The 144,179-nt window shown below is 44.1% G+C and overlaps 1 protein-coding gene across 1 annotated transcript; it reads left to right on the top strand.

Moving 5' to 3' along the window:
- The first annotated feature begins 59,322 nt into the window (after window positions 1-59,322).
- Window positions 59,323-119,625, top strand: SMIM15 (small integral membrane protein 15). Its single transcript, XM_078675131.1, has 2 exons — window positions 59,323-59,458; window positions 119,215-119,625. The coding sequence occupies exon 2, from the start codon at window positions 119,228-119,230 to the stop codon at window positions 119,450-119,452; it is 225 nt and encodes a 74-aa protein (XP_078531257.1). The 5' UTR covers window positions 59,323-59,458; window positions 119,215-119,227; the 3' UTR covers window positions 119,453-119,625.
- Window positions 119,626-144,179: the final 24,554 nt, after the last annotated feature.

The raw sequence follows: 144,179 nt of genomic DNA, 5'->3' as shown, positions 1-144,179 counted from the left end.
AGGCTCTCACCTGCATCTGAGTCTTCGAGGGTTCCCATGCCAGGATGGTCTTGATCTTGGGTTGCAAGGGCGCCACCTGGGCGCTCCCCACCTCGTGCTCCAAGTACACCACGGAACCCTGCCTGATCTGGCACTTGCTTGACTTAATCGTGAGGCCTGCCTTTCGCAGCACCATTAACACTTCCCAGAGGTGCCACAAGTGTTTCTCCCAGCTAGCGCTGAACACTACGATGTCGTCCAGGTAAGCGGCACTGAACTCTTCCAGTCCAACCAACACCCAGTTGACTAACCTCCGAAAGGTGGCAGGGGCATTCTTCATCCCAAAGGGCATAACCCGGAACTGGTAGTGCCCGACTGGTGTGGAGAACGCTGACCTCTCTCTTGCCCCATCGGTCAAGGCGATCTTCCAATACCCAGATGTTAGATCAAACGTGCTGAGGTATCGTGCAGCCCCTAGCCGATCTATGAGCTCGTCAGCTCTGGGGATGGGGTGCGCGTCAGTCCTTGTGACTGAATTGAGTCCTCTGTAGTCCACACAGAACCGTGATTTGGGTGTGGCACCTGATACGGCAGCCTTAGGGACCAAGACCACTGGGCTGGCCCACGGGCTGTGAGATGACTCAATCACCCCTAAGGCAAACATCTTGGAGACCTCCTCCTTGATGTGAGCTCTGACCCTGTCAGTCCCTCAGTAAGCCTTGTGCTTCAACGGAGGACTGTCGCCAGTATCCACGTGATGGACGCACCACTCAATGACACCGGGAACAAGGGAGAACAAATCAGAGAATTGCCCCAACAAGTGGCTGCAATCTTGCTGCTGCTCGGGGGTCAGGGTGGTCGAGAGGTTGACCTCATCCACTGACCCATCCTGCTCTGTCGCTGACAGGAGGTCCAGAAGAGGCTCGGTCTCCTCCTCCATCCCCTCATCCGTCGCTAAGAGCATGCCCACTTTGGACCTCTCTAAGTGGGGCTCCAGGCAGTTAACGTGTAGGACCCGCAAAGTGTTCCTAGGAGTCCGCAAGTTCACCAGGTAGGTGACGTCACTCTTGCGCTCCACTAACTCGAAGGGTCTGGTCCACCTGTCGTGGAGCGCACGGGGTTCGACAGGGGCAATGACCCAAACCTTCTGCCCAGGTTGAAGCTCAATCAGATTGGCATTCTGATTCTGCCACTGCTTCATCTCTTCCTCGCTGGCCTCCACATTCGCCTGAGCGAGTTGTCTGAAGCGCCGAGTTTGGTTTCTGAAGGCCAGCATGTAACTGTACACATCCTGGGGAGGTTTCCTGGGAGATTGCTCCCAGCCTTCTTTGACCAAACTCAAAAGTCCTCCTCCTGGGTGCCAGTTCAGTAGTTCAAAGGGGCTGAACCCTAGGGACTGCTGCGGCACCTCTTGGTACGCAAACAACAGACAGGGCAAGAGGACATCCCATATATGCCTAATGGGTTCCTCGAGATCCATAATAATGCCCTTGAGGGTCCGGTTGAACCTTTCAACCAGCCCGTTACCTTGGGGGTGGTAAGGAGTGGTGAACTTGTACGTTACCCCACACTCCTTCCACAGGGACTTCATATAGTACGATATGAAGTTGGTACCTCGGTCAGACACTACCTCTTGGGGAAACCCCATGTGGGCAAAAAATTCCCATCTGTGCACATCCCACCAAGGGGGCCGTCACTGTCCGGAGAGGTATGGCTTCCGGGTACCGGGTGGCATGGTCCACCAAGGCCAGGATGAACCTATTGCCCATGGCTGTCTTGGGGTCCAGTGGCCCCACAATGTCAATTCCCACCCGCTCAAAGGGGGTACTGACTACCGGGAAGGGCTGGAGAGGGGCCTTGCGCTTCCTCCCGCTCTTCCCACTTGCCTGGCAAGTTTGACAGGTTCTACAATGAGTGTCTGCACTTTTCCGCATCTGGGGCCAGTAAAAATGGGTGACGAGCCTTTCAAAGGCCTTGTCCTGCCCCAGATTTCCAGCTAAAGGAACGTCATGAGCCAACCCCAGTAGGAAGGCTTGGAAGCACTCGAGTACCACCAGCACACGGGCTGACCCAGAGACCGCAACTTTAGGCTCGCTATACAGGAGGTCGTTCTCCCAGTATATCCAATGTGAACTGGTCTGATCACCTGCTGCCTGCTTTGTGACCTGTTGCCGCAAACCCACGAGAGAGGGGCACTTATTTTGCTCCTCGCAAAGCTCTTCCCTGGAGGGCCCTCCTTCCTGCTGCCAATGGGTTAGCTCAGGTAGGTCCCCCAGTTCAGCCACTTGTTCCCCCACAGGAACGGTGGGGGCTGGTTTCCCATGCCGCCGCTATCCTCTTCTCAAGGCAGGTCTCAGGGTCATACTCTCAGGCTCCAAAGTCTCTTGTACACCCCTACTAGCTGCCATTGCTCGGGTGGTCACACAGGCCCACTTCGGCAAACCCAACATCGCTAAGTGTGCCCTTCAATCCACCTTCCCCCCAAGGGGAGCTCTCCAAATCGTTGCCCAACAGACAGTCTACAGACTTGGCGTCCCTCACAGCTGCTTGAAGAGTACTTGGGGCTGGGAACCTTTTTTTTGGTTCCCTTGGGAATTACTTTGGGGCCCTTTCCTGAACTCCCTCTGTTTACCCTTGTCCCCCCCCCCACTACTCTGCTGGGGACCCTGCCCACCTTTGGCGGAGTCTCCCACATGACCCTTGTGGACCCTGGTGCTGACCCAGTGGTCTGCCTCCTCAGCAAGTTTCCCCAGATTGGACAACTTACTATCGATCAAATGCTGGCGTAGCTCTGGAAAACAATTAGCGGACAAGTGCTCCCATGCAAACAAGTTATAGAGGTCCTTACTGAATGGTAACCAGTTACATGGTGTTGGGGCACAAGAATGAGCAATTACTGAAGGATTTGCTATATATGTAATGTTTAGTGAATATTGGTTCCTGAGGAGTATTTGCGGATAATTGATGAGTTGATGGTTGGAGCTCAATATATGTCAGGTGACTACATTATATGAGGTTGGCTGTTTGTTTTGTTGCTACTCGTAGGTTTAAAAATGACTATTGACTTGCACTCACTTTGGGTGAAGCTTTATTGGGTACTTGGTTCTGTTCTTCTTTTTTTGAGAGCACTGGGTGTTGGTTGTGTTGGAACCATTTCTGTAATGTACCTAATATTTGAGCAGACATTAATCAAATGTGGAATTAGATGTAATAGAAATGTGCTTATGTACTGTTGTTTTGGGTTGCAGCCCTGAAGAAGTCAAATGTGCTAGATTTATGCACGACGAAACACGTGTTGGCTGCTGCTTTCTTTGGATTGAAATTAGGATCAACAAACATTAATTTGGAAGAATATATGAGCTGGCTTATGTATGGATACAGAATACAGAATTACGGATTGAACTGTGCCAACTAAGAAATACTTTTTTGGAGAGAGTCTTCATATGGACATTAACTAATTATTTTATATTGAGTGCTCAGGGAAGACTTTTTGTGTTATAAAGTTATAGAGGTCTTCAAACATTTCCACTTTGCTACCCATTACCCAACCATCCATCGCTCTGCAGAAAAATGACTGATACTCCACCCAGGTGGTTTCCTCCAGCTTTCTACAGTTCCTAAATTTCTCTCTGTACCGCTCTGGGGTCACACCATACGTCGTCATCTGGGCACCTTTCATGTGGTATACGACATCCTATGCTCGCTGGGCAGGTCTAACAAAGTATCCCTCCCATCACTCACAAAGCGACCCCACAACCCCACTCCCCAATCCTTCTCAGGGACCCGGTGGGCCAACATTGCGATTTCGTAGGCTGCAAACCACTGCCCTATATCTTGCTGTCTGTGAAATTCCTTTATCACATCTTTTGAAATGGGGACTCTGCCTTCTGCAGGCACAGACAGTGCACTGCCACCAGAGGGGTTGAGCTCTAGACCCTTCGCCTGCATCTCTAACTCCCTCAACATTCTCTCATGCTCCAATCGCATTCTCTCCCTCTCCAAGGACACCCGGCTATTCTCTAGGTCCCTCTGACCTTCTATCAAGAACTTTGCCATCTCCAATCTGTGCTTCCGATCTTTCTCCCTGTCCTTCAACTCTGCGGGGGACAGGCCCTTGGAAGAGATGCTACTGCCAGGCGGGGACGGTATGCCCGCCCTGTCTAGAATCAACGGTCCATCCGGCTGTCCTTCTCCGTCCCTGGTTGGTTCTCCCACCACCTCGGGTGCATTTCGTGCTTTGACCCAGGCTCTCAGCGCCTTTTGGTACTCCTCCTTCCGGGAGATCCCAGGGGTCGCAACTTTCAATTTCCCGCAGAATTGCTTCAGCTGTTTGACGTTGTAACATTACAACTTCTCTTCTTCGAAGTCGAGATCCGTGGATGCAATGGACGCTGGTCGGCTCATGGTGGTGCAAAATAGGAAGATCCAACGGAAAGTAGTTAATTATTCAGTAAGTGGTTGCGTTTTGGTCTCCACTCACTAGTAGTGTTCACCAATCACTGTATATGCGTCACAAATGCAAGTCCAAATCCCAACTGCTGACCACCAATGTTAGAACCCGGAGCCTCTAATTGGCAACGGCATGCACCTTTGTCAAATAGGGACCCTTCGTCTACGTCAGGGCAAGGAAATTATACGCTGAAGATAACCCTTGCTCACCCCTTTAGTAGCTTGGCACGAGTAGACAGGCTTATCTCAGAGGTAGTGTGTTAAGCATTTGTGAACACATACTGTAATATAGATGAACCACTACAAACAGACACCACACCGGGATGCATCAAAAATAAGTAATCTTTATATAATTATCACAAGACCTTACGACAAAAATCCACAGTACGAATAGGCGTTATGGTTACTTAAAAATAGTCTTTAGCTTCAAGTGTCTCTGGCAATGGATAACCCCAACGGGAGTTATTACTTCAATGCACAACAGAGTTCTGGGGGTACAGGCCGCCGCCGAGGAGCGCAGCGTCGGGCCCGGAGTCACACCTGGACTCTCACGGGATTGTACCTCTAGAAAAACAAACAAAGGCTCTTCTCGGTGTCAGGGAGCTGCAATGTCGTGTGGCACGTGGTAGCTTCAGTTCCTTGCTTCAATGGAAAGCGATGCGGTGGGTCCCGGAATGCGGATGCAAACAGGGGGCGGATTCGGTGCTTACCGGAGAGGAGGTGATGTTACGGCAGTGCCGGCACTGCAGGTTGTTGCTGATGTCTTTGAGTCAATGAGTACTCGGTCACTCTTGGCAATGAACGGCTCTGTCCAGATGATGATCTTGGAGCCGGTTGCAGAGTTCCTCTGTAGCGGCGGAAACAGCCAGCTTTCCTCAAACGGAAGAGGTGAAGTCGTTGGTATCCCTGCGTTTGGAACAGGAGGCTAGCTTGCTCTAGCCCTTGGAGAATATTTGGCAAGATGATGAAGGTTTCTTCCTTGGTCCTTTCCACCTCTCCTTGGCACGAGAGACACCACCACAGGCCAACCCACTACAGCGCTCTGGCAGAGGGGCAGTAGAACTCCTGCGGTCTCCAGGTGCTCTCCCTCGGCAGAGGGTCATCTTGTTTGGTTCCCAAAGTGATCCTAAAGTTCTGGGGTCCAGGCCCCAGTATTTATACTCATAAATCATTGTCCTCTGACGGCAGAGGGTCCTTTGCATGGTCAGAACCGGTTTTAGGTGCACTCTGCCAGTGCGTGTCCTCTTCCTTTGTCGGGCGAGCCAGGGTCTTCAGACTCATCACGGGGAGTGGAGCTGACGTTGTGGGAGATGGCCCAGCTCTATTCAGACCCAGGTACCTACTCTTCCCCACCACTCTCAAGATGATCAGCTTAGTGCCATCGTGCCCTACCTCCTGGAGTCCCCCCAGCCCTGTCACTCACAAACTCAGACACACAATGCACAAGTTAGCAGAAGCAGACTGGATGGTCAGGCAACAAAATATTGTCTTTCTAAAAGGGGTATTTTCAAACACAGATTGTTAAAATCAACTTTCCTGAAAGATGCATCCTATTATTCTGAGTTCAGGCATACTAAACTTGACTCTCTACCTGGTTCCTTGGGTCAGTTAGGATTATAGGTTGCTGTAATCGAAACTGGCCAGTCTGGCCTACGGGGAACTGGTAGCCTTGCAATAGTGAAAAACGCGTGCAGGTGTAATTCGCTACCAGGTCACGCCACACACCTGCCTCCTACGTAGCCTGTCCGTAGGCCTTCTGTAGGGGTGACCAACATGTAGCAGAAGAAAGGTTCACAGACCGGGGAGTAGTTGCACTCGCAGAGTCACACAGCGGCACAGGCTGCGTACGGCGCTCTGCAGGGGCAGGCCCGAGTCATACTTTACGAGCTACTCAGACGGGTGGCACAACCGGTGCTGCAAGCCCATCAATAGCTTTCGAATTACAAGCCCCGGGCACCCTGGGTGCATGCTACGAGGATCTGATAGTAAATCAAATACACTAATCATGGAATCACGAATTAACATTGCTTTACTCAGGGAGCATTTGCACTGCACACTGAATCGCAGTGGCGCAGTGCCCAAAAGCGTCTAAACCGGGAAAACATAAAAAAACAGAGGAGACAATCCGTCAAAAAGAGAAATGGAGACCCACCCCAATGGTGCCAGGTCTAACAATAATCATGAGTTGTACGCGCCCGCATATAATCCATTATTGTGTTAACAATGGGTCATTAGATCATGTACTGTAATAACGTGGAAAGTGAAGTGTTAGGGGTATTTTAGTGTATACATGAAGAAATCAGCATTACAATTACATGTGACTAGATGTAAACCTTAATGCATAGAATTGTGTATGTAGCTAATGAAGATTTCCATAATTTGTGTGCCTATGTAATGCATTAATTTTATCGTACTCAGTAATAATATTCACTTATACGTGTGCTCTATGAATTTACTTACTATTTCTTAGGTTGGCCGAATTCTGTAGGCCTAACACACATTTCTCCCTGAAGCTCTCATGTTAGAATTGCTAGTAAAATTCATCTGTATGTAGAGTTTGTTCTTGCTCGCGTTTCTGTTACAGGTGGAGAAATTCATCTTTGGTAGATAGAATAATGTCTTTGTTTTAAGAGTTAAGTTTAGGGAGGAGAAGATATATTGAATGCCTGATAATGGGATGGTGTTCTTTCTCACCAGAGAGATCCTGGGAATGAAGGTCATTGAGCCAAGGCCTGGGAGCATCGCTGCCACATGGAAAGTTACCTACAAAGAGGTGGCTTGCGTGGATGGGGTGATTCTGCATAGTATTGTAAGGCATCTCTTACAATTACATGTATTAGAGTTAGGGACTGAGTCCAGAAATCTTCTGCCTTGTCATGAGAGAGAGAGAGAGCATCTTAGAACGAGCTCTGTAGCTTTATGCTACCTGACCGATTCAACATGAATGGACTTTTTAGGAATCCTTCACGTGCTGACACCTTTTCAGAACTTGCCTTGGGGAAACGCTAAGTAGGGATGTCAATATAGTGATAGAGTAGGGACAGACTTATGCTTTTTACTTATAAACCTCAAATGAAGGGGACGCTCAATATTGGAGCCGTCATCTTTTGTGTCCTGATTCTGGAATTGGTTATTCTGTGTATGCTGCATCGTCTTAATTTCACCTGCAGATTTGGCTTTGTATTAGTTCCAATGTAGTTCTATAGCCTGGTCTTGAGGTGCGTGTATGTCCAATTGTTCTTGGCTTTGTAAGAAATCAAACTAACTTTAAATTGAGAGTCTGTGATTCTTCGGAGTCATGATTCATTGGAACAGTGATGAGTAAATTAGCTAAGGATTCTTCCTCCCATCCACACTTTCATGCAGACAAAAAGAGACATCGGCGGAGGGTTTCAGATAGATAGATAGATAGATAGATACATTTACTTTTAGTTGATTTAGTTTAAATCATAAAAGGGTGGCACAACCACCAATATACACAATGTGCAAGGACGATTATATCAATGCGTTAATTAACATAAATCTCATCAAATTTACTAAAATGATTATATCAATGCATTAATTAACTTGAGTCTCATTACAATTTGCAGTAAAACATAATCATCAATCTCACCAAATATACTAAAAAGTGTTATATCAATGCATTAATTAACAAGAGTTTCATTAAAACTTACAATAAAACAATTTTAAAGGCTAGAAGCGGTTTGTTGATCTAAAAGAAGACTAGTACCGTAGATCGAATCGAGTGAAACCAGGATAAAGTGCTTGGTGCTGTAAACTAATAGTCTACAATAAAAACAAATGCTCAATTATACTTTGAACTACTACCGTTGTTGATTTCCTAATATTTCGTAGGGTGGAGTATATGGGGTTGTAATAAATGGACTTCAAACTCCTAGTGACACTTTATCTCCTTGTATCCCCAGTTAGTTCTAACTGGCAGTCCCTCTTTTCCAGGTCTTTTGCTGCGATAGTCAAAAACGTTATTGCCTTGCACGCCAGTTTCACTGTTGAGCCACCTAGGCATTTGATTACAGCAGTTATGCAGGTCCTTATTTGTTCTTTGTTCAATAGTGGCCGTAGAAATATTTTCCGTAAGTGTAATAACGCCAGACAGATACATAGTAAGTGAAGTATTGATTCTTCTCTTTGGCCACACCAGCGGCAATCCATTGTGGTACAAGCCCGTTTCCATTTTGCAGTGAGGTCCTTTGATGAATACACACCCAATCTCAATAAGATCAATTTCCGCTTTTTTTGATTTGCGAAATGCTCTGTCAGGTATGCTTGAGGTATTAACTTTTTGTATGTTGGCATTACCATCCAGGCATTGGATTTTAAAATCAGGGAGGCTTTGTCTATTATTTGAGATTGTAGTTTGATGGTTTTGTTGAATACTTGTTTAAATTCAGGGTAGGACAATATTGTGTTCCAAGCGTCCTCTAGTTGTAGAGCTGCGATGGATTGTTTTTGGGAGAAGCAGACTCCATTAGTCGATCTGGATTGCTTTTCAACCTCCAGCCACCAATTATGTGTAATCTTCCTCTACCGCCCTCATTCTCCAATAATATTTGATAAGTGCCCCTTGTCTTGTTGGAATCTGATTTTTTAACCCGAATTCCAGTCTGACCAATGTTTGTGGAATATGGCGAGGAATTAAAATCAGATTCTTAAAGAGTCTAGTTTGAGCAGTATTTAAAACTGTTGCATCCTTTGTATTTAGTAGTTCGGAACCATACGTAATTGATGGCAAAAAGGTTGCCGCCACAACTGTCAATAAGTGTGTTGTTGAAATATCACGTAGTTTTTTTTGCAACATTTTAAATGTAAATAATAACTGTTTTGCTTTGACTTTCCCTCGTTCTAGATGTTGCTTGAAACTAAGGTGTCGGTCTAAGAGTACCCCCAGATATTTATATGTTCCCACCTGATCCAGAGGGTCACTTTTTATCGTCCAAGTACATTTTGATTGTTTTTTATGTGAGTTTGAAAAACACATAACTTTCGTTTTCTGAAAATGAATGATTAGTTGAACTGAAGCTGTGTATAATGCTAATTGATGTATCAAGCGCTGTAGACCTCTGGGCATTTGTGTTAGCAGCACTATGTCGTCAGCATATTGTAAACTTGTTGTTTGAACATTACCCAGTTTTGGGGGGTTCCCTTGTGCTAGGCGAAGGTTATTGTCTAGGTCGGCTGTGTAGATGTTGAATAAGCAGGGATCCAAAACACACCCCTGTTTTAAGCCATTTACAGTAGAGATTTTATTAGTTAGACTTTGACCATCCCCCCATTTTGATTTGGACCAATGGTTTTTGAGTATAGGTTAATGATTGCGTCTAGCAATTTTGTGGGGGCTCCCCAAGATTTCATTTTAGCCCATAATAAATGTCTAGGGACCTTATCAAAGGCTGCTTTGAGATCTACAAAGCAGGTATATAAAACTTTGGAATTAACTATTGCCTGGTTGGCCAGGAGCGTGACAGCTGACAAATTTGTTAGGGTGCCCATCCCTGCTCGAAATCCTGTTTGGGTATTAGGGATCAGTTTTGTATGGTTGAGCCAATCCTCTAGATCTTTCAGCAGATTCATTGCGTAAATTTTGGCCTCAACATCGATAAGTGCAATTAATCTGTAGTTAGAAGGATCGGAACGAGCCCCAGATTTATATATTGGTTGCAGGATGCTCCCTCGCCATGAATCTGGAATGGTGCCAGTCTCTAATGTATATGCAAACACCGAGGTTAAGCGCACTGACCAGAATGCTGGATCTTTATTGAATAAAGCATTGGGTAGACCATTTGGTCCCGGGGCTCCATCAGATCTTTGCTTCTTAATTGCGTACAAAACCTGTTTTTGTGTAAGCTGTAGATGGTAGTCCTAGGGGTCGGGCCTTAATGTTTCATGCAAGCACAGATGCAAATTACCTTCTCGCTGGTTGATTTGAGGATGGAGGAGGGATTTTGGTCTTGATGTATAGATCATAGTCTCTTGTGGTTGATTACTTCTTGATGTTAGCGCCTGGGTGGTCGATCCCTGAGTGATGGTTCTCCTGATCCCTTTGTTTAAAGTGGTCTTATAGATCATTATCTCCTTTGATGTTTTGGATTTGACACTAGTCCCTGAGAGAGTGTTGAATGTGGCCTCTATATGCACTCTCCACGTTTGTTCCGTTATTTCTGAATTGAAGTGTCTATTCTTCCCATTTATTAGAAGATTAATGAGTGCCCAGAACTGTTTTGTATTTTATTGCTTGCTTACATAAAGCATTTTCGTCCAGAATTGCTCCTGGTAAGATCGTTTTGCCACTATGATATCCTTTTTTAGGTCTCTTTTCATCTGTTCGATTGTTGTCAAAGTCTCTCGGGCATGTTGGGGCCCTGAGTTCTCAAAAGTCTGTTCCGCGCTACCGTTGGAGCGTTTTTCGTGGGGGTAGGTTTTCGAACCCTGGCTGCTCACACTACAGGTACCTTACCTTATTGAGCAGCCCCACGGGAACAGACTGCGGGGCCCATTAGGGACACTCCTAGGGTCTCCCCGTTAGAGCAGGACCACTAGGCCTGCCTTCTTACTGACCCAGTGAGGTTGTATGTTTCTCCTTTTTGTTGTCTTTCACTGTGTAGTACTGAGCACTCGAGGTCCTGAAGAATTGCCAGTTAGGCAAGAAACATGTCGACCTATTTAGAGGGTTGAGTTAGTCAGCTGTACCCCTTACAGTCCCTATTTAGTTGTCTTTTTTTTGTCCGTAAGGTGAGTGTGTACCAAGCTGCCCCGGTTGGAGTGAACAATTTTTTGCTTTTAGGTTTGTTTGAAAATGTTGTGTTTAATGTTTTGACAAAAGTCTCCCAGGCTTCTGTCCCTAAGGATTTTGTCTCACAGGGAGTCAATAGCTCAAAACATGACTCCATAATTGCTTCTATGTTGTTTTTATTCCATATTAGCAGTTTTAAATTATATAGTTGGGTTGCTAGTGTGAGGGCTTTTGTTGGCTGTGTTCTTTCTTGCGTGATGTTTAATCTGAAAGATTGAAGATAATGAACACTATCTGCTTTTTCCTTTATTTGGAAATTTGAAATTAGAGGAAATAGGTCGAGATCCACTAGTGTGAAGTCAATTGTTACTTTTGATTTAGCTTTTACTCTTGTGAAGGCTGCTGGGCTCTCCTGTGGGCTTCTTCCATTTAAAGTGAACAGTGAAAGTTTGCCCATTAATGCGGCGCATTTCTTGCCCGATGTATCGCATCTAGAAGAATTGCCCTGTCTGGCATGCATGTATGATGGTAGGTTATCTTCTTGGGCCTGCATTAGATTCATATTGAAGTCCCTGGATAATATGATGTTAGCATGTGAGTAGGTGCTTTTTAAAACTCTGAGTGCTGCAGCCAATTGTTGGATATTTCTCCCCTTCTGCTTATAAGCTGGATGGATATAGATGTTAAAAATTAACAAAGTGCAAAGTGACGGGGCCTCTAGTTTTGTGCATTGCATCCAGGGGGAATCCAAATCAATGTCCTCAACTTTCCATAAAATATCCATTGAGATGTAAGTCGATAGACCACCTTTTGGTCTACCATAATCTGCCTCCTTTATTGCTGGGTTAAGGTGTTCTTTATAACCTACTATATGAGTATTTATGGTTTGCCATGTTTCTTGGAATAACAGTACATCATACTCTAAGATGAAATTTACGAAGTCTATTTCATCTAGTTTGGAGGATAAACCGTTCACATTCCACGAACAAAACTTGCAACCTTGATCTATTTTGGAATTATTATATAAATATGTTCATGGTGCATCGTATTTTATGTTTGTAGAGCTCGATTGAAGATGGTCCTCAAAGGTAGATGTTTCAAGGGGTAAGAGTGTAATTGTGATATGTCTGATTGATTGGCCTGCCCCTTTTGCTTGATCTGAATAGTCTGGACCTCTGACAATTGCAGTTGTTGTAATGAGCTTGGATAACGCAGTGATTCCACCTTTTTTAATTCTATGCCCCACGCCGCGAAGGCCTCCTTATGCCTCAGGATCTGGTCTGGGATGAGTTCATCTATCCAAGTTGCTATTGTTATTTCACACCCCATTTGATTCGGATAGGGTTTGAATTCAATTCTTTCCAGATCCCTTGATTTAATGTGATTTAGGACTGGAAGGTCTCTAATACCCTTATTATTGCACTCCTATTTAATATATCATGGGATCCTCTTGAGGTGTAGTGTGGGACCAGCTCTATCTGGTTGTTGCCTTTGGAATGAAGAACATTCGGTTCTGTCTTCTTTCCGTTGATTATGGGCCTTTTTGGTACTTCAGGTATGTGTTGACTATGTAGCGCCCATTGGTGATTTACTCCAACGTGATTTTGTTGGATTTGTTCAATGGACTCGCTGTCCTCCCAGCTAGGAAAGCTTTTGTTCACTTGTTTGATTTCTTCTTTGATGACCCTACAACCCTCTGGAACTTCAGATTGCCTGGCTGAGTCATCCTGAGTGGGAATTTCTTTTAATTTTGTCCTGATTTCCTGAGACGATTGACTTGTACTGGTTTTTTGAGTATTACTGTTTAGCGTATTGTTCGGTTCCCTCTTAACCGAAGATTTGAATATATCATATATTTTGGTTGCATGTAAAAGTTTGGTGCTTTCTGTTTTAGGATTTCTTAAGACGGCGGCTTCTTTCCCTGTGGAACTGTTATGCTTTGGTGAGTTGTCCCTTACCATGTTGATTTCTGCTCCTTTTTCGTGATCATTCTCTGTGAGTACCGCTGATATTTGTAGGCAAGTCTTATTTAATTTACTTTTCCTTGCTTTCCTCAAGCGTTTTCGTTCTCTCTTTGTAAGTGAGGTTCTCGGACTTGGATGTTCCTTGGTTCCCATTGCATCCTTCTGTAGGTGAACTTGAGTGGGAATTGAAGATAGTCCTTCGCGTTGATCTATCTCGTTCTTGGAGTTGAATGCGTTTATACTTTCGTAGTCCTGGAGCTTGTTTAACTCTGTCGCACTTGGGCCATTGCCACTTGGGCTTTCTCCGCCAACTCTTTCAATTTCCCTAGGTATTTTTTCCTCAAATGGTGATGTGGGGTTATTTGTTTTTCCCTGACTGCCCCCAGCATCTCAGACATTATTGTTGGAACCCTAGCAAGTTTATCAATTATTTGGGGGCAGTAACAGGTATGATATGTAATATCCTTATCATGTTGAACCTTTGTTATCATGTTGTTTAAATCTTGCAACTTCTGTTCGATCCCTTGAACGTATGTGGCTAAGACATTTAATAGCTCAACTTGGGTGTCTAACTTATCGGCGTGGTATGTCATAGCAGATCCGATAGTTTCCATTGTGTTTAGTAATAATGGCCAAACAGTGCTGGATAGTGGGTGTGTTTGTGCTTCCATCATTGACTTGTCTCCTTGTTCTTCGGCGATTATTTGATGCTCATTTCCACGTAAACCATGTGGTTCTAAGGGAGAGGCCAACGTATCCTCAAGGTGCCCTCGTTCCATCTGGTGGGTGGAGTGGGATGCTTTGGGGGATGTATTCAGACAGGTCGCAAACATGCCGAAAAGCAGTTTTTGTCCGAGATTTGTTTGAACCCCAGGTTGGTCTAATGGTAATGTTTGTAGAACTGCTGGGACAGTAGGGCTTGAGAGATTTGAAGGACTGAAGTTCCAGCACACAAGATCTTCATTGTGACGCTGTATTATTTTTTGTTGTTGTTGATGTTGACTTAGTTGACCTAATTGTACTGGGCTCATCAACTGATTGCATGTAATCTCCCAGTTTGTGTCTGACTCTGTATGAATTAATGCCTCGGCAACCTGAAGATGAGGATGGTTTGCTGTTGGAATCAAACAATTATGATTGAGGCAATTATAATTTTTATCGCCTCCTAAGAATGGCGTATGATCCCCTTCTCCCATTCTTTGATCTTTTGCTATGTTATTATTGTGATCTCGGAATGTGTGATCAAGATCGTCGATTTCATTAGTGTCGATGTCATGGGTGACATTGCTTGTGGTTATGTTGATTTTCCTGGCTCCTTTAGCTTCCTTAGCTTCTTTATTTGTCTCCTGTTTCTCCACGGGTTGTCTCTGGCATACTTTTAAAAAGTCTGTTATAAGTGCCCGCTTACTGGTTTCAGCATTGGTTCTAGGGATTGAACTGGCGGTGAGAGTGGGGCTCATTGTGCTTTCCTTGACGATATCCACGTCAATGACAGTGTCAATGTTTGTGTCAGTCTCAGTGTTCATATCCTTATGTGGATTAGTTTCGACTCCCTGTTCCTGGATTCCACTAGGACTGGTGCTGTCTGCCACTTGTCGGTCTCCTTTCTCTTTTTCGGGTTTCCCTTGTGCTTTTCCTGCCATGCATCTGATCTTACCAGATCTCATTGTGCAAGGATTATTTTACTTTGAGGTGGCGAGCCAAAAAGTTATTCAATCCACGTCAAACAAAAAAAAAATAAGAAGAGGGTAAGTAGAGGGTAGGTACGAAGGAGTAGTGATAGAGAAGAGCGCTCCAACACTACGCTCTATGTGAGCACTGTATACTGGCCTCCTTTAAATCCTTCAGTCCCTTCACTCTTTTGGACTGCAAGACTCTCAGCACAGTCCTTGTTTTGCGGAAACAGCCTGAAAACAGCCTGTTAAGGGCTAAGGGGGAGGGCTGGACCAGGGAGCATCGCAGAACTTGGTTAAAAACCCTGATTGCCCCCTCACTCCTCCGCTTCCCTCACCACCACAGTCACAGCACCCGAGTCTGCTTGTCTGCTATGTCCTGTTCTGCTCCAGCAGGCCAGATCTGCTCTGCTCCAGCCGCCTGTCCGTCTCGCCTCCCTCGCCTCAGGCAGCTCAAGAACCGGGCCTCAGACCGTGACCATGTCCGGTCCAGCATAGCCCAGCGGAGCCTAGCAGACCCCTGAATCCGGCGGCAACACCCAGCAGAAACCGGCAACGAGCGGGGAGTCGCGGTAATTACAACTCGCGGCAATTCGCGGTAACCGCATTCGCAACTCGTGAACCCTACAGTGGCTCACAATGTGGTGGGTCCTTGCAGTGGTTCCTGCGGCACACAGCACGGTTCCCCGAAGCTCCCCGCGGCTCCGCCTCCTCAGGTGTGAGAGGTGAGAGGTAGCACGCTGACACGTCCTTGCAGGCAGCGTCCAATCTCCAGTGCTCCGGCCAAAGAACCACTTTCGGGTTCCAGAGTAAATCTAGAATGTGGAACCCGGCTCCTCCAACATCAATGGCTGTAGGACAAAGCGTACCTCAAAGGTAGTCCTTACTCCCACCCTATTCAATCTTTACATGGAAGCGCTGGGAAATCTCCTAAAAGAAACTGGGATCCATTATCATGTCTATGCTGATGGCACTTACATCTACCATAAGGTGACTTCTGAACACATCTCAATCCTCAACACCACTCTCAACTCCATTCAAGATTGGATGTCAACTCAACTAATTCTGAATCCTTGAATTTCTTCTTCTCTCTACCTCACTCTCTCCTCCTCCTGTCCAATCATGGATGGACAATCTGAACATACTTAATAAGGTCAGGTACTGCTTTTACCACCTTGTTGTAGCGCGTTGCTACGAGCGCTTTGTTTTTAAATCCTCCAGTCTTTATATCGGCTGTATTTTAGTTCTACTTTTCCCTGCTTTCAGTAGGACCTGGGTAGAGATTCCCCACCTCCCTCTTACCGCATATAAAATCCAACAACGCACCGCCGTTTGGCGGGTCCGGGTCCCGAGGGTGGTCCAGTTTCACAGCTTTAGGCGCCATTTTGGATTGGGGCTTTGGCGTTTTTGGCGGGCGCCATCTTGGAGCGTATCAACGCTCGCCCGGCTCCAAGGAACGCCTATTTAAGGCGGACTCAGTCATTTGGACATTGGTCAGGTACTGCTTTTACCACCTTGTTGTAGCGCGTTGCTACGAGCGCTTTGTTTTTAAATCCTCCAGTCTTTATATCGGCTGTATTTTAGTTCTACTATTCCATGCTTTCAGTAGGACCTGGGTAGAGATTCCCCACCTCCCTCTTACCGCATATAAAATCCAACAACGCACTGCCGTTTGGCGGGTCCGGGTCCCGAGGGTGGTCCAGTTTCGCAGCTTTAGGCGCCATTTTGGATTGGGGCTTTGGCGTTTTTGGCGGGCGCCATCTTGGAGCATATCGACGCTCGCTCGGCTCCAAGGAACGCCTATTTAAGGCGGACTCGGTCATTTGGACATTGGTCAGGTACTGCTTTTACCACCTTGTTGTAGCGCGTTGCTACGAGCGCTTTGTTTTTAAATCCTCCAGTCTTTATATCGGCTGTATTTTAGTTCTACTTTTCCCTGCTTTCAGTAGGACCTGGGTAGAGATTCCCCACCTCCCTCTTACCGCATATAAAATCCAACAACGCACCGCTGTTTGGCGGGTCCGGGTCCCGAGGGTGGTCCAGTTTCGCAGCTTTAGGCGCCATTTTGGATTGGGGCTTTGGCGTTTTTGGCGGGCGCCATCTTGGAGCGTATCGACGCTCGCTCGGCTCCAAGGAACGCCTATTTAAAGTCGTCCTTTCCGCGCAGCTTCGCTTAGCCGGAGTCGTGCCTGATTCCTGCCCGTCTGCGCCCGTCCGCGCTAGGGACGCGCAGGGCTCAGGTCAGACCCTGCTGGTTCTGAGAGGGGGTCGCGGCACTCCCTGTCATGCTGGTGTACTCCAGCGATACTCTGCGGGACATAGGACGCCTGACTGTAAGTTGTAGTCTTCCTCCTATACATCCTTTAGCTGGCCCCTACCATTGCGCTTGTTGCCGGTGGACTTTGGATCTTCCTACCTCGATTCTACAAGCAAACCCAGCAGTTGCTCTTTGTAGCAATCGCCCCGAGCGTGCCCTTCGCATCTTCAGTCTTAATGCCAGGTCTCTGGTGCTGCATCATCAGGCCGTGTTTGACCTGATACAGGAAGAGGCCCCAGACATCGTGGCCATCACAGAGACGTGGCTGAAGGATGACGATGCGGCTATTATCAATCTGGCATTCCCCTCTGACTTTTCTGTCTTTACCCTTAATCGATCTACTAGGGGGCATTGCTCTTGCCATGCGATCCAGTTTTACTTGTAGCTGGTCGGGTTTGACCATTGCGGGGTGTGAAAGTGCGGTGTTTAAGATTCTGGTTACCCCACATTTTTCACTCTCGGGGATGGTGGTCTATCGCCCCCCTGGTAGCGATGTGGCGTTTAGAGCTGCCTTTCCGACGTGGTCAGCTCCTTGGTGGTAGGTTGCTCCAACTTTTCCATCATGGGAGATCTTAACTTACATTTCGATAAAGTTAACATCTCTACGGTAAGCGGTATTCTTGCTGACTTGGAGGCCCTTCAGCTCGTGCAATTGGTTCGGCAGCCTACTCACACTGGTGGCCACACTTTAGATCCTTTTTTCACCAACTTGGCAGACGCTTCTGTCACCGCCGTTTCACCCCTTGGCTGGACGGACCACTCTTTGGTTGCCATCTGTACCCCCTTGCCGGGAAGGATTACTATTCCCCCTGCAAAGTTGGTCGCGAGGCGGCATTGGAGTAAATTACGACTGGAGGAGTTACATCGTGTCCTCGCCGCGGAGCCATTAGAGCCTTTTGTAACTGTTGACACAGGTTACGATAGGTTCTGCTCCTGGATCTCCAAGGCGCTTGACGCCCTTATTCCAATCACCGCTTGTAAGATCAGCTCTAGGGACTCAAGTCCGTGGTACGATGGAGCCTTACGTACACTCAAGGGTAGTTGTAGGCGAGCAGAGAGGGCTTGGCGGAAGGCGTACGATAACGGGAAAAAAGCTATTTATCTCGCTTCCGTCAAAATTTACCATCGAGCTGTTTGCCGAGCTCGGGCAGCCTATTACGCTGCTGAATTTGGCAACTGCTCCAACCCCTCTAAAACCATCTTCAAAGTGATGAAGGATCTTTTAGCAAAGCGAGCCTGTGCCCCGACGACTGGTTCCACCACTCACTGTAAGGCCCTTGCTCGGTTTTTTCTGGAAAAGGTCCAAAACATCTATAAGACGTTCCCCTTTACAGGGCCTCCAGTTGAGTCTCCAATTAACATCTATGGAGATACCATTTTGCACGTGCTGCCCCCGTTGACATCTGAGGGGTTTGACCTCCTGGCTCAGCAGGTTAAATCGGGGTCCCCCGCTGATCCGCTCAGATCGACTCTTTTTAGAGATCAGTCGTTCGTGGGACGGCCCGTGGTACACTCCTTGATTAACATCTCGTTGGAGTCCGGCACGGTACCCGCTAGCTGGAAGCGGGCAGTGGTTTCTCCCATTTTAAAGAAACCTTCTCTGGACCCAGATAAACCTGAAAACTATCGGCCTATCTCCTTGCTTCCGTGGCCGACCAAAGTGTTGGAGGCCCATGTCAACAAAGTTCTTTCAGCCCACCTTATCCATGCTAATATCTTGGACCCCACCCAGAACGGGTTCTGTGCTGGTCACAGCACGGAGACCGCCCTTCTCTCCATGGCTGAACATCTTCGCACGGTGATGGATGCGGGGCAGACAGCGGCGCTCGTTTTATTAGATCTGAGCGCCGCATTTGATACTGTCTCGCATCCCATCCTGTTGCATCGCCTGGAGGAGATTGGGCTGGGCGGCCCTGCCCTCCAGTGGTTCCGGTCCTTCCTAGACGATCGTTTCTTTAGCGTTGCCGTGCCACCGTTCCAGTCCCAATTCCATCCTTTGAAACAGGGGGTGCCACAAGGTTCCTCGCTGAGTCCCACGTTGTTTAATCTCTACGTGAGACCGCTGGCTGAGGTCGTCAAGCAGTGGGACATGACCATGGTCTCATATGCCGACGACACTCAGCTAGCGGTTACGATCAGCGGGGATGTGGACCGGGATGCCCCCAGGTTTCAGAGTGGACTTAGGGCGGTGGCGAGCTGGATGAAGAACAACTGTCTCCAGCTCAACGCAAAGAAAACGGAGATCATGATCGTCGGTAGGAGGTCGGAACTATGGGGGGACAGGTGGTGGCCTGCTGAGCTGGGGCTGGCCCCCCTTCCGGCCGCTGAATTAAAGAACTTAGGAGTATGGATGGACCCCTCTCTCAGTTTTGTGGGCCATTCAAAGAAAACCGCGGCCTGTTGCTTTGGCATCCTACGGTCGCTGCGTCCCGTCCTGAAGTTCTTTGACCATCGCACCAGGCAGCTGATAGTCCAGGCTACAGTGTTATCTCGCCTGGACTATGCTAGCTCTCTCCTGGTAGGGTCCAATCTGGCTGAGGTTACCCGCCTCCAACGCGTTCAGAATGCCGCGGCGAGAGCCATTGTTGGCTTACCCCGAACTTGTTCCGTCTCCGGTGTCATGTATTCCTATAGGTTCTGAATCGATCCCCCTATTCCTGACCCTATTCTGGTTAAACTAACTATCAAGTTAACTAACAGTCAGCCCATGAGGCAAGAACAGCCCCCATGATGCAGATACCGTTATCTGACGCAGTCACACTACGGCACAGGAACGTGTTATCTGATTAGGTCATAACGCTTGAGATCTAATTAGACAAGCGACATTCCTCCAGCCCCTGATAAGGCATACGACGTTCTCATAACAAATCAAACCTATGACAACCTGGAAAATCCGTGCGGCCATTGTTTTGATTTCACAGAGAACTTTAGTAAAGAATGTGCTAACGAGCAAGTCGTATGACATCTTTATTGACGTATCTATGTCCATCCTTACGTCAATCTCGGCACCTTTAAGGTATAAATATTGCCGATCTTGCCCTATGCAAACACACGCGTGGTGACCTTCGGCCTTCAACTTTAAAAATAAAGTCACATGAACAATTCTTCCCACCAGTTCACGGACAACAATTTTTTAGCAGCCCCAAATTATTTTTCACAAATTTTTCGGGACACTTATCTTCTGCTTAAAGTAAGAAACTATTCCTAGAGAACTAAGATTTCTATTTTTTAGATACTTTATAAACTTTAGTTGCCCGCTGGGATGTTCACAAATATTTTATTATGTGATGAGATGGTCTCGAACTTCCTTTCTGTATAGCTATATTAAGAGCCATTTCATGTGTATTTTTCAAATACCAAATTAGCAATAATGCATACAAATGCGTGTTTACTTTTGCATTTAATTCATAGCTTAAGTGCATACAATATATATGACTGCAATTTTTCAGTATATTTGAAAATTTCAAAATGCATTTATGTATTTTGGGGTGGTAAGGTATACACTATACTCTATAGTATGTTGTACTATGTTATACTATGCATAGATTAGTAAATATGTCCATAGTTAGCGTGGAGTGGGTGTCATGTATTCCTATAGGTTCTGAATCGATCCCCCTATTCCTGACCCTATTCTGGTTAAACTAACTATCAAGTTAACTAACAGTCAGCCCATGAGGCAAGAACAGCCCCCATGATGCAGATACCGTTATCTGACGCAGTCACACTACGGCACAGGAACGTGTTATCTGATTAGGTCATAACGCTTGAGATCTAATTAGACAAGCGACATTCCTCCAGCCCCTGATAAGGCATACGACGTTCTCATAACAAATCAAACCTATGACAACCTGGAAAATCCGTGCGGCCATTGTTTTGATTTCACAGAGAACTTTAGTAAAGAATGTGCTAACGAGCAAGTCGTATGACATCTTTATTGACGTATCTATGTCCATCCTTACGTCAATCTCGGCACCTTTAAGGTATAAATATTGCCGATCTTGCCCTATGCAAACACACGCGTGGTGACAAGACGGAGCAGCCATACTTGCCGAAGCCGAGAGCAGAAGCAGACCCCGCTGGCAGCAGCCCCGCCTTCCTGACGCACTGAGAGATGCGCTGCTATCCCAAGCCGAGAGACCCAGCACCGGCGTTTCTGGGCAGCCCTCGCAGGCAGCCTGGAATATCGAGAGCAGAGAAAGAGATACCATTCCTCATTCATCCTAACTTCCAGGTACAGAACTGAATAACCCCTCACAGAGAATTCTTTAGTTATTCACTTGGCAAAAACAAACTTAACTTAAACTGTAACTTTCTATTCCCGCCCACGCATTAGACTTGGTCAGGTACACGGGGTAGGCATATTTAGAAACACCAGTTGAGTACGTTTAGTCAAATGTATATGTGTATGTAAATATATTTTAATCATTTTAAACATCATATGGCTCAGAAACCATATCAATGTTTTTACAGTATTATTTTATACTATTGCTTTTAATGTATGCACTTTACTTAACTATAAGTATTGCAATAATATCGATCCATTTCTCATGTATGAGAAAAGAGACTGATCAATAAATAACACCTTTTTATTGAACACGCCCCTCTCTTCCTTTTCTCTACAAATCTGATGAGACTAAGAATGCACGTACTGACTGAGTAAAATAATTGCCTTGTGCTCACACGACTCTCGAGATTGACTCTTGATTAGGGGAGAGCAAAGTTGTCATGTTCTATGGTTGTCAGAAACTAAATCCCTTCTTGTCTAATCAGGGAAGTTAATTCCTCCTTGAACATTCGAGAAAGTTTCTAGCGAACTCTGAGCTACGCTGGCAAACCCAAAAATTAAGTCTAGTATCGACAGTAGTAGACCTAGTTAACGTCTGGTCTAGGCCTTTACTGCTGTAGGTATTATTCCAATGCGCAGAGCCTATTGGGAAAATAGGAGCTACACTACATGGCGCCCAACGCGTTTGGAAAGGGCGATAAAACTAACGTAAGACATTTAGAGTAACTCAGTCGTGCTTTCTCACTCAGACCCCTTTTTCCATTATACTCCAAAGACGTCTGGAGTGGGTGAAAGGTAATATCCTCCAAAACCTCGCAGGAGGGAACTCCTATGTATGGTTCTTGGTATAGTCAACGTTGAAGGATAAAAACATTCCCAAAATATTGTGCATCTAATCTCTGTTTCCATAAAGAAACCTGATCTGCAAACAAACATAATACCATCCTGTCTGTAAACTGGCAGAGAGTGATGATGAAAGAGAGGCAGTTAGATTAGCAACTGAACTCGCAGATGCTGATGCTACCATGCAAGCAGCAGACCCGAATATAACACTCATTCCGGTCATTAAAAGGAGATCTATAACCTTAAAACTTATAGAAAATGGACTGACACCTAGAGGTGGCACAGTCATATTCGTAATCGAGGCACACGAATATCGGCAGACAGAGGTATACTATTCATGGATACATTTTCCAGCAGCAAATGTTGTAACAAAGTACTTCCACTATTACAAAGTAGAGGAACCTCCTGAAACGTACACTCCTTTCGAGGAGGTGGAAGTACCACTCAAATTCCAAGAGCATTTGCTCTTATTTGATGGCGCCCTAATACATAACAATCACATTACAAGGCTCGGTCCTTTAGGAAGACCAGGAGCAACGTGGCCGGTCTTAGCCGGATACACACCACATCCAGACATCGAAAGAATGCCTGCAGCAGAGCTGTTAATACAGCTAAAACAACTACTAAAAATTCATAGACAATTAGTTCAGTATGTAATGCGGACTTCAACAATTCAGCCAGCGATTAAACTTCCACAGCTGACCCCTCACCAGGGGAACACAAATAAAATTACACCACAGAACATCCAATCCTGCCTAGGTAAAGTTCCAGCTAAACGGGAACAGATACCATTCTGGTTGGCACAGAAAATTACCCAAATAGAGGCGGTGTTTCTTGACACAACCCCATTAGAAAAACACAGGATTCTGACTATATGTCTCCCAATGGGAATCGCACCACACATTGAGGACTGTGACACTTGGGGTACAGTCTTTGCTTCCATCTACACAAAAACGCACGGTGTTCCATCCATTTCGGTAATACCAGATGTGCTAAAACAAATTCAAGATGAATACGGTCCAGAACCTGCTTTAACCCTTGGTATGAAATTACTAAAAGACTTCAAGCAGGTCTCGGCTATATTATTAGCCAACATAAAAGGTGAGGCAGCAAACGTGGCGATCCGCCAGAGGTTAAAAGAGACAGATATAGCAGACCAACCAGCTGAAATTGCCAGAATCATAGAAAAATCCTATGAAGAACTAGGCAGAGATAGTCTAGGTGGAATACCAGTAAAACCGCAACTGACTACAAGTCCAGAAAACATATTTTTTAATAATAATTCACCAAAAAAGAACTGGGATGGAAACAAACAATCCAATCCTAAAGAAAAGAAATTCCAGTCCCGAGGGAGGTCTCCCAGGCGAAGAGAGAAATCTCCAAACCAAAGACAGAGGTCACCGCAGAGTGACCCCTCTGGGAATAGATATAACCTTAGAAATAGGGATAATATTAAAAAACCTGATAGATATCAAGACATTGATACACGTCCCTCTCAATCTTTTCAGACTTCCTCGCAGAAATCGGAAAGAAGAGGACGATCAGAAGAGCACGCCAAGTCCAAAGACAAGGAACCTGCTCAGCTAAAAAAGAAATTACAATTTCCAAAAAAGAAGGTAGCCAGTATCAAGGTAGTTAAAAATGCCGAGAATACTGAGGACACAACTGAAAAACGGAGAATGGGCTCAGACAATGCTAGACAGCGCAGCAGAGGTGAGCATAGCTCGCAAAGTCCTTATGAATCATCTGGAGACAGTGGACACGAATGAATACCTTCAAGTGGAAACTGCAGACACCAGAGTTAGCAAGCCCCACAAGATATACGAGATAACATTACGTATAGAGGGAGATAAGACTAGGAAAATAAGGGGACTATTTTGGGATAACCTCTCAAAGGGTTATGACATCCTTCTAGCTGAAAAAGACTGGCCACCAGAGTTTGTCAGGGAGTGCCCTCATGGCGAAGAAGTAATTATGCCTGCCTTCTCGAATCAAATCCCGATTCATAAAAAATACACACTTGCTAGAAAGTGGGCAGTGGCCTTAGCACCTGCTTTATATAAAAATCATGTAGGATGGGATGAGGATTCTCCTCCTCACAAAATCCAGTTAAAATCACAACCTACTGCACAAAGGCAGTACCCAATTAAGCAAGAAGCTAAAAAACAGGTAAATGAAATACTAGATCAGCTAGAATACCAGGGGGTGATTGAAACTTGCACCTCACAAATGAACAATCCTTTGTTTCCGGTCTCCAAACCAGACAATTCATATCGTCTAGTTTTGGATTACCGACACCTTAACACATGTTGCAAAACCTTTGCAGTGCAAAACTCACACAGTGCTGCACTAATGAATAACATAGTGCGCAAAAAATACAAAACAACCTTGGACATCTCCAATGGATTCTTTTGTCAAAACATAGCACCAGAGAGCAGATCTTTAACTGCATTCTCAGTAAATGGCACTCAAAAGCAATTCTGTCGGTTAGCCCAGGGGTACAAGAACAGCCCGGGGGTATTCTCAGCGGGAGTAACAGAATTACTACAACTATATGATGATGAAGCATTATCTTATGTCGATGACATTTACTTAACAGATGATGACTTGGAGACTCACTTGAAAAGGGTGAACACCATAATACTTGGGTTCGCTGCAGAGGGTTACAAATTCAACTTTAAAAAGTCCAGAATTGCCCATCTGACGGTCCTATTCTTAGGATATGAGTTATCAAGTGAAGGCAAAAGCTTGGCTGACAATTTCCTAGAGAAATGTGCTGTAATCCAAGCTCCTAAAACACTAAAAAACCTACAGTCAATTCTAGGTTTCCTAAATTTCGGAAGAACATACATTGCAAATTACGCAGAAAGGGTCAAACCCCTTTATGATCTAATTAAACCAGACTTTAAAAGATCCAATTGGACTCAAACACACACAGAAATTTTGAGATCCTTACAAACAGACATGCTAATTAAAACAAAATTAGAAACACGTGATAACACACGCAATCTTGTGATTCGAGTCATCCCAGGGAGATGCGGATTCACATACCTGACTTCTAATGAAGGAGAAAAGGTACCAATTGCATTCAAATCACACTTGTACACAGAAGCTGAACAGAAATTCAGTAATACAGAAAAAATCATTCGTGCAGTTCAAACCGCAATAGCTAGAGAAAAAGACATAGCTGACGGTAGACATATCACAGTCAGAACAGCAGAATCAGCCTTTGAGGCATTAACAACACCGTGTAATTTACCAACAACAACATTGAATCCGGAATGGATACAATGGGTGAATTCAATCACAACGGACAAAGTATACTACTACTTTGATCCAGAACTAGAAGAATTAAAAAATCTAAAATATGAAAAGACGTATCCTCTGCCAATCGACATTCTGCCTCTACGACATTACGCCTGTGTAATCTATACAGACGGACATGCTCAACCCTCCGTTTGGGGAGAACAAGCATACAACCCCACATGTGAGATTACAAAAGAAGTGTGGCGGGGAGGTAAACTAAGACCTCTATTAACAAAATCACACTCAGTAGAAACAAATTCAGAACTACAAACTGAAATAATAGCTTTGAAAATGGCGCTAGATAATGCGGATCGCGAATTCCCGACACTTATAGTGTCAGATTCATATTACTGCGTCAAAGCATATAACAAGGATTTGCAGACATGGATTCAGAACGGTTACAAAGATGACACAGATGCACCAATAAAGCAGAAACTGCTCTGGGAACAAGTAGCTCTTTTGAAAAAAGAACTACCAAAGACTCACGTGACACACTCACTGAGTCATCAGCGTGATGGCGTTCACGTTGTAGGGAATTCATTGGCTGAAGCAGCCGCAGCGGCAGCCACTAAACCGGCTCCCGTAGATCGAAAAAAGCGTACATTAAAATACATTGACGGTGAAACAATGCTGGCGGTGAAAACGTCATCAAAAGGCGACTGCTCAGCGTTACCGATCAACTATCAACTCAATTATACATACATAATCGATGCGAACTCCGTCCCTTTTGCTCGAATCCCTGGAGTGGGGGATAGAGTAATGCCAAACATGGACAGGAGAAACTTGTTAATCGCAGACGCACACATGGGCGAGGGTCTCAGACACCTTAAATTAAAAGATTCTCTGGAAGAATTACAATCACGGTACTGGTGGCCAGGCATGAGCCTGCATTACACCATGTTTGTAAAAAACTGCCCAAACTGCAACAGAGATCGCAGTGGGGAGAGAAACAGTTTAATACCTCGTCGTATCAAGGCAGATAATATTACCAGCAAAAAGAATGGCTTGCGATTAACATATACAGGCTAGTTTCCACTCATAATGTAGATCACCAGCACTCGGCTGACGTCCGGACTATTATACAAGATTTGCGAGTCTAAATGGCATATACGCTAAGAGCATGTTACGTTCGACCACTGTTTTCACTCTGGCACACCAGCCTGGGGGGAAACATGGCCAAATGAGCACAGCCCAGCAGGAATCTTCTCACTTCCTTCCTGAGGGTACTGGATGGTGTAAAGAAAAAACCAAGGCAGAAAGCAATCTATAATGGAAAGGATATTAGGTTCGGGAGCTGGGTGGGTCAAACATCTAATAAGTGTCCAACGTAGTCTAAATAACTTGCCAAGAAATTCTCTGAAGGGATTCAGTCCGTACGAATTATTATTTGGAACTAGGATGTTGATCTCTGACCTTGATAGTCATACTTCAGTGGTTAAAGAAAAAAGCTTTGATGTCAAAGACCGTTTGGCTATTTTGCAGGACTTAAACAAAACAAGAAAAGACCTGAGCAACATACAGTTGAAACAACAGCCAACGACCACTGAAGAATCACCACCTGTCCCAGCAAGACCTGTCTGGATTCTAAAAGTCGGGGATCTAGTCAGGGAAAAGATCGCGGTAAAGAAGGAATTTGGGCCTTCCTACAGAAAAGCAGTTCCTGTCTTGTCTGTCAACGGGACAAGATCAGTTGTACTACCGCCACTTGCTGGTAAAAAGGAGAACCGAGTTGTATCCATCGACCTGGTAAAACCACAACATGTGGCCGATAACAAACAGTAGGCCAAGTGGACTCCCAATAAGTAGCAGAACACCAAGGTTTGCTACCAGCACAGAGGTCCTAACAAAAAGGCTCATCACATTCGAAACGCCTAAAAAAGAACAAGAAGGACTATGCAACAATGCAATAGAACTCAGACCTCTGAAAACCCAAATAAAGACATTTAGCAGAGACACACCAATCTATACTGAAGTACCAAGTGAAAATGCAAAAAACAGAAATCCTGAACCAATTGGAACAATTGACAGAACTGCATCCGGTTACTTCATCAACTTCGATGATTCCTCTGACGGCTTCAGTGAATCAAAGACACAGCCATCATCAAAATCCTTTAAAGACAAAGCTAAGGAACCTTTGAAACATCTGAAAGAATCATATCTGGTTTCTCCATGGATTGAATTTTGGGTGGGTTTTGGTGCATTTATCCTCATACTTTGGCTCATCATGGTATTTACTTTGGGACGCTTCATTGAGGGAAAATATGCTAAAATGGACACAGCAAGTCAGAACATCAACTTGGTCCTCAAACCACACACATCTTCACACGTCGAGAAAAGAGAACTTTCTTCAGCCAACTTCACAGCCAATCCTATACCTGGTGGGGTAGCCTGGGACAACACTGACTATGAAATTTATGGTCCGGTCGAGATCCTGAAATATCCACACCAAATCAAGATCTCCTTGAGTGACTTTGCAAAACCAAACTCATTTGCTGATGATTGGGACTTCGAAAGTATTAACAACATGATGTCTGACTTAGTAATGTCTGCTAAATTTACAAAACATGATTATTTGCAAGGTTCTACAAATTATGATAGTATGTATTGCTATAACCATTATGGTAACCATTTTTTACATAAATCTGCACAACCTAGAAATGTTTTAAGTTATAATCAATGGGAACATTGTGCTACACCTCCAAAAGGAAGCTCTAGAACCGTATATGACAAATATTCATATTTTTCAGGTTTTAACATAAGTAATGCTGAAACATTTTATTTTAAATTGTCAAACAAGACAGGGATGAAAACCATGATAACCAACACAAAATTGATATATTCAGATTCATTCTTTGAAAAAATGAATACATTTGGATTTGATTATTGGGACAAAAATGTTGATTTGAAAAGTGTTTGGGGTACAAAAGAATGGCAAGTGCAGGGTATAGAAGCTTTGTTTAGAGCCTGCATGATCCCAGAACAAATGATATTTTTAAATGACACTGTTCAACAAACCACCTGTCTTGGCTTAGCCAAAATCAAAGATTTAATTAAACCGTCTATTCCAAAGCCAACAACGTTTAGCAATAGCTCTGATACAGATGAAGAGATAGACGTAAACCATATACTAAACCAAAGCAGAACATATCCTGATTGGAAACAATGGTTGATCTGGCCCACAGATACAAATAATTGTCAAGCTAGATTCCTGAATAAAACACAGGGTTTCAAAATGACCAGGCCAGACCCTAGATATCCCCAAAGACATCACCCAGGGATAATAACAACCTACAGTGTGGGCAAATTATGCCTTCAATGGCTACAAACTTCCACACTGCCTGAAATTAAGCAACACCTAACTTTACTTACTGATGGTGCTGACTTGCGTGATTTCATAATGGGACCACGCAAACAGCGTCAAAAGCGTTTCATAGCAGCCTCTGTATATGCAGCATACAATGAGGCCTGGAAGGTTACTCAAATTGAGACAGCAGAAAGAATACGGGAAATTGACCGTATTAATTTGGAAAAATCACTATCTGTAGTGGACAATGGGTTAATGACTCTGTCCTCCAGAATTTTTTCATTGGACAGCATTGTGTCGTCAGCAATCGATATATTATCGCAAGACTTACTGTTATTACAACATGGTCAGTCACAATTGCGTTCCATTGTACAGCTTGGCTGGACGTTACAAAATCTGCGTTCAGGCTATGTGCCTTGGCGTTTAATCAACACAACGTCACTATTCCAAATCTTTAACCTTACTGATAGACAAATCGGTATGGCGCAAAAGGGTGCTGATTATACAATCTTGAGCATTGAAAAACTAGAAAGATTACCAATGACAATGTCAGAACGACCTGTCAGTGAATGGATAATACACGGAATCATAAATATTCCAATCTCAACCTTCAGGTTTCAATACTGCCAAAAATATATACAGGCTGGCATGTACGAGAAATTGGGAAAGGGGTACCTTAAAACAACTTGGAACCTGCCCTATTCACATGCATGTGTCAGTAATAAAGGACAGAAAGTGTTTCTTAGTGGCAACAATTGTGCTATGTCACTAAGCGGCACGCTTCTGTGTAACGGTATTAGTTTGCACGGAGCCTGTGAAGGGAATTCATACAACCTTTCATGTCACCAGCAAGGCGCACCTGCAACTGAAATAGAACCATTCTTTCAAAGACTCTATAATGGGAGTTACATTCTTATTGTAGACCGCAGATGTTGTAGTCTTATGCCCGGGACTCCTTATCTAGTCACTACGACGGCGAAGGTCAAGTGCTGTGGACGTTCTTTATTCCCCAGCTCCTTTCCAGACAGGGAGGCAAGGGCATGGCCCAGTTTGAAAATTAATACTATTCGAATAGATACTTTAAGCAGAATGAAAACAGTGCTTCTTCAGACGCCTACAAGGCTCACGTCATCAAAAGAAACGTATGATCTACAAGTCGCAAGGACGACTGCAGAGATACATACATTATTATCAACTAATTCCCCCGTACATTTCGCGGAAATCCTGAGCGAAATCTTAAATATTTCTGATACCAATGGGATCTCAGGGGTATTTAAGACAGTATTTTCGATGGCATTAACACCATTCAAAGCCATACTGGGTATTTTTCCAGATTTCGTCCATTCGATTTTTGGCGGACTTCCCCTGATCCTGGGACTAATTGCAGGAATCCTATTCTTAGTCCTTATTTTTCGTTATGGCAACCCATGTCACAGATCAAACTCTCGCGACAATGGAAGATACGATCCTAGCCATTGGATACCGGGACCGGATATCAAAAATCCTGGGACTCTCCCGGCTTAGAGACCTAAACATGACTTGGTTTCTATCATTTCGACCAATGTGGCAAAGGTGTGTTTTACCTGTACTAAGGTGTCTGCTATGCGGAGAAGAATGCGTGTTAGACACCTGTCTGACGCTACAATCGGATGCGCCAGTGGATGCAGATACACTGTTGGTTCCTACCAAGGTTCACGCTTTGTGCTGCCCTCAAAGGCTGCCAATCCTGATGACGGCATTCCTGGAATCTTCACCACTGCGATTGAAGAGTAGTGAAGTTCAAGATGAAAGCAGCATCGAACAGGTACGACCTTCTGTCAGCAATGCGAATCAGAATGTCAATGCAGACAATCATGCGCACGAATGCATGGTTACCCCTATTTCCGACTTAGTGGAACTTTCCCATGAAGCTGTTGACAGTTTTTTCGAAAGCCTGAATGATATGATGTTCTCTCCAGAACAGAAATAGAGACTTTTGAGCAAGCTCGCACACGGCGTTCCCTGAATTCGGCCTTCAACTTTAAAAATAAAGTCACATGAACAATTCTTCCCACCAGTTCACGGACAACAATTTTTTAGCAGCCCCAAATTATTTTTCACAAATTTTTCGGGACACTTATCTTCTGCTTAAAGTAAGAAACTATTCCTAGAGAACTAAGATTTCTATTTTTTAGATACTTTATAAACTTTAGTTGCCCGCTGGGATGTTCACAAATATTTTATTATGTGATGAGATGGTCTCGAACTTCCTTTCTGTATAGCTATATTAAGAGCCATTTCATGTGTATTTTTCAAATACCAAATTAGCAATAATGCATACAAATGCATGTTTACTTTTGCATTTAATTCATAGCTTAAGTGCATACAATATATATGACTGCAATTTTTCAGTATATTTGAAAATTTCAAAATGCATTTATGTATTTTGGGGTGGTAAGGTATACACTATACTCTATAGTATGTTGTACTATGTTATACTATGCATAGATTAGTAAATATGTCCATAGTTAGCGTGGAGTGGGTGTCATGTATTCCTATAGGTTCTGAATCGATCCCCCTATTCCTGACCCTATTCTGGTTAAACTAACTATCAAGTTAACTAACAGTCAGCCCATGAGGCAAGAACAGCCCCCATGATGCAGATACCGTTATCTGACGCAGTCACACTACGGCACAGGAACGTGTTATCTGATTAGGTCATAACGCTTGAGATCTAATTAGACAAGCGACATTCCTCCAGCCCCTGATAAGGCATACGACGTTCTCATAACAAATCAAACCTATGACAACCTGGAAAATCCGTGCGGCCATTGTTTTGATTTCACAGAGAACTTTAGTAAAGAATGTGCTAACGAGCAAGTCGTATGACATCTTTATTGACGTATCTATGTCCATCCTTACGTCAATCTCGGCACCTTTAAGGTATAAATATTGCCGATCTTGCCCTATGCAAACACACGCGTGGTGACAAGACGGAGCAGCCATACTTGCCGAAGCCGAGAGCAGAAGCAGACCCCGCTGGCAGCAGCCCCGCCTTCCTGACGCGCTGAGAGACGCGCTGCTATCTCAAGCCGAGAGACCCAGCACCGGCGTTTCTGGGCAGCCCTCGCAGGCAGCCTGGAATATCGAGAGCAGAGAAAGAGATACCATGCCTCATTCATCCTAACTTCCAGGTACAGAACTGAATAACCCCTCACAGAGAATTCTTTAGTTATTCACTTGGCAAAAACAAACTTAACTTAAACTGTAACTTTCTATTCCCGCCCACGCATTAGACTTAGGTCAGGTACACGGGGTAGGCGTATTTAGAAACACCAGTTGAGTACGTTTAGTCAAATGTATATGTGTATGTAAATATATTTTAATCATTTTTAACATCATATGGCTCAGAAACCATATCAATGTTTTTACAGTATTATTTTATACTATTGCTTTCAATGTATGCACTTTACTTAACTATTAGTATTGCAATAATATCGATCCATTTCTCATGTATGAGAAAAGAGACTGATCAATAAATAACACCTTTTTATTGAACACTCCCGTCTCTTCCTTTTCTCTACAAATCTGATGAGACTAAGAATGCACGTACTGACTGAGTAAAATAATTGCCTTGTGCTCACACGACTCTCGAGATTGACTCTTGATTAGGGGAGAGCAAAGTTGTCATGTTCTATGGTTGTCAGAAACTAAATCCCTTCTTGTCTAATCAGTGAAGTTAATTCCTCCTTGAACATTCGAGAAAGTTTCTAGCGAACTCTGAGCTACGCTGGCAAACCCAAAAATTAAGTCTAGTATCGACAGTAGTAGACCTAGTTAACGTCTGGTCTAGGCCTTTACTGCTGTAGGTATTATTCCAATGCGCAGAGCCTATTGGGAAAATAGGAGCTACACTACACCGGCACACTGAGATCACTGCATTGGTTGCCCATCAGGGCAAGAATCCAGTTTAAAGTGCTGTGTTTGGCGTTCAGGATTTTGAGGGGTGGGGGTCCTCAAATTCTTGCGGACCTTCTGTCCTGGTATGTGCCTACCCGGTCCCTGAGATCTTTGGGCCAAGCACTTACTGTGATCCCCCGATACAGGTTGTGTCGGGTCGGTGGCCGATCCTTCCGGGTCAGAGCGGCCGAGCTTTGGAATTCTCTTCCAGTAGAGATGCGGCTGCTAGATGATCTTTTAGCTTTCCGTAAAGCTTTAAAAACTTTTCTGTTTTAATAAATTAGCTCTTTGTCTCTCCTTCTGTTGTGTTCTCTGTAGGTGTTGCATATTACCTGCCATGCGCCAGGACGCCCCTTAGCTGGGGCAGCTGTGCGCAATACAAAAGTATGTAACATAACATAACATAACATAACATAACAAACCTATCATTGTTGACAGCGCCAAATCCCTAGACATCACCCTAGACAAAAGGCTCAACCTACATTCCCATATCAATGCCATCGCCACGAATGAACGTTTTCTGGGGAGTTTGGCTTTTCTTTCCTGAGCAAGACCTAAAAACTTTGGTCCAATCATTGGTTCTCTCCTCACTGGACTACTGCAACTGTCTCCTTGCTGGCCTCCCCAAAGCCCACGTTTCCCCTCTAATATCCATCTTCCATTCAGCGTCACGTTTCGTATATGGGGCCAAAAGAAATGATCACATCGCGCCCCTACTGTTTTGTCTTCGCTGGCTTCCCATCGAAGCTAGGTGAATTTACTAGACTGCCAGTATCACCCACAGAGCCTTGCACACTGAATCCACCCCTCACTATCATAGCTGCCAAGGTTTCAGACTGCTATGTGTGACACTTTCATAATTTTAGTGTAATTATGAGTGACATTTCAATGAACATGAGTGACATTTTCTCACAAGCAAAATCAAGCTATGAAGATGAAGGAAACATACGACAATTAGAAATTACTATCCACTGAGCAACAAAAAGCTCTAATTATATCTTAAAATTGCTTAGAAGCACCAGCAATGGAAGGACACTAACGGGACACAGACTGCATGACAGCAGTACTAAGCAACAGGGGGAAAGCAGGCACTGCAGCTGCTCAGAAGATAATCTCTGGCGCACCATGCAGATTATGTGATATTGATATTGATATTGAGTACACAAGGTTGACTTGTGATGGCAGTTCGTTGGAGCAATTGCTGCTGGAGGAAGTAACAGGATGTTGTTTAACTGCATCAGAGAGAGCCCTGTGATTACTCTGCTGTGTCTCTCCCAGCATTGATCTCACTAGCCAGTTAACTCATTTTCTGTAGTTTTAGTAAATTGGGGGTGGGTGCTTTGGTGTCTGGATGGTATATATGCATAGAAGCCAGGTTTTCTGTTTTCCCATGTGTGACATTTATAGACTTTCAGGGTATTTATGAGCTCCATTTCACTGGCTTATGTTTGATATTTTGTGATGAATTAAAGACAGCTATCAATAGCTTTTTTCGGGCAATTTTAATTTTTTCATAACTTCTTATAAGAACCAGCCCTTCTTATAACCTATTGACTGCAGTGCAAATTAAGAACGCTTTTGACAATAGCTTTTACCAATATTTCTTCTCCTTTACAGACCTAAAATGTGTTTACATTCTTGATGGCTGCCGAAGTAGTTACCAATTTAACACAGTGACACTCATTAAGAACAAGTTAGAATGTAACTCAATTCGGATATTGAAGTCACTAGAGGCAAATATTTAGTCAAAGAACAAAAAATATACCTCTAAGAAATGCACAGCGCTGCTCTTTGGGACATGATTATTGTTTTAATGACCCCCTAATTATTACGGTCCCAGGATGGCAGCTGTTCCCGGAGCTGCAATGGGGCTCGGTTTTGCTTATAACGACGTGGTACAGAGGGGCCTCTGTTATGTTGTGTATATTTATTTTATGCACGCTATCTGTGTTCTGTTGCACGCTCTGTGCTTCGCGTTTCATAAAATACGGAACGCGAAGCTAGAGCGGTTGGCAGATCCTGAGTGAACATCTTGCTGTCCAGTTGGGCAGATAACAAACAGTAGGCCAAGTGGACTCCCAATAAGTAGCAGAACACCAAGGTTTGCTACCAGCACAGAGGTCCTAACAAAAAGGCTCATCACATTCGAAACGCCTAAAAAAGAACAAGAAGGACTATGCAACAATGCAATAGAACTCAGACCTCTGAAAACCCAAATAAAGACATTTAGCAGAGACACACCAATCTATACTGAAGTACCAAGTGAAAATGCAAAAAACAGAAATCCTGAACCAATTGGAACAATTGACAGAACTGCATCCGGTTACTTCATCAACTTCGATGATTCCTCTGACGGCTTCAGTGAATCAAAGACACAGCCATCATCAAAATCCTTTAAAGACAAAGCTAAGGAACCTTTGAAACATCTGAAAGAATCATATCTGGTTTCTCCATGGATTGAATTTTGGGTGGGTTTTGGTGCATTTATCCTCATACTTTGGCTCATCATGGTATTTACTTTGGGACGCTTCATTGAGGGAAAATATGCTAAAATGGACACAGCAAGTCAGAACATCAACTTGGTCCTCAAACCACACACATCTTCACACGTCGAGAAAAGAGAACTTTCTTCAGCCAACTTCACAGCCAATCCTATACCTGGTGGGGTAGCCTGGGACAACACTGACTATGAAATTTATGGTCCAGTCGAGATCCTGAAATATCCACACCAAATCAAGATCTCCTTGAGTGACTTTGCAAAACCAAACTCATTTGCTGATGATTGGGACTTCGAAAGTATTAACAACATGATGTCTGACTTAGTAATGTCTGCTAAATTTACAAAACATGATTATTTGCAAGGTTCTACAAATTATGATAGTATGTATTGCTATAACCATTATGGTAACCATTTTTTACATAAATCTGCACAACCTAGAAATGTTTTAAGTTATAATCAATGGGAACATTGTGCTACACCTCCAAAAGGAAGCTCTAGAACCGTATATGACAAATATTCATATTTTTCAGGTTTTAACATAAGTAATGCTGAAACATTTTATTTTAAATTGTCAAACAAGACAGGGATGAAAACCATGATAACCAACACAAAATTGATATATTCAGATTCATTCTTTGAAAAAATGAATACATTTGGATTTGATTATTGGGACAAAAATGTTGATTTGAAAAGTGTTTGGGGTACAAAAGAATGGCAAGTGCAGGGTATAGAAGCTTTGTTTAGAGCCTGCATGATCCCAGAACAAATGATATTTTTAAATGACACTGTTCAACAAACCACCTGTCTTGGCTTAGCCAAAATCAAAGATTTAATTAAACCGTCTATTCCAAAGCCAACAACGTTTAGCAATAGCTCTGATACAGATGAAGAGATAGACGTAAACCATATACTAAACCAAAACAGAACATATCCTGATTGGAAACAATGGTTGATCTGGCCCACAGATACAAATAACTGTCAAGATAGATTCCTGAATAAAACACAGGGTTTCAAAATGACCAGGCCAGACCCTAGATATCCCCAAAGACATCACCCAGGGATAATAACAACCTACAGTGTGGGCAAATTATGCCTTCAATGGCTACAAACTTCCACACTGCCTGAAATTAAGCAACACCTAACTTTACTTACTGATGGTGCTGACTTGCGTGATTTCATAATGGGACCACGCAAACAGCGTCAAAAGCGTTTCATAGCAGCCTCTGTATATGCAGCATACAATGAGGCCTGGAAGGTTACTCAAATTGAGACAGCAGAAAGAATACGGGAAATTGACCGTATTAATTTGGAAAAATCACTATCTGTAGTGGACAATGGGTTAATGACTCTGTCCTCCAGAATTTTTTCATTGGACAGCATTGTGTCGTCAGCAATCGATATATTATCGCAAGACTTACTGTTATTACAACATGGTCAGTCACAATTGCGTTCCATTGTACAGCTTGGCTGGACGTTACAAAATCTGCGTTCAGGCTATGTGCCTTGGCGTTTAATCAACACAACGTCACTATTCCAAATCTTTAACCTTACTGATAGACAAATCGGTATGGCGCAAAAGGGTGCTGATTATACAATCTTGAGCATTGAAAAACTAGAAAGATTACCAATGACAATGTCAGAACGACCTGTCAGTGAATGGATAATACACGGAATCATAAATATTCCAATCTCAACCTTCAGGTTTCAATACTGCCAAAAATATATACAGGCTGGCATGTACGAGAAATTGGGAAAGGGGTACCTTAAAACAACTTGGAACCTGCCCTATTCACATGCATGTGTCAGTAATAAAGGACAGAAAGTGTTTCTTAGTGGCAACAATTGTGCTATGTCACTAAGCGGCACGCTTCTGTGTAACGGTATTAGTTTGCACGGAGCCTGTGAAGGGAATTCATACAACCTTTCATGTCACCAGCAAGGCGCACCTACAACTGAAATAGAACCATTCTTTCAAAGACTCTATAATGGGAGTTACATTCTTATTGTAGACCGCAGATGTTGTAGTCTTATGCCCGGGACTCCTTATCTAGTCACTACGACGGCGAAGGTCAAGTGCTGTGGACGTTCTTTATTCCCCAGCTCCTTTCCAGACAGGGAGGCAAGGGCATGGCCCAGTTTGAAAATTACTTCTATTCGAATAGATACTTTAAGCAGAATGAAAACAGTGCTTCTTCAGACGCCTACAAGGCTCACGTCATCAAAAGAAACGTATGATCTACAAGTCGCAAGGACGACTGCAGAGATACATACATTATTATCAACTAATTCCCCCGTACATTTCGCGGAAATCCTGAGCGAAATCTTAAATATTTCTGATACCAATGGGATCTCAGGGGTATTTAAGACAGTATTTTCGATGGCATTAACACCATTCAAAGCCATACTGGGTATTTTTCCAGATTTCGTCCATTCGATTTTTGGCGGACTTCCCCTGATCCTGGGACTAATTGCAGGAATCCTATTCTTAGTCCTTATTTTTCGTTATGGCAACCCATGTCACAGATCAAACTCTCGCGACAATGGAAGATACGATCCTAGCCATTGGATACCGGGACCGGATATCAAAAATCCTGGGACTCTCCCGGCTTAGAGACCTAAACATGACTTGGTTTCTATCATTTCGACCAATGTGGCAAAGGTGTGTTTTACCTGTACTAAGGTGTCTGCTATGCGGAGAAGAATGCGTGTTAGACACCTGTCTGACGCTACAATCGGATGCGCCAGTGGATGCAGATACACTGTTGGTTCCTACCAAGGTTCACGCTTTGTGCTGCCCTCAAAGGCTGCCAATCCTGATGACGGCATTCCTGGAATCTTCACCACTGCGATTGAAGAGTAGTGAAGTTCAAGATGAAAGCAGCATCGAACAGGTACGACCTTCTGTCAGCAATGCGAATCAGAATGTCAATGCAGACAATCATGCGCACGAATGCATGGTTACCCCTATTTCCGACTTAGTGGAACTTTCCCATGAAGCTGTTGACAGTTTTTTCGAAAGCCTGAATGATATGATGTTCTCTCCAGAACAGAAATAGAGACTTTTGAGCAAGCTCGCACACGGCGTTCCCTGAATTCGGCCTTCAACTTTAAAAATAAAGTCACATGAACAATTCTTCCCACCAGTTCACGGACAACAATTTTTTAGCAGCCCCAAATTATTTTTCACAAATTTTTCGGGACACTTATCTTCTGCTTAAAGTAAGAAACTATTCCTAGAGAACTAAGATTTCTATTTTTTAGATACTTTATAAACTTTAGTTGCCCGCTGGGATGTTCACAAATATTTTATTATGTGATGAGATGGTCTCGAACTTCCTTTCTGTATAGCTATATTAAGAGCCATTTCATGTGTATTTTTCAAATACCAAATTAGCAATAATGCATACAAATGCGTGTTTACTTTTGCATTTAATTCATAGCTTAAGTGCATACAATATATATGACTGCAATTTTTCAGTATATTTGAAAATTTCAAAATGCATTTATGTATTTTGGGGTGGTAAGGTATACACTATACTCTATAGTATGTTGTACTATGTTATACTATGCATAGATTAGTAAATATGTCCATAGTTAGCGTGGAGTGGGTGTCATGTATTCCTATAGGTTCTGAATCGATCCCCCTATTCCTGACCCTATTCTGGTTAAACTAACTATCAAGTTAACTAACAGTCAGCCCATGAGGCAAGAACAGCCCGCATGATGCAGATACCGTTATCTGACGCAGTCACACTACGGCACAGGAACGTGTTATCTGATTAGGTCATAACGCTTGAGATCTAATTAGACAAGCGACATTCCTCCAGCCCCTGATAAGGCATACGACGTTCTCATAACAAATCAAACCTATGACAACCTGGAAAATCCGTGCGGCCATTGTTTTGATTTCACAGAGAACTTTAGTAAAGAATGTGCTAACGAGCAAGTCGTATGACATCTTTATTGACGTATCTAGGTCCATCCTTACGTCAATCTCGGCACCTTTAAGGTATAAATATTGCCGATCTTGCCCTATGCAAACACACGCGTGGTGACAAGACGGAGCAGCCATACTTGCCGAAGCCGAGAGCAGAAGCAGACCCCGCTAGCAGCAGCCCCGCCTTCCTGACGCGCTGAGAGACGCGCTGCTATCTCAAGCCGAGAGACCCAGCACCGGCGTTTCTGGGCAGCCCTCGCAGGCAGCCTGGAATATCGAGAGCAGAGAAAGAGATACCATTCCTCATTCATCCTAACTTCCAGGTACAGAACTGAATAACCCCTCACAGAGAATTCTTTAGTTATTCACTTGGCAAAAACAAACTTAACTTAAACTGTAACTTTCTATTCCCGCCCACGCATTAGACTTAGGTCAGGTACACGGGGTAGGCGTATTTAGAAACACCAGTTGAGTACGTTTAGTCAAATGTATATGTGTATGTAAATATATTTTAATCATTTTAAACATCATATGGCTCAGAAACCATATCAATGTTTTTACAGTATTATTTTATACTATTGCTTTTAATGTATGCACTTTACTTAACTATAAGTATTGCAATAATATCGATCCATTTCTCATGTATGAGAAAAGAGACTGATCAATAAATAACACCTTTTTATTGAACACGCCCGTCTCTTCCTTTTCTCTACAAATCTGATGAGACTAAGAATGCACGTACTGACTGAGTAAAATAATTGCCTTGTGCTCACACGACTCTCGAGATTGACTCTTGATTAGGGGAGAGCAAAGTTGTCATGTTCTATGGTTGTCAGAAACTAAATCCCTTCTTGTCTAATCAGGGAAGTTAATTCCTCCTTGAACATTCGAGAAAGTTTCTAGCGAACTCTGAGCTACGCTGGCAAACCCAAAAATTAAGTCTAGTATCGACAGTAGTAGACCTAGTTAACGTCTGGTCTAGGCCTTTACTGCTGTAGGTATTATTCCAATGCGCAGAGCCTATTGGGAAAATAGGAGCTACACTACACCGGCACACTGAGATCACTGCATTGGTTGCCCATCAGGGCAAGAATCCAGTTTAAAGTGCTGTGTTTGGCGTTCAGGATTTTGAGGGGTGGGGGTCCTCAAATTCTTGCGGACCTTCTGTCCTGGTATGTGCCTACCCGGTCCCTGAGATCTTTGGGCCAAGCACTTACTGTGATCCCCCGATACAGGTTGTGTCGGGTCGGTGGCCGATCCTTCCGGGTCAGAGCGGCCGAGCTTTGGAATTCTCTTCCAGTAGAGATGCGGCTGCTAGATGATCTTTTAGCTTTCCGTAAAGCTTTAAAAACTTTTCTGTTTTAATAAATTAGCTCTTTGTCTCTCCTTCTGTTGTGTTCTCTGTAGGTGTTGCATATTACCTGCCATGCGCCAGGACGCCCCTTAGCTGGGGCAGCTGTGCGCAATACAAAAGTATGTAACATAACATAACATAACATAACATAACAAACCTATCATTGTTGACAGCGCCAAATCCCTAGACATCACCCTAGACAAAAGGCTCAACCTACATTCCCATATCAATGCCATCGCCACGAATGAACGTTTTCTGGGGAGTTTGGCTTTTCTTTCCTGAGCAAGACCTAAAAACGTTGGTCCAATCATTGGTTCTCTCCTCACTGGACTACTGCAACTGTCTCCTTGCTGGCCTCCCCAAAGCCCACGTTTCCCCTCTAATATCCATCTTCCATTCAGCGTCACGTTTCGTATATGGGGCCAAAAGAAATGATCACATCGCGCCCCTACTGTTTTGTCTTCGCTGGCTTCCCATCGAAGCTAGGTGAATTTACTAGACTGCCAGTATCACCCACAGAGCCTTGCACACTGAATCCACCCCTCACTATCATAGCTGCCAAGGTTTCAGACTGCTATGTGTGACACTTTCATAATTTTAGTGTAATTATGAGTGACATTTCAATGAACATGAGTGACATTTTCTCACAAGCAAAATCAAGCTATGAAGATGAAGGAAACATACAACAATTAGAAATTACTATCCACTGAGCAACAAAAAGCTCTAATTATATCTTAAAATTGCTTAGAAGCACCAGCAATGGAAGGACACTAACGGGACACAGACTGCATGACAGCAGTACTAAGCAACAGGGGGAAAGCAGGCACTGCAGCTGCTCAGAAGATAATCTCTGGCGCACCATGCAGATTATGTGATATTGATATTGATATTGAGTACACAAGGTTGACTTGTGATGGCAGTTCGTTGGAGCAATTGCTGCTGGAGGAAGTAACAGGATGTTGTTTAACTGCATCAGAGAGAGCCCTGTGATTACTCTGCTGTGTCTCTCCCAGCATTGATCTCACTAGCCAGTTAACTCATTTTCTGTAGTTTTAGTAAATTGGGGGTGGGTGCTTTGGTGTCTGGATGGTATATATGCATAGAAGCCAGGTTTTCTGTTTTCCCATGTGTGACATTTATAGACTTTCAGGGTATTTATGAGCTCCATTTCACTGGCTTATGTTTGATATTTTGTGATGAATTAAAGACAGCTATCAATAGCTTTTTTCGGGCAATTTTAATTTTTTCATAACTTCTTATAAGAACCAGCCCTTCTTATAACCTATTGACTGCAGTGCAAATTAAGAACGCTTTTGACAATAGCTTTTACCAATATTTCTTCTCCTTTACAGACCTAAAATGTGTTTACATTCTTGATGGCTGCCGAAGTAGTTACCAATTTAACACAGTGACACTCATTAAGAACAAGTTAGAATGTAACTCAATTCGGATATTGAAGTCACTAGAGGCAAATATTTAGTCAAAGAACAAAAAATATACCTCTAAGAAATGCACAGCGCTGCTCTTTGGGACATGATTATTGTTTTAATGACCCCCTAATTATTACGGTCCCAGGATGGCAGCTGTTCCCGGAGCTGCAATGGGGCTCGGTTTTGCTTATAACGACGTGGTACAGAGGGGCCTCTGTTATGTTGTGTATATTTATTTTATGCACGCTATCTGTGTTCTGTTGCACGCTCTGTGCTTCGCGTTTCATAAAATACGGAATGCGAAGCTAGAGCGGTTGGCAGATCCTGAGTGAACATCTTGCTGTCCAGTTGGGCAGATTGTACCTGCTTGTTTTTATAATAATAAATAGATTATTTCTACCTTGAACATCTTCGAGATTCAATTCAACAATTGGCGACGATCGGATGTGAATCCCAAGTTAAAAGAAACAAGCAGAGACGACGCAACACGAAAAGAAGTTCTTATAATTGCGGATTTAAGGTGATTCAGAGGAGGAGTGTGCGTGCAGTTTGGTTGGTGAATTTATCCCGGGTGAACACCATCCTTGGAGTTTATGACGCTACTTAGGTGAGATTTTTATCTTACCTTTCAAACCACGCACTCAACGGCAGTCCTTAGTATCCCAGCTCCACCAGCATTCTTCCCTGGAACTTTCCGCATTGCAATTGGTCTGAGTGTTGCGTCAGACGTTCTTTGAGAACGTGACACGTCACATGACGTTTGGCGGCCATATTGGATTGGGAAGGCCTACATGATTTTCTCATTAGCGTTTTGAAACGCGCTGCTGCAGGAAAACGATCGAGTTATTAACTGATCCTAGTTCACAAGATCGGATTACTCAAGGATTATAACAGTACGTTCCTTATTTTTTTTCTTACTTATATTTTACATTTTTAACCTGCTTTCTCTCAAGTGGTGAAGAAGGGACAGTATTTATTTTTTTTACATCCGCATTATATACTGAACAATTCCACTTGTTTTGTACTTAATTTTTACAACAATGAGTCAACAAACCTTTACTTTGAGCCCCCCTCAAGAATTCTGGTCCAAAGGTTCGGAACCACTTTTGAAATGGTTAGAATGGAAGGAATATTTTTTGAATGATATCAAGACTGTAGACTCTGATGGCAAGATGTCAGCTGAACAAAAAACTGAAATCTTACTACATTCTCTTGGCCCACAAGGACAAAGATGTTATAACCAGATGAACAAAACTGCAGCTGGAAGTGGCGATAGTAATGATTTTACTCTTGCTTTGTTTCATCTTGACAAATATTTTGCCCCGAAAGTCTTTGTTGGTATCACTCGATACAAATTCTTCCAGAGAAAACAACAAAAAAACGAGTTAGTGGACGACTATGTTAGTGAGTTAAAAAAGTTAGGCTCTGATTGTGCTTTTGGTGGGTTACTAGAAGATCTTGTACGTGACCAGGTGGTAATGCATGCAAACAATCCTGCCATTCAGGAACGACTCTGGATAAATGGTGATGCTTGTCTGGATGACATACTTGCTGTAGTTAGGAAAGCGGAAACTTCTAGTAGATGTGCTAGCGCTTTAAAAACTGATAATGTCACCAAAGACATTGTTGCTAAAGTGGGTTCAAGTTCAAAAAAAGGTTATGGTGATAAACCGAGAAATGAGGTATGGAACAAATCTAAAACATACAGTGAACCTCCTAAATGTTTCAGGTGTGAGAGTCTTTCACATTTGGCTTTTGCTAAATCCTGTCCTGCCAGCAAGAGTAAGTGCGGTGCTTCTGGTCTGTTTGGCCATTACACCAAAGCTTGTAGGAGGAACGCTAAGGCAATCAAATATGTTCAGGATGACACGAATTCAAATGACAGTGAGAGTAGTGGTGATGAACAGGTTTCTGATTGCTCTTTAGCACCTAAGAAAAAACTTCTACTCAATATCAGAGATGGATGTTTGATGATTGACAATAAACCTGAGTGTTGGGTCCACATTGGTGGCGTGAGTGTGAAGGTTTACGCTGATTCTGGGTCACCGTAGACCATAGTCAATGAGGATGTTTGGAAAAAGAATTTCATTGGGAAAGTTGGTTCAAAACTTTTTCCTTCGAACATTGATCCTGAGGGCTATGGTGGTGAGAAAATCGACATTGTTGGTTTCCGTTGGTTTAGGTTTGAATTCAAGAATCGGAAATCCTTTGGCAAGCTATACATTTCCAAGAAAGGTCCATCTGTCTTAGGATGGAAAGATCAGGGTGACTTACATATCATTTTAGATCCCAATTCTGATGAGAAGGTGCTCGTGATGGACGAAGGCACCAAAGTGGGTGAACACATTTTGAAAAAGTTTCCTTCAGTTTTTAAAAAAATTGGCAAATTGAAGGATTTTGAACACAGGATTTTACTTAAGAAAGATGCAGTACCAAAACTTCATAACGTCAGGAACGTTCCAATTGCTTTAGGAAATGATGTCAATGCTGAACTTGACAAATTAGTTGCCTCTGACATAATTGAGCCCATTGAGGCGTCATCTTGGGTTTCTCCCTTAGTGGTAGTGAAACGCAGCAACGGAAAATTGAGGCTGTGTGTTGATTTGCGCCATTTAAATGATAACATAGTGGTTGATCAGTTCCCACTGCCAAAGATCAGTGAAATGTTGGCTTTATTAGATGGTGCCCAGTGGTTTAGCACAATTGACTTATCCGCTGCGTACCATCAGATACCCTTATCAAAAGACAGTAAGCAGTACACCGCTTTTATTACTCCGCAGGGTTGTTTTCAGTTCAAAAGGATGCCTTTTGGTCTGACATCCGCTGTGGCTGTTTTTCAACGCCTTATGCATAGGTTGTTTGCCAACATCAAGAACACTAAATTTTTCCAGGATGACATTCTTATTTTTGGAAAAAATAAGACTGAACATGACAAATCTTTGGACAAGGTCTTAAGTATCCTTGATGAGAAAGGGTTGACAGTTGAGTATTCCAAATGCACATTTGCAAGTGACCATGTCACCTATTTACGACATGAAAAACCAAACAAGGGCCTTGACTCACCTCAGCAAGGCAGAGTCTATAAACTTGAAAAACCGAAACAAAGAGCCAATACTGAGTCCTACTGCAAAAAGGAGCTATTGCAAAAGACTAAAAAACCATGAATTTTTTGTCACAAATTGGATTTAATCCATCACAATTTATTTATTTTCAAATTTTCAAAGAACACAAAATACAAATTATTTCAATAAATATGTGTGACACCTAAAGACCTTAGAAAGACAGACGTGCACAAAAGTTGCCATGAAATACACAAAATTCAAACAACCTCTTTCATACTCGACATCTGAGACATAACCTGACTCAGCTCACACTCACATAGACATTCACGCCTTCAAACTCCCAAAGAAAACAGACAAGAAACCAAAAAACAAAAACAATTGGAACCTATGTCAAAGAATTGAGGTAATTTCAATTGTGAGTAGCACAAGTTTTGCAGGAATGGAGCTGATTTACAATGTTGTCCCGCATTCCCAATATTAAGGGTACACTTTTGTTCAAGACATTAGTAAAACATATTCAATTTGACATAGGATATCACAACAAAAAGGTCGACGCGTTTCGAACCGGACCCTTTGTCCGATTCTCATCAGGACCATAAAGGAAATCTGAAAGAGGAAAACAAAAAATTCTCCTACAATCAAAAAGACTTATTCAGTTTTTCAATAAACATGTTGAAACACACCCAACACGAGCGCTACAAGCCTCCTACCTTAGTTTTCCAGGGCGCACTTCAATCAAAAAAATAGAAGAGTCTGAATCTGTGGAAAAGACATATCATACTATCAGAAAACAAATTAGTATGTGCTTGTTAGTATCTGCTGTCAGGCTTGTCCTAATCAAGGAGGTTGATTTTACCTGCAAAGCAGTGAGTCGTAGCTGACGTGAAACACTTTTCTAATCGTGGCGCTAGGTTGTGAGGTGATGGGCGGGTCACACATCGGGTATGTAAAAATTGTACTTTTTGAAGCAGCTGTAAGACATAGTGATGCAGAGTACTAAGTTCAGAGCACGAGCGTGGCGGTTTGTGAGAGAACACAGTTTTTGCGAAGAGGTGCCATAAACTTACCTTAAATGACGGACGCTGAGCTGAGGTTTAGTTTACAAATCAAAAGGAGCGGCGCTGGTGGCGTATTGTTTCCAACATAAGTGGTATGTCAATAAATGATTTAGCTGTCCTAGAAGAGACAGGTGAAGAGCAATAAATACGCGTTCCCGATTGTTTAAGCAGAGATTTAAATGCAAGAAAAATCGATGTTTATGCGGAGCGCCAGCATACCTGAAGACAGGGATTCAATCTCATATGGCTCGTATCGCAGCGAAGTGTGGCGGTGCAGAGTGCATCACCTGGAAATGCTCGAGTGCCTGCTAAGAGCATGGAAGTTAAGCAAGGCAGGTCGATGAGTCACGTGACCGCGAAGGATACCTGGGAGTTGTAGTTCAGAATTATGTTGGAAACTGTCGTCTTTGTAGACCCTTTGTGTTGACCCTCTAGGCAAGAAAACGGGGGTCTACTTGTATTCCTTCAATCTGTTGAGAAAGATGGGGGGCACGACTGAGAATCTTAAAATACCCACGGGATCTCAGAGAATTCATTAAGCCCGGTTGTAACCGTGTTAAATCTCATGATGAGTTGTACTTCGCGTTGGCTTAGTCTAGCTTCCATGTCACCACCTCTGATGTCACTTTCCAATTTCGAGAGGACAGTCCATTTTATGTCATTCTCTGTGTGTCCCTCAGATTGGCAATGGCTAACCAATGGTGCATTGGCCACTAATCTCCGAACTCTTGATTTATGTTGGGTAATCCGCTGGCGGATTTCCTGAGAGGTTTTGCCTATGTATAGTTTGGAGCATGGACATAAGATACCGTAAATAACATTCTTTGTTTTGCAATTTGAAAAAGCTGAGTGCTTCCAAAAAATGCCATTGAGTGAAAAGACGTCTCCGTCCATTGTTTTGTCACAGCACACACAAGTGCCACATTTATGGTGACCCTGGATGGGCTGTAAACACAGCATACTCCGTAGTGTAGATGTTTCTTTTTTAGGTAATGCTGCCCGCACAACAAAATTCGCAATACTTTTTTCTTTTTTGAAGGCAAAAAGGGGTGGTTGTTGCAAACTGACATCAAGATTCTTGACCAAAAGCCAATTTTGGTTAATGATTTTTTTGAGTTGATTGGCATTTGGGCCAAAAGTTGTTACGCAGACAATTCTCTGTAACGGTGGTTTAGATCTCCTTTCCAGAAGGGCTTCTTGAGGTGTCCACCAGGCTCAACGTAATGCATGCTTCAACAATTTCCTTGGATACACTCGATCCTTCAGGCGTTCAAATAGATTTTGTGCATGTTCGAAGTATTCATCCTTAAATGTACAATTTCGCCTAATCCTTAAGAATTGACCAAAAGGTAGGTTTTGACGGAGGTTTTGAGGGTGATTGCTTGTATAGTGCAATGCTTTATTGCGATCCGTGTTTTTTCTGAAGAGTGTGGTTGCCAATGACCCTTCTGATGCTTACACTTTGACATCCAAGAAGGTGATTTGATGTTTTGCAAAATTTATTGTAAATTGGATGTCTTTTGTTCGATTGTTGAGCCAATTCAAAAAGTCCTTTAGTTGTTCCTCGGAGCTGCTCCAGATGAAAAATGCGTCATCGATGTACCGCATATAATGTGTAATACATACCATGAATGAGTTATTATTGAGGATAAATTTGTCCTCAAATAGTCCCATAACAAGGACGGCCAGTTCCGGCGCAAAGGGGCAGCCCATGGCTACCACTTTGATTTGATAGAAGAAATCAGTCCCGAACAAGAAATAGTTTTTTTGAAGCGCAAGTTTGGCAAGAGAAATGATGAAGTTAGTTGGTACCCTGACCGGTTGTTCTCTGGTGTCCAAAAAATAGGATAGAGTCTCCAGAGCTTCTTCCTGCGGAATCTGGGTATACAGGGCAACCACGTCCATTGTGACCAGTAGTTGCCTCGATGAATCATACTCAATGTGTGCCAGTCTGTTAATGAAGTCAGTCGTGTCCTGCAAATGTGCTGGAATTAATGAAATGAGGGGTTTTAAGAAAAAGTCAATATATTTTGACACTAGTTCCAGCAAGGAATCACAACCCTAGATGATGGGTCTCCCAGGGGGGTTTGTTTCACATTTATGGACTTTGGGGAGAACGTAAAATAGTGGGATTCGAGGTTTCTTGTTTTGAAGAAATAATGACTCTTTGGGTCCCAAGAAGCCTTCCTCAAGCCCCCTTTGTATCAAGTTGGACAATTGTCCTCGGAGTTCAACTGTCGGGTCCTTTATGATCTTTCTATAACAATCCGTGTCTCCTAATTGTCTCATAACTTCAGTTCGATATTTGTCTATCTGCCAAAGTACTACTGCACCTCCCTTATCCGCCTTTTTGATTACTATAGATGCGTAGTTTTTTATGGAGAAAATGGCATCTTTTCGATCTTTAGGCAAGTTAAACTTGATGTATTGTTTTTTCGATACCTATTTAGGACATGTCATTGACTGTGAGGGTATAAGACCGAAACCGAATCTTATTGATGCCATCAAGTGTGCCCCTTCCCCAAACAATAAGGATGATGTAAGATCTTTTGTTGGTCTTGCTGAATACTGTTCCAAGTACATTCCCAACTTTGCTGCCAGGACTTATAATATAAGGCAACTTTTAAAGAATAAAAAAAATTCATTTGGTCACCTGAATGTGAACAAGATTTTAACAGCATGCGCGCTAGCGGTTTTCCCGCTGCGCGCTGCGTTTTTCAATTTACCGCGTTACATGACGAGCTCAGCTCGTCATCAGCGCACGGCACGTTACGCTCATGACGAGCTGAGCTCGTCATCAACCCCTAAGGGGTTAATGACATTAAAGGTTGCATCGCAAAAATTGCTTCCTTGAAAAGTTTTGACCCTGAGGCTCAAACCCTAATTACCACTGACGCGAGCATCAAGGGCTTAGGAGCAGTTTTAGCTCAGATTGATCCAAATGGTAAGGAGCTAATTATTGCTTATGCCTCCAGATCTTTGTCGCCCACGGAGGAGAAATATTCCACCATTGAGAAAGAGACATTAGCGTGTGTTTGGGCGGTTAATCATTTCCGCGCTTTTGTGTGGGACAAACAGTTTTTTTTGCGTAGTGATCATAAACCTTTGCTCAAAGTCCTAACTACGGAAGGTACCATCAATACTTCGGCAAGAGTTGCTAGACTTGCCATTAGATTACAGGGCTACTGCTATAAGGTGTTGTACCTACCAGGGGAAAAAAACTGTATAGCCGACTTTCTCTCTAGGATGCCTAAACAGTTGGATATGTGTGAGGATGAAATCTGGAAATCTTTTCAGATTGCGTATGTACATGATTTAGGTGATGCTGGTATAATGCAAAGTAAATGGGGAGATGAATATCTTAAAGATGAGGGGCCCGATGTAGGTAAATTAGATTTACTGATTCATAAATACCGAATTTTACCGATTCGGTATTCATGAATCGGTAAATCTAATGTAGGTAATTTTTCGGTAAAAAATACCAAATCGGTAGGATTCGGTATTTACCGATTCTGTAATTACAGAATCGGTATTTGTCATTGATTCCTATGGGCCTTGAAGCCCATAGGATTCAATGGCAAATACAGATTCGGTAATTACAGAATCGGTAAAATTACCGAATTGCCAAGGGGGACAGGGTGTCACTTTGACACCCTGTTGCACCCCTGTTTGTGGCTTGTGTGCCATGTGTCACACATACATGCCCTTAGGGCATATATGTGTGCCACATGGCACAGGTGTACATGCACAGATGTGCATGCACACAGGTATTCGTTATTTACCCTGCAATAGTATTACATGGTAAATAACGAATCGGTAAGGGCCTGTGGCACTGTTTTCAGTGCCACCTACATATTGATTTACCAATTCGGTAAATTTACAGAATTGGTATTTTACCGAATCGGTAACTTTACCGATTCGGTAAATATACCGATTCTGTAAATTTTAAGGCCCCTACATCTCCATTTGCAAATACCGGTCGGTAACGGCCGATATCGGCCGTTACCGACCGGTATTTGCCGACCTACATCTGGCCCGAGGAGTTGTCTCAAGTGAAATCGCACATTACACAGTCTTGGCCCAGGAAGGTAGACAGTCATCACCCTCTTACGCCTTTCTGGGAAGTTAGGTTTGATCTCGCTATTCAGGGTGAAAATATCTGGTTAGGTGAGAGAGTTATTCCCCCCATAACGTTACGTCACACGATTATGGCTTTATGTCATGAAGGACACTTTGGCAAAGTTCGCTCCAAACGTACTGTTAAAGCTTCGTTTTGGTGGCCTGGCATGGATGCTGAAATTGAGAAATTTGTGAGGAGTTGTAAATTGTGTCAAGCAGCAGATAAATCTTTGGTTACCTTTAAACCTCCGTTAAGTAACAGACTTAGACCTAGTTCACCTTGGGAACACACTGCCATCGACATTATGGGTCCCATTGGGAATGAGCAAAAATACATCTTAGTGTTGATGGATTTATATTCCAGGGGGCCTTTTGTAAAGATAGTGGAAAAAGCAGACACTGATAGTGTTTTGTTATTTTTGGATCAATCATTTATTATGGAAGGAATCCCATCTTTGTTACTAAGTGACAATGGAGTATAATTTGTGTCAACCAAAGTTGTGGAATACTTTAACAGACTAGGCATTAAACATAAAACTACATCGCTTTATAACCCAAACAGTAATGGAATGATTCAGATGACTGCTGTGCATGATAATTGTGAAACTCAAGTTCTTAAAACGGTTTGGGCCTATAGAGTTTCCATTTGTGACGCCACTGGATACCCCCTTTTGTTTTGATGCGTGGAAGGAATCCAAGAACCAAGTTCACTCCCAGTTGGTTATTCAAATCTAATATAGTGAACTGGTCTGAGAATTTGGTTAAAGAAAAAGGTGAAGCTGTTTTTGCAAAGAGCAAAGAATGGTATGATCGCAAACATGCTGTGAAAGATGTCCATATTGATATTGGACAATGGGTTCGAGTAAAGAAACCTGGCAAAATAGCTAAGGATGTTAGTCGCTTCTATGAGCCTTTGCAGGTCGTGGAAGTTATGAATAATGCTGCACGTTTGTCTGATGGGAAAGTATGGAATTTCAAAAGAATTGCAAGATGTTCTGCACCCTTGATGCGAAATGACAAAGTTCCGTCAGTGCAAAATGACAAAGTTCCGTATATGTTTGACTTTGATGATTTTTTGAGTAATAATTCTTCATCTGTGAATTCTCATTCTGGTTTGGAAATGAAGATAAATCTGTTGTTATTTCTCCTGAAGTTGAAAATCATGTTGTTTCCGATTCACATATTAGTGTGGAAGATCCTAGTACTTCTAATGTTACAACTACTTCTGATGTTACTCATCATGACGAAACCAACATGTTGTCTAAGAATCCATAGCGGGAAAAAAGGCCACTGGTTTGGCTTGCAGATTATATCTCTGAGAATTTTCCCTTGTAGTTATTTAGTATATTTAGGAAAATTCGAATATGTTTTTTAAATTTTTTTTTAATTTGTTTTAGAGAAAGAGATGATGCTATTCTCCTATTGTACATTTTTTCTTTGTATTCCAAAGGGGATGTGTTATGTTGTGTATATTTCTTTTCTGCACGCTATCTGTGTTCTGTTGCACGCTCTGTGCTTCGCGTTTCATAGAATAAGGAACGCGAAGCTAGAGCGGTTGGCAGATCCGGAGTGAACATCTTGCTGTCCGGTTGGGCCGATTGTACCTGCTTGTTTTTATTATAATAAATAGATTATTTCTACCTTGAGCATCTTTGAGATTCAATGCAACAGCCTCTCTCGGCTCCTTTGGTGTGAAATTGAAGGGACATCAGAGACACAGTCATTATGTTGTCTGGGGGGCGGGGGAGGTCAGGAGCACGAGAGCCATGATAAAGATATGCCCTCGTCTGACTTCTCTGTGGTGCCCCCATAGCGAAAACAAAACCATGCCCGCTTTGCTTCAGATGAGCTGCAAAGAAGTACTACAGCTGCAACTGCCTGGCCATGTCAGCAGCGCCTGCCCAGCAGTGGCGGAAACTTCAGTAATTAAAACTAACAGTAAAAACTTACTGGAACAACGCGGGTCTTCTCAGTCAAGCCTGACTACACTGTCGTTCGGCGGCCGCGATGGTGAGCTGCACAGGGTCACCGGGGTCACGGGTCCACTGGAACACGATGAGCTGCACCCTTCTGGCAGACACTCCCTGCGCCGATAATGCCAGCCATCATGCAGCGCTGCGGCCCAGGTGGCCATCGTGCTGTCACTAACTGACAGTAGTGTGTGACAAATGCCCCGGGCTGCCCGGAACGCCGCTGCTGCGGCCGACTGAGGGGTGATAATTACTCATTTATGCGCTGCCAGCCAGCAGCATCTGAGGCAGCACACTGCTGCAGAGCCGCAGCGAGCGTACAGTACAATTCCCCCGCCGTCGATTCTTCAACCTCTGGTGACCTCACTTCCTGCAGAGCAGGAAGTCGTTTAATCGGCAGAGGGTGGGCAACCTGCAAGAAAGCCTGGCGCGCGGCGCCACGGCGGGCGGCCCGGGAATTAATTAATAAACGCAGAAGGCTGGCATGCGGCTGAGGTCGCAATTGTAACATTGTAGCGCTGCCGTGCCAGCACTCAGTGACTCACTCAGCCTGAGCTGAGAGCACAAGAACTTAACTGTTCATAATCCACACTGCCTGCCAGAGCTGCTGGCCCGCAAGTCTGGAGATGCAGAGCTGTCGCACTAGCACCAGCACGGTAGCCAGTTTCAGTGGCATTAATGCGTGACAAAGCATTTCAGTGCGGTGATGCGGAACACCACACTGAAATGCGTTAGTGTCACACATGATGCGTGATACTTGGCTAGACTGCACTATCTGGCGAATAAGCTAAAAATTGCGTAGCTCACAGCAGCAACAATGAAAGATCTAGAACTTGAATAAACATTCCAATAGAGAGGATATAGTCCATGAACACACAGTAGACTTCCTTCTTTGTTGCTGCTGCTCACAAGATAAGTACTCTGTTTGTCTCTTAGCCTTGTGCTTCCCTGTACTCTTGTATGTGGGTTATTTTGGACTTGGGGAGGTTATTTGATCGAGTGCGCGTCTACCCTCTCCCTCTCCACCCCTTGGCAGCAGAGTTGTTATTTAATATATCTAACCTTTTTTCAAGTTATTGCCTTCCACTATCTGTATTGGACTTGTTAGGCTTTAGGGCCCCTCTCGTTGTGCCCTCTGCCTCCTTACAGTGCCCTTCGCGCGCTTATATGCTGTTTCTTCTTAGCCTGATCGCTTCCGGCGCTTACTGCCTCCCCTCGCTCTCTCTTTTCTTTCCTTTCCCTTCTGAGGCGGCTTTATTAACGGATGCGACTTTCGCCCGCATCTGGACCTTCTCGCATGTCCCCCTCGGCCATTTCAGGCCGATTCTAATCATATGCGAGTTTACTCGGGACCGGCGTCTTTTGAACACCGGCCCCGTGCTTCGTAATCACTCGCGTCTCCATGGTGGCGCTGCAGCGGCTTCTCTCCTGCTTAGAGCCGCCCTGCGTTACCATGGGGACCGAGTTTCACTCGAGGACGGGAAATTGAGCTTCGCTATACGCGCGAGGCCTTTCCCGTCCGATATTTGCCATTTTCAAGCTGACTTACCCGTTTTTTCTCCTGCCCCTCTCACGCTGCTAGGCCTTGCATCCTCCGATACCCGGCAGGCAAATAAATAAAGCAAAAAACAAACAAAAAAAAGGGGGAGAATATAAACAATGAAGAAGGACTATCAAGGTCCCAATGACAACAGGATACACTAAACAAAATCGATAAAGTACTTACCAGCTTTATTCTAATGGTTAGAGGAAAGACCCTTGCCATTACATTTGTTGCCTTGACTACATAGCATCCATTTTGTTGGCAACATTCTTACATTGTCAGTTTGTTGCCACTATCAAGTATCCCTTTAGACCTTACCTTTGTCGCTATGTCCTCTAACCCTTCTCCCTCCTCTATGGAGGACAAATTGGAGGGCCTTATCAACAAAACTATAGATAAGGTAATGGGATCCCTGGATGACACCATTAACAAAAAATTAGAAACCCTGGCAAAATCAGGCTGGCCACCTATGAGGACCCAAGGGGATCCTACTGAGGCTTCGACGAGCCACAGAAAAAGGCAAACCACCCCCAATCCTTCCGAAAATCCTAAAAAACGCAGAAGCTCTAAGCCCATGTTTTTGGATTCACGCTCTGGCGGTGACAATGCTGGTGCCTCGGGCACACTGGATGGACAGCTAAGAGGCCCTAGCCTTCCTATCCCCATTGATAGCGACGATGAGGACGAAGACGGAATTGACCTGTCCTGCTCCTCAGAGTTTAACTCCGATGAAGAGGAAGGCGGAACTAAAGATATATCTGGTGAGGCATCAGGGGCCTCAGGGTCAAAGATGGGAATACTTGACCCCTTCGGGGAACATATGTTTGACCCGCTGCTCATCAAACATCCGCTCTCCCCTGAGTGGACCCCATCCCAGCATATTGGCGAATATTTGTCCTTTTGGCTCCGTAAAGAAATGCCAAAGGAGGTCAGGGCCCGCCTCAGGTCCGAATGCCCCCGCCCCTCCCTCCCCGACAAAATAGCCATGACCCCTGAATTGGACACCAAGATAGTGGCTTTTATTGCCAAGACGGGGAAAGACCCGAGGAGGGGGCTTGACAAAGGACTCAAGTCCTGCCAAGACAGACTGCTGGACATTACAGGCCCGTTGACCAAAATGTTTGAAATGGCCGAAGGAGCTTATGTTTCTGACTCTCCCATCGACCCGAAATAACTGCGACAGTGGGCGCAAAGGGCTGTATGCCTCCTAGGCAACGCGAAAACTGCTCTTTCTAACAAAAGGCGTAAGAGCGTGCTTCTCAAGATTGACCCCAAACTAGCTGAGCTATCTAACAAAGAAGGCGGTGCTTCCTGCCAAGGTCTCCTCTTTGGAGAAGAATTCATTAGGGATATGGCCAAATATCTGGGAGTCTTTAACTCCATCCAAAAATCTCAGAAGGATATAAAGAGGGTTTTCAATAACAGCGGAGTTTTTTCCCGGGCCGGGAGGATGCGGGGCTGTGGAAATGGCTCACGAGACCCTTTGGAGGACGAGGAGGAAGGTCCTTTCATTCAGGTTATGGTTTCCAGTCATCCTTCTTTCCCCAAAGACAACGATCCAGAGGAAGAGGATTTAGAGGCGAAAGGAAGACGAGACCCTTCTCTACCGGTAAGATCTCCCAAAGACCCTTCAGATACCCCTATAAAGGTGGGCGGGAGACTAGCCCTTTTCTCTGGGAATTGGACCTTAGTGAGTCAGGATCCTTGGGTGCTAGACACCGTCAGGGGATACAAAATAGAGTTTGTAGACTTTCCCATCCAGAAGAGACTCCCCCAAGAAATAGGTTTCTCGCAAAAAGACTCTGCCTTCGTATCCCAAGAAGTAAAAGTCCTCTTTTCAAAGGGTGCAATCCGGGAAGGAGAAGAGATTGGCTTTATCAGCAACGTCTTCCTGGTAGAGAAAAAAGACAAAAAATGAGACCTGTCATAAATCTCAAAGATTTGAACCAGTGGGTGGTCTTCCGACATTTCAAAATGGAGGGAATCCATCTTCTCAGAAATGTTTTGAGAAAAGGCGACTGGCTTACTCGCCTGGATCTCAAAGACGCATATTTGACTATCCCGATCCGGCCCCCTCACCAAAAATTTCTTCAATTCTTCTGGGAGGGCAAACTTTGGCAGTTCTGCAGCCTTCCCTTCGGTCTTTCTTTGGCCCCTTGGTGATTCACCAAGGTTCTTCGTCCCATAGCAGCTTTGCTAAGGAACAAAGGGGTTAGATTGATTCTTTATCTCGACGACATCTTGATAATGGCCGAATCCAAAAAGGTCGCTTCTCAGCACACTACCCTTGCCATAAATCTTCTGGAACATTTAGGGTTTGTGATAAACACGAAGAAATCCTCTACGTCTCCAACCCAAGTCACTCAGTTCTTGGGCTTTTCAGTAAATACTCTACAAGCGGAGCTGAAACTTCCTGGCGACAAAGTCAGGAAACTCAGGAAAGAGTTGAGGAAAGTGCTAAAGATCCGCTCCTTTCCTCTAAGGACCCTAGCAAGGATACTGGGTCTACTGTTCTCAACTATCCAGGCAATTTATCCAGCTCCCCTTCATTATCGGGCGCTTCAGAGGCTCAAAGCCAAAGCCCTCAGATTAAATCCATCTTATTCTCAAATTTTCCCCCTGGACACGGACTCCAAGAAAGAGATCTTATGGTGGTTGAAGAATGCAGAAGCCTGGAACGGCAGAGCAATCTTCGGAGAAGAACCAGACCTAGTCATTCACTCGGATGCGAGCCTGGAGGGTTGGGGCGCGACCTGCGGCGATTCCTCAACCGGGGGACTCTGGACCCCACAGGAGAAGGATCTACATATCAACTGCCTGGAACTTCTGGCGGGATCCTTTGCTATCCAGAGTTTTACCAAGGATCTGATGAAATGCTCGATCATGCTTCGCATGGACAACGTATCCGCTGTGAGATACGTGAACAAAATGGACGGCCCTCATTCCAAGGGCCTCTCGGACCTAGCCAAGAACTTTTGGGACTACTGCCTCAACAAGGGCATTTCGGCCGTTGCCGAACATATTCCGGGGTTGAACAATGGGGTAGCAGACTGGTTCTCCAGGAACTATGTAGATTCGAGCAACTGGAGACTAGACAGGAACATTTTTCTTGCGATCCAATCTCGCTGGGGTCCCTTCGGAATAGACCTTTTTGCGGACCGCCTCAATACTCAGTTGCCCAAATTTTTCAGCTGGAGACCGGACCCTCTGGCCTTGGGAATAGACGCCTTTTTTCAGAACTGGCTTGATCTGAGCCCCGATGCATTCCAACCTTTTGCCATGCTTCCTCGCCTCCTCATTCAAGTCCGGAGGAACAAAGAATCCATAGTAGTAATAACTCCTCTCTGGAGTTCCCAAGCGTGGTTCCCCATCCTGCTGGAAATGAGTGTGGATTTTCCAATCCTCATCCCCGCTTTCGAAGAGCTACTGGTAGGACCTCACGGAGAGTGCCATCCACTTCTTCTTCAGGGCATCCTGTGTCTGATGGTCTGGAAGATTTCAGGAGACAGTGGCAGATCCCTGGACTTTCGGAAGGCGCTTTCAGGCTCATGTCAGAATCATGGGCCCCCGGTACCAGAAAAGCATATAGATTGGCTTGGCGTAAATGGGTTTGCTGGTGCCTTCGACGGGGTTACGATCCCGTTTCAGCTGATATAGTTCAAGTACTTAATTTCTTAACCGAAATCTTCGCTTCGGGTCTGGCTTATCGGACCGTTAACGTTTATAGATCGGCAATTGCTGCAGGTCACTGCTTGCTAGATGGTTCTTCGGTAGGCCAGAATCTTCTGACCAAAAAACTTATGAGGAGTATGCGCGTTTTGAATCCTCCTCTACCAAAATACTCCGCACTCTGGGACGTGAGAGATGTCCTCAGACTACTTTCCTCTTGGGGCGAGAACTCCTCTCTCTCTTTAAAGAAATTGTCTTTTAAATTAACTGTTTTACTGTGCCTTGTCTCCTTCAGACGTACCTCAGATGTTAAGGCCTTAGATGTCTCTAATAGAGCTTTTCAACCTGAGGGTGTTTGCTTTTTCATTAAAAGACGGACTAAAACTATGTCAACCTCTGTTTTCTATCCCTTTTTCCCTCAAAATGAGATCTTGTGTGTGGTACGATGCCTTTTGGAATACGAGAAAAGGACCTTAGGTCTAAGGGGTTCTGTAGATCAATTAATCATTTCCCACAGGTTCCCTCATAGAGCTGTTTCCTCTCCCACCTTGGCTAGATGGGTTAAAGATGTCATGAAAGAAGCTGGAATTGATATTTCAATTTTCGGAGCTCACTCCCTTAGAGGTGCTTAAGCTTCAAAAGCTTTTATTTTGGGTGGCGGCCTTCAGGATATCCTTAGGGCTACAGATTGGTCGAATGAATGTATCTTCAAAAGATGTTATTTTAAACCTGTTTCAAATGTCATTGATAATGTTTTGAACACACTTTAAACTTGCATAATATTGGCCTCCGTGTCATGTCATAAAATTTAGATTTTTCACAGCCTGCTGGGCTGAAAATCTGGATTTTATTAAGAACACGGAGGCTAAGATTATCCCACCTCTTTTGTTCCCACCCTGGGAATGTTTATTACCTTTTTGCTCTTCTTCTTTTTCAGATAAATTTCTTCAAAAGAAGTCTCGGATGAATTCTCTATGGTTTTACGTTGGATTCAGAGTCTTCTAAGTTATTCCTGAAGTTATCTTGTTCGCTTACAAAGAAGGAAGTCTACTGTGTGTTCATGGACTATATCCTCTCTATTGGAATGTTTATTCAAGTTCTAGATCTTTCATTGTTGCTGCTGTGAGCTACGCAATAAAGGAGATTTGCATAATCTTAGCCTCCGTGTCCTTAATAAAATCCTGATTTTCTGCCCAGCAGGCTATGAAAAATCTAAATTTTGCCACCTTTCATTTTTTAATAATCCTGATTGTATATGTAACTTGTTAGTGTGTAAATTTCCTTGTGTGACTTACTTCTATTGTAAAGCGCTTTGACACCTTGGGGTAAAGTACCCGCTACATAAAATTGTATTAAATAAAAAAATCAAAAAAAGAATGCTTAAGTGATCGCTCCACCAGAACTTCTTCATTTGAGCCCACCATTGATAATTTAACTGTGAACGACCTTTGACTAACGTTTATGATTGGTTTAACTCCTGCACTATCTACCGATGTAAAGGTACGAGTTTAATTACTGTAACTCACAGGAGCCCAAGTAACCTCCTGCTGCTGTAAAGCGCTTAGAAGTCTTCAGACAGTGTCAGTCCAACATAAAATTGCAAACACAAATAAAAAAATCAATTTGTCGGAAGCATAGGCAAATTGTGAAAAATTATTTCAGCACGCTACCTTATTATTAAATCCCTTGGTTGGTTACCAGGTTAAGATGGCCGCCATGGAAAAGCATTATTAGCTTCAAGTCAGTCCCATTTCTATTGCCATGTTTTCCTCAGGCCGGACTTCCTGGGTGTCTGCTTCCTTCGGCTCAGGCTGCCTGCAGCGAGATCTGGGGGGAACAGAGTGAGAAGAGTTTCTACTCTGGGCTGTCTATGTGGGAAGGAAAAAAGGGTTGGTCCTGCTGTAGTGTGATCGGGACAGATTGGTGTGAGACTTCCGTCCGTCTTTTGTGACTGCAGCAAGCTGATCTTTGTTTAACAAGAGGGAGCCCCGCTCCGTCTGCATCGGGTGAGTTATTTGGAAGAATCCAGCATGGAAGGCTGCCTCTAATATTATGCGTGGTTTTGACTTTCGTGGGCGCAAACGATTAACGTCTAGGAGATCTTGGCCCTCAGCTCGGTGTTACTTGGAGTGTGAGACCCAACCAGGCTACTAAAACATATCACACGGGAGGCAGGACGCACCAGACCGTCCTACTCTGGTGTCACAATCTCCATTCTGAAACCAGGAATTATTATGGGGATATCATGAGGCCCCAGTGTGATATCAGGGAGACCCATCGTGATTACAGGAAGCCTTGTACAAGCGGAAATTCATACTATACTGTCACCAAGCCATATTGTTATGTCAGTCGTTTTGGTCTGGCATGTAGCTTATGCAGAAAAGCGCTGCCATGAATTATGAAAGCCTTATTTTGATGGATTGAAGCCGTCTTGTGCTTTCATAAGCCCTGTTGTGATACGAAAATTACCTATTGGGATGTCAGGGTGCTGTGTTACCGTTCGAAGCGGGTCGTATCTTTGGTTGTTGAATCCAATTGCATTGTCATAAAGCCATGTTTCAACATTACGGAACCTTTTGTGATGACTGAAATTACGTTATTAATACAAAAAGATGTTCCTTTGATTGTAAAGAACTTCTTTTGTGAAGTTAGTGTGATCAATGTCCCTATTGTGAAGTTAGAAAAGCCAAAATGTTAGGTGTTTTTGGAGTCTATTATGAGGTTCTATCTGTCATGCATAACTGTTTGAGTAAAGCTATAATGTCCGTTTGGTTGTATATGTGTACTATTTGTATTGTCCAAACCTAGCCAAAAAGGCAGCAAGTGCTGTAGAAGGTCAAAAGCCAGTTAAAGTTAATGAGTGATAGGAGAGATAGCTGGTTATTGGATGTTTACGCCATTGTGATGTCGTGGTCTTTGAAGAGCTTATTTGATGTTATACAGATTTTTATTGCCATGGCTGCACGACTAGGGGCTTCTACACAAAACTGAGCCTGCAGACTGGCAAGTCTTCAACTGTTTCCTAAAACACAGGTGATTAGGTATTTTATGCAGATGTGTAGGCCAATTATTTCACAACAACGAAGCTGTCACTCAAAAGAAGTGTCCTCCCCTCCTCGCCAGTCTGAAGCAGGGTACCACCACCACATTTGAGTCCGCTGATCGTAATGTCCTGGCCAGCTTGTAGGGCTGGTGCAAAGACAGTAAACTGGGTTTGCCCAGATTATTGGAGATCCGGTGAACCACACATCAATATTTTAACCGGATGCGCTTCTGTACAGGATGCCAACGCAGACTGTAGGTTTGCTGAGAAACTGAATAGAACTTAGGCAGGCGGTGTAGTAGTCCTGCAGCCTCATTCTGGACAATCTGCAGTTTGTTTTTTGCCTGCCTGGTGTATATAAATAAATACAAGATATTACAGTAGTCAAGGGTGAGATGATTATAGACTGAATGATCATCTTATGCACTAGAGTACAAAAAAGGCGAAAAATACTTTTTACGCTTCTAAGGGTGCCAAAGCAAGCAGAATCTGAGCTTTGAGTTTTAGCTCGAGGATAAAGAATCGTCTAACCAGTTACCCAGATTTTTAAGTGCAAATGTAGGTTTAGGTGGAGAGCCTAGCCCACTGGTCCACCAATGATCACCCCCCACATGCAAGTGTTTTCCCTTGCAGAAGAATCTCTGGGTTTTTTGCATTTAACTTTGAGCCGTTAGAATGCATCCATTCAGCAACTGCTGTCATACAGCTTTTAAAATGTACGGAACCAGCCTCATTCTCCGCAGACAGTTATATAGTAAGCTGGGTATCATCTGTATCGAATACTAATGATAACCCAAATGATTTCACCACATCTGCCAGTGGCCTAACAAAAATAATAAAGAGGGTAGGACTTAGGGCTCAGATGCATCTTCAATTCCTTCCTAAATTGGAGTAGCACTGGGTCGGTCTTGAATGACACAGATGTTTCAGTTCCTGTTTGCGGAAATGGAAAAGGCCTGCTGCTTTGTTTTTAGGTTTCGTCCTGGCGTTGCAACTGCGTAGCAGTTGCTCCGCCCAGGCGAAATCTAATCTTATCTCTATACTGGGGACTTGACACCGCCCCTTCTTCCATTGGCTAGCTCCATAAATGGAGGCTAGCCATTGGAAGAGATTGGCCGTCAATCACGTTTTCCAGAGAGAACGTGATTCGGGGGCATTTCTGGGTCTTTTTTTAAGCCCCGCCCCTTGTTTCCGTGTGTCCCGGGCCACGCTGTGATTGGCTGCAGGCCCGGGACACCCCAGTGACGTCATTTCCCGGGCCGCGCTGTGATTGGCTGCCGGCCCGGGACACCCCGTGACGTCAGCCAATCACAGCACGGCCCGAGACCTGACTTGTTTTGTTGTTGTTTTTGCTACGGTAAGAATTGAGGTGAATGTCCAGCACTGGTATTTTCCACCCACTCACCACGGCTTGCAGTATAGCCTTGATAAAGAAGGTCATACTTCCCATATGCGCTAATGATTTTTAAATGTCCCTTTCACCAAACTTTTTTTCCCAAACTCCTCCTGCCCCCCGTCCCCCTCCCCCATGCTTCCCCGTTCGGCAGTTGAATAGGACAGCACTGCTCCCACTCCTCTCCCATTCATTGCAGGATATACAATTGTCTGAAAACTCTACAATTAAAAACAGTTACCTGTATTATGCAAGCCTGGGAACTGTGCAGCTTAAACAACACTGTCCAAAATTGTGAGTGGTACATTACCCCCATTACCTGTGATTGCTCAACCATAGTCTGACAGCGTGTTTAAGGTGTGCCTGAAATTGGCAGTCTTTTTCCAGATGGTTCATACAAATCCACGATATCCGTGGCGAAACGAACCACTCTGGTTTCTTTTACTACAGACTGCGCATACTAAGCAGGGAGGTATGCCCCTCCGGAACTAACCACTCTAAGACGTTTACTCTTTTATTTGCCTCCAGTAAGCGCATAGGTGCACGTATCTATATCTGCGCTCAAGATGCTGCACCGAAGCAGCTACCTCAACGAAAACTGAAGGGCCTGCATTAACAGTAGCAAATCGGAGAAAGAATGGAAATTCTGATGTACACAAACTAGCGCTTGCTCCAAGCAGTAGATTGAGTTTAATCCAACTAAAATGTTTACACGACGTGTATACCAATCTTGAAACGAGGCCTCAGGGTGAGCTCAGCCTGTATGCAAATTCTGTAAAGATATTTTTAATGATGTAGCCAGTGTGATGGACTGTCTGAAACTTCTCCATCTCCGCTCTTCTAGGCTAAATCAACCCCCCACCCCTCCCCGCAAATAGGAAGTTTACAGCATTGTACTCCATCCAAATAACCAAACGGCAGGTCGCCTGATTATGAGGCCGTAGCTACTAAATCCTGACTAGAAAACGTGGTCTATGTAATCTGTTTTCTGTTTATTATTTTGTTGCCTTTCTGCAGATGCTGTTGATGAGCCGATTTACCTACATGCCCTAGTTTCGACAGCACGATATGTACTAATTTATTGCCTTCCAGTACACGTGCATCTTATTCTTTTTTTTTTTTTTTTTTTTGTCTCCCTTATTCTGTATTCTCACTAGGTAAGAAAAAACAAAGAAACAAAAAGATTTTAAGCAAAGGTAGAAAAATTCAGACAATCCAAATCTTTTTCCGTGATGTGTATAATAGATTATGGTGCATATCTTTTAGTAAATTTGTTCTGCAGGCGGGCTTATGTGAATAGTGTTTTGTTTTTATTATAAAGCTGTTTTGTACCTCAGTTCACTCAGTCATTGTGGATTTGCGCAGTTGCCACATTTGCTCGAGAGATTAGTGCAACAATTTATATTTAACCTTTCTCTACCAAATGATCTTCTAGTCCAGGGGTCTCCAACCTTTTCAGTGATACGAGCTACTTAGGTTCAAGGACAATCGTCCCAAGCTACTAATAATATAACTGCCATACACATAAGAAAAGGTTATATTAGCGGCCACCCTATGCAAGATTACCAGCTGTGATCACCACAGTTCAGGATTATCAACAGTAATTTTAAAAACGCTTTTTTAATTTTGAATGCCTCTACAAGTGTGATGCATGACCACCACAGTTGCAATGCCCCTGGCACCAATTTAATAATAGCAATGTAATAATAACTCTCCCAAAGCTGCTTAATTTATTAATCAAATATCAGCTTTAAATGTAGTATGGGAATTATGGATTTTGAAAATACACACATTTTCATCTTGAATATTCACTTTTCAATTTTGGGTCATATATATTAATTCAACCAAGCAAAAAGCTTCGAGTTTAGTAGGCTGGACTTCACACAGGAGAGCTACTCGCAGGTAGCTGGAGAGCTACCAGTAGCTCACTAGCTATTCGTTGTAGAATCCTGCCCTATACCATTTACATGTTTTACTTGTGTTAAGTAGCTGTGACACCATTTTTTCGTGAATAACTGCAAAGCAGTCTCATTTTCAAAATTGCTGATGTGTACAGATTGTCGTGTCTAGTAATGCTTTGTGTTGTTAGCATAAGATAATTGCATGCCCCAAAAACATCTTCTCAATGGAGACAAAGGTTGCACCTAGATATTGAATAACAGTGGGGACAGTGATGATCCTCGACACCTTAAAAGTGATAGTGGCATTAGCTGATTTGACAGACGAGTATATCAATGAATGAGGGCACTCGGTCAGAAATGATCCTGCTGAATTCACACCTGTTCCCTTGCCAGCATGACGGAAAATTGGGGAAACCATTTTGCAGAAAGGGGAAGTGATTGCTGATCCTAGCTCCCAGCTCCTCCACTAACCATGACAAGTTGCTAAAATCAATGGAGAGCCTGATATGGAGTGTAGAATCCTTTTTCAGGTTATCCCAATAATGTTTTTTGAATGGGTCGGTGAGTGTCCTCCTCAGGTCTCTCAATATCACACTGTCATCACCGTGATGATATCCTCATTAATTTGGTGATCCAGAATTGAGACACCTAGTATGTATGTAGTTTATCTCTGTCCATTCTTAGGTTATGAAAGCAATAAGGCATTGGGTAAACTTTATTCCCACCACCAAAATGCTATTTTTTGAAGGAGGATGAGGCTGCACCTGTCTTTCTGTGATGATCACATCACCCTCATTTTGATGGAACTCTTTTGCCCACCGTTGCCGACCTCCACTTACCTCATCAATCAGCTGCGTAATTTACAAAGCGTTTTCAACAAGCACCCTCTTATTTTGCAGACAAGCGCACCATCTTTGGTGGTTCTTTGCACACCGGAAACAGGACACAATCAGGCTGGAGTCTAAGAAGTAAAAAAAAAAAGGCAGCAGGCCTTCTCCATCTATGCACCCATGATCTGATACAAAATCTACATATCCATCTGGACTGCTCCAGTGCTGATCCAATTTAGGAGACTGTTGAAGTCGCACCTCTTTAACGAACACTACATCACAATATTTTAACAGTATATAAACCAGCAACCTCCACTTTCATATTCTGAAATTATTCTTGGATTTGACCCTGTACAGCGCTCTGCCCTCCTTTTGGCTAGATTCACTCTGTAGAAATATCACATTAATAAATGAGAGATTGGAATGGAATCTGCACCCGTATGAGAATACCAGACTCTGTAACTAAATTGCAGTCCATAGAGAATGCAATGCCAGTCCCCCACTCTTAAGACTAGAATATGTATATGCATTAAGGGCACTGAGAAATGGGACTAAAATGAGCAGCTTTTGAAGGAGCTCCCGCATAAGAATAAACTTTTAGCTCTAGAATTAGCAGACTGGTTAGCATTAAGGTTCTACAAGTTCCGAACGGAAAAGGACTGCTCACAAAAAAATATCACACAGCAGCACCTAACCATATTTCAAACATTTGGTGCAGACTGGTTAGCACTAAGGTTCTACAAGTTCCGAACGAAAAAGGACTACTCGCAATAAAATATCATCACACAGCAGCACCTAACCATATTTCAAACATTTGGTGCAGACTGGTTAGCACTTAGGTTCTACAAGTTCCGAACGGAAAAGGACTACTCACAATAAAATATCACACAGCAGCAGCTAACCATATTTCAAACATTTGGTGCCCACCAGAGCTCTTGACTGAAAATAGTTGGCTGAGATTATTTACCAGATACCCATGTGCGTAACTTCTACCAGCTAAACCAACATTTGGGACTCGATAAATAAACAACCATTGGCAAAGCCTATCAGTCTTTAAAAAGCAGTGTAGAACTGCTGGCTTTCCTGTTGACAAAAAAAAGTGCAGTTCTGTGTACACTTGCTTGTGTCATGAAGCTGCTTCAGCCCACTTGATTAAGAATTTGTGGCGCTATGTATGCAGCATGACCCACCTGACGTTTTTATTCATGTTGTTTACGTTTCCAAGATTGCAACTCCCATGTTTTCTTAACATTTTTTTTTTTAAATGAACTCCTTAGGAATGGGTGGCGGAGCAGTGCTGCTGAGCAGTGCTGCTGAGCAGGGGTAGGTGGTTAAAGTTAAAAAATAATCCATTGGGGGAAACAGTGGAATAGCGCTAGGGAGAGTGCTGTGTTTTTTTTTGAGGGAGAAAGCAACACACGAGAGAAGAGTAGAAAAAACACATGCCTTCCCATAAAGTGCTAGTAGAAAAACGTAGTTTCCTGGATGCTAACAAGGAAATAAGCTATTAAATTTGGAGACAGTAAAGAAGTAACGCCTATTGCATATTCCTATTTTAAATGTATTTGAGACAATAGGACTTTGATAACTGAAGGTCAAAGGTCTTTGTAGGCAAGACCAAAAAACGGGAGAAACTCTTCAATGCCGACCGTTGTGAACTACCTGATATGGATATTCCGGTCAGTCATGACATTTGCGATAGCATTTTGAGTTTGTATTTTTAATCAAAAAGGGAAGGCTGCTTATCATATCGATCATATCGGTCTAATTTTCTCTTGATGTAAGCAAAAGTATGGAGTGGCCTATAAAGAGGCGGCGAGCACATGGAAAAGATGGCGAATCCAGTAGTGGCCGACTACATGTTTTTTTTTAGTTTCCTGCCACATTGATTTGGTGCAGAACACTATGCACCGATTGACATATTCTGATGAAATATAATTCGACTCTGCCTACATCTTCTGTTTTAAAAAAAAAATATCATTGTTTTGGCGTGGAGCTCCATCCACCGGTACACAAAAGCTGCTCCTATGTAATTTGAATTGTTTAGATCGTTCTAGCGATGATTAGATGATTGGCCTAACGAACTTTGCTGATATTCCACAATTGTGACAGCACCTGCCATCATCACCATCAAAATGATCTTCAGCAACATTTCTTTGGCTTAAACCTTTCGGGTTGTAAGCATACCACTTTCTTCCTCCTAGGAGGCAAAAAGCCTTATGGCTCGTGGTGGCAAATTGGTGTATTCATCAGATCCAAGCTGTGTACTCTCTATGAGTAGTGGTTTAATGACACTGGTGCTCTGAAACTAGTCCATCTGTGATTTGGGCCGACGTTAGTGTATCTCTGCCATTTGGCTTCCAGTCCTAACCTTTGATTTCTGTCTGTCTCCTGCATTTATGTTTTATGCTACATGTCTGGTCCATATTTTCCCTTTTTGTGTGAGTTTATGACTTTATCACGGCAAGGTTATTTTTTTCTTCATAAATTTTGCCCTTCCTTCTTCCTGCCGCTTGTTTTTCCAAACACTGTTGGACTTCTGACTGCAGGCCCTTCACACAGTTTGGATTCCACCACAGATCTGTCTATCCTATACAGGCAGGGTGCCTTTTTGTGCTGAAATTAGATGTTGACGTGTGCTTGAACTACATTGACAGTCAGACTTTTCTTGTGAATGTTAATATTTAGTTTAGTCACTCCTCTGGGTCTTTCAGCATTTTCTAGCTTGGGTGTGGGATGATACTTACACATAATTCTGCTTAAGGATGGTGCTCGGTGATTTGGAGCTGTGGCTAGTATTAGTCTTGAAAAACCTCTGTACATTACCAGTTTCCTGTGCCATAATGTTGCTTGTAACCAGGGTCACTGGAATTATGTAATTTTGCCGAGCCTGCGTTTTCAATGTAATTATGGATTTGCCACATAACGCCTGCATGATCGACAGATTTAAAAAATAAAAGTTTCTAGTTTAAACAGATCGAAAGTTACTAAAGCGTGGCTACATTTGTTTCTGGGAAGTGGAAGACCTTTGCAAAAGATGACTGGTCACGTTTATGTTGCTTATTGCTTTATTTTGGTGTTAAACTGTTACTAATGAGGGGATATCTTTTTATGAACAGTGTTTAGTATTACTTCATTGTTTTATAATTTTTAAACATGCTATCACACAATGTGCCTCCGAGAGGCCGGCTGATGAAATGCGGAGCCGCTCTCTGGAGGAATCCCTCAAGGACATAATACCTCAATGGACCCGCTAATTGGCAGTCTCGGCGGAGAGGTGAGGGCTTCCCACGCCCCCCAGTCCTCCGAGCGGACATCTGCCTCACACCGAGAAAGGGGGGCTTCAAGCCGCACCTGCCCGCGCGGTACCCCCGGGGCCCAGGAGCGAAGCAATCCCCGTCCCTGCCACACAGCAGGTAACACTGGGCTACCCCAGGCCAAGCCGGGGACCGCTCCGATGAGGGCAATAATACCGAGGCTCAGCGGCATTCAAAGCCCGAGGGGCGCGAGTAGCCGGCCCGAAGCTGCAAAGCGAGGCAGCTTGCTGCACAAGTAAGGTGGGGCTGGGGAGGCGGGCGGATCGAGGCGCTTTGCTATTGCCATGACTCACCGCCATCACGGACCCGGCACTTCGTGTGCTGATGTGCCTTAGCATTGCGTCCAGGTCAGGAAGCTGGAAAATGGAGCTGGGTCTCCCCGCCTCAGGCTCCTCCCTGTGTTCGCTCTCGGAGCTGTAACTCAATCGCTGGCTCCCTAATGGCCTCGCGTTTGTCATCCGGTACAAGATGTGCTCTGCATATCGGCGCTGTAGTTTTAGCCATTGTCACGGCTGATAACGGAGGGAAGGGGGGGGCAGAAAAGCACGCGGCTCACACAGCACCACGTTTCTCCGAGGCAAGCACAAGAATGCCTCGGAGAAACCAGTCTCATTTTCGCATTCGGGGGCGTGTTTACTTTCTCTACTCTTCCCATTGGCTGGAAGGTAAAATTCCAGCCAATGGGAAGAGGAGAGAAAGTAAATAGAAAGAAGCTTAGAAAAACACCCCCGAACCTGAAAAAGACGGGGCTTGATTGGAGTGATGCCCCTCTCCAATGGCTGGCCTCCGTTTAGGAAGCCAGCCAATGGAGGCGAGATGGAGGAGAGAGGCGGGTTCAAGCCCCGTCTAAAAAACATTAATTCTCCGACCAAAGACTGCGCAAGCGCAGCCTTTAGGTCCTCGACCTAAAAATGTTGTCATTTACAATGCCAATAGCTCTAACTTTTGCAAAGGCGAAACCGTTGCATTGTAAATGCTTGTTTAAAATTCTACTCTTAGTCTCCAGTTTATTGGTGTCCTGTCTGCGGGTGTGCCCAGCCAGCAGAGATGTTGAGCTTGTATGCAAGAAAAGCAGGGATGCTTCTCGTTATGCCTGCTTTTTGGTTTTGATCTTCTGTAAATATGAAGACAGTTACTTTGTCAGTAGATCAAATTGTGAGGAAATCTCGTTTAAGTTACGGGCAATTATTCAAGAGAACCTCAAGTGATGTTACAGTAGTCTACAGTGACCCAATATTATCAGTATAGTACCGTAACATTATGGCTTCAATAACGTCTGACACAAATATTGTGCCCTAAATATCTTTTACAAAAATATTGTCAATTAGAGTTAATAATAGAAAAGGCACACCCAATGAAGAGACATTTTTATAAATGATAAAATAATTCACATGAAATGAGGTTCAAATCAGTACCTTATCCATCATCGAGTTCTTTTACTCCACTTATTTTTCATCGGATTGCCTGTCCCACGTGCATGCTTTCCATAATCCTTAATCTCAGTTAGCTCCCTGTAGCACACTGGGTTATTTTTGTCCAGAAGCATCCAAAAATGCCCATCAACATCCCATTTTTGAGAATGGCTCAGTCCTCTAGCATTGCTCCATACTGTAATAGTATGTCACACCCTCAGGCTTGTGATACAAGCCAAGTTGATCAAAAACGTCAATGGCTGGATTGGCAATTGTCCATTATTCACTGCAAATTGTACTAAAAGATCGTTATGAGGATCACAGTAGCATTTGCAATACTTTGTGGTGTACGGCAGGGGCACAATGGGAGGGTAAGAGCAGAGTCTGGCACTTACTAAACATTGAATTTGAAAAAGCATGGGCAAAAATTGTGCTAATCTTCTGGCTCTACATTAAGTGGAGGAAACCCAGTTTTATCAAGTGGGTAGGAGTAGGCATTGCATGGTTGGGGGGGAGGGGAGTGGAACTTGTGTTAGGTGGGTTGGGTGATTAACCAGGGTTACTTATGGATATGTGAAGAGAGTTCAGTAACAAAAGTTGATGATACTTTGTTCTATTTTATTATCATGCACTTGGTATCACAGTTATGCCATCTGTAAGTTCTGTAATAACAGGTGAAACTATTACCCTCTTTTGTGTCACTCTTTTTACTGATCTCTGAAGGATGGACGATTGATTTGGGGTTCAAACTCATGACCTGCAAATTACTAGATGTGAGCTGCTAGCATTCCATTTATTGTGCTGTCTTGGAGATAACAAAAAAAGATGGATGAACAAAACGCACAGGGTGATGAGGTTGGCAGTGCAACAAGAAGGACGACCAGAGTGGTTAAGAAATGACAGAGAGGCAGTTATGGATATCATGAATAGGGTTTTCACAGAAGGGGTTGTGAATGGAGGGTGGCTGGTTGGTAAGTAAAAGCAGAACTGTGTTACATACAGAGTGAGCCTTTCAGTCGTTTGAAAGGAAGAGGTGTGCTTGAAGCAGGACAGGATTGTAAATTCATGGATTAAGCATGAGTGGCATCAAGGAGATGGCTAACAGGTTGCAAGGTGGGACAGGTGGCTTGTTTAGGGATGGTCGAAAATGGGAGATGCAGTGTACAGGTGACAGGAAAGACTTTGAAATGCTCAACAGGTTGGGTGATGGAAGGGATAAATGAGAGAGGGAACAGGCACAGGACGTGTAACACGGAAGATGGTAATTATGGCTGGCAGGAGGACCCTGAATAATTGACTGAAGAGCATAGAGGTTTTGGGGACAAGAGGGTATAGTGCCATACACAGGAGGGAAAAACAATTAAGTGCCAGGTGGTTAAAGGCAGAGATAGGAGAGGTGTCAGAGATCTGGATTTGAGTCGCAACAGAGAGCAAGAAACTGAAGGTGGTGTAGGGAGTAGACAAGGCTGGGAGACAGGAGGGGGGATGAGTGATAGGAAGGTGCGTTGAATCACCAAAGTTATTGTGATTATTGTTGGCATTCCTACATGGCACTTGTTGGAGATTTTGTTTTCTGCTGTGCTGTGAACACATTTCCCCCTTTCACCACATTTTAATAGCAAGTTGAAGCACCATTTTCAAATCATAGAAGGTTTACATTACTATATTCACTGACTGAGAGCTCACTGCGTGACTAAACAATACGGGGATTTGGTGACCTTGGAGTGTGCACGTGAACAGGGTGTTACAGAACATGTCCATCATCCCTGTATTACCATAGGTCATCCTTGGAGTGTGCGCTACTTGCTGGACTTTGTATGTAGATGAGAACTTGTCTTACCACATAGCTTAATTTTTAGCCTTTAGACGTACAAGATAGATAACCAATTCTGTCTTCTTCTTTCTCACTTTTTCAGTTGCGCATCAGGGAGCTCTTCTCCAAGGTATGTGCTGTGCTCAAGCACAAGCATCCAGATTATTCAGTTCTTGCACAGGGTCAAATAGTTCTTGAACTACTAAAAGGCGATGACGGATGCCCCTACCACACTAGCTGGGGTACACTAATGTTGCAGAAGATTGGCTAGTAGGAGAGTTTCCAGTCTTGAGCAGTGATCCAGCGGAAGCAGTGTAAAATTGTGAGCACAGACAAATGTTACCCACCACACCATAAACTTTAATCAGTAATATAATTCACAGCAACACAGAGTTTGGGCCCATAGAAACTCTATAATCACTTACAAATCATGAGGTCCTACAAAAGATCTTGGTAAGAGCTAATAGGGACTCATAATTGGAGACGGAAGCGATTCCTTCATGAGGACCTGTAATGAAGAAATGCCTACCTAACAACAATAATCAATAACCATAACTTGTCGACAATATTAATCAATAAGTAAAACAAAACTGAGTATGGTTATCAAGGAACTTTTATCTAACTTTAATATGAATGGTCAATACACAAAAACACATTTAGAATTTGTATTTCTTGGTTATTCAATAAATTCACAATAAAATCATCAGTTTAAAATACATCATAAATCAAATAACTGGTGTGAGAGAGAGAAAAGAGAATATCATGCATTGAAATTTCAGTATGCAATTTTCAGGAATAATACGAACTGAAGTTCTAATGTAGATTATCAGGATCGAGATGCAAAGGTGGACTAATGCATGCAATAGTCAGAAAAGTAAACCCTTCAGTCGAAAGGTTTGAGTATATGATCCTAATCCCTTACTAGCCGTATTTAATTGAGCAGGATATGTTGAGAGCACTTGTCTATGACAGGGGGAGACCCCTATCCCTGTGGATACAAGAGAATTCTTAAAAGAGGTCTGGACAAGTAAAGATTGATGTTTCACGCGAAAAAATCATAGTATGCACGGTAATAATGTTTATGTATTTTAACTCGTTTTCAAGGTTCAGGATTGGGTCAATAGAAGAGCCTGGAGGGGGTCCTGTTAAGTTCGGTCGTAATGGTTGAAATCTCTATTTACACGGCATATTGCCCTGTGTCCGTGGGTCATATCAGTCAGCAACAGCCTGTTACGAATGAACTTAACAGGACCTCTCCAGTCCTGAAAGAAATTGACCACGTCCTGAGGAAGCCCCAGGCCGGATGGCCATGTAAAGTGGGCGAAACACGTGTTGGCTTTCTTAGGCTCTTCTATTGACCCAACCCTGAACCTTGAACGAGTCGGAATACATAAACATTATTACCGTGTATACTGTGAAAAGACGATCTTTACTTGTCCAGACCTCTTTCCAGAAGCAGAAAGGTTTGACTTGCTCTGCTGCGCCAACTGAAGTGCATGAGAAATCAGGAGAGTTCAGTTCAGGATTGTCAGAGTTTTGGACCAACAGCATTTCACGCACAAGAATTGCAAGGGAAAAAGCTGTACATGTACTTTGCCTACAATCTTTTATTACCTTGAAATGTTCACCATTCCAGCCCACAAAAGTAGCTTCTACACAGTTTTGCTTGATTCTATTGGTTGAGATCCATTGTGTGATCGTAGAATGATCATTCTTCAGCCCAAATCTTCCCGAACCCTTACGTAATACCTTTGTTCCTTGTATACAATTTTTTAAGAATATAGAATATTTTTTTTACCTCGGAAATAGGAAGCACACTTACAACCTAGCATGTCCACACGCTCTCTTCCGCGTTAACTTGCAACAAAGCTGAAACATTTATTCATAGAGGATATTCAGACTATAGGAAATAAACTTCAGTGATAATACTAGAGCAATCAAGTCAGCAATTTATTCTTGTTTGAAGGAAATAATGAAGGACAAAATACATTTGTCTGAGGCCTACAGTGGAAATGCTTGAAGTGGTAACAATTCCCAGGCAACAATTCCCAGGCAACTAACACCTGTCTAAAATCAGGTCTTACACATTCGGATGAATTGACAGAAACTCAGTGTACTAACAAAGAACAGTTAAAAACATGTCATTTTATTTAATTCATACATATATATCTTAATTTTAAAACAAAATTCACAACAAGTACCTAACAAGACATAATCTGATCATATTTAAAATTTAATTGTTACATAAATATGCAAAAAAAGAGACAACAAATAATAAAATATGACCGGAACTGTGGGGAGAGAGATGGTGGCCGGAGGAGCTGGGTTCCGCTCCCATCCCAGTCACCGAGCTTAAAAACCTCGGGGTCTGGCTGGACCCTTCCCTTACGTTTGCATGCCACACTAAACGCACGGCTGCTTGCTGCTTCGGCATCTTGCGTGGGCTTCGTCCTGTGCTAAAGTTCTTCGATGCCCCCACCCGGCAACTCATGATCCAAGCGACCGTCATCTCCAGATTGGATTATGCTAGTTCTTTGTTGGCCGGTCTGAATGTAGCTGAGATAGGGCGCCTGCAGCGGATCCAGAATGCAGCAGCAAGAGCGGTGGTGGGCCTTCCAAGATTCTGCCCCACCTCCAGCACCATTCGAGCACTGCACTGGCTCCCGGTGGCGCAGCGGATTCAGTTTAAGGTACTCTGCGTCGCCCATAAGATCTTGAAGGGGTCCCCGGCAATGATCCTTACGACCCTCATGGCCAACTATATTCCGGCACGACCCTTAAGATCGTCAGATCTCGAATTGGCCGTGGTACCGCGCTTTAAGCGAAGCAGGGCCGGTGGGCGCTCATTTCGAGTGCGGGCCGCCGCTCTGTGGAACTCCTTACCCCCGGCAATTCGCGCTATGAGCGATTTGCTCTCTTTTCGTCGTGCCTTGAAAACATTTTTATTTCCTTAGTTAGTGTGTTCTGTGCTGTTTTATTTAGTTGTGTTGTGTAGCTGCCTTGTCGGGCGCCAAGACGCTCCTTAGCTGGAGCATTTGTGCGCCTAATAAAAACCACATAACATAACATAACATAACAAAATAATACAAGGGTCACTGAATATAAGTAGATAAAGATAACTTCTTTATCTACTTATATTCAGTCTAAATCTGTAGGATTGGCAAGCACGTTTTAGGGGTAGGGTAACGTTTTTATAAGGAGAGGATAATGTGGAGTCCCCTTTCTCCTGTGGGCTACAAGTGTACCAAAATGGACTTTACAAAGTTGAAATTTACTTATGAAGATCTCTATGCCCCATCAGACCCAATAGTGATAGATGAGGTTGTTAGTTATTTAGCTAATGCACAACTTCCTTCACTGTCACCCGAGGATATTACTCAGCTTGATTTAGAGATATTAACAGAAGATATCTGGATGACTTTGTCAAGTCAAGTCAAGTCATAAAATTTGTATAGCGCACTACATACCCAGAGGGTTTCAAGGCGCTTAGGAAGGGGAGGAGGATTATTTGTCAAATATCCACGTTTTAAGCTGCTTTCTGAACGCTAGGTGATTCTGGGTGAGGCGAAGGTAAGCGGGGAGTGAGTTCCATGTTTTGGCAGCCAGGTATGAAAAGGATCTGCCTCCCATGGTGGTCTTGTTGATGCGAGGTACAGTGGCTTGGCTTGGCTGGAAGAGCGAAGTTGGCGGGAGGGGGAGTAGAAGGACAGTCGAGAGTTGAGGCAATCTGGTCCGATGTCGTAGAGTGATTTGTGTGCGTGGGTAAGCAGTCGGAAAGTGATCCTCTTATTGACGGGTAGCCAGTGGAGGTCTTTAAGGTGACCAGAGATGTGTTCGTTGCGTGGGATGTCTAATATGAGCCTGGCTGAGGCGTTTTGGATTCGTTGTAGTTTCTTCTGGAGTTTAGCGGTGGTACCTGCGTAGAGGGTGTTTCCGTAGTCCAGTCGGTTCGTGACTAGAGCGTGGGTGACTGTTTTCCTTGTTTCGGAGGGGATCCAGCGAAATGTTTTTCTGAGCATGCGAAGAATGTTAAAGCAGGAAGAGGATACGGCGCTGACTTGTCTGTTCATGGAGAGTGAAGAATCCAGGATGACGCCAAGGTTCCGTGCGTGGTCTGTCGGGATGGGTGCTTTTCCGAGGGCTTCCGGCCACCAGGAGTCGTCCCATGCAGAGGGGGATGTACCTAAGATGAGGACTTCTGTTTTGTCTGAATTCAGTTTCAGACGGCTTTGTTTCATCCATTCGGCGACTTCTTTCATTCCTTCGTGTAGGTTAGTTTGGCGGTGCTGGGGTCCTTGGTGAGAGAAAGGATCAGTTGAGTGTCGTCCGCGTAAGAGATGATGTTGAGGTTGTGTTGGCGGGCGATGGCCGCGAGGGGGCTCATGTATACGTTGAAGAGGGTGGGACTGAGTGAGGATCCTTGAGGTACGCCGCAGATGATTTCAGAGGCCTCGGACTTGAATGGTGGGAGGCGGACTCTCTGGGTTCTTCCGGTGAGGAACGAGGTGATCCATTCCAGTGCTTTTCCTTGGATTCCGATGTTTCTGAGGCGTTGTAAAAGGGTGCTGTGGCAGTCTGTGTCGAAGGCTGCAGAGAGGTCGAGGAGGATGAGGGCGACTGTGTCTCCATTGTCCAGTAGAGTTCGAATGTCGTCTGTTGCTGCGATGAGGGCGGTCTCAGTGCTGTGTTTGGCTCGGAAGCCAGATTGTGAGGGGTCGAGTGATTTGTTGGCTTCGAGGAAGGCGGCGAGCTGGTTGTTGACGGCTTTCTCGATGACTTTGGCCGGGAATGGAAGAAGCGAGATGGGGCGGTAGTTTTTGAGTTCGGTGGGGTCTGCTGTTGGTTTTTTCAGAAGGGCGGTGAGTTCAGCGTGTTTCCAGTCTTCTGGGAAGGTAGCGGAGTTGAAGGAGCAGTTGATGACGTCTCGGAGGTGCGGAGCTATGACGGAGTCTGCTTTGTTGAAGATGTGGTGAGGGCATGGGTCTGTGGGGGATCCAGAGTGGATGGAATTCATCAGGCGGATGGTGTCCTCGGTGGAGATTGGGTTCCAGTCGTTAAGGGTGTTTACGGGGGGAAGATGGTCAGCAGATGGTAGGGTGGGTTGGCTTCCGGGTTGGTTGTCAAAGCTGTTGTGGATGTCAGCAATCTTGTTGTGGAAAAAAGAGGCTAGGGAGTCGCAGAGGGTTTGAGAGGGGGTGATGTCGTTGGAGTTGGCCGAGGGGTTGGAAAATTCCTTGACGATGTTGAAAAGTTCCTTGCTGTTGTGGGCGTTGTTGTCAAGTCGATCCTTGAATGCTGTTTTCTTGGCTTTTCGGATCAGTTGGTGGTGAGTACGGGTGGCGCTTTTGAAGGCGTCCTTGTTGATGGTGGATGGGTCTTTTTTCCAGGCCTTTTCAAGGGAGCGGCACAGTTTCTTGGACTTTGTCATCACTTCCTTCGGATAAAGCTTCGGGTGAAGATCAGATACCTATCGAATTTATTAAAATTTTCAAGAACATTATAACCCCACTCTTTATTAAAGTTTTCATAGAAATAGGCGAATCGGATACTGTACCACCTTCTTGGGATATTACCAATATATATTTTGTTCCTGAAGAAGAAAAAGCCACCAGAGGAGTGCGGATCTTATCGTCCGATTTTGCGTATTAATGCTGATGCTAAGCTATATGCTAAAATTTTGGCAAACCGTCTTACTCCCTTGATGTCCAAATTGGTCTCTAGCCAACAGCACGGATTTATAGTAGGTCGAGATACGTCGACCCATATTAATACTGCAATAATGGCATTTGATTTAGCTAAACAAACTGGTGTCCACCTAGGCATGATAGCTTAAAAGCGATCTGCTAATTACAAAACCAAAACAATAAAAATGTGTTGCTGATTTACATTTCCACTAGCCTTGTCGGACTAGATTCTGGCAGTAGCTTGATGCCTGACAGCTAGTGATCTGTAACAATTTCACCCGGGTACCTATCCTTGAAACAGCCCTCCCAGCACAGCCGTATCCACCCCAATGGGATGCATCGGAGGCCCATGAGGCTAAAATAAGACTAAAACCAACGTTCTTGTGGCCTCAAAGGAGATTCCTTGCGATTCAGTTTCAGATTTTGGATATCAGGAAATAAATACATTAATTAACAGTTTTTACAAGTAGTGAGTGTAACGGAAAACCTAATTTATGTATGCACCTTTTAATACACGTAGTGGAGCACTAATTATTTTAAAAAAACGTTGCAAGACAGCTGAAGTGATTTTGAATATATCACCTGTCACCCCTAGGGAAGTGAGTTTTTAGGTCTCGGACCGGAAATGCTGGCTTGCCAGCTTCCGGTCGGAGATTTAATGATTTTGAGTACTAGGCTTGAACCCGCCTCTGTACTCCACCTCTCCTCCATTGGCTGGCTTCCTAAACGGAGGCCAGCCATTGGAGGAGAAGGGAGTCACTCGAAACAAGCCCTGTTTCTTTCGGAATCGGGGGCGTACATTTTGCTGTTCTTTCGCCAGTGACGTCATCCGTCACTCAAAACAACAAATACACGCCCCTTAATCTGAAAATGGTCGGAAGCTTGCAGCCGCCATTTTGCTGGTCGAGTAGCGTCTACCAGGACATGAGGTAAGCCTCTGCTCCCCTGTTTGTGCCGTTATCAGCATTGCCATCTGCTGCCTGCTTCTGAGGGTCGTCGCTGACGGGTTGCTCGCGCTCGGCACTACCTCTCTGCCCCCACCCCTAGGGAGAGGCTGGGGGAAGGGGAGACATGGCCTGTTTGGACGACAAATGTCAGCTTGGCTTTCCGGAGTGCGGGGGTATGATGGTTCATCGAAGCCGAGAGTTGAGAGGCGGAGGCGGTGCACGTCACCTCTACCGTTCAGGGTGCGTGTGGTACCCGTGCTCATGCGCCGATAGCATAGTTATTATCTATACATTACAGCGGGCCCTGAGAGATCACGTTGCTGGCACGTTACTCATCACTTGTAGCTGAAGTGGCCTTGAGGGGCCCGGGTTGCTCTGAATGTTTTTCCACAAAGAATGCGCCAATAAACTTTGGGCGAGGGAGGGACAGGGAGTGGGAGACCCCGGGAAGGAATGATCGCCGCTTGAAGGAATGCTGCTGGAATGCCCTTGTGAGGTTTCCGGCGCGCACAGTCTCCACCATGGCAGAAGCCGCCATCCCAGACTCCTGGAGAAGTCTCAACCCCGGGCCTCGGTACAACTTTGACTCCCCCGAGCTGGTGGCTCCGGGTCTGGGTCCGGAGGAGCCTCGGTCCCAGGGCGCAGGGCCCGAGGGGGCCCAGGTGAACGCCCTGACCGTGCTGACCCTGCTGGAGAAGCTGGCCAGCATGCTGGACTCGGCGCAGCAGAAGCAGCTGCGCATGGCCCAGTGGCAGACGGGCATGGAGAACTCGGTGAGGCGGGTGCAGGGCCTCGTGAGCCGGCTCTCCAAGGAGCACACCTCCACCAGCAACATGGTCAGCAAGCTGATGGACCGCTCGCTGCACCTCAGCGCCAGACGGTCCCCAGAGAGAGGCCGTGAGAGCCTCTGTATGCTGCCCTTTCAGGGAGGGCCGGGGAGCACCACAGACAGGCCGGGGAGCACCACAGACAGGCCGGGGAGCACCACAGACAGGCCGGGGAGCACCACAGACAGGCCAGGGAGCACCACAGACAGGCCATGGCACTTGAAGGTGCTTCTCTTCCCTGTGAGCACTCGGACACGGACCACGGGGCCCCTTTTCCTCCAAGTGAGTCTGGGGTGCCACAGACCCGCTCCGAGACCACACAGGCGCCCCTGTTCCCAGCGAGTGCCAGAGTTCACAACGGACAGCCACGGAGAGGTCAGCAGAACCAGGCTCTAGCCACCCACGAGACAAAAAACTCGACATTAAATCTAATTTGATTATTAGTCTCAATTTTTATAAAACAGTTTACAAAGTCCCGGTCCGCTCTCTCTAAGAAGAAATGGTGCCTCTGAGAGAGGCAGGTGCAAAGAGTTAACATTGGAATATTTTCTGTTTGGAAAAAGTGTACAGTTGGCAGCGTTGGTCCTCCAAGGGGCGGGGCCCTGCAAGAAGGGGTTGAATGTGCTCACTCGAGGAAGGGCGTGCAGCTGTTGAGAACAGGCTGCCGCTGGAATAAGAGGGGTCTGCATCATCCTACTAGTCTGCTGGCGCGCGCAGGCTGGTCTGTGGGGACACAGACTTATATGCACCCGCACAGAGACGTCTGTAAGGAAACGGAAATATATGCTGTAACACAGGGGGTCTGTCTGTAGAGAAACCAAGATACATGCACGAAATACTTTTAAATGGGTCTATAAGGGACGCATACGTATCCGACAAGACAGTGGTAAATTTGAACGCCTGGAGACGCATGCAGCACCACAGGAGGGTCTGTAGGTACCTGGAGATACAAGCGGCAGTACAAAGAGGTCTGTAGGAACGAGGAGAAATGCAGCAGGAAACAGGGGTCTGCAGGGAGACGTATACAGAGGAGTCCTGTAGGAACAGATATGCGTGATGCTGTGGAATATTCCCGCCACAAGGGGGTGCACCAGCCGAGAGGAGTCTGGAACTGAAAGGGTTCTGGAGCGGGGGAGACAGAGGGAGGAAGGGTGTCTCTCTGCAGCCGGGGCGGAGAGGGGTGTGCGGGGATGGGTCTGGAGCTGGACGGAGGTTCAGCAAGGGGAGCATTATACAGTGAATGGAAAAGGGTCTGTACCAGATGGCGGGAGTCCTTCGGCGGAAGGGCGGGGTCTATACTCTAGTAGGACGGGGTGATATACAGAGCTGTAGGGGTGGCTCAGTGTAGGACAGTATCAAAAAGAATACAGGGCGCGAGAACAGTCTGCACCAGGTATGGTTGCAGAGCATGGTCCCTCTACCTCCAAGAAGCCTTCCGGTTCCGTTCGGGCCTGCTGGCGTTCCTCCGTTCGTCTCCTTGTGGTGAGAAGATGGTGATTATCCAGCCTCCAGACTTGCAGGGTTCCTTCGAACTAACCTGTTGTATGTCGCACAGGAGCAGCCACTGAACGAGATGGGAGTCCCTCGCCCACAGGCCCCCCTGCATTAGATCTCTCTTAGTCTGTTTGGCTGATCATTATTAGAGGTGTAAATCAGTTATTTTTTGTCCATGGCTGTACTAAGCCGCCTTTTAGCAGAAAATAGTTAACCTTACTTTATTCTTCAGTACTTATTTTGCACCGATGGTCTTTCTTCTGTATATTATAACGTCTCTACAATGGACGAAACTCGCACAGTTCCCTTTTCCACTGCATTGACAATAGCGAGCAGAGTGAGGGTTCTGGTATGCTCAAGTTGTTTTTGTCTTCTGCCCATTTGGTTTTCAAACCTAGGCTGTGTTTGGTTGTGAGTCAGTGTTCCATTTCGCAGTGACCATCTGCTTGATGGGACTGTAGCAAGTGATAGCTCATGGAACTGCTGTGTGCTGCTAATGTGTGCTGTAAAGTTCTACACTATGCTTTGCTAGTGCACTGTAAGGTGTACACTATGAGCTCCATCTTACCACCCGTGCATCTTCACCACCAAGTAAATATGCCATCAATCCTCTTTGGATATCAAGCTTAAATACAGATAAACGTAGACCCCTGGCTTTGTTTCATGTAAATCAGATCAGTGAATGTCGCCTTCTCATGAACAGTTCATAACTTGCACTAATGGGACCAGTAATGGAAACTGGGATGTGCGTGATGTATGGAAGCCATTTGCATCTACCACCTCCAGTAGACGAGTCTTTCAGTTTACATGCATAGACCGTGCAACCCACTATAGTTCCACTACATGTTGATGGCACAGTGAGCTCAGCAGAGCAAACAGTAGAAGCATTATAGATGAGTCTAAGATTTGTTGTTGAACGCTCCAGGAGTAGGCCACTGGCGGGCAGAAGATGGAGGAAGAGCAGGCATCTTGGGTAAGGTGGCAGTCGTTTCTCAATATCACCGTAGGCGTCAGTATGTCAACCCCAGAATGCATAGCTCAGCTCTGGTTTGTTGACCTGTACGCATGTAGATTTCCAGAGACCTGTGCAATAGGTCATGCATTTGCGAGCTATTAAGCTAATGGCATTGTAAGTGACAATGCCATTTATTTAACGATTAAGCTATTGGCAATGTAAATGACAATGCCATTTATTTAACGATTAAGCTATTGGCAATGTAAATGACAATGCCATGTATTTATGATAAAAAAAATTTAAAAAAAGTCATGAGCAAGGCCAATAGCTCTACCTTTAATAATGCCGAGACCATTGCATTGTAAATGCTTGTTTCACCTTTCTTTCACAGTTATTCTCGGTCGGATGCATTGCCTACCAGAGCTGTAGGGCTGAAAGAAATGGGACATTGCGGGCCAGTGGATGTGTGATATGGTACCGTCTCCATGGAGACTGCCTGACAGGGTGTCAGATTGGTTAGCCATAGAGAGAACGATTATCGCCTGCACTGTCTATGTCCTGCGTGGCTTCATGATCAGAAGTCATTGTCCAGATACATGGACTGAGGAGGCTTCGGGATCCCTGACAGCCCAGCGAAGGGACGCGAATCCAGGGTTTGGAGGAACACCATTTAGTAGTCAAAACACTGCCACTGGCAGAAACGTCTGGATTGAAGCAAGTGTATGGTTACATCAGAGATTTACCACCTACATTTTTTTGTACAAATAGTGTTGTTTATTGTTATTAACTGAGTGCTTTAATTTTTTGGTTTTTCTGAATGTCCATTTGTGACTGTCCTGTGTACATTTATGTTTCCACGTTCTATGTTATAAATAGATTGTACTCCTGCTAGTTCAGTATTTTAACATTCCGTTTGGTAGATGCATTTTCGCTTTAGAAGTCACTGCATGGCAAGTTTAATAACTACACTCCCGTCCCGCAATCTACCAGCGACGATCTAGCCTCTTCGCCCAGAGGAAGACGAGAAATGACCATTACCTTCTGTGGCCTCAACACTACTCATTACTTTATTGCTTGTAATCTGTTCGCTACCTTGACAATGTTCAGCATCGGTCACCACTACAGACTGCTGTTCTGTTCTAGCAGAGCTGTGCGTGCGATGTACCCACTCTGCCCTACTATGGCAACTTTTCAATGAAATCTGGACTTGGTATTGAGTCGGTTCACTTCCCATGTGATGGAAGTCAAGAAGGTAGACGAAAATGTGATCTGCAGGCTTCATTGTGCCCACCTGGACTTGAAGCTCTCAGAGGTCGGCTCTCTAATACATGTCAAACTCCTCGGTCTGCCTCTTAAACCAGAAGGGCTATTTCCAGTGGGTCCATTTCTTCTGAACTGGTTCAGACAGTCTTTCTTTGCCTCACTCTGTATCTCACCTCGTTTATTCCAAAAGTCATTTGTAACCCCATTTATAGTTAATTAGTCCACCCACATCTATTTCTTGGATCTTTCCAAGACACATTGTGGCTGTGGGAAAGCAGATTCTGTATCCATGTCGTCATTTGCTCAACTGAAAAGACCAGACTTCTCCCGCTCAGTGGTACAGCTTCTTGCTGTCATAGTTCATGGCAGAAGTGCTCCTGACGACCAGAAGAAACTCTGCAGGTTGCAGTCTAAGCTGTGATATTTGTTGTGACTTCATCTTGGAGAGCTTAACTAAAACCCTTCTGCCCATGTGCTCAAGGTACAGCTTTTCAAAGACATGGTTATCTGCAATAGTTACCCATAGGACTCTAGAAAATATTTTTGGGGGGCTGATGAAGTAGCTAAATGGCATTTCAGCTGGAAAATGTGTTAGCGATCCTACTTGAGAATTCGACACGTACTAGGGCATAAATATCCTTTAGGCATGTTCACACTGTCTAAAAGCTGTAAGGGGGTGGACCAAACGGAAGCATCACTTCACAGTAAGGTTTTACTCCTCAGCGATCCAACCCGGCTTCCTTGTCATTCCATTGGTGTGTAAATCAGCAAACAGTTGAGTCTTTTTCATTAGAACTTACATCGTGTTCAGGCTGGGCTATGGCAAGTTTTCAAAACAGTGTTCTTTCCCATTCTTGTTCATGCTCCATTCCATTCAGGATAGAGTTGTCAGACTGATTTGCAAGTATCAGCCACACCCCTCAAGCTTTGATGGCACTTTGCTGGCTGTCCACCTCTTCCCAGACTGTCAGCTACCTATGTGGACACGGTCAGAATTTTGAAATTGATCTGCTTTTATAATGGAAACGAGTAGTTAAGCCATTCTATGGAATTTATAGTCTTTAGGGCCTAGTACAAACATGGGTTGCAACTCGATATTTTGTACTCCGTGAAGTGAAGTCTTTCAGTAGAGAAGGCTGCCAACTTAGGATATAACACTTTGGCATAGTCCACCCATGATAAAAACGGAGTAACACTTTGGCATAGTCAACCCATGATAAAAACGGAGGCCCTGATGTATGATGCTAGGTTTCGAGGAACTGGGTTAGTTTTACAAACAGGTGGCATTTGCATGTTTTAACCACTTTACTCTCTGCAGTGGGGAAGTCTATAGGTTCGATTATTTTCTCCTGCCAAATGTATATTTATTTGTGTTTCCACGAATCGCTCATATCCTCACCATGACCTTTGTTCAATACTACAGTGCTCTTTCTTTATCCAGGGTCGGACATTAGTGAAACATTAATGAATTGTGTATCCCTTTGCCATTCACACCTTCAGTTTAGTGTTCCAGAATCAGATCAAGCGATTGCAGAATGCAGCCTGCATACTTTTTTTGTAGAAGGAAGAGATGACATCCAGCTTTGTTTCTGGGAAGATCTCCACTTTATGATACTCAATCTGACTCTCGCGGGTCTACTGGGCAGTACAATCACCCGCATGAAAATCTGGTACTAAATCTAATGGTTTTAATTAAGTTATTTTACTGCTCTGTTCAGTCCTTCAGGTATGAATGGGGAATAACATGCAATTACACGTTCACCACAACTGAAATCTGCTAATATCCCCTACAAGTGACTACAGGTATATCTGGGTGAATTTATGTAAGGAAAAAAGCCCGGGGATACAGTAATTTCTCTATAATCTAATTTGGGAATCTGGCCAAAACACTTTGCCTCAGTCCGGATTTACTGACCAGAATGAGGGCTTAGTTGCCTTAATAATCTGTCTGTGTTTTACATATTAACCACACTGACTCCTTAATCTCATTACTCTGCCAGCCTGGGTCTGACCACAGTCTCAGAAACCAGATCTATAGCCTGTGGAGAATATCCACTTGCTGCTCTGGCTGCTCTGGGCATTATGCTATTGGATATGATTCCACTCAAATCTTTGCTTACCCATATCAATTCAGCTTTTTAAGGCTCTCTACATCTGTTTTATACACTTTGATACTCTGACGTGCAGCAATCTCATGAATGTTCTTTTTCAGGTTTTGATAAAAACCAATTTGCTCTGATGTACATGCCATATTAACTAAGGTAAAGATATACGAAAAACGAAACCCATTTGGACAACTTACCTGATGATTGGAGCTGGAATACTAGATATCGCAGCACCTGGGGGTATATAGTTTTGTCACTGGGTTGAGGTAATAGTAGAATTTTACTTATGGTATTTTGAATGAGCAGAATTCCTGCTGGATCCCCAGACGTCCCGCTCCAAACCTCTCCGATACCTGAGGTGCAGGAACTGTCAGTTAAGCTGTACAGTCTCTTGGATTGTTGCACAGCCTGAAGGACAGGATATGCTGATTCCTCTCTACTTTACGACAGAGGACCCAATTATGACTTCTGCAGTACTACTGCACCAATATTTCCAATACTGGACCTGATTTAAAATTCTACTAATCTTCCACAATTTGTCATACTTATTGGCATTTGTTATTTACTTCAATGTTGCTGCTCACTGTGATTTTCGTTCTTTAAAACTGGATATGCTTGTCAGTGGGAAATAAAGTTTGACCCGCAGTCTTCCCTGATTGCCCTTTCGGATGAAGATTAAGACAACTTCCTGTGGTTGTTCCATGTGTGTGATTTGCTAGTGAGAACTACCCTCCAGTCAAATGCCTAACCATGAACTTCAGTTGGAAAAAGTGGCTCTTTCAGGCGGGCATTTGGGTAGATCCCCACCAGTGGAGAAAGATGTAACCAGACTGCGCTATAACATTCCTCTGTATGCATGCGATAGTTATATGTTACAGGCCTAACTGAAAGGCAGTGAAGCCCTGTACAGGGTCCAAGTCAAAGACAAGGTATGTGATTGGGCGGATAGATGATTTGTAAGAGTGATTGAGGACTATCACTGCATCTTGATGTAGTGTTCTTTAAAGATCTGTGTTTTTAGCTTCTTCCTATAGTGGAGCAAGGTTTGGGTAACACTGATGGATATAGCAATGTTGTTCCAGATACTGGGTGCCTAGATGAAGAAGGCCTGTTGTCTTGTTTTTGCACTATGTCACCAATCTGATGGTGTCCTGGCTCCAAGTTTGCTGAGAGCCACTAGGGATGGTGAGCTTGTCCGCCAGATATCCAATGATGCTGGTCATGAGGGCTATGAGATGATACAGCTGGTTTGCGGCGTGGTCTGACAAGAGCAGCTATTTTAGTTTCATTAAGGTGTGGTGATATGGTCTTGTTTAAGCCCTTAAAGCGTGCTGCTGTAGCCAGTTATAATTTCTATGGGTTTTGCTTTAGGTGCAATTAAAGAAACGAATTTGTGTTCCTCCAGGGAAAGGTGATGCAAACTTAGTTACTGAAGAGCCAATCGACCTTTTGCTCTAACCTTACCACAAACCTTTTACTAGGTTTGCACTAAATAAACACCACATATATGCATACCACAGGTTTGCTTGTTAGTTTCGCCATCGTAGGGGTGGTCCTCAACAGATGAGGATGGTCCCATGGTGCGTAAAGCAATGGACAGGTCCCATAACATCAATAGGAACCCTCACTGACCGTGGAGATGGGTCAATAATTCTCTGGTCCTATGTTCTTTATTTTTAATCTGTAGAGTAACCCTAATTTACATTATTGCATGACATTATACCCAGACAAGAAGAACTGGTATTAAATGTAGTTATAGATAATCACAAGACAGGCGTCCAGTGTGCAAGATCTGGAATTTTTACAGTAGCATGAACCCCAATCTGAGTAACTCTTTTAAATTCATTAGAAACGGGTATGATTGTGTATTAATGCCTGACTGACCAAGAATAGGCTAGGTGGCGCTTTCTTCATATATATATAATCACTTCACCACAATTGTATTGGCTTAAAATGTCTGCAGGCATTAACACCAATTAACCCCTTTGGTGCTGTGGACGGCCCCCGGCCGCCCCACGTGACGGTGGGCGTGTGGGGAGGATGGCCGGGGGCGTCCGAACCCCACCCACTGTTTAGAATGCCTGCACCGCAGCGGAATTCGCGCAGCTGTCAACGGGTTAAATTCTAGGTTATTTATTTTGGCTTACTAAACAAACATTGGCAAAGCGAATCAGTTGCAGTTGCCGATGTTGATCGATCATCGCAATCAGCTTTACCGCTCGACTAATTTTGTTAAAAGCAAAGAAGGCCGTGAAAATATTTTTATATACTTTCAAGATGTGTGTCGTGTCACGTGATATAGCGTGGATTGTGTCATCATGTGTATTGCTGCAAGGACGCAATGTGACATGCAAAAATTCAGCCATCATGAAAGTATAGAAAACAATGTTTTCATTGTTTTCTATACTTTTAACCTGGCTGTACATCAGCAGTGGAAGACCACACCCTAGCCAATCAAAAGCCAGGGTAAAACAACTATGCTGCTGGGAATGGACAGAAACAGAATAGGGAAGAAAATCACCAGTGACAAGCGCCTCTAATCATGTGCAATGATTGACTTTTACAGTTATGTCTGGTTCAGACTGCTGAACCTGCCTGTAATGAGACCTCAAAATGTAAAATATAAGCAATGTTTTGTAACTTTGCTACTTTGGATGACTGGGTTGCTGGCTTTGCTTCTCATGTATGTTGTCCTAAGGGTATTATTGATGCCTTATTGGAAGTTTGTGGTTGCTGATCTGACTGGCTATGTTATATATCATGTCAGTCTAATTCTGGCAATAGGTGACTGTAAAGCTTATCTAAAGTACAAATATACTAGATTGTCTGTCCTCCCACACTCTGCAAGCACTTGGACCTCTGTCTCATCCTCTCCACTCCCATAAGTAACTATTCAGAGGTAAAACTGGTGCTGGTGGTTTTAAGGCAATGCACGGTAAGACACCACAGTGACTGCCTCCGAGACTAAAGGACATGCTTCCCTCGTCGCACACTTCAGCGGCAGTGTTGTGCCTCTAAACTTGGCCATGTTAACCAAGCTAGAGTGTTGTAAACACAGTGGTGTATGTTATGGCCTGAGCGCTTGGATTCTATGCGTCAGTTGTCCGCTGCCTGATGTAGGGACACCTAGCTCGGGAAACTATTTCAATAACAACTCTATTCACTACCAGTGACTGTTGTTACTACTTACAGCCTCTTCTCATTTTGATATTTAATAGTAAATACATTCTATCTGTTAATACTATAGGCCTGTCTGTAGTGAGCCTTTAACACCGGCAGCCATGTATCGCACCCTAATATCTCATCGGTACTCCCAGCCATGTATCGCACCCTAATATCTCATCGGTACTCCCAGCCATGTATCGCACCCTAATATCTCATCGGTACTCCCAGCCATGTATCGCACCCTAATATCTCATCGGTACTCCCAGCCATGTATCGCACCCTAATATCTCATCGGTACTCCCAGCCATGTATCGCACCCTAATATCTCATCGGTACTCCCAGCCATGTATCGCACCCTAATATCTCATCGGTAGGAATGCTCAGTTTAGGAGAAAGACACCGTTAAAGTTTTGGTCTTTGAGTTTCAGGAATAGCCACGCGGCTTTACATTAATAAGAATTTTCCTTTATGTTTAACATTTTTTCTATTTCTGGAATTGGTATAAATGTATGTATCTTGTATCTATATAAAGTACATTAAACAAAGTGCTCCATTGCTTGTGCGCTACAACTACATATGTACGCAGATCTCAGATATTTGTGTTTTCCCTAATAAACAGGAGCCTCGTATGAGACCAGCTGCAGGGAGGATTCAGCAGTCATTCGGCATACAGGAGCTGAGAAATATGGAATTCATCAGCTGTGCCTCGTGGGGAGACATGACTGCTCTTAGCTCGATTTAGAAGAACTGCCAATTAAGGAAGTAACAAAACTGCCTCAAAAATATAACAGTAATTGACTTAATCGCCTTGCTTCTTAAAACACAAACTCGACTGCTCTTGAAATACGTGCAAGTGTAAAAAGCGAAATTTGCTGTAAACCTCCGCAGACCTCTTAAATAGTATTCCGTATTAATTGTATTTATAGAACCGTACCTTTGTCTTGCTGTGAAGACCCCAATCGCCCAGGAAGGAAAAGGACTTTAACTAGGTCTATAAAACCTCCAGCATACAGCCCTTTTGAAAAGCAGGCATTTTTTTCTAATGAGTATTTTTAACTTTCAACATTTGACAGACTGTCAGCAGAAGCAGGTCCATCTACAATGTCTGTTTCCTGCTTTCTATGTGGGAGAGCAATCAATAGTCCCTTCCTAGCGTTTGACAGTGCTCGGAAGAGGAGCATCTATTTAAAAAAAAAAAAATATGCCAGCGCCTAATGAGGCCGACATGCATCGAGACTGAGCTGGTGCGGGAGCAACGGCCGCGAACTGGAGCGGCGCGTGGCCTCGTGGACACATTCATTATGCAACGAGGGGCGTGAACTGTGTCACGTGAATTTGTGTGTGACCCTGCAAGTGCGCGCACATGTCTTGTTCATTCAGTCTGAAGCCACTGTAATAAAACACACACCAGTGAGCACTAGAATATTTAGGAATCCACGACTGGAAAGGAGGAGACCCGCAGTAGCAAGGAATGGGTAGAGAGATCAAGGCAGAAGTGTGCTACGCCCAGACTTTCAAGTTATTCACTCAACGCGTGAGTTTCGGGTGCATAGTGGTGAAATGGCTGATGGTGTGAACTGGGAGCTTTTAAACCTCGCCCACCAAGTGGAATTAGTCCGATTACTTTTCATGGCCCTTGTGGTAATGAAAGGTGGACACCCTAACACCCATTACCCTATCGTGCCTTACGTCTTTCACTAAGAAGAAAAGGAATTGTTTATCCCCACTGTGCTCTTTAGAGCATCGGTTCTTTACCTCTTGACCCCCCCCTACTGAATCAATCTGGAAGCCCCGACCTAATCTGTTTCTACCTTTTGAACCTCAAGGCAAAACACAAAAATACCGAAACAAGTAAATAGCAAATTCAAATGGGAAGGTTAAAGTTTTTCAAAGTTTGTTTCCAATTCTAAATGACATGACATGCGCTGTCTCTCGAGACACGCTGTATCTATGGACTTTCAGCACGCCCATCTTTTTTCACCTTTCGAAATTCCTTTGTTTTCGTTGGTGAATCGTTTACATTTGTCCCTCCTTTTGCTGTTTTGGTCACGCCGTGGAAACTGGCTCTGTTACATGGATCATTTCACTATCAGCCATGTGTCAGTTTCAGCCCCTATTTTTTCTTTTGCCTGTGCTTGATTGGTTTTTTGAACGCACTCAGCCGAAGTGTGCAAATTATGTTCTTATCTTGTTTTCCACTATCTTTGGTTTCACTAGAGCCTTTTCAGCTGGAGGCTATGTTGTTTTTCATCCCGTAACATTTGTGATTTCATTACCTCAAATGTCTATACCTTAAATAATATACTTATTTAATGGAGTAATGAAAGTGTAGTTTAAGAAAACGGCAGATAGTAGGATTTACCTATTTACATTGTGCTTTTGACAGTGTGATTATTTGGATACGATTAAAGAGGTAAACATGTTATTGCTCCGTTTCATGAAAATGGAAGCAGATGTAAGTTGCGCACTTTCAACTTTGATGCTTTCTTTTAGGTTTCAATCGTTGGTGAAATAAAACCAATATCAAGGGATGTTGCCTTGTGCTCTCTCCAAACGTGGAATGTGAGGTTATTTGACCATATATCCTGCAAGTAGACCGTACAACACCACCTCAGCATCAGCGCAGCACCACTTAAGAAGCACTACTGCAGCAGCACCTGAGCATCACTCAGCAGCACCAGAGCACCATGAAAATAACAGCACAGCACCACCTTAGCAGCCCTCAGCCCTAGAGCAGCATCACCTCTGCACCAGTGCAGCACCACTTTACTACCAGCGCAGCACTATCTCAACATCAGCAAAGGACCACCACCTCAGCATCGGCGTAGCACCACCAGCACAGCATCACTCAGGGCCACCACAGCATCACTGAGCAGCACCTCAGCACCAGTGCAGAATAGCCTCACCATCAACACCACCACAGCACTACCTCCACATCAGTGCACCACCAGCAGCGCAGCCCCAACTCAGCAGCAACGCAGCACCACTTCGGCCCCAATGGTGGACCACTTCAAAATTGGCACAGAACCACCTCAGCATTAGTGCAGCATCACGTCAGTGCAACACCACTTCAGCATCAGTCCACGTCACTCAGCACCACTTTAGCAGCACCACATGCACACTATCAAAACACCAGCAGAGCCCCACTTCAGCTTCACTCTACCCCAGCGTAGCACCACCTTAACACAGCCCCAGCTCTTCACCAGTACAGCACCACCTTACTACCAGTGCAGCACGACCACCACTACCTCCGCATCAGCACAGCATCACTCAGCACCAGTGCCGCATCACTCAACACCACCATAGCACCACCTCTGCATCAGTGCACAAGCGCAGCACCAACTCGACACTAGCGCAGTCCCACCTCAGCATCAGTGTAGCACTACCTCAGCACCAGCACAGCACCACCTCCTCATCAGTGCACCACCACCAGCACAGCCCCATCTCAGCAGCAACTCAGCACAGCACCCACTCAGCATCACTTAGCACCACCTGAGGACCAAGTCAGCACCAGTGCAGTATGACTCCACACCAGCACAGCATCAGCACGGCACCACCTCCTTAAGAGTGCACCACCTTAGTACCAGCACAGCACCACCTCAGCGCAGCATCACCTCCACATCAGTGCACCACCACCAGCGCAGCCCCACTTCCGCACCAGCGCAGCAAACCTCCTCAGCATGACTCAGCACCACAACAGCATCGCTCCGCACCACCACAGCTTCATTCAACACTAACGCTTCATCTCCTCAGCATCACTCGGCACCACCCCAGCACAGCACCACCAGCGTAGCACCAGCTCAGCACCACCTGAGCACCACTAAAGCATCACTTATCAGCACCTCACCGTTACTCAGCACCAACTCAGTATGGCTCTGCACCACCTGAACACCAACTCCCCACAAGCACACCACTACCTCCGTATCATTCAGCACCACCTGAGCAACAGCCCATCCCCACCTCTGCCCCATGGCAAACCCACCTCAGCAGCAATTTCAACACCAATGCAGTACTACCTCAACATCTGCGCAGCAGCACTGCACCAATTCAGCATCACTCACCACCATCTGAGCACCAGCGCAGCACCACCAGAGCACCACCTCAGCATCAGCACAGCGCCACCTCCTCATCAGTGCTCCACCACCACCTCAGCATCACCTCAGCACCGCGCAGTCACCACAGCACCAACTCAGCACCAGTGCAGCACCACCACTTCATCATTTCTCAGTCCAACCACCGCATCACTCAGCACTACACCACCACAGCACCATATCCATAAAGCACAATCTCAGCATCAGTGCAGCACCAGCACCAGAGTGCAGCACCTACACAGAATCACCTCCGCACCAGCGCAGAACCACTTCAACATTCGCACACCACCATCTCCGCATAAGCACAGCACCACCTGTGCATCAATGCTACACCACCAGCGCGGCTCAACCGCAGCACCAGCACAGCACCACCTCGGCGTTAGCGCATCACCTTGGCACAGTACCAACTCGGCATCACTCAGCGCCACATCACCACCACCACCAGCACAGCTCCAAGTTCTCAGCAATTCAGCACAACTTGAGTACCAGAGCAGCACCACCACCTCAGCGTGACTCAGCACAACCTCACAATCACTCTGTATCACTTGAGCACCACCACATCACCACCTCAGCACAGTGCCACATCAATTTCAGCACAGCACCCTCAATGTCAGTTCACAACCACCAGCTCAGCCCCACCTCCGCACCAATGACGTACCACTTCAGCATCAGCGCAGGACCACCTGCGCGTCAGCGCAGCATCTCTCAGCATGACTGAGCAGTACCACAGCATCACTCAGCACCAATTCACCATCACCTGAACACCACCACAGCACTGCATCAGCACAGCACCATCTCCGCATCAGTGCAGCACCTCGTCATCAGGGCATCACCACCAATGCAGCACAAATTCTGCATCAGCGCATCATCACCGAGCACCAATGCAGCACCACCTCGGCATCAGCGCAGCACCGTCTCAGCATCAGCACAGCACCACCAGTTCTGCCCCACCTCAGCACCAGCACAGTCCCACCTCAGCAAGTCAGCAGCACCACTTCAGCCCCACCTCAGCGTCACCCAGCCTTACCTCAGCGTCACCGTGAACTACTTTAGCATCAGCACCATCTCAGCATCAACAGCACCTCATCAGTGCCCCACTACCAGTGCAGCACCAACTACCCATCAGCACAGCACCACCTCCACATCAGTGCATCACCTCGGCACAGCACCAACTCCGCATCACCACCTCAGCATGACTCTGCATGACTCAGCACCACCGCAGCATCACTCAGCACCACCACACCATCACTTAGCACCACCACAGCATCACTCAACACCAGTGCAGCATTGCCTCAGAAGCATCTCGTGATCCAAGGAAAGTGAGCAACCCAGTTAAACCCTTGAGGGCTTGGGTAATTAAATGAAAGGGTAGAGATGCCTTCAAGGGATGTGATTTAAAAAAAAAAAAAAGTCAATTATTTAATATAACTATAGGAGAAGTTAATTAACCTCATGTGTAAATCATACATTAATATACACAAAATCAATTTGTTTGAACCATATTTAACAAAAACAGACACATTGAAACATATAAACAACAGAACACAAAGGTGTATATAAAAAAGAATTTTATCAAAAATTTTTGTTAAATCAGCAATAAATCAGAGAAGCAGGTAAGGAAATGCTGGTACAGATGGCGTATTGATAAATTAATAAACAACACAGCAAAACCTAAGAAGAGCATCTATCCCAAAAACAAAGTGAATCAAACACTGCAGGGATAAGATGAATGTCGACGTTTCGGTCTCTTAGAACAAAGTTATCGAGACCATCCTCAGGACTGTTGTCAGTTAAACACTGCTGAAAGCTGTAATGTAATCTGCAACATAAATGTTTACAATTACATATCTATCATAGTTAAAGCCAGTTACTCCATACACCCATGTGACAAACCTAACTACAGAAATACGTGACTTACTGAAATTAACATAACAGACAATTTATACATTTTACAAAGACAAATAAACATGTATAGCACATTTCTAGCGAATTTTCAAGAGGGCAGATACATTGCTCAAAATTTGTAGCCCATAGCACTGGTTACTATCTTCAAAACGATAGAACTAGTTATGCAAATATTTATGATGCCTATATCATTTTAGGCAAAAAGTCATAGCAAAAAATACATAGCAAAAAATACGCTAACGATAGGGTCAGTCTGATGAATGTTAGCTTAAGTAGCAATGTAACCATATCTACAAGTCACATGTCCGTGAGTGCGACCTTTAATTTACCAAGGGACCATGTAATCATGCCACAGCAAAGTGTCTGCAGAAATGATTCTTACAAGATACAATTGAATGAAAATACAATTCAGTGAAAACGATGCAGATGTTTCACAAACATACCCAAGTGAAGTAAGATACCACAATGCAGGTCTCTGCGAGGAATTTTTGCGATGGAATTTGGACCAAGGTAGGTGCCTGGATGAAAAACCAGGCGCTTAGTACGCATACACTGACCAGTTTATCTAAAAGTTAGACTGAGCATATAGGAAATAGTACCTATTGATAGGGCACACCAATGCCTCAAGCTGAGCACCAGGAATAAAGTGGTCGGTCACTTTTGGATGGATGGTGACTTTAGGGTGAAAAACGCTGAGAAAATGATAAAAAGGGGGCCATTAGTTTAATATGCCTCTAGAGCACTTAAGGAAAGATTAAAACCTGGGTTTCACACACCTCTGTCTTTGGCAGAAAGGGACCTGAAATCCTCTTAGTATCCAGTATATGTATCCACGAAAATTCGGAATCTACAAAAATATAATAAATGAAACCCACTTAGCCGATCATGAACGGGGTTTTCAACATTTTATAGGAAGTCTCACTAAAGAGAATAGCTACCTTCTCAGATGCAGCAATTACAAAACTCGAGACCACAGGACGCTTGAGTCTTTAGTTTCTAAGGTTGCTGTAAATGAAGCAATACATAACAAACAATCAGCGTCACTGTCCGAGATTAAGTCTAACAGCGCTATAGCGAGAGCCCTAGCTAGCGCGTGTGGCTTACCTGAACTACGAAGCGAGGTCAAAATTAATTTGACAAGGAGCACGGGAAACACCGAGTGAAAGGCGCTCTGCCGGCATCCCTTTTGAAGCATAGTTTGGAGCGCGAAAGAGGACTACGCGCATGTCTGTTTGTACCTAGGAATATGGGCGCCATCTTAGAGTGGACACGGAACGGCTTGGGGCTAAACTTAGACCAAAGCAAGTGTCATCCAGAATATCTCGATGCATATTACAAAGGAATTTTTTAACAGGAATTTTTTAACAGAAAACGCTTATTTACAGATGCAATGCAAAAAAATGCGCATCCAAAAAGAGGATAGATGTTCTGGAAAATAAGTTGGTGAAACATCCACATTTACAATATTCAGCATAGAAGGCTATCAAATGGAGGACAGCGAACTGAAGAGTTTAAATACCATTTAAATACAGATACAAATAGTTGGCAAACCGGTTTGTCTGTACATTCAGAATGTCACACAACAGAAAGAATATCTATCGGGGAGGCTGATATCTAGGGTAGGCACGCAAGGGCATGCCATTCTGTGGCAGAATTCAGACCCCTTTTGACTGTATCGATTAGGCAGATTAATTTGCCTTCTCTTAATGAGAGAATTCTGTCAACATTATTCTGGCGTACATTAGGTCGAATAACTTCAAGCACCCACCAGAGCATGTCAGTCTCTTTATGGCCCAGTTGTAGATAGTGTTCAACTAATGGGGCATTCTCCTTCTTGCAGCGAATTCGCGACTGGTGCTGTAGGATACGCTTTTTAATAGGCTGTATCGTTTTGCCCAGATAATGGAGTAGGCAGGGGCATTGGATGCAATACACCACATTGGTGGTATTGCAGTTGGAGAAATTCTTGGCTGTAAATTTGATACCATTAATCGTACATGTTTTCATGGTTGTCGTTGTGGCACAGGCCACACAGTTACATTTATGATGGCCAGTTAATGGAACAAGTTGCCTCATGTTATCTACAATGTTTTCTTGTGTGGTGTTATCGTATGCATGGATAAGTCTATCCTGTAGATTCGTGCCACGTTTAAACGAAAAAAGTGGTTTCTGTGTAAATTCCGGTAAGAAACGGAGCAAACTCCATTGTTTAGAGACAATTTTCTTAATTGCATTAGAATGCGTACCGAATGTTGAGACACAGACAATGTTAACTTTATTTTGGCGTTTGTTAACTGTTAACAATGCCTGGCGATCATTATACCAAGCCCTTTTCATTGACTTTCTTAGTAGCCTTGATGGATAACCTCTTGATAGCAGTTTATCCTTCAATTTGCGAGCTTCACAAAAGTAATCATCCTTATATGTACAGTTCCGTCGTAGACGGAGGAACTGTCCAAAGGGTAGCCCATCTTTCAACGCCTGGGGATGATGACTAGTGTAGCGTAACAGAGTGTTTCTGGCTGTCTTTTTCGTGAATAGGGTGGTATATAAATGATTGTTCGAATCCACTTTAATCGTGATGTCTAGGAAAGGCATTTCAGCTGTATTTTGTTCCAAAGTGAACTGTAGATGGGTGTTCCTGGAGTTGAGCCATAGATGGAAATCATGAAGCTGTTCCGCCGATCCTGCCCAAACCATGAACACGTCATCTATATAACGTAGCCACTTCAATATATTTGTGGAATATGGGTTGGAACAATGCCAAATGTATTGATCCTCAAAATCGGCGACATAAATGTTCGCTATGTCAGGGGCAAAAATTGCGCCCATGGCCACACCTTTTTGTTGTAAATAGAACGTGTTTTGGTACAGAAAGAAATTTTCACACAAAGGAATTCTAATACATTCCATGATGAAAGATGACGGAACAGAATGGGGTCTAGGCCTTGATTCTAATAGGGTGTACACTATCTCCAATACTTCCGTCTGGGGAATGTTTGTGTACAAACTTTCTATATCCATTGATACAAGTATATTGGTTGTAGGATCAAAGGGGAAATTCTCAATTTCATTAATCACAGCTGTCGTATCTCTGATGTAAGATGGTCGCTCAATAGCAAACGGTCTAATGAAGAAATCAGAGTATGTTGCGAGTGGCTTTAAGATGGAATTACAACCCGAAACAATCGGTCGACCAGGTGGATTATTAAGGTCTTTATGCACCTTGGGGAGCATATATATCACTGGTACTGTTGGTGTTTTATTGACCAGAAAGGAAGCCTCCTTTTCATTCAACCAACCTCCGTCAAGTCCCAGTTTACTTAGGGCTTGAATTTCTACTGTCAATCTTTTGGTCGGGTTGCTTGCAAGTTTTTGGTAATGGGTGGGGATAGAGAGTTGTCTCATCATTTCTAGATCGTATTTAGACCTTTCCCACAGGACTATGCCACCGCCCTTATCTGCTGGTTTTAGCAGTGCTTGTGGTAACTTCTGGAGGGTTTGTAGTGCCAATTGATGTTCCTTAGGTAGATTAGATTTATATCTACAAGACTTTTGAAATAGAGATTCTATTTCAATGAGTATGGCATTCTCAAAAGTAATTATGTCCTTATGTATCATCGTATTAGATGGATAGAAAGTAGATGGATTCCTCAACCCCGTAAATCCTCTTTCAGGATTTGACGGGGAACTCGCAAAAAAGTTTTTCAACCGAACTGTACGAAAAAAGCGGTACAGTTCCAATTTGGTTTGGAACAAATCATTCCTATATGTGGGAACGAAACTCAACCCATTAGATAGAACTGCCACTTCCTGTTCAGATAGATTGTGTAGTGACAGATTGAAAATGGGTATTGTCAGATCCTCATCTACCACTCGTAATATTGATTCCGGGTCCGGCGGAACCCCGGAGTGTATTGTCTGCGGAACCATCCTCGTCTCGATTGTTGAGGTCTTCCCGGTGGTCTGGAGCCTCGTTGGTCCTGTCCTAAAAAAGGCTGGTGAGACGTGGAGGGTTGTTGGTCCTGTTGACGGTGGTTAGTGTTAAAGGATCTGTCGCTACCAGACTCAGAGCCGGTATCAGAAAAGTTGACCCGTTTAGTTGACTGTTGGTTAGGGCCTTGAGAGGTATAGAAATCCTTTCTCAAGTAGGGATACGTTCTTTCTTTATTATATCTCCTAATGTCGTTTTGCAGTTTGTCACACTTTTTTTGAGAATTGAACTCCTCAAACTCTTTAATTGTTTGCTGAATTTTATCCAAGAGAAGTTTACTATTAGGGATTGAGCTATCACCTGAGATTTTATTTTCCAGGGATTGAATCTCTTTTGTCAGAATTTGTATTTGACGAAGTGCAGTTTCTATGCTCAGAACCATCCAGGTTCGTGAGCACCTATTTGCAGAAAAACTGAAGCCGATTTTAAACTCTTCGTCGTCTACAAATATAATTGGTACATTGCGTATTTGTAGACCCGCCGGTATGATATTAGCGTTCAAGCAGTCAGTCAAAAATTTTGCATGTAATTCTGTGCGAACAAGCTTCTTTTTAAGTCTTTCTAGTTGATTAAGATCTGAATCAAGCGGTAGATTGGTGCTGGGCCCTTTGTTCCCTAAAAGGGAGGGGCCAGATGCAATCTTTAGAATATATTCGTCTGAGTACACCAAAGTTTCTGCCTCAGACATGGACTTAACTGAAAAGTTTTACAAGAACAACCACTGGTTAAAGTGACTCACAACAGGCAAACGCCTGCGCGAAATAATGATCCAAGGAAAGTGAGCAACCCAGTTAAACCCTTGAGGGCTTGGGTAATTAAATGAAAGGGTAGAGATGCCTTCAAGGGATGTGATTTAAAAAAAAAGTCAATTATTTAATATAACTATAGGAGAAGTTAATTAACCTCATGTGTAAATCATACATTAATATACACAAAATCAATTTGTTTGAACCATATTTAACAAAAACAGACACATTGAAACATATAAACAACAGAACACAAAGGTGTATATAAAAAAGAATTTTATCAAAAATTTTTGTTAAATCAGCAATAAATCAGAGAAGCAGGTAAGGAAATGCTGGTACAGATGGCGTATTGATAAATTAATAAACAACACAGCAAAACCTAAGAAGAGCATCTATCCCCAAAACAAAGTGAATCAAACACTGCAGGGATAAGATGAATGTCGACGTTTCGGTCTCTTAGAACAAAGTTATCGAGACCATCCTCAGGACTGTTGTCAGTTAAACACTGCTGAAAGCTGTAATGTAATCTGCAACATAAATGTTTACAATTACATATCTATCATAGTTAAAGCCAGTTACTCCATACACCCATGTGACAAACCTAACTACAGAAATACGTGACTTACTGAAATTAACATAACAGACAATTTATAAATTTTACAAAGACAAATAAACATGTATAGCACATTTCTAGCGAATTTTCAAGAGGGCAGATACATTGCTCAAAATTTGTAGCCCATAGCACTGGTTACTATCTTCAAAACGATAGAACTAGTTATGCAAATATTTATGATGCCTATATCATTTTAGGCAAAAAGTCATAGCAAAAAATACGCTAACGATAGGGTCAGTCTGATGAATGTTAGCTTAAGTAGCAATGTAACCATATCTACAAGTCACATGTCCGTGAGTGCGACCTTTAATTTACCAAGGGACCATGTAATCATGCCACAGCAAAGTGTCTGCAGAAATGATTCTTACAAGATACAATTGAATGAAAATACAATTCAGTGAAAACGATGCAGATGTTTCACAAACATACCCAAGTGAAGTAAGATACCACAATGCAGGTCTCTGCGAGGAATTTTTGCGATGGAATTTGGACCAAGGTAGGTGCCTGGATGAAAAACCAGGCGCTTAGTACGCATACACTGACCAGTTTATCTAAAAGTTAGACTGAGCATATAGGAAATAGTACCTATTGATAGGGCACACCAATGCCTCAAGCTGAGCACCAGGAATAAAGTGGTCGGTCACTTTTGGATGGATGGTGACTTTAGGGTGAAAAACGCTGAGAAAATGATAAAAAGGGGGCCATTAGTTTAATATGCCTCTAGAGCACTTAAGGAAAGATTAAAACCTGGGTTTCACACACCTGTCTTTGGCAGAAAGGGACCTGAAATCCTCTTAGTATCCAGTATATGTATCCACGAAAATTCGGAATCTACAAAAATATAATAAATGAAACCCACTTAGCCGATCATGAACGGGGTTTTCAACATTTTATAGGAAGTCTCACTAAAGAGAATAGCTACCTTCTCAGATGCAGCAATTACAAAACTCGAGACCACAGGACGTTTGAGTCTTTAGTTTCTAAGGTTGCTGTAAATGAAGCAATACATAACAAACAATCAGCGTCACTGTCCGAGATTAAGTCTAACAGCGCTATAGCGAGAGCCCTAGCTAGCGCGTGTGGCTTACCTGAACTACGAAGCGAGGTCAAAATTAATTTGACAAGGAGCACGGGAAACACCGAGTGAAAGGCGCTCTGCCGGCATCCCTTTTGAAGCATAGTTTGGAGCGCGAAAGAGGACTACGCGCATGTCTGTTTGTACCTAGGAATATGGGCGCCATCTTAGAGTGGACACGGAACGGCTTGGGGCTAAACTTAGACCAAAGCAAGTGTCATCCAGAATATCTCGATGCATATTACAAAGGAATTTTTTAACAGGAATTTTTTAACAGAAAACGCTTATTTACAGATGCAATGCAAAAAAATGCGCATCCAAAAAGAGGATAGATGTTCTGGAAAATAAGTTGGTGAAACATCCACATTTACAATATTCAGCATAGAAGGCTATCAAATGGAGGACAGCAAACTGAAGAGTTTAAATACCATTTAAATACAGATACAAATAGTTGGCATACAGGTTTGTCTGTACATTCAGAGTGTCACACAACAGAAAGAATATCTATCGGGGAGGCTGATATCTAGGGTAAGCACGCAAGGGCATGCCATTCTGTGGCAGAATTCAGACCCCTTTTGACTGTATCGGTTAGGCAGATTAATTTGCCTTCTCTTAATGAGAGAATTCTGTCAACATTATTCTGGCGTACATTAGGTCGAATAACTTCAAGCACCCACCAGAGCATGTCAGTCTCTTTATGGCCCAGTTGTAGATAGTGTTCAACTAATGGGGCATTCTCCTTCTTGCAGCGAATTCGCGACTGGTGCTGTAGGATACGCTTTTTAATAGGCTGTATCGTTTTGCCCAGATAATGGAGTAGGCAGGGGCATTGGATGCAATACACCACATTGGTGGTATTGCAGTTGGAGAAATTCTTGGCTGTAAATTTGATACCATTAATCGTACATGTTTTCATGGTTGTCGTTGTGGCACAGGCCACACAGTTGTTACATTTATGATGGCCAGTTAATGGAACAAGTTGCCTCATGTTATCTACAATGTTTTCTTGTGTGGTGTTATCGTATGCATGGATAAGTCTATCCTGTAGATTTGTGCCACGTTTAAACGAAAAAAGTGGTTTCTGTGTAAATTCCGGTAAGAAACGGAGCAAACTCCATTGTTTAGAGACAATTTTCTTAATTGCATTAGAATGCGTACCGAATGTTGAGACACAGACAATGTTAACTTTATTTTGGCGTTTGTTAACTGTTAACAACGCCTGGCGATCATTATACCAAGCCCTTTTCATTGACTTTCTTAGTAGCCTTGATGGATAACCTCTTGATAGCAGTTTATCCTTCAATTTGCGAGCTTCACAAAAGTAATCATCCTTATATGTACAGTTCCGTCGTAGACGGAGGAACTGTCCAAAGGGTAGCCCATCTTTCAACGCCTGGGGATGATGACTAGTGTAGCGTAACAGAGTGTTTCTGGCTGTCCAGACGGAAGTATTGGAGATACTGTACACCCTATTAGAATCAAGGCCTAGACCCCATTCTGTTCCGTCATCTTTCATCATGGAATGTATTAGAATTCCTTTGTGTGAAAATTTCTTTCTGTACCAAAACACGTTCTATTTACAACAAAAAGGTGTGGCCATGGGCGCAATTTTTGCCCCTGACATAGCGAACATTTATGTCGCTGATTTTGAGGATCAATACATTTGGCATTGTTTCAACCCATATTCCACAAATATATTGAAGTGGCTACGTTATATAGATGACGTGTTCATGGTTTGGGCAGGATCGGCGGAACAGCTTCATGATTTCCATCTATGGCTCAACTCCAGGAACACCCATCTACAGTTCACTTTGGAACAAAATACAGCTGAAATGCCTTTCCTAGACATCACGAATAAAGTGGATTCGAACAATCATTTATATACCACCCTATTCACGAAAAAGACAGCCAGAAACACTCTGTTACGCTACACTAGTCATCATCCCCAGGCGTTGAAAGATGGGCTACCCTTTGGACAGTTCCTCCGTCTACGACGGAACTGTACATATAAGGATGATTACTTTTGTGAAGCTCTCAAATTGAAGGATAAACTGCTATCAAGAGGTTATCCATCAAGGCTACTAAGAAAGTCAATGAAAAGGGCTTGGTATAATGATCGCCAGGCGTTAACAGTTAACAAACGCCAAAATAAAGTTAACATTGTCTGTGTCTCAACATTCGGTACGCATTCTAATGCAATTAAGAAAATTGTCTCTAAACAATGGAGTTTGCTCCGTTTCTTACCGGAATTTACACAGAAACCACTTTTTTCGTTTAAACGTGGCACGAATCTACAGGATAGACTTATCCATGCATACGATAACACCACACAAGAAAACATTGTAGATAACATGAGGCAACTTGTTCCATTAACTGGCCATCATAAATGTAACAACTGTGTGGCCTGTGCCACAACGACAACCATGAAAACATGTACGATTAATGGTATCAAATTTACAGCCAAGAATTTCTCCAACTGCAATACCACCAATGTGGTGTATTGCATCCAATGCCCCTGCCTACTCCATTATCTGGGCAAAACGATACAGCCTATTAAAAAGCGTATCCTACAGCACCAGTCGCGAATTCGCTGCAAGAAGGAGAATGCCCCATTAGTTGAACACTATCTACAACTGGGCCATAAAGAGACTGACATGCTCTGGTGGGTGCTTGAAGTTATTCGACCTAATGTACGCCAGAATAATGTTGACAGAATTCTCTCATTAAGAGAAGGCAAATTAATCTGCCTAACCGATACAGTCAAAAGGGGTCTGAATTCTGCCACAGAATGGCATGCCCTTGCGTGCCTACCCTAGATATCAGCCTCCCCGATAGATATTCTTTCTGTTGTGTGATACTCTGAATGTACAGACAAACCTGTATGCCAACTATTTGTATCTGTATTTAAATGGTATTTAAACTCTTCAGTTTGCTGTCCTCCATTTGATAGCCTTCTATGCTGAATATTGTAAATGTGGATGTTTCACCAACTTATTTTCCAGAACATCTATCCTCTTTTTGGATGCGCATTTTTTTGCATTGCATCTGTAAATAAGCGTTTTCTGTTAAAAAATTCCTGTTAAAAAATTCCTTTGTAATATGCATCGAGATATTCTGGATGACACTTGCTTTGGTCTAAGTTTAGCCCCAAGCCGTTCCGTGTCCACTCTAAGATGGCGCCCATATTCCTAGGTACAAACAGACATGCGCGTAGTCCTCTTTCGCGCTCCAAACTATGCTTCAAAAGGGATGCCGGCAGAGCGCCTTTCACTCGGTGTTTCCCGTGCTCCTTGTCAAATTAATTTTGACCTCGCTTCGTAGTTCAGGTAAGCCACACGCGCTAGCTAGGGCTCTCGCTATAGCGCTGTTAGACTTAATCTCGGACAGTGACGCTGATTGTTTGTTATGTATTGCTTCATTTACAGCAACCTTAGAAACTAAAGACTCCAGCGTCCTGTGGTCTCGAGTTTTGTAATTGCTGCATCTGAGAAGGTAGCTATTCTCTTTAGTGAGACTTCCTATAAAATGTTGAAAACCCCGTTCATGATCGGCTAAGTGGGTTTCATTTATTATATTTTTGTAGATTCCGAATTTTCGTGGATACATATACTGGATACTAAGAGGATTTCAGGTCCCTTTCTGCCAAACACAGAGGTGTGTGAAACCCAGGTTTTAATCTTTCCTTAAGTGCTCTAGAGGCATATTAAACTAATGGCCCCCTTTTTATCATTTTCTCAGCGTTTTTCACCCTAAAGTCACCATCCATCCAAAAGTGACCGACCACTTTATTCCTGGTGCTCAGCTTGAGGCATTGGTGTGCCCTATCAATAGGTACTATTTCCTATATGCTCAGTCTAACTTTTAGATAAACTGGTCAGTGTATGCGTACTAAGCGCCTGGTTTTTCATCCAGGCACCTACCTTGGTCCAAATTCCATCGCAAAAATTCCTCGCAGAGACCTGCATTGTGGTATCTTACTTCACTTGGGTATGTTTGTGAAACATCTGCATCGTTTTCACTGAATTGTATTTTCATTCAATTGTATCTTGTAAGAATCATTTCTGCAGACACTTTGCTGTGGCATGATTACATGGTCCCTTGGTAAATTAAAGGTCGCACTCACGGACATGTGACTTGTAGATATGGTTACATTGCTACTTAAGCTAACATTCATCAGACTGATCCGATCGTTAGCGTATTTTTTGCTATGTATTTTTTGCTATGACTTTTTGCCTAAAATGATATAGGCATCATAAATATTTGCATAACTAGTTCTATCGTTTTGAAGATAGTAACCAGTGCTATGGGCTACAAATTTTGAGCAATGTATCTGCCCTCTTGAAAATTCGCTAGAAATGTGCTATACATGTTTATTTGTCTTTGTAAAATTTATAAATTGTCTGTTATGTTAATTTCAGTAAGTCACGAATTTCTGTAGTTAGGTTTGTCACATGGGTGTATGGAGTAACTGGCTTTAACTATGATAGATATGTAATTGTAAACATTTATGTTGCAGATTACATTACAGCTTTCAGCAGTGTTTAACTGACAACAGTCCTGAGGATGGTCTCGATAACTTTGTTCTAAGAGACCGAAACGTCGACATTCATCTTATCCCTGCAGTGTTTGATTCACTTTGTTTTTGGGATAGATGCCCTTCTTAGGTTTTGCTGTGTTGTTTATTAATTTATCAATACGCCATCTGTACCAGCATTTCCTTACCTGCTTCTCTGATTTATTGCTGATTTAACAAAAAATTTTGATAAAATTCTTTTTTATATACACCTTTGTGTTCTGTTGTTTATATGTTTCAATGTGTCTGTTTTTGTTAAATATGGTTCAAACAAATTGATTTTGTGTATATTAATGTATGATTTACACATGAGGTTAATTAACTTCTCCTATAGTTATATTAAATAATTGACTTTTTTTTAAAATCACATCCCTTGAAGGCATCTCTACCCTTTCAGAAGCATCTCAGCACCAATACATCATCACAGCACCAATACATCATCACAGCACCAACGCATCATCACAGCACCAACGCATCTCTGCAGCATCACTCAACACCACTACACCACCACCTCCGCATCTGTGCATCACCACCAGGGCAGCACCAATTAGCCACCAGTACAGCCCAACCACAGCATCAGTGTAGCACCACCTCCGAAGCATCACAGCACCAATGCAGCAACAACACAGTATCTCCTCAGCATTACTAAACACCACCACAGCACCACCTCTGCATCAGCACACCACCACCAGCGCAGAGCCACCACAGCATCAGTGCAGCCCCATCTCAGCACTAGCCCAGCACCACCTCAGAAGCATCTCAGCACCAGTGCACCACCACTTCAGCATCAACACAGTATCTTCTTGGCATCACTCAGCATCACCACCTCTGCATTAGCACAGCGCCACCTCAGCACCAGTGCATCGCCGCCTCAGAAGCATCTCAGCACCAATGCCGCACCACTTAAGCATTAGTTCAGCACCATCTCCGCATCACACAGCACCACGTGAGCACCACCACAGCAACACCACAGTATCACTAAGCACCACCTCAGTATCACAGCATCAGTGCAGCACCACCTAAGCATCAGCACAGCAACAACTGAGCACCAAAGCACCACCACAGCATCAGCACAGCACCACATCCTCATCAGTTCACCACTACCAGCGTAGCACCACCTCAACACCTGCGCCTCACCATCTCATCTTCTGTGTAGCACCATCTCAGCACCTCCTCCACATCAGTGCACTACCACCAGGGCATCCCCACCTCCGAACCAGCGCATCTCCATCCCAGCACCAATGCAGCTCCACCTCCACAGCAATTCATTACCATTGCAGCATCAGCGCAGCACCATTGCAGCACCAGCGCAGCATCACCACCTCAGCACCACCTCATTATCACTCGGCATCATCCGAGAACCACCTCTGCATCAGCACAGCACCACTTCCTCATCAGTGCACCACCACCAGTGCAGCACCACCTCAGCATCCGCACAACACCACCTCCGCATCAGTGCACCACCACCAGTGCAGCCACACCTCAGCATTAGTGCATCACCACCAGCGCAGCCCTCCTCAGCACCAGTGCAGCCGCAATGCAGCACCACTTCAGTATAAGCATTGCACCGCATCAGCCCAGCATCACCTCAGCACAGGACCAACTCCACAGCATTCAGCACCACCTGAGTACCAGTGCAGCCCCACCACTTCAGTATCACTCTGCATCACCTGAGCATCACCACACCACCACCTGAGCATCACCTCCATACCAGCACACCACCAGCTCAGCATAATTCAGCATCACCTTGTCTGCCCTTGGAATCTGGCATATGCTGATTCTCTCCTAGTGTCCATCCTCTGCTCATGTTATAATTCAGGTACTATTTCCCATCCTTCACCCTCCCGTTGTTTAGGCCGTTTACTCCTAATGTCTTTGCGTCCGACTTACTATGGATCCTGAGTAACTGGGACAAGTATTGCTTCTGCACATACAGGGTATGCATGTTCCAAGCAGTCCAATGCTTCGTTGGGGAAGGTGGAGCGGGTCAGATGGGGAGGTGTGGATACAGGGGAGTGAACACAAGCTCACAACTCAAATTGAGCGCAGCAGTAACAATAAATCATTGTCCAGCCTTTATGAAAAAAAGAGAAGTATTTTCTTTTCTACTGCAACCAACAAAAAGAAAGAATAAGAGATTCAAATACAATTTACACATTCCTCCCCTGAAGTAAGGTCTTCAGTGTCCCTCCCGTGATTCCTTACCCCACTCACTCCTTGTGTTAGTGATTGTCATTGTTCCTCATTCACCATTGGCAGAAATCCTAGGTATGTCCCGCTAGTAGTCCTAATCCACTAAGGCTTTGATTTAAAGTCAGTAGTGTTCCAGCACACACATGCTCAATGTAGCAGCAAGTACCCCTGGGGCCATCAGGCTTGAAATAAGTCTTACCCACTCTGGCAAGAGGGAAGTGTTCAGAGTCCTGGACTGTGCCTTGTCTGCACGCACTTGCAGTTATTCCAGCCCATGGCTGGTGAGTCGGGTGCATACAGACTCAGCGGCTGCACTCTGCGGACGCAAATTGGACCTTGCTCCCCCCAACACCCTCCTCTCCATCACAGGGCACACAGTCAGGTGCTGATACTCCAGGGCAGGTGATCTTGGGGGACTGAGTTGTCCCCTCACACATCAGGTAGACTAGCAGGCCTTTGCCCCCAGTTCTGGTCACAGGCAGAAGTCTTTCAGAGCTTCCCCTTCTCATACAGCCCATCTGGCTGCTTGGCAGATGACAATTTTTGGTGTCTCAACCTCTCCTTATAGTCCATTTCCAGACACCAAATGGGATTTAGGGTCTGACTCCTTAAAGTTTTATGTTGGGGTTCTGCTTCTTTTGATGTACAGGCTGCTCTGCTCACTCTTCCAGTTGAAAAGCAGTCTGGCACAGCAGGGTTATCTTCGAAACTGACAGTCTCAAAACACAGACCATGGGAGTGACGAGTTCACACCTGGATGTCAGCCACAGTGATGCATGCTTCACAAGGTTAAACCCAGACCCACAGCCATAGTCTTTGTGATTCCCTTATCAGCCCCATCTCCTTCCTGAGTTGTGCTTAGGGCTCCCCCTTATAATCTCTCACTGAATTAAGGCGCACCCTTTGAAGTGTACAGAGGAGGCCTGGTCCTCCTCTCCCCAATGTGTGTCCCACCCAGTTTACAGGAATGCAGCAATTCACAAAATCTGTCTGGGGGATCTCTCTACCTCCACTCCATCTTTTCCCATGCAGGTCTGGATCTCTCAGTATAGAATGACAGAACTCCGTGTATTGTACCATCCACAGGCACATTTGCATTCATCATGTATACAGTATGCACGCACTGCACAGTACTGTATCCTCCATCTACTGTACCATTCAGAGGAACACCTACTTCCTGCACTTGCATTCAACATGCACGCACTGCCCAACACTGTATCCTTTATGCACTGTACCACTCATACACACATACACCCAACACATGCACCTATCATGCACGCACTTCATTCTTCATGTATTGTACCATTCACAGGTACACAGACACCCAGCACATGCATTTATTTACCTTGCATGCACTGTACAACACTACATCCTTCAGGTATTGTACTACTCATGGGCACATGTACATCCAGCACATGCTTATACCATGCACAAGCCACTCCGCACTATCCTTGTATTATACCCTACCTAATCCTGCATGCCTCCAGGTCAGACACACCACTTTTGTCCCGAGCAGTACTTTACACAATCCTGATTTTAGGCGAAGTCTGAGTTAAGCACACAGCAACAGATCTGTAAAAAGTGAACTAGTTTGTAAGCCTTATTTCAGTGACACAGGTTAACAAGCATTTGCAATGCAACAGGTCTCGGCATTTACGAGAGTTTGAGCTATTGGCATTGTAAATGACGATAGCTTAAATTCTCGCAGATGCACGACTGTTGGGGTGGAATGTGGTGCCTGGGATGCTCAGCAATGCAATTGGCTGTTTTACATGTTCTTGTATTCACACACGAGTTGCGTCTTCAGTCCTCCCATGAAGATGCAGTCACATGAAGCACATAACTTCAGTAAGCATTTTCATTACTTTACAGTAGATATTTATAATGTAACTATCTGCATGTCACAGGATGTCTACATAGGATGAAATCGGCTGCTACGTTAACTAGTCTGGTAATTTTCACACAATTTCTACAAAGTCACTGGGTTGCACAACCGCCTTCCAGAGGAGGATATAACCAGTCCCAAGGATTAGCAAATGTTGGAGTAGCTTCCATACCAATTCAAAGGCAACTGAAATTGGTTACCATGATTGATTGGTCAGTCATTTGCCTGCTTCCTATTGAGTGGCTTGCACACTCTTGCATTTGTCCCTCCCATGGAGCATTGCCTCTCCAAAGAAGAGGATGGTGGACTTGGTCTTGTCCCACTGCTCATTCAGTGAGGTGCCCCCCCTTTCTTCGCATGCACTCTTGAAATGCTGTTTTCCTGGTCTAGTGCAGTTTCTGCTCCGCACTCACTGGTTTCCACACCATTCGATGTTGTTGGAGAAAAAATCAATAGGGAAATTGTTATGGAGATGCGTGTAACGGGGGGGGGGGGCTCAAAGGGTTATACTTCAGATATACTCTTCCCCCAGTATCTGGAATGGTTTCTAAAAAACAAATGAAGAACTCAGTAATTAAAAAGGCAAGTATGGCGAGGGTGAGATAAGGAGATGTGTGTGGGGGTGGATGAAAGGCACAAGCAGAATCTAGACTGGGCAGCCCTGGTATTAATCAACCCTGGCATTGGACAGCACCGGATAGTGGGCACCCAAGCACTGTGATAATTACAAAGGTCACCCGTGCACCACTTCAGGGGCTCAGGAACCCTTCCCACCGTCCTAGGAGCGGCACTGCCACAGGCCATGGATTCTGTAGTTTTTGGGTCTAGCCCACATTTCGGTAAGCGTCTCAATTACATTGTGCCTTTGTTCACAATATACATCGCGGGCATTACCATTGGCGCTGCAGGCCTGGCATTTTGCGGATCACTTCTACTTAAAAGGAGGGGGTGGGGGGTTGTTTAGCATTCTTAATTTCCTGCTTTCAGACCTTTTGTTTCCGAGCAACAGGGCTACTATTTTAAAGCAATGTTTCCCTACTTTTAATCTGCACATTTGCAACAGTAGCTACAGTACAACTAACAGGTTAGCACGGCCAGGTAAACGCTTGTTGAAGTCTCAAGTAGGTGGGCCATAACATTTAATCATACAAAATAACACACAAAGGCAAGTTGAACATCTCCCATGGTTTGAGGCTGTCTGAGCCTGTTCTGGGTTTCTACCATCAAGCACCTTGGAAGCAGTGTCATTATTAGGGCACTACAAGTACCAGAATGCTTTGTGTTACATAGAAACACGCCTGCATGTATTCCTTATGACAGGGGGTTGGTCGATCGCTAGGACATTCTAAGATCAGACTGGCTCAGCGTACTCCTTACTGGAAATGGGGGGCGTGGGGGTTCGTTAACAGGTACCCACAAAACACGCACAATTACGTTAGGTTTTTAAAACCAATGGCATCCCCGCCAAAACCAGCTCTCAAATACGAGGAATATATCGTAATTCACCGTTATGTACAGATCGAAGTCAGTTTATCATGTGGACTTTAAGAGTTTTGTTTTCGTAACCCCGGGTATCATCATGCACGGAAGAGAGGCGCGTGGAGCACCACATGCCGCCTTTGGACACCCCAGGCTTGAAGCTACATGAATGGTCACCAGCAGCAGTATTTCCAACAATATCGTACATACACCTCAGACTGAAAGCCAAGGCGGATTGCACTCTGGGAGAAACAAATTACACTTCTCAGCAACAAGCGCCAAATCTACAGCGCTATCAGAGCAGCTGAAGTGGGGCCCCGGAGAGGGGGGCAAAGGGAGCGCAGATAGTCGCCGACGTAGGCACAGGATTAAATCCATGAAGCTTCCGAGGATCTATCCACAGAAACCCTCCCCGACCCACAAAAGGGAGGTTGAGAGCGAGAGATTTCACCCCCACCGTCCATCAAAAACACTTACTCCAAGGGTTTTCATCCAGTGGGTAGATACAGACACACTTTCCGGTGCTTAATTTCTAAAAGAAAGTGCCGGTGCTACTAGATGTCAGTGTGTCAGATACCAAGGCCACGCAGTCCTGAATCTACCTCAGGGCTCTTTACATACCAAGCCCCCTATGCCTCTCTATCGCACTCTTTATACGTTCCTGCTTTCTCCTTTGTAGTGGGGTTTCGTCTCTCTAATTCCGTCTCTCAGCTCTGCTTTTCCCACCTCTCCCGCTCGAGAGAGTCTGTCGAGTTAAAATAAGAGACGGCCTCCAACATAGAGAGCCGGCGAGACCCCCCCAAAAACCACCAGCACAAATTATGCAGCAGGCCCCACTTGCAACCACCCCCTCAAATTATGCCGTATCTAAACCAGAGCGATCCCTACATGAGAGACAAAAATACGTCCTGTACCAACTCACTTCCTTGCAAAATAAGGCTTGACGAGAGGAAAAAATTAAATCAACGATGAAAATCACTAACAGGACCTGCGGCTGTACACGGCAGAAAATAGCCAAATGGATTGGTTTGTTCTGTTTAGCAAAAAACATACATTACCAGACAGATGACTCGGTTCAACCTCAACAAAAAAAACAAGACAAGACCTTAGGAAACAAAAGTTCCTCTTAGGGTGCGCGTAAGCCATGGCCCCCGCCTGGACTGGGCAACAGAAAAGCAGGCGTGGCCTTGACGAGTCCCAGCCCTCACCATCGCCTGTCAGCAGATAAGAGGCCCGCCTCCCCTTCTCTGGCCCCACCCATCAGACCCGACTTTTCTAGTTAGGCCTCTCCCCCCGGGCCCGAAAATGGAAGTTCGGGAGCAGTGTTGACGCAGGGCTCCCATGCCTGAGGGAGAGGTGTGCCAGGTGATGCGGTGGAGTGACGGAGCCTGAAGCAGCGCAGCGAGAAAAGAGCCCGGTGAGTGGGGTGGGGTATGTGTGTGCGTGTGTGGCTCTGTGTGTGCATGTGTCTGTGTGTGTGTTGCTGTGTGTGTGCGCGTGTATGTGTGCCTGTGTGTGTGTGTGCGTGTGTATGTGTGCCTGTGTGTGTGTGTGTGCGTGTGTGTTTGCCTGTGTGTGTGTGTGTGTGTGCCCGTGTGTGCCCGCGTGTGTGTGTGTGTGTGTGTGTGTGTGTGTGTGCGTGTGTTTGCCTGTGTGTGTGTGTGTGTGTGTGTGTGCGCGTGTATGTGTGCCTGTGTGTGTGTGCTTGTGTGTGTGTGCCTGTGTGTGTGTGTGTGCCTGTGTGTGTGTGTGTGTGTGTGTGTGTGTTATCCACTTGCTGCCAATGTTGGAGATGTGCACGGCGTGTGGGTGAACGTGCGCGCTCAAATGGGGGAATCGCCTGCGCGTGCCCATCCCCTGTCTCACATTCCCAGGAAGTGGATGACAAAAGATGCTTCGCTGGACAGCATCACGACCTAAAAAGGACCTGTTCACTGCTGTTGATCGCTACAAGGTATGCGGCCACCACCACACTCGTGCTGCTTAACTCCTGGTGAAGGCAGCAGCCTTCCGTCACTGAGGGTAGTAGTTTGGACAACCCTCCTGGTACATCAAGACTAGAATCTGTGAGACAGGCCTATGTCATGGCACACACACATGATCTGTGTTCAGCCATGACAACAAAAATCAGCATTAGGGGTCACTGCATCAGTTCAGTTGGGCACTCAGGGCAGCTGTCCAGGTCCATTACCATGCCGATGTCTTTTTGATACCAACAACAGTTTATTAATCTGCTAACATTTAATTTTCTAAATAGTTACGGACCCCCTGAGTAGGTGTTTGTGAATGACCTGGGAAGACCCCAGGTTAAGACCTTCTGCTGAGATTTAACTCCTGATGCCTTTGCCCATTTCGGATTATTCTTAATGGCATTAACACAGACAGTATTTCATTCTCTGTCTAAAATGGGACTAGTCCTCTTCGAACAGCCAATCTCTAAACCTCTATTCTCATAAGTTATTTTTTTTGGGTGTCGGCGGTGTTGAATGCTGAGGATGAGTAGCTGAAGTTGTGGTTTTGTGAGCCGCCTACAAAAATTTTGATACATTCGTGTTGGTCAGTGAATAGAGATTGGTTCATCCTCTTCTGCAAGTGTCATCCAATGTGTCCCAATGTTAATTTTGGCATCTGTTATTTTAAATACATATAATGTGTTTGTAGAACAGGTAGGATTTTTGATGGCTGTTTATGGATCTCCATTTATCAATGTGCCTATTACCGCCAATTTATATCTTCCTTATCTGAGACCCAGGCAAATTGTATCGAACTGACCGGTGTGGCTGGCACTAACACGCAAAACTGGCAGTGGAGCTTACCATGGACTCCTCCATGTGTGCTGATTAGGGTGGTCGGCTATTACATACAAGCGATACTTAAGTCGACTTGTATCTGTGACAGCAGTTGCAAAATATTGAGGCCCCACATTTGGACTTGCTCATATAAGGGAGCCTGGAAATGTATTGCCTATCTGAAATACGTTGAAGGGTCGAAAAGATCCACATTCTGCAATAAGATATCTTGGTTTTAAAGATTTTTCTTGGACGAATTTTGTGCGGCTACTTTTGAGAATAGCCGTATAACACCAATATCAGTAACATTTATCTGCCTTGAAAAAGTCTACAGTGACGAAACACGTTTACTGATGTTTTGCTGGAAGCATTGTTACTCAGAATAAATCAACTTTGAACAGAAACTGGAATGTACTATTTTTGAAAATAAATGACTGCCTGTACTTTGATACTAATTACACTGCATAAGGACATATGATCTACATAAAGCATGTGATTGTATTTACAAATATCCGCTACTGCTGTGGATTAAGCAACTGTTCAAGAGAGCACTAGTTGCGGTTCCATCATATGCATAAATTGTAGAATGAGTTGGTTTCCTGGGATTGAGGTAGAAATGAGCATTTGTTATATCAAAAGGGAGTATTTTTTATTGTTATCTGCTAAGTCCTTACACTACCTGCCCACAGTATGACAAAAACACAAACAATTAAGTGTAAGATATTTTGTTTTCTCGAATAGATCATAACTTTCATTTTACCTAACAACTTTCAGCCCACTTATCAGGGTTTTGTGCTTTTCCATGGGGTTAAAGGCAATTTGAATGTTGTGGCTCTAGCAAAATATGGTAGCTTCTCCAATAAAGTATATCAAGCTTTGAACATATGCTAGGGGCAAGAAAACGGACCTTATTTAACCCACTTTAAAATCTTTGCATTGGATGTCCTTGGACTATCATATTTAAGCTTGGTTGCTTTCCCTCAAAGCTATAGGTTTGATTCAACTACCACACCTTGTGAGAATGCTGGTAAATAGAGAATGGTTATCAATTTACCCAAAATAAAAAATATTGTTGAATTAGACATTTTCAAGTTTTCACAAATGCAGCTTTGCGGTTGGTGAATGTACCTTTTTTTATCAAAGCTAATGATTGCTGTTTGGATTAGAAAATAACTAAAACGTTTTATGTTTACTTTAGTTTTCGGCTGATTTGTGTAGGTTCTTATACTGTTCTGCCCTGCTTGTGACGTCTTTGTAGTAGATCGTAAATTGTGGGTGATGGATGTTTGGAAATTTTTATTTGAGGTTGTGAAAAGAAAACTTGCAGTTTTGTGTTTTATATCGAGTTATTGTGTAAATTGTTGTGTACTTTTCTATGATATAATGTTTTTTGTATTTTTGTTGCACTGGGGAAGCTGCACCTCACTGATGTGGTCCAGTATTGCTGAATCATGTCTGAGGTTTCCTGTGTTCCCTTTCAGAAGGATTTAGGACTTGCCATTAAGGCTCCTATGTCCTTTTTAGAGCAGTGCTGAAGACTGATTTGCTCATTGCTGATCTGTCTTGGCATAATAAGTAAGAAAAACACTGGCAAAGCCCATCAATGTCCCCTACGAGAAAGTTATTGGCTTTGTCAATGTTTTTTCGCCATGTTGTACAGCAAGAGAGAGAGAAAAAAATCAACAAGTAACATATTTACCAAAGATTAGCATTTTTTTTTGTTGCCATAAGAAAGTTTCCCCAGCAACTGGTTGCGCTTATACAATGCATACAATACATAATGTACATCTTTACCTTTAGGCGGGACACAATGTTGCTCATTGGAGTGCATAGTGTATAAAGCTCATTGTTGTAAAAATGATGCCTCGATGTTCTTGTAAGCAAGTCGAAACTACACCGAATGTAGCCTGTGGGAAAAGAAGTTGTCTGTTTAAGAAGCAGCTGAACTTTGCGCTACCTATGAACAGTTATATCAATTAACTGCTAACCTGAATTAGTCAGTAAATAGTAGTTCTAAAATTAAACCAGAAAGACCGTTGTGCTCTACTACAGACCTGAAGTGCAAAGAAAGCGTGCAACTGCAACTGTTCTGCAGAGCTGGATCCTAGACGTTGCAGCTCCTTGAAGCTGCTGCTTATCACCGACTTTTGCAAAGAGTTTGTTTTAATTGAGAAAAATAAAACCACATAAAAAGTGTTAGACATATGAATAGAATCGTAACAACCCAAAAAAACAGTTTAGCAAGCTAATGCTCTAAAACTAGGGTGGAGGTGTGAATCAAATGAGGTTCAGAGTTTACAAATCTTTTCACCTGCTTTAGCCATTCATCCTGCAAAGTTTGAGACAACGTGAAGAAATCAACCTGAGAGGGCACTGCTTGTTGTTTATGGTGGTAGGAACCTGCAAGACTAGTAGCAATTGGCCTCTGGTAGCAACTTATTATTCATCTATGAACAAAAATGTTTCAGTGCAGTCAAATTTTAAAGAGTATGAACAAGTCAAATGGGTACTGTTCACTCCTTTGCAGTGGATGGGAAACATTGTATTCGGATTAAGATAAAAGATTAAAATAGTTACATTATTAGAGCTATACGTGGACAGAAAAACACCTGTAGAGAAAATACATATTGGTGTAATGATTTATTAAGGTGGCGCGTGGGAGGAAAAAAGCAACACCGACAATGGAAAGGTGAGCGTTAAGAAGTGACATGGACATCACCATCAGGGGAAGAAGAAAGAAAATAAAATCTTGAATAACAGTGCAATGGGCAGAAGTGATCTAATCACAACGAATTAAGCAGTACTTAGTCTCTACTCCAGGCGAAGGAAGTGGAAGTGAAATTGGCATGCGCGGAACAATTAGAAGGCAGCAAATAAGAGTTAAAATGAAGCCAATGAATGGTAGGCAATGGGTGGGCTCCAAGCCCCTTTTAGTAAACAAAATATCACACAAGCAAGAGCTCAACCGCTGGTTTGGGGAGACCTAAAAACTGGAATGAAGCCCAAAGCAAATACCAGCTGCTGAAAATATTGTATCGATTACACTATTACTTTTTGTTCTTTTCAGGGGAAAATCAGCGACGTGATTAAACAAGTATTGGCAAAGCCAGTAGATCAGCATGTTTAGTTCTAAACCACAACCAATTGGCGATGTCATAAGTGATGCCTAAATGTGTGTATTTTTGCGTATAGATTTAGAAAAGGAACGGTACAGGCAGGCAGAGGTATGGTTAAGAAGAACTTGCATGGCAAGGTGTATTCTGAGAATGGCATGGACATTATGAAGCAGACCAGGACATGTATGAGCAGAGACAATAACGAGCTGGGATAGGTGCAGGAAGAGCTGCAGTTAATGAGAGGTGCAGGGTGAGCTAATGTATGGAGCCGGCTGGGACAGGTTAAGCTAGGGAGAAGTATATTCAGGTAGAGCAGAACGCGGGGACTGGTACGTTTACAGTGAAGTAGAGGCTGAGCAATGTACAGGGAGGGCCGAGGGGAGGTTGGAGAGCCAAGGGCATTTATAGAATGAAGCATGAAGAGGTATGGAAAGAGAGGTGCAGGCAGAAAGATAGATGTAAAGTGAAATGTGCAGCTAGTGAAAGGTACAAGAATGAGACTGGTGGACTGGGAAAGATAAGTGCAGGCTCTAGCAGGTGCTGGTAGGAACAAGTTGTTCCAGAAGATGTATTGGCAGGTAGATCTACAGGCAGGAAGAGGTGCATTTTGAGTGTGGGTACAGATAATTTATTGGAGAAGTGTTTTTAGGCCGAGTGAGGTGCATGTACATTGAGGTGTAAGCTGAGAGGCCCAGTCAGGCTCTAGTTTAGAGGAGAGGTGCAGGCTAGTAAAAGAATGGACTCCGAGGTGCAGGCAGAGAAAGGTGGAGCCTGGGAGAGATACAGGCATGCGAGGTGGTTTCAGGCAGGGGCAATGAGAAATACCTGCAGTGCATAAGGAATTCAAGAAAATTGGGCAAATTATGCCTTATTCATAAGAGACAGCAGTAATTAATACCTTAAACGCTTCATTATTGTCTAAAGTAATTATACTCCAAATATGCAAGACACTGTCTCAACTTATGCAATCTGTGGTAAAAACAGTTGCACATATATTTGTATTTTAACTAATATACAGTCTTGAAGAAATCTTGGACAAATTACCGGCTTTTCATCCATTATTGCAGAAAATGAATGTCCAGATCAGATATTTATGTGGGAGCAGAATGGTCTCACAATCCCCCTCGCCTTAGAACAGCACCCGTAAATAATGCAAACACTGGGAACCATCCTAAGGTGGAAGAGGGATGCCAGGGAATAGATCCTGTGAAGACAGTTGAGGTCGTCACTGTAGGTTCTCTGCTGGTAGCAGTCTCCGTTTTCTTCAAGACACCAATTAGAATCTCCCTACTTGTAAGGTGCATTGCGTTAACCTGCGACTGAACAATTGTATTCAGGAATATGCTGCATTTTGAACTAGGTATGTGTTGAGGATCACTGAGGATAAAATAGACAACAAGATTAGCTTGAAACAATCACCACAGCAGTTACAGACACTCTTCCTGAATGATTTAGAGTGGTTTACGTCGATTTGGAAGTTCCAAATAGACTTTTACTTGCACTATCCGCCTCTTCAAATGTTTGCTTTCAAAGTCTCTCACTAAAAGTCTCTTCTTAGTGAGAAAGGTGAAAATACAGCTCACCTACAGCAAAGAGCTACTCTGTGGATAGAGATTTCATAATGTCAATGAAAAGAGTTTTCTCTCTCTCTAGCAACAGTATTGTTAACATTTGAATGTTCCCAGGTGTGATACTCTAAAAAGGGTCAGGGGAAGGAGACTTCCCTCGCTCCAACAATAGTCCGAGGCCTTAAATGTTCTTTAAGATTGCCAAGATTGTTCATTTGCATTCCTGGTTTTACTAATCCAGTAACTGTGTTCAGGCTCTCTTTAAAAGATATGCTCTTCCTTACCCTATATGTTCCACAGCGTCTTGCAGCTAGAGCCTCCATGGTGCCGATCTCCTTTGCAGAGATCCTGGCGATACTGTAAAGAGCAAGACCGCTCCAACTCGCTGCTCTTTGCTCACCAATAACTGTGTTAACTAGCGGTTATCTCTGGGCCTGTTTCCTATATATAAAGGGACTGCGTCCATACAGATACGAGATCTTGTGAGATTCAAAATGGCTGCCAGGAAGCCATCACAGATCAGGGAACACCTTAACTAGGCCCTTTGCACCTGATCCTAAGTGATTCAGGTCACATCGAAGGCCCCGTGGACATCTCCTGGGAGTTTCACCATCACTCCCAAACCCTGGTTCAGCCTGTGTTGAAATCAGTACTCCCGACAGTCGATGTGCCTGCTTATCTTGCTACAAAAACACATTGTTTCTGACGTTAGTTTTGTTTAGTAGTACAAATTGCACAAAAATACGTCTTGTATATTTCCAGAAAAGTTGTGTGCAGAACTCTTGTTATAAAATTGTGCTGTATGACTGCAGATGTTTTTACTTATTCCATTTCTGTATTCTCTGCTATATTGTGACTTTCTTGGATTTCTGCAGCTTCTACTGGACACGGATGGAGAAAAGATAAGCTTTGGCTAGCATGTATTGCTGTACTGTTTAAAATACAATGACCTCGTGTGAATAAAGAACAATGAATATGACATGAAGACAGCCTAAGAATAGCACGGTCTGTGTATGGATTGGGCCTGTGTAGCACCACTGTGTATTTAAGCTGTAAATACAACAGGACAATATTACCCCAGCTAAGTAACGCAAATCAAAGCGTGAGTGAGATAAGTGATTAGCCCTGTTCAGGGGCTCTCACTTAAGAGCTACAGGTCATGTTCAATCTAACCAAAGATTACTGCTTGCTCCACCGCCAAACCCTAATGGGAACAGAAACAGGACACTGAAACCAATCTCAAAATGCCATGGCTTTGACAGACAGCTCATCCAAGTAATTGCAAAGCATGAAAAATGTCAGTGGTAGAAGGGTGGGATGGCCTAAGTCCACACTGCCCTATTTTAATTATGTAGCCGGACCTTTTTAAGCCCTAGTAAGTAGTAAAGACTTCGCTTGATGACCAAGAGACTTCGGTGTCAGAGCAGGCAACCAAATTGGGTCGACTATGAGGGCTAGTAGTCTGCTCCTTAAATGCTATTTTTGCTTTTTAACATGTTTTTTGCTTTCTGTTGACCACATATGTACATCAGCTGTGTGTGTTTCCAGTGTGACGATTACTTGACACTTTCCTTTTACTCTTGCAGGACCCCTGGAGACATGATTGATATCAAAGCCTGGGCAGACTACGTTGTGGAATGGGCCGCAAAAGATCCTTATGGCTTTCTTACCACCGTCATCCTGGCCCTTACCCCACTATTCCTGGCAAGTGCTGTGCTATCCTGGAAGCTAGCAAAAATGATAGAAGCTAAGGAAAAAGACCAAAAAAAGAAACAAAAACGCCAGGAAAACATTGCAAAAGCCAAACGGACAAAGAAGGATTAAGCACCTTAAGCAATGCTTTCATCTGTATATAACAGTTTTTCAGATGGGGGTCGATGGGGTTTTATATTCTTTTTAGAGATTGGACATCCTTTCAGCGAGACTTGTTTCGAAATTCCTTGTTAGTGCTTTGAGCTTGGAACTGCCATTAAAGAACCTACTCTTTTCTGACCAAACACTGTACAATGTTTAAATACTTTGTCAACAATTTAATTGGCCGCTTTCTGTATGTATTTATACAGTGTCTGCAAAGAATGGGGTGACCTGTTAACTGTGACCGTCGCAGCAAATTGGTCTCCTGGGCACAAACACAAAGTGAAAAGTATGATTCATTATACTAACAGCTATTGTTTTGTAACGTGGGTTGCATTTGACCAAATATCAAGGGACTGATCTAATGCTCAACTTCATTTCTATTCAGAAATAATCCTGAAAGCCATAGATGTACAGCGAAGTAAACCATGATTGAAATGCCTGGTCTCCTTTTTATTTGGTCTTCGCATGGCCTTCTGTATAAGGAATAAAAAGGGGAGGCATCGCTTCTCGTCAGTTTTGTCTGCTATAAAAATGTCATCTTTTTCTCTTTATTTCTCGTTCCTCTTACTCGGGCATGTACAGATCTCGTCTGAGTTACTATGTAATCGTTATTATTGTTTGCATTTCGAACAACTGAATTTAACCCCAGATCTTAAAAACGTAAGTATTTTAATGAAGTAATAGATGCCTTTGAAATCAGTAAGTTACTATTGTAGTGGGGAATCCAATGCCAATCACTTTCTTCGTAATGTAAAGTGACCACATCGGTTTTAATGTACATATTTAGGAATTTATCCATGAAAAATATTATTTGGCAAGTCTAAATCTGTCAAAACATTGAATAAAGAGTATTTTTAAAGTATTTCCACGACTTCAGTACGGTAGACGTAAGGTAAACAATCAAGTAAAGTTCCAGATGATGGTGATGGTGACGTGGCATAAAAGGAAAAACATTCACCTACGTTAGTCAGAACACACTTGTGGTGGACATCTAAAATTGAGTAAATAAACACGCTTTGTTTGATGTGATGAAAACATGGTCCTCTACCAATGGTTATCATCCTCTACTAAGAATGATTTCTAACTAACTGACAGCCTGCTGCTTTTCTACTGACTAGTTGAGGTGAATAGTAAATGTGATCCATAGAAGGTACTTTACAAATGACCGTTTAGCGGTATTTTACATGATTACATATTTGTACTACTTATACATTTAATACCCTCTGTCCAGGCAAAAAAAAATCACTGCAAGGTCTAGCTGGTATGTACAAAAGGGCAAGTGATAGATTTCCATTCCCCAGCAAAGTGTTTTACATGACGCTTCTCTAAAGAGTGACCATGTCAGTGAGAAAGAAAATCAGCCTTGGCATCTGAAAGACCTAGACACTGCAGACTTCATCCTTAGACATAATCTAGTTTTGATACTGAATGCAGGTGGGGTGTTGGACTCAGTTGTATCACTTATCGCAGGGACAGGCCTTCAAAATCATGTCAAGGTGACTCGTTATTGCTGGGGTAATTTTGCATCAAGAACTCAACTTGTATAAAATAGAAAATCTGCCATGACCGAAGGGCTGAGGGGTTATTATTACTGGTGACTTATTCAGGGGGACATCTCTGGCAGGGACAACTTGTACGCTGAGCAGTTTATAATTATCCACACACACGCCGGGTCCTAAATGGCAGTGTCTTTGAAGTCTACTACTGTTGGTAAAAACTACCAGAGTGCCTGGTCTCTAGAAAAAACTACCTGAGTGCATACCAGATTAGTGAATCTAACCCACCAAACCCATTACCTTGAAATTTCTAAGCTAAATACAATTCCTCCAGTTTTCAAATCAACCTTCATAATTACTGTTGCTCTTCAAATTGTTTTCAGCAATTTAATTGTTTTCTTGTGGATCAGAGCTCTAACACTTCATAGCCTCTTATTGTCCTACCACCAGCTGCTTTTCCCTTGTATAATCAAGGGGGGAGACCTCTGACCCTCAATACTCTTAATATATTTGCCCATTTTCCATACGTTTGTCCACTGGATTGTCGATTACACCTGAGGTCGATCTGGCCTGAGGGTCCAGATAGAAGTTCTCCGACCCCTGCTGAAGTGAGAGGGCTGTGGTCAAACATGCCCTGCTGAGATTCGAGGGTTTAGGTGCAGGAGATGGGCTGCAGTGAAGGAGCCAGGCTCCCATTGACAGCCTCATTGTCATTCTGTTAGGGAGTTCATTGTCATTCTTCTGGGCGCAGTGGGATGACCTTTGATAGTTAAAGAGGACTTTTCATCTTTATAGTCAATTTATAACATAACGTAACGTGTATTTGTAAAGTGCACGTTCACCCATAGGCCTCTTGGCGCTGAATAACATGTTTATTGTTACCCAACTCAATGGTACTCATTTTATCAACCTCAGATGTATTAAAGGCTGAGTGGACGCACCCAGGATTTGAACCTGTGACTATGAGGTCCAACACAGGCCCCTGCAATGGACGCATTAGTCCACTGAGCCACCAGACCTGGCTTTATTCTGCCTCTGACCACTCATTCCACTTATGAGTGCCTGCGCAGATTTTAGGGCTGGCAGTTTAAGTGATCTAATGTATCCGAACACCTCGGAGGCCCGGTGCAATGGGCTGTGTATTTGTGACATTAGTAACCGCCCTAAAACATGTTGAAAGATAAATAGACCTCCAGCAAACATGGCACTCTTTACATATATGCTCAGCTGGGGTTGAAAGGTTCATCAAGATCACGTGTCATCGGCAGACCCGGGTTGGCGGCTGGCCTGGGCGCTTCTCTGTTTTCTGGTGTAACTGCTATCCTATAAGCCACCAGTGCCTCTAAGGTTGCCCTGGAACCCCAGATCGGTGAGGGGGTTCTGAATGAATGTTATGCCAAGATCTGTGGCAAGCTGTCGACAAAATCACATAGGCTGAGGAGCGCACGTCAACTGTGAAAATACTATTCCGTCCCTGCAACAAACAGTCGGGTAGCTCAGGGCCTCTTCGAAACTCCTCGAGACCAGGACAAACGATGCGAAGGATAGACACACCACAACAAAGTGAGGTTTGTGATGTTTGTGGAGGAATATGGGTGGAGAGGGGGCTTTGCTTTCGCAGTTCCTCGATGCCTGGTTTTGATGTAAGCACTCACCAGCCAAACTATCCACGTGCTTTGTGATTTTAGCGGGCTATCTGGGCCCTGACGCCCAGGCCTCCTCCAGGAGCTTCCTACCCAATAAATGCATGACTGCTGAATTTTAAAGACTGGGTGGAATCTTCCTCTTTTCACAAGAGTATGACCCAGTACAGTGTGAATCTCACACCATAAGGGTCGTCCCGAACTACACCCGCCTCGTGCACAAGCAAGATAAATCATTTGAGGAGGCAAAGAGTAAACTCAGACCGCTCAAAATATGCTTCATGCTCCTTTTTCTTGCAAAGCTGAAGGTCATAGTTCAGCCCCAAACGTTCTTCTTTTGAGACCTTGAGGCGGTGTGGGAATGGGTCAAGGAGAGACACCTGGCAAGTTCACATTCACAGCCCCTCGTGGGGGAGAACTCTGGATTCATGGGTACAGACTTGCCTTTTAAAAATACCTGTATTAGATCTCACGCGGAAACACTTCCTGTACAGCTGGACTTGTGCTTGGTGTGTCCACCGTTGGTACTGAGGTAAAGTGCTCAGGCCCAGATGCAGTAGCCAAGTCACAAAATGAATGAAGTTATGAGGTGGGTAAGCATATAGGGTGGATATTTAGTCCTTCTTTATTATTAACAACAACACAGTGGAATGCCCTGTGGGAAGCATTTAAGGACACGTTACGAGGAGGCATCGTTAGTTATCATACTGGAGTCAGAACAAAACCAAGAACAAGAGCTCATTGACCCCGAATCCCATGTCCTGGAGTTGGTGTCTACATAACCGACCACTCCTGTGCTGATCTAGCTAGAAACCTACACACATCAACTCATAAGGCAGGCAGTGTTTTTCCCTAGTAAATGACAGGAACCAATTTAGAACCAGCAGGCACAAACTCCGTTGTCATAAAATACCCAACTAACCTATCCAAGAATGCAACCAAAAAATTCAAACACAATCTAATTAGAAAACACCCAGACACGCTGATCTCTGACCCCTACTTCAACCAAAACAAAGTCATAATTATTACAGACAGAAAACAACAGTGGAAAATTCCCAAATAAACAGCACCTAGTCAAAATTTCTCCCAGATTTTTTCGTATTGGGTCCACCCTCTGAGTCATAATTATTAATGACATGATATTTTTCACCAGAAAAACGGTTAAATGGCGCACTATCATTACGAAGATGCTCAACGTAAAAAACACAAACAACATTCCACATGGCACAATATTTAAGATCATCTCTTCACAAAGACTTAAGGGCCCATTAGGAAAGTCCGCCCGCCACCCTAACAGAGAACGGGACCGCCCGCCATAAGGGCGGGGGTCCCGTAGGGGGAATTAGGATGTGCCCGCCACTGTGGCGGGCACGTCCTCCATGTTTTGCATTGTGGCGGGCGGTGCACTCTGCACCGCCCGCCACAATGCAAAACAATCGTGCACGCATTTGCATGTGCAAAGCGGCACATCCCTGTCCTCCCCCTACACCAGCATCACCTGGGGGCCCCCGCAGCACACACCGCCTGCCTTTTCTGTGGCGGCATTGCCGCCGCGGAAAGGCACCTCTCAGTGGCCATTGTAATATGGCTGGCGGTGTCCATTGGACACCGCCACCATATTATTCCATTACCGCCACGGTAAAGGGGCGGACGGTCTTTCCGTCCGCTGCGCCCCCCATCCTAATACGGCGGGGGGGATCCGGGCATAGGTGTCGGGCGGATTGCCTCCGCCAGGCCGGCGGTGGCTACCGCCAGCCTGGCGGAGGTAATCCGCCCGACATCATAATGGGCCCCTAAGAGCGGATCTATGCATAACTATCTACAAGAACGGCATTGCACTAATACAAGCAGCTAAAAACAAGCTAGAAAAGTTGGACAACCTATTTTTAATGCTAAAAGGGTGTGTAGATAACTCAAAAATCTCTAAACATCAGACCACACATGAAGTCACACTACTCACCTCCAACAATACCACCACAGACGTCGCAACAATCAGAGACCCTTTAGATCCACAGTCTACAATGATACCAGGAGGCACAACATTAACAGGAGGCTCATTAGACAGAAGTGATACAGAGACTGGTGAAAACTCTACACCATATGCCAATACCGCCCGACATCACCTCAGCGAGAAGAATCAACGCCTCTATCTCAAGATTTGATGCCACCTCAGTGAGAAGAATCAACGCATCTAGCTCGAGATTGGAACTCTCCTGCGCGTAGGACCGTCAACGGGAACCACCTTCCAGAAATAAAGGATGTGAAAGCTAACACCCCAATCAATATCCTCACAAAGTACATCAAGGACCTTAAGAAACTTGTTGTAATGAAGACAAGACATCAGGCATGTAAGTAGAACGTCTTTATTCTGTCATCCACTCTCCAGCACTGACAAGCTTCCCAACATTCTAAGGTGAACTCTCTAGGAACATTCCAAAGGGGAGGATGGAAGGGGGGGGGGGAATGTACCAAGGGAAAGATAAGGATGAATAAAACAAAAAACAACACGTCTCCCTTTGCAGGGCGAGGATACAATAGAACCAAGTAGATGGTAAAAGAGATAAACACATTGCTGGTCAGGAGGATAAAATGCTATGATACATCTGAGAAGGAAAATATAAAGAGGTTGCATCAGTGAGAAAGGCTAGATACCTGATTTGGCTATCGGATCTCTTCCCCTGATGAAAACAAAAGGGGTCACTCCTGTTACCAAAACGGAATAGGTTTGATATGGCCAAATGCCTTCTCTAACCGTATTGTCCACACCCATATTCTTGGTAACCGCAAGTTGCATAAGATTTCTTATCAGGACCACCGATTTACTCATGGGGTCAGAGTTCCCACGAGCTTGTAAAGTGGTTTCTTCATGCTTGATGCCCAGATCGTTTAAGAATGCCATAATTTCAGTAGAAGAGAACTTAATACTATTCTTGGTAACTATGCAATCTGGCACACCTTCACATGCAAATGAATCTGTTAAGAAATCGATGAAGGACTTGGTTGTAACCCCTGGAACAAACTTGTATTTGATCCAGTGAGAAGTGTAGTCCACAAGTACAATCAGAAATCTTTTCAGAACTCCTAAATTCACCATGGGGCCGATTATTTCTAAACCTATTTTAGTCCAAGGAGTTTTAGGAACTGCAGTAGTAATTCCCACTAGAGCATGGGTTTCCTCACCAGGCCCCATTTTAACACCATCAGAACCAATGCGGGGACTTTGCTTCTTAATTATGTTCACTTCCGTAGGAAGTACACCGCAGACATTACTGCCTGCTTTGTAACCTCTTCCGGGAAACACTTCAATTAAATTAGATGAATTACTGCTGGTTGCCTTCTCCCGCTCAGCTAATTGGACCTGATCTTTATTATTAGGGTCGAGCACAACCCCCAACTCTCTTTGAAGATGCCAGCCCAATAAATTGGAACCCTTTCTTACCAGGTACACTTTGCCCCATGTGGTTCTCCCTTTGAATTGAATATTCGCCATCATCATACCCACTAACGGAATGTTCTCTTCTGCATACCCTTCCGCTGAAATATCAGGTCCCACAATGTTAAGCCTGGAGGTATAAAATAACTAATTTATGATATCCATATTGAATAAGGTAACTGGGACACACGAATCTGCAAACACCTCAATGGGCTTATCATTCACAAGGATGGTACAATTCGGATATTCAGTGGACTTGTGGTCACAGTATTGTTCATGAGAATTTGGGGACGTTTGACAAACTCTAGCTTTTACTTGAAACACATACTTAGGGGGCACATCACATTCACTGTGTACAACTTTCACTTGGTAGTTTCCACTGTTATTACACCCTCTACCCAAATGCCCTTTCTTGTTACATTTAGCACAAGTGACATTTCGCAAGATGATTGCTGCTGTCACACCTATAGCACTTTAACCTTTCCTTTTCTTTCACTGGGTGATTATCCTTGACCTCTCCAGGTCTGACCCTGAGCACATCATTATCACTGTAATTTCCTTGCACATCATTGCTATTACGAACCTTGGCAACGAGCTCATTAGGAGCCTTCATCTCTAATACACTTAGCTGTGTGTTCTACTGAGACTGCAATATTGACCGCTTCTTTTAATGTGGGGTTATTTGCTAGAAGCTTTTCTTGGATGTGACTATTGTTTGTGCGACTGACTAGTTGGTCCCTGATGAGTGAGTCAGTAAGTTCACCAAAGTTGCATAGTTGTGTCAGGCCTCTAAGTGCGACTATATAGTTAATGACAGACTCCTGTTTGCCTTGGATGCGAGTAAAGAACTTCGCTCCAAAACAACATTCACCTGGTCACCAAAATGTGCTTCTAACTTTAAAAGGGTAATTTTGAACTCATTGTATCATCCTCATCCTCCTCTAACATAGGATCAGGTAAGGTATCATAAATGTTCCTACCTTGTGATAGAGCGCGCAGGTCACCCGACCACAATTTTACCATATACACCTTTGGGCCCATAAATTTAATTCACCATATTTATTAATCTGGTAACCTACACACTACTACCAGTAACCCAGTTCCTTCCTATTCATTACCAATGTACCCGACTTACCAATCCTCGTCACGGGTACGTATGATCACAACCACAGACTCGGGTAGTTTTGAAAAACCTTTATCTAGTTCTCATTAACGTCAGAAAGAATAAAATTCACAGTGAGTAAGCCATCAATAACCAAAATTATAAAAATAGTGTAACTATGCAAGAAATAGATTATGCCAACCATTTATAGATATAAGGGAAGGTAAGAACAAGGAACATGCTAATAAGGATTTTCAGAAATCAGACTTGATATGGAGTAACTAAAGGACGGGAAAGATCAGGAACATGCTAGAATATCACAGTTTGTTTACCCCTCGGAGGTGGGACAGGCAAAAGAACTTTAATCAGTCTATAGAAAATTTGAAGATGCCATGTAGCTATAGGGAAGGGGAAAAAATAGAACAGGCTAATTCTAAAGGATGTGTAAAGAAAAGGAACATCTATATTTCATGAACTGTATGTAGGAATGTACTTCTAGGATGGGGAAGAATGGAACATGCTAGTATAACAACTAAAATGTAGGACTTTATCATTTGTCAGCAAAGGGAGGGTAAGAAAAGGAACAATGTGCAAGTACGATTTTCATTAAAAGCAAAGAAATAGAGAATGCGAAATGGGTTCCCTCAGATTTATATTTACCTAGAACGGTGTGGAGACCAACCCTGGCCACTGGTCAGTTAAGGACAGAAGGAAATGCGGTCGCCAGTAGGCCAGCAGGTGCAGAATGGAAACCCAGGACAGGAAGACCAGATTAGGATCAGGACAGGACCACCAAGGTAAGACCAGCACCCGCAGTTCAGTTGCAACACCTGCGCTACACCCTCTCTGCAGCTATCAGTCAGAAACCCCGATTGGGTTCTCGAATTCCCCAGCAAAGTGCTCCGCCAGCCCTTAAGGTTCTCAAAACCCCGAATGGGTCTGTGAGTCAGTCTGACAGAGTGCTCCGCAGCACCTCTGTTTCTCGATCAGCTATTGAGTGCGTTGGGTCAGTGACAGGTCAGCTATTCGGACAAGTAGGACAATTTCTCTAGCTAAAACTAGGCTAGTTATACTGTTTTTCGGGTCAGTGTACCACCCCCCCAAATGTTGCAAGTGTAAGGATCCCCAATTTCGATTAGACAACAGAAAGGACAGGTCATCACACCAGCTAGGATTTGACTTTCTCAAGCCCATAATTTACATTTCTGGGACCGCCCATTGAATTTGGGGTTTCCATGACATGCTTTCTACACGAAACAATGGTGAGTCTAACAAATATTACAGTACATATAAAATCTTTTTTAACATAACAAATAAATGTATCCATTCTTTCCAGTGAATTTCTGGCTCTCCAATCTCATTTATAAATAGAGGAGGTTGGCTCATACCTTGCCCCGCCATGGTGGGGGTGTATGTAATTTGGCTAAAATGCCACAGGAATACTCAATCACCGGAAAGGGGTACACAATGCCCAGTAAGCTGGTGACAAGTGTGCAGGTAGTGCACAACTAAAAAGAAGGGCAGGGAGGAGGGATAGAGGGAAAGATCCTAATGTAGAACCTCCTAAAGGGAAGTGACGCCTGAGGGAGCCAAAATAATGGAAAGAATAGTATAAAAGTGGTCCCGCAGGGGACTGAGTATCATGAAGCAAAGGGGATGAAAGTTGCAAGATGAAAAGCGGTGAACTAAATGAAGGAAGAATGAGATGAGAAATGTGAAAGGGAGACAGGGGTAGAGGGTAAAATGGCGGGTAAGGGAGGTAAACACAAGAAGAAGGAGGAAAAATAACACAGGAAAGAGTACAGTAGAGAAAGGACTACGTAGACTGTAGCATGCTATAATGACCATGAAGTAATCACAAAACTGCCCTCACAAGGGTATCACCACAAATGCACAATTTACTTAAGAGACTGCCTTTTGTAGAAAGGGTGAGCATATCACCTAAGGAACACTCGAAGTACATATAAATAATCACAAAACTGCCCTCACAAGGGTATCACAGCAATGCTCATTTTACTTAATAGACTGTCTTTTGTAGAAAGGGAGTGCGTATCACCTTAATGAACACTCGTAGCACAAAAGGTGTGTCCACATGAAATATTTGCACAAATGGATTCTGTAATGGAGGTGTGTGTATCACCGGAGGAACACACACGATGACAGGATGAGTGATTAACTTGAAAAAGATTTAATCCACCTAGATAAAATATGTAAAAGGTTGAGGGTGTGAACGAAGGGACTCCCATAACAAAAGTGCAGCCACACCAATTTAGCCCCACATCCACCAAGCAGGCTTATCTACATACAATTTATTAAAATGTCTTACTAAATGTTAGCCGATTTCAGGCAAGCTTGTGAGAAGAGTAGCAGGAGGCTAGCAATGTGGAGAGGAAACCGATCCTAAAAACCTGGCCTTGAGGCGGCTGGTGCGCCGGGACAGACTTTCTGACAGGAAAAAAAGGTTGTGATGTGGCTGGTGCGCCGGGAACGTCTTCCAGAGAGAAACTGATGAACTGGCTGGGGAAGCGCGATGAACCTTGGGATGTCTTCCTTAAACCTTGACAAACTGCAAGCCGCCTCTCGAAAACACAGCTGCAGCACAGAAGACCATAGGCAGGGGCGCCCGAGAGAAAGGCTGGAGCTGAGAGGCGGAAAGAGACTGCCAGCTCCGGGAAGTCACCTCGGTGAAGGAACCGAAAATCAAACTCCCCCGCGATGAAAGGCAGAAAGGCCCAGGGCACTGCCTATCTGTCAGCTACCAACCCGAGCACCGGAGGGGACACGGTGCAGCACAAGACGGAAAAAGTGGAAGCGAGCATCCACTTGGTGTATCACGTATACTGCACTCCGGGAATCATCAAAGGACGGAGGCCACTGCTGGACACTGAAGAGGCTGGCGAGCGTCACTGTGAAGTAGAGTAAGGGCGGTAGTGCCAGATGGAAGATAAGGCGTTGTCCGTCAGAAAAATGAACATGAGACGACTGTTGGCAACCACCTGATGGGGCCGTGGGGGCCCAAATGTACCTACTAGTGCGTGAAACACTGCTGGGCACTGGCGCAGTGGCAGAATCCCTTAGCGCTGCAAGACCTTCTCTGATGTGGGCAGATTAGAATAGCCCCGAACACCGTTTGCGCTGTGGTATCAAGGCGAACTTGCGCAGCGCAGCGCTACAAATATCTTAAACACACGTGAGAAGGAAGATGTGCAGCAATGCAGGCACTGAGGCACTGTGTCGGACTCAAACAGCCCTCCAAGGTCACACAGGACGCGACACTGCCAGTTCTCTCCTCACACCTCCGGGAAACTCGGTGGAACACTGCTGGAAACCTCAGGAAGCAGGGTCAAATGCCAAAGATCCCGTGCGGATGCAAAATAATGGAAGACCAAAGTGCTGTAGGAATCAGAACGTAGATGAGTCAATAGCCTGGGAACCCGCGCTCATAATCTTACGTTACGAGGATAAGAGTTTTGTTGTAATCTCCTTATCTTTCCCTTGGTACATTCCTTCCCCCTTTTCCCTCCTCCCCATTCCAAAGGGGAGGAGGGAAGGGGGGGGGGGGAAGGAAATACCAAGGGAAAGATAAGGAGATTACAACAAAACTCTTATCCTCGTAACGTAAGATTATGAGCGCGGGTCTCAGGGAGTGCATCCCACTCCACAAACAGAGGCGACACTAACTCCCGAACCTATGACAAAAACAGGAAAACTGAAGAAACCCAAGTTCCAAAGCACCAGGACAAAAACAAAACTAGAAATAGGCAGACACATATTCCCAAAATATCTTCACAATCTCAGAAAGAAATGTAAGCTCTTCAAGCAAAAGTGGATAATATGTCACATCTCATTTTAAATGCATTATAAACTTTGTAAAAAATAATGGAAATCACGGTAAGCACCCACGCCAAAGTCGAATACGTCCAAAAATGAGTGCATAGAGTAGAGAGACAGCCATGCCACTATCAAATAGGCATAACCGACCAGTCAGAAATCTTAAATACCTATCCGATGAAGAAACCTTAACCATAATACGGTCATATGAGCTGGAAGCTAGCAGCAGAGGGGAGGAAATTAAGGGGTTGATTATGATGGCGGACGGACCTGCGTCCGTCCACCACCCCGAGGTGGAGGGACCGTCCGCAGGGGCAGCGGCGTTCCCTCCGTAGGAATTAGGATGTGACCGCCACTCTGGCGGTCACATCCCGTATATTTAACATTGCGGCGGGTGCTGCTTTAAGCAGCACCCGCCTCAAAGTTAAAAATGCATGCTGTGCAGTTGCATGCACAAAGCGGCAGGCACCGCGCAGTGCCTGCCGCATTGTGTATGCAACTGCAGGGGGGTACCGTAGGTACCCCCCATGTGCACCCCCCAACACCCTGGGGGCCCGCAAGGGGCCCCCAGAAGCAAAGATCCACATGCTTTTCCACGGCGGAAAAGCTTGTTTCCACACCCATCCTAATGTGGCTGCCACCATATTGCGGACCACACCTCGCGGATCAGTGGCGGACGGACCTGCTGTCCGCCGCTGATCCCACCACCGTCATAATCTGGCGGTGGGTGTTTTCTATGCCACGGCGGTGAATCCGCATCCTCCGGGCCGGCGGTGACTTCCACCGGCCCGGAGGATGCGGATTCACCGCCATCGTAAACGACCCCATATTCAGTCTCAATCGAAGCCAATAGAATATCCTGGCCTAAGAATAGGAAACCCAACCATAACAACCTACAACAAATCCAGCTAAGCGCCAATACTCGAGAAATGAACGCTAGTTGCGCAGGAAAACCACTACTATGCCTTCTGCTCAACTGTCGGTCTGTAACAAAACATGCCTCGGACATCGCTGCCCTCATTGTTAGTCAGGAAATAGACGTAGCAATCCTAACAGAAACATGGCTCACAGAATCCTCTTCTCCGTTCATGGATCTTCTGGTGCCACCTCATTGTAAGATTGTCCGATTAGACAGACGATCACACCGATCGGATATAGAGATCAACCAAATACAATCCAACCCTTGAGGAACTTGTGAATACCTAGGCCTCAGTGTAAGAACAGCAGGCAATCAAAGATGCAACCTGCATGCGCTTTACCACTTATCAGGAAATAATGCTACTTTCATTGAACAGCTAATGGAGATCATCACTGCTAACTCTAACAGTCACACTAATATATTCCTAGGCGACTTCAATTTACACTGGGATGACAATAATGACTAACCGATCATGGCACTAAAAGACTTTCTAACAGATCTAAACCTACAGCCAACCCACTCGAAAGGGGCAACCTTAGATTGGGTAATTTCAAGGAGTAAAGATATTACAGTCCAATCAATTGTTCCTTGTGATTGGTCAGATCACCATGCCATAACCTTCCTGATACCCACAATAAAAAAGAGCAAAACCACGCAGACTGTCAAAATGAAAAAGTGGACCCGGGACACCAAAGACCCTAATATTGAGCTACTAATAGCAAGTTGTGAGAAGGAACTAAATCCGCCTAACAGCGTGCTGAACGGTAACAAACTCACTGAGCACTACACTAAGACAATGACGAATATAGTCAACTCCACCATGCCACTAAAACTAGAAAGAATATCTGAGAAGGATAAAAATACATGGTTTAATGAGACTTTGAATGAAGACAGGCGTAAACTGAGACTGGCAGGCAGAAAGAAAATGGAGACAGCACTCATCATCCCCCCAGCTTAAAACCCTCAGAAAGATCAGAAACGAATACAACAAAAAAGTACTCAATTCCAAGAAGGAATTCTTAAGATCAGAACTAGACCGCGCCAAAAACTGACCGCGGAAAATATTTGAGATGTTAAAACAACAATCAAATAAATTGGCTAAATCTGCACAAGAAACTACTAAAACTCAATTGAGCTGTGAAGAATTCTCAACATTCTTCACTGACCAGGCCAACAAGCTAGAAAGAAAGCTCAGGTTGGCTGCCGACAACCTTCCTAGACAACTACCAACACAAAGCAATGATACCACGACAAACGATCATGATAGATTGAAAAACAATGCACAATGGGCAACCTTCGAGCTATATGACCAGAATACCATTGACAAAACTCTGTCGGATATCAAACCTAACAACCACAACAATGACCCACCTCCCCGATAAATGCTTGAAAAGAATCATTGTCCTAGTACGGATAAAGATAATAAAGGCCTCACTATCACAAGCGATCCTACAGGTCAAGTCCTCCCCATCATCAAAAAACCTACAGCGGACCCAGCAGAGCCGAATAACTTTCGCACAGTAACCAATATTGACTGATAACATCGTTGCGCTAGCGCTTGGCAGATAATTCGCATTGCTGCAAGCAGTTATTTTAAAAATTGATTTTGCTGATTGTATTTTAAAACTGTTGTTCTTCTGCCTCATTTGCACGCTGACTCCCCGGTCCACCGCAGCAATTCATGCTGTTTGTTGTGGAGGGAGGAAAGCGTCCTCACTTCCTGGTTGCTCCACGCCGGGCGGCCATCTTTGGAGGGTGTCGTTCTAGTCTCCCCCTTCCCCCTGACTACTTAAGGGCTCAGCGCACTCACGCACGAATTGTTGACTGATAACATTGTTGCGCTAGCGCTTGGCAGATAATTCGCATTGCTGCAAGCAGTTATTTTAAAAATTGATTTTGCTGATTGTATTTTAAAACTGTTGTTCTTCTACCTTATTTGCACGCTGACTCCCTGGTCCACCGCAGCAATTCATGCTGTTTGTTGTGGAGGGAGAAAAAGCGTCCTCACTTCCTGGTTGCTCCACGCCGGGCGGCCATCTTTGGAGGGTGTCGCTCTAGTCTCCCCCTTCCCCCTGACTACTTAAGGGCTCAGCGCACTAGCGCACGAATTGTTGACTGATAACATCGTTGCGCTAGAGCTTGGCAGATAATTCGCATTGCTGCAAGCAGTTATTTTAAAAATTGATTTTGCTGATTGTATTTTAAAACTGTTGTTCTTCTGCCTCATTTGCACGCTGACTCCCCAGTCCACCACAGCAATTCATGCTGTTTGTTGTGGAGGGAGGAAAAGCGTCCTCACTTCCCGGTTGCTCCACGCCGGGCGGCCATCTTTGGAGGGTGTCGCTCTAGTCTCCCCCTTCCCCCTGACTACTTAAGGGCTCAGCGCACTCGCGCACAAATTGTTGACTGATAACATCATTGCACTAGAGCTTGGCAGATAATTCCCATTGCTGCAAGCAGTTATTTTAAAGATTGATTTTGCGGATTGTATTTTAAAACTGTTGCTCTTCTGCCTCATTTGCACGCTGACTCCCCGGTCCACCACAGCAATTCATGCTGTTTGTTGTGGAGGGAGGAAAAGCGTCCTCACTTCCTGGTTGCTCCACGCCGGGCGGCCATCTTTGGAGGGTGTCGCTCTAGTCTCCCCCTTCCCCCAATCTACTTACACCCCTGCCCTCTCGCGCAGCGGTGACGCGCAGCGGGAGCGGGAGCACCATAGACGCGCCGAAGAGGCGGCAAAGAGAAGCCAGTCTGCGCCAGTCCGCGTCCAGACGCGCCCAGATCCCTGTCTCTGCCGGGAATTTTGGTAGGGACTCGCATTACATATAGTGCCTCTTCTCTGCAGGCATTAAGACCCACCGTTAATCACTCATGTCTACACTCTGTCCCCCCGATAAAATCGATGGCCCGTTGCAAAACGTGTAATTGGGATCTGTCCATTTCGAGTACAGAGAAACATCCTCCTACGTATAACTGGAAGATTGTCGGTCATTACCGAAACATTGCGTTGAATTAGCCATGTTGATAGAGGAGCTCAACCCTGATGCCCTCTTTCTAACTGAGACATGGCTCCAGCTGGAAACTGATCCTACAGTAGTATGGGCTACTCCCCAGGGTTACACCTTAAAGCGACTGGATCGCAAGCTACGTAGAGGTGGAGGGTTGGCCATCATACATAGAGACACTTTCAGATGTCGCGTTACCCCCCCTGCTACACCAGCCTGCGAGAGTTTGCATTTTACTTTGGAGTTCTCCCCCAAACCACTTTTTCAGGTATTTTAGTCTACCGATCACCGGGCCCTCTTAGCAACTTCGTCACAGAGGTGACGGATGTCGCCGCTAATCAAGTGCTTATGTCGGCGAATTTCACGCTGTTGGGTGACCTGAATCTGCATCTGGATGACCCCCTGGATGCAGTAGTCAATGGTCTTCGACTTAATCTTCAAGCCATCGATCTACTCCAAAAAGGTTTTCACCTGACGCACATTAAGGGCCATCTTCTAGACCATAATTTTAGCAATCTTGACAGTCTAAGAGTCGAAACACCTGTACCTCTGCCTTGGACTGATCACTACTTAGTACCCTTTATATGGTCTACTAATACCCCCCCTATTTCACAAAATAATAATAGGCACTGGGGTAGGAAATGGGCTTCGTTGCCCCTCCCAAAGGATCATTTACCTTCGAAGTCGATGAACCCCAGTATAGCCACCTCCAATTATGATAAGTGGATCTCCTACACCCTGGACCAGGTTCTCCCGAAAGAATCCTTACACTCCATAACACGATCTAAAGTAGCCCCATGGTTCTCCTCTGTCCTGAGAACCATGAAACAGTCGTGCCGTAAACTGGAGAGAGCTTGGAGGCGAGAATACTCGCAATCTAAGAAAGCTGAGTATAGAGCTGCCATCAAATCATATAAGAATGAATTGAAAGCCGCACAAGCCCAATTCTATGACTCCAAAATCAACTTAGCCGCAAACTCACCCAAAGAAATCTTTAAAATCGCTTAGTCACTAATCTCTCCCCCTCCTGAGTGTCTATCTTCGGTCGGCGCGCTTGCCCGATGCAACAACTTGGCATCCTTCTTCTCCCAGAAGATTGAGGCTATCTACTCCTCTTTTACCACTGGTGCAAAGGATCTGGACACCGCTACAGGTACTAAGCCGGACTCTCCTGCTCCCTGTTCGCTCGATGAGTTCTCCCTTTTAGATCGTATCTCATTGGATGAAATACTCTCTAAAGTTACCTCAGGATCCCCTAATGACCCTGCACCGCCGCAGACCCTTCTCAAAGTCATCGAGGCCATTCGTCCTGTCATCCTAGATGTCCTTAACTCCTCCATCACCTCTAGCTCGGTCCCAGCCCAGTGGAAATGTGCGATGGTTAAGGCCATTTTAAAGAAGCCTACCTTAGACCAGAACAACTTGGCCAATTTTCGCCCTATCTCCCTTCTCCCCTGGATGAGCAAGCTGTTGGAGAGGCACATCAACAACATCCTAGTAGATTATTTGGAATCTAATAAACTGCTATGTACCTCCCAGACGGGATTCCGCCCCCAACACGGAACCAAAACTGCTTTATTAGCTGTAACGGAAGAAACAAGATCTGTGCTTGACCGGGGAGGGAAAGCAGCCATTATATTATTAGACCTCAGCGCCGCGTTCGACACGGTTAACCATGCCACATTATTACATCGTCTGGCGGGCATGGGCGTGTCGGGCGCGGCTCTGGAATGGCTGACCTCCTTCCTGGACGAGCGCTTCTTACAGGTGTTTGAGGGCGAAGCAGTATCCTCGAAACAACCACTGAGCTGTGGGGTGCCTCAGGGCTCGGCCCTGAGCCCCACGCTCTTTAATGTCTACATGAGCCCTCTAGCAGGGATAGTCCATCCCTTTGGTGTGCGTATTGTCACCTACGCAGACGATACCCAACCGGTGGTCTCCCTGGATCACACGGAGGGATCATCCAACACCCTGGGGCCCTGTCTAGAGGCTGTAGCCAAGTGGATGCATTCCTCGTGTCTCAGACTCAACGGGGAGAAGACAGAGATTATGCTGCTGGGCAATACTTCACCGACCACTCTGGTTTCCATCTGGCCCGCCTGTCTTGGCTCCCCTCCCTCTCCTAAACCCCATATTAAGAGCCTTGGAGTCTGGCTCGATAAAGCACTAGACTTCGCTGTGCAGGCCACCAAAACGGCCTCCACTTGTGTTGGACTAATGAGAATGCTCCGGAAGATACTCCCACTGCTTCCTTTCCAGGTGAGGAGAATCATGGTTCAGGCCTTGATACTCTCTCGTCTGGATTATGGAAATGCACTATATCTAGGAGCTCCGGTAGCAGTGATCAACAGACTCCAAGTCACACAAAACTGCGCTGCCCAACTTTTGTTTAACATCCCTCGTTGGCAGTCAGCAAGGAAGGCCCTAAAAGAACTCCACTGGCTCCCAATAGCTGCTAGAACACACTTCAAGGCCATGTGCATTGTGCACAAAGCCTTCCATCGAACAGGCCCAGCCATCTTGCTTCCTGTGGTTGTACCTTACATTCCATCAAGAACCCTCCACTCTAGTGTCTTGCATCTAGCCACCACAACTAAAATCAATAAAGCTCGCTGGGGAGGCCGGGCTTTCTCACATATGGCGGCGAAGATGTGGAACTCTCTTCCTCCGAATCTCCAGGAGATCAACAACCGGATGGTTTTCAGGAAAGCGTTGAAAACCCACCTGTTTGTTAAAGCGTGTTAACTACCACGGCCCTCGCCACATTAATCAGTTGAAGCGCTGCGAGGCCTCTGGGTATGTACGCGCTATATAAATATAATTTTTCATTTCATTTCATTTCAATATTCCAATACTTGCCAAACTAATCGAGAAATGTGTACAAAATCAACTGAGCAATCACATCGCCAATTTTAAGCTGCTAGACGACTGCCAATCCAGATTCAGATCAGGCCACAGTACAGAATCAGCAATCTTACACATAGTGGATGATGCGCTGCAGGCCGTAGATCACAATCCATCATGACTACTAGTCCTTTTTGACCTGTCGTCTGTCTTTGACATGGTAAACCATGAAAAATAGCTAGCCAGGCTTCAAGACAGGATGGGACTATCTTGAATTGTTCTGAAATGGTTTGAATCATTTCTCCAGAACAGAACTCAAATATTCTTAGTCAACCAGACGCTTTCCCCATCATGCCCAAATTCGATTGGAGTCCCTCAAGGATCTACACTATCCCCATCACTCTTCAACCTCTATGTCGAACCCCTCACTGAAATTCTCTGAGATGCATGCATATCTTATCACATGTAAGCAGATGACACTCAGATCTACATCAAGATAACGTCACTGGGAGACATAAAATGAATGAGACCTTGAGAATGTCATTACACTGGTTAACTAGCTATCATCTGAAACTAAACACACAAAAACGGAATTCCTAATAATATCACCACCGAAGAAACCCACAGAAGTGAAGGAATGGACCGAACTGATCACAGCACTTAACTGCACCCATACACTAGTCGAATCTGCAAAATCACTGGGAATCACGCTTGATAAGAACCTAGACATGAAAGCCCACATCAAATCAATGACAAAAAGTGCCCGGTTTCACCTGAACTATATTAGAAAAATGAAACCACTCATCTCTACGGCAGACCTCAAACTGGCAGTTCAGTCCTTATTTATTTCAAGGATCAAATATGGATGTACAACTCTAGCAGGTCTATCCAAAAATGTCCACAGCTCCACTAAAACCATGTCTAAATGCGGCAGCAAGACTCATTACTGGATCCAGAAAATACGACCATTTCTTCCCTCACCTGAAAGCATTAAACTGGCTACCATACGAAGCCAGAATTCAATTCAAAGTGGCATGTACTACACACAAAGCGCTCCACTACAAAACTCCAAGATTCTTAGCTCAGAAAATAGAGTTTTCAGCTAGGAGTGCCAGAGAACTACTGCTGAAACCACCCATCTTTCGGAAGAAGAAAACGTATGACAGAGCTTTCTCCAGAGCAGCCCCCCGAATCTGGAACTCACTCTCTCCAAACATTAGAAAAATTCCAAACATAGCAACATTCAAGAAGGAAGCGAAGAGCTTCCTAATGAGCAAGTTCCTTCCATAGTCTAGACTGCTCACTTTATCATCATGTCTAATACCCAAACGTCGATCATGAACCGGTTCTGTTGTTGAAATCACGTAAAACACATCAGAACCATGTGTATTGAAATACTGTTACACATTGTAAAAACAGTTTCTGAAGAAACCGATAAGAAAGTCATGTACAGAAATATTATATATAGTAATGTTGCTATTCGCTATGTATCTCAATTGTTTCAAAATTGTTTTCAAAATGTAAATGTGAAGCGCTCTGATACCCAAGGGTCAACTCCGCGCTATATAAAACTCTATAAATAAATAAAGAGGCAAAACGTGCATGGCAAAGCCACATATGCCAATGCAGTAATAAAGCCAGTAGGACATTGCATTGCCATTGTTTCTGCGTTAACATTATCAGACATGACAACATTTTCTCCTTTGCCACCAAAAAGGGATGAATGATTACAGGACACACGGCATCACCCAAGAATTCAAGTGCTGTTGTTCTACCCTATACTCTTCTTGATGCGTCAGTAGACTTGACAGCGCTACGTGAATTTGGCAGAGATTTCCCACTCGCACCACTGAATCAGAAAGGGAATCACTGGAGTGATTGCTCATGAAGATAATACTTACTGAAACCCTCCACCAGCAGCAGTCTGGTAAAACCCTGGGATCCAATGACTTCCCTGTGAAAATTTTTTAATGATCCATTTCTAAACTCTCTGGCCCAATGTATCAAATGATTTCGGAGGCATTGGAGAAGGGATGCTTGCCTCTAGCTCTCTGCTTGGCTGAGATCGTGGTCATACACAAACTGGGTGAAGGCCCCGAAGCACTGCTCTTCATATCACCCTTATTTCTTTATCAAATCTGGAAACTAAAATTGTAGCAAAATCCTTTAAAAGGATCAATCTGTTTTTTGTATCCCAGGATACGCAACATGACAACTTTCGACGGGCCTACAATGTACTTGCACTGGCTGATATATTGCAAAGTTCCTTGGCTTTTTTCTTGGCTATCTTTGAAAAGCCTTTGACTTGGTGGGGAGGGATTACCTATTACTCTTCCTCAAGAGGCGTAATTTCCGCACCCAGTTCTGCCGCTATGTGCATCTACTGTATACTTACAAGTCCAAGTTCGGACTGAAAAGGTCACATTGGGTGTTTTAAATGTGAGGGGAGGCACCAGATAAGTTTGCCCGTTGTCACCTCTGCTCTTCACTATTGTGATTGAGCCACTTGTGGCCCAATGTATCAAATGATTTCGGAGGCATTGGAGAAGGGATGCTTGCCTCTAGCTCTCTGCTTGGCTGAGATCGTGGTCATACACAAACTGGGTCAAGGCCCCCAAGCGCTGTTCTTCATATCACCCTTATTTCTTTATCAAATCTGGAAACTAAAATTGTAGGAAAATCCTTTAAAAGGATCAATCTGTTTTTTGTGTCCCAGGATACGCAACATGACAACTTTCGACGGGCCTACAATGTACTTGCACTGGCTGATATATTGCAAAGTTCCTTGGCTTTTTTCTTGGCTAACTTTGAAAAGCCTTTGACTTGGTGGGGAGGGATTACCTATTACTCTTCCTCAAGAGGCGTAATTTCCGCACCCAGTTCTGCCGCTATGTGCATCTACTGTATACTTACAAGTCCAAGTTCGGACTGAAAAGGTCACATTGGGTGTTTTAAATGTGAGGGGAGGCACCAGATAAGTTTGCCCGTTGTCACCTCTGCTCTTCACTATTGTGATTGAGCCACTTGCGGAGTGGCTCTGGGTTGAGGCTCAGATCCGAGGTTTTGAATGGAAACTGGGGATAATAACATATAGGGTGTCACTCTATGCTGATGACTTACTGTTTTCTCTTAGCAATTAAAATTGTTCAGGTCAGAGACTACTACAAATAATCTATACTTTGGAGATTTTTTGGGTCTTCATATGTACAACATCAAATCATCGTTATACGTGGTGGGTGACCTAGTCCCCTGATTTGCAGGGGCAAGCAGCATTTGTATAGCCACTTCTGAATTTAAATATCTTGGTGTACATATCACACAAGACCCCCAAAATGCGTGGGAGCTGAATATGCAACCACAAATTAACCCCAGATACACAGTTTTGGTCAGTGCTTCCGCTGTTGCTTCTCGGATGGTCGGTGATCTTCAAGATTGCCTTGCTACCGAGGATGCTATATCAGCTGCAAAATTTTCCATATGTTCTAACACAAAACGTTTTGCCAAATTGAATTCGACTGTTGGGAATTTTTTCTGGACAGGTGGGATGGACAGAATCCACATATGATAGGGGCCTAGCTTCACCCGACTTAAATTCGCACTATTGAGCCTCACATTTGGTGATCAATAACAAATGGTGGTACAATGGGGTCGGCAACCCCGCCTCAAAGTCAGAGAAATGTGCATTGCAGGGGCTCCAACTCCTACATTTACTATATGGAGGAACAAGGCACCTCCCCCTCCCAACAGCCACCAAATTGGTATTACAAATATCTCCCAAGACACTGAAAGTTCTGAGCTGGAAAAATTGATATACTAGGGAGAGCGCTTTATGGGCTGGGAGATGGCTTCAACAGGTGTCTCAGCTATTTTTCACCAAAGGGATATTGGTATCTCTAAGCTGGGGATATTATGACTGGGACCACACTGAAATCCTTCTCTGTAGTACTGATTGATTTTGAGCTCCAGCGCAGGTATTTCTTCAAATACCTAGAAATTTTGCTTTTCTTCGGACCCTTTATTCTATACCAAAGTCTCTGACTTTAGTTTCTTACAAGCAAAATTATTGATAGGGGAGCTCAATGATCAGAAGATCTCCCAGATTTACAGATGATTAATTAATAATGCACCAGATATGTTTTAGGTTTATGTAAGACCTAGGAAAGGATTCTAGGTCCTGTGCTGACGGAAAGGACGCACACTCATCCCTACGAGAAGCTACGATTGCCTCACAGTTTCAGCTCGTACAGCTGAATTACCTACATTGTATATATTTCACAAGCCACAAACTTTAACCAGCCTTTGCAATGCAGTAGGTCTCGCACTGAAAGTTTGAGGTATTGGTGTTGCATTATTATTTGCAACGCCAATAGCGCAAACTTTCAGTAATGCGAGACCTATTGCATTGCAAATGCTTGTCCAATTCTGCACTTCTTTAAAAAGGCCCAGGCTGTTATTACCCTTGCGTGGTCACATTTGTAGTACGCGAATGTGTGCAACCTTGATGTACATGAGTACCTGCTTCACATACTAAAAATAAAATAAAAAAAACAGCTGGAAGATTACTGCATTTAAAACCATAAACTTGCATCCAGACCTACACGTCCTGCAGTGGCTACCAGCAGAAAAAGGTCTCCTGTAAGTCTGTCTGTTTCGCCAATGATGTTCCACATAAAGTACAACTATTCTTCCTATGCCGAAAACTTCATGCATATTGCACAAGAAAAAGTTCCTCTTCAAAGATACACCTCTGAATTGAAATATCAACGTACAGCTAACCGCTAGCTGGAGGGATAATCTTCTCTGACCAGACAGCAAAATGTTAGTTTGCTTTTTGCTTATACAGAAGCTTTCATTATTTTTAGCTAAGCATTGATGACCCAACTGATTGCTTACATATGAAGAAAGCTATAAGCCGTGTTGCTGGCATGCCCATTCCTATGTGGAGCTACTGGTGATGTTAGGTAATCCCAGCACTGGATGAAAATTATCAGACAAGCAACTTTGGAGCAACAAACTAAGGAATCCACTACCTTTACACCTAGGTCCCATAGTAAGGAGTTAGCTCCTTCTACCACTCGTTCCTAAATATCAGGAGTTAAACTCTCACCAACACCCACAAGTAGACAGGCTCACTAGAAATGCACAATTCTGCAGTTGCAGGAGCTATCCTATGATTACTGATTTACCATATAATTCAGCATGTACTGCATAATTTATAGATTTGACCGGAAAAATTTTAATAGCTGAAAGGGATTACATGTTACTAAACAAAAAGCACCACATGTGGTTTGTTGAAGTGGCAGAGACTTTTCAAGGGTTAGCTGGTCACTTTGCAGTTGTCAACTGCTGTATTCAGATTTAAACGAGTACTAATGAGGTGCAGTTTTATCAAGACAATAGTAATAGGTGGTAAATTGAAAAAGTAACACTGCTACAGACTGTGCAACACTAGTTTGCAGAATTTATTATTATTATTTTTTTTTTACACATAAATTTGTCAACCATGCTGCATAATTTTGTTTAGCAATGCCACATAATTCCAGTGGTCCTGCACCCCCCCAATCAATCCAGCACATATGCATCACCAACCTCCACACTCCCCCACACAGCTGCTATCACATGCAACTTTTAAATATACTTGAACACACTTTACTAATACAAAAGATGCAAATCTACAGTTTTCTCCTAACATGTCTTCTTACAGATAGTTTGAAACATCTAACACCTTTTTCACCCATGGTTGAATGCATTGGAGGATAAAACAGGAAACCAATGAAGCCACATTATTGGCAGCAACACATTATAGCAATGCAATGACAATTTTTATGGCAAGACCGAAGGCTCCTATTATGCTTATTCTTATCTTGCTTTATTTCCCATAGCAGCCAAGATAAGTAAAACTACAGTTCCCAGAGGGCCCAGCGGAAACAACTGGCCAATGGGAACGCAACAGAACAAACTTTGTAACCAATCCTAGAATACCAGCAAGGATAACGTCACCATCTGACTGCAAACATTCCTCTTTTTGTGCTGCTCGCAGTCAGATAAGTGACTCATCTTTGTTGCTCTACTCGTTATATGCTTTTCAGCCTATTGGTGTTGTTTTATACTGTATATTTTTCAAGTACTTACATATTTATTACTGTGGGCAACTTATCGCTTTATTTTCGGCGTTCTCCCCACTACCGCTTTGTTCCGCTCCTTGTCACCCCCCGCGGGTTCCGTTCTCGGTTGGTTTAAACCATTGCGCAGTTCCTCTGGTCCTGTGCTTTCCCGTCACGGAGCGCGCTCGTCCCCTGCCTTCTTGCCCGCTTACCTGCGCTTCTGTAGGCTTGAGGGACTCTTCGCTCGCCTTGTACAGAGCATCCGGTTTGTTTTTTCCTCCTGTTTTCTGCAGAACACATGGCCCCTTCTCTCACGG

The sequence above is a fragment of the Lissotriton helveticus genome, chromosome 2_1 (assembly GCF_964261635.1).
Source record: "Lissotriton helveticus chromosome 2_1, aLisHel1.1, whole genome shotgun sequence".
NCBI lineage: Eukaryota > Metazoa > Chordata > Amphibia > Caudata > Salamandridae > Lissotriton > Lissotriton helveticus.
Note: the sequence above shows the minus strand (reverse complement) of the source record. Positions and strands in the feature narration are given on the sequence as shown.

Coding starts and splice junctions, on each gene's coding strand:
- SMIM15 (XM_078675131.1), top strand. CDS start 119,228: ATGATTGATATCAAAGCCTGGGCAGACTACGTTGTGGAATGGGCCGCA.